Source organism: Esox lucius, chromosome 8 (genome assembly GCF_011004845.1).
Source record: "Esox lucius isolate fEsoLuc1 chromosome 8, fEsoLuc1.pri, whole genome shotgun sequence".
Taxonomy (NCBI): domain Eukaryota; kingdom Metazoa; phylum Chordata; class Actinopteri; order Esociformes; family Esocidae; genus Esox; species Esox lucius.
The window spans coordinates 30,503,170-30,624,068 of NC_047576.1; the positions used below are offsets into that span (position 1 = coordinate 30,503,170).

The window sequence follows — 120,899 nt, forward strand, 5'->3', positions numbered from 1 at the left end:
TCCATGGGCAAGGACACATGAGAAATGTGGAAATCTGTTCTTTGGTCTGATGAGTCCAACTTAGAGATTTTTGGTTGCAACTGCTGTCTTTTTGAGATGCAGAGTGGGGGAACCGATGATCTCAGCATGTGTGGTTCCCACCGTGAAGCATGTGGGAGAAGGTGTGATGGTGTGGGGGTGCTTTGCTTGTGACGCTGTCATTGATTTATTTAGAATTCAAGGCTCACCCGAAAAGCATGCCTACCACAGCATTCAGCATTCACACGCCATCCCATCTGGTTTTTGCTTAGTGGAACTATCATTAGTTTTCAACAAGACAATGACCCAAAACACAACGGCAGGCTGTGTAAGGGATATTTGTCAGAGTGATGGTGCAGCATCAGATGACCTGGCCTCCACAATTCCTCGACCTCAACCCAAATGACATGGTTTGGGATGAGTTGGACCACAGAGTAAAGGAAAAGCAGCCAACAAGAACTCAGCATATGTGAACACTCCTACAAGACTGTTGGAATGCCAAGAGTGTACAAAGCAGTCACCAAGGCAAAGGGTGTCTTCTGTGAAGAAGGTATAATATACATTTATTTTGAGTTGTTTAACACTTTTTTGAAATTCCTACATGATTCCATATGTTTTATTTCATAGTATTGATATCTTCACTATTGTCCTACAATGTGGACAAACTTGTAAACAAAGAAATACCGTTGAATGAGTAGGTTGGTCCAAATAATAATGGAAAACATTTGTGGTGATTGTGTTTTAATAGCTTGACAATGAATGGGTAAATGTTAAACGGGGGTGTGAATTATCATCATAACTAAGTTGAATGAAATAAAATAGAGTTTTGACTAGTAGAGTTTGGGGGAGGGACTGTGAGGGTTGAATGCGTGGCCACGCGTCGCCCTTGCCCTCACTGCCACCCATAAATATGCACAGCCTTGCACAGCCTTTTAGTCAAACAGGAAACAGCCCGAAAAATAAACACCCAATCTAAAGGAACACATCTCGGAGATTCAGATGGCTCAGGAGAAATTGAGGATGATTGGGGGTCAAATCGTCCCCTGTAGCTCGGAGGTGGAAGCGGAGGCGCGTCTAATTGCTGTTTAAAAAGCCCATATGTTTGGGTCTGCCCTGACCCTTCTGTCCCCCCTACCCTATCCAACTCCAGAACTGCCTCCCTGCTCCTGTTCTGAATTTGTTCTTTAATTTCCATCCCTGACCTCTCGTCCTGCCATCTGCAGTGAGTTTGGAGCGCTAACCCCAGTTGACATCACGCACACAGTGTCTTTTTATCTCTCTACCCCTCTTCCATTTTCTGTCACACTCTCCCCTTTTTTGTCTCTCACTATTTCTCTCACTATATCGCCGTCTCCCAGACATACACGATTACTACCTCTTCTAATGGAGAACAGTACCATTGGAAAGATCTTCAAGCTTTCCACTTCTTTTGTATCCTTCTCTCCCTAATCTCTATCCAATTCTGTGCGTTGCCCTTTTTTTGCATTCTCCATTCCAACTGCCTTATTAGTTGGGCCTGTGCTGTTGAGCTAAGGTGTTACCGAAGTCGTTTCAGATATATTCGAATCCTTTTTAATATACGGCAACATTCCTTTATATGGGTTTGTCTGTCCCAGAGAATCATTGCCAGTCCTAACATCATTATTATGTGGCTCACATGTCGTGCCACACAAAACCAGGCCAAATGCTCTTAAAGCTTTTAGAGAGTCTCCCTCCCACTCATCTGAACAGTGAACAGTGCTCAGTGAAATAATAGAGACCTGTCTATCTGTCTTACCTGGTTCCTCTCTTCACTGTTTCCCCTGGCAGCTGTCCTCAGTGAAGCCCTGTGTACATACTTGCTTTGTACACACCGAGGCTTTCTGCATTTTCTAAGCCCTAGCCTTCCGTCACCCTCCTGGTGTCCAGCTAACTTCATGGCCTAGCCAGTGAGCTAAACACCCAGGCCACTGACCCAGAGCTAGGCTATAAGTTCAAGACTGAGTTGGAGGGGATCAAGTTGCCAAGAGACTATCCAGCCAGTGACTGTTTTGGACAGATACAGGGAGAGAGAGACGAACTGTGGGCCAGCCTGGGAGGAAGAGTAAAGTTATCCACCGTGTAGACGGTGGATAAGGGAATAGACATGAAGTTGATGAGACATGTTGTTGATTTCAGAAGGGTATTGGCTGAACAGTTTGGAGCCAGACTGGAAAACAGCCTCAAATGACCGAGCTCCCAAGCAAACCAGCTGTCATAGTGATGACAACTGGTTAAATGGGTCGCCACAGGCTTCGTTCAGTTTTCTAAAGAACCTCAGTTGCGGAATCTGAGATGCACATAAACAGAGAAAGAAAAGCACTTCCACTTGCTGTCATACAACGCTAGCCAAATACAAACACACAAGTTGCCTTCAGCATGGTCCCACAATATGGACTGAGAATCACATTATTAATCAATGTATTTTTTTACTATGGCACATTTAATCTTCTATTGTTTTATTCATTACTGGTTCCATAAATTTAACTGTGGGTCTGGCGGCTTCGCTGTCTCTCATCTCAGCCTTGTCCCAGAGTAGAGCTCACATCTGGTCCCAATCAGGAGAGCGAGAGAAGGGTGAGGGAGCAGCACAGAGAGAGCTAGGAGAGAGAGACACACATGGGAGAAGAGAGATAGAAAGGGAAAGAGAGAGAGAGAGAGAGAGCGAGAGCGAGAGAGAGAGAATGCATGCCCATTAGCAGTCCGTGGTTTGGCAGGAGTCTCTACATACAGATACCCCATCAATCCCTCCCCTGGAGTTATGAGTAGCCTAGCCTCATATACGGCCTTTACTCAACCCATTCAACACATCCATATTACCTGATTTAATTAGATTCTGAAAGTGGGGCACAAAATGAACAGGAGTCACAGATTTGGTTTGTTTCCTGCCACAGAGTTAAGTAGACTCTGCTTGAGAAGGCAGACTAAAAATGTATGGGCAAAAAAAAAGCTGGCGTCAGTGTTGTTTGCAAGGCAGGGTTAGTGGACCAGACCCATGGCTGGTGTTCCATGGACGTAAAGAACTAAATTAGTCATTATTATTCCTACTAAAGCAATGTCCTAATCTCTCTCTAATTTGCTGCCGGTTACCTGTAAAACCTTCTTTGTGTTTTGGAGAAAATTCTATTAAGTGTATTTGATATTTTTTTTTAAACCCTTTGTGGAGACAGCCTAAGACTAGAAAATAATAAAAATGTTTTCAAGTGATAGGTCAAACACACTGGTGTATTTGAAATGATTTAATAGAAACCATTCCTATCAACAAACATGTATAAATGTAGGCAGGCAGTGATGATATTCGGTCTCAAGACATCTGTTGTGACTGGATACATTTGTTTTCTTAAACTAATCAGGAAAAGTTGAGTTCTGGAATTTCTTGGAGGAATGACTGAAAAGATGCTTCAGTGGAGAATATAAAAACAGGGAAATATTCTCTTGATGACTTTTGGGCTTGGTACACACAAACCCGCACTTACAGAAATACAATCTTAATTTGACCCAGTCCTCAAACACTGAGGTATTCCACTAAAAACCAAACTCCATGTTTTGTAGGGGGCGATTATGAACATCAGGATCCATTAAGCTCTTGGTGACAGATGCCCCAAACTGTTCATCAAGCCACATCACCACAGCTGATACAGAGACCCAGACAACATGGTGGTCTGATATCATGGGAACCAGTAACTCACACAAGCTGCTCTTTTGAACATTACTGTTACATGTGTGGCTTATTGCCTCAAATTAGTTTCACATTATCATTGTACTGTAGAACCCAATAGTCTAGGTCTGCTGCAATTGGTTTATGTGACAGGAATACTAAACGGAAAGTAGCATGATTGGACCACTTTAACAATACTGACTGTGTGGTATTGGCCAGTGATACGTGCCAATCCCAGTAGGTTGCTAAACTTCTCTGTCTTCTTTCTACGTCATAGTATTCAGTCTATTTATAGACCCAAACATTTGTCTGTCTTTAATTGCATGTTGCGATCTGATCAATGCCTCTTCAAGAATACATCCAGTATATACACCTTTCTGTGTTTGCAGACATGCAAAGCTGGCAACAGAATACTTGGAGATGGAATAGAGCAGCAGAAAATAAAACCACATTTTACATGTTGCTTATGAATGCATTTCACACTCCTTATGCATGCATTTCACACCCCTTATCAATTAATTTCACACTCCTTATGAATGCATTTCACACTCCTTATGAATGCATTTCACACTCCTTATGCATGCATTTCACACTACTTTTGCATGCATTTTACACTACTTATGAATGCATTTTGTCTGTGCTAAACTAGCCAATTTCTGTTATTATGCCCCAATTAAGTTGTGTTTATATGAAATATATTTTATTATTAGTAGAATGATTTCACTTATTTTCTACTTATTTATTATTACGTGGAAGTAGGAAGGATTTACTAAGCTTTTTATTACTGAATTGAAAACAAGAAGGTGATATAATCCCTTTTCCCAGGTACCTGCATAATATGAGATATGGGTAGAAAAGGCATGAGCCCCTTGGGTGTGGCTGCAGTTTTTGGACCGCACACACACACACCGATGTATATGATTGATGTGTTTTCTGTGCATATTGAGTATGTAGGTATAGAAAACGAATGAACTTAATATTTTGCACATGTTAAGTTTCAGATTCTATCTTTGAATCATGAGCCGGGAACACATCGTGTAGCCTAGGTCGAATGGGAGATATTGAACTTGTTAATTGGATCACTTACAAACAACATTTGAATAATAATTGGACTTTAATGCTTGTATGAATTTTATACTTATCATAATTGGTTGTTTTATAATGCCAAATCAACTGCATTACATCTAAACACAATATCAATTTCAATCTGTAAAATGTTTGACAAGTTTTTGCCACAGCCAATGTCAGAGGTCGGCAGCTATATCAACTCTTCAGCCGCATGCAGCTCTTTAACCACCCCTTGCTTTTCCATGGTTATTCATAGATTGAATACATTTTATTTATATATTTTTTTAAACAGAAGTAGTAGTATATCAATATATACATACAGTTGTGAGAAATGGTTTCTTTACCCTTCTGAAAAATTGCATTCCTGCATACGTGGCTTCCAAAATACAGTCTGATCCTTATCCTTATAAGTCAGAACAATAGATAAACCCAAGTGTGATTTAAAAAATACAAAAATGTGTACTTTTACAAGTCTGCATGTTACTCTTCCAAAAACGGCATTAGCTGGAAAATGTATGTAAACATCTAAGTTCACAAGTTCTTTCAAAATGGGTAATTGAGGTCAGGTGTTCAAATGACAGCAAATGATATCAAATGATACCAAAAAGTTTCACCCTCAAAACACTGGTAAAAGTTGAATATAGCCCAGTTAAATTAATATCAGAAGACCTCAGAAGAGTTGTTGTGGCTCATGAGGCTACTGAAGTATTTCAAATGACTTGGGCCTACATCAGTCTACAGTCAGACAGAATAATGGAGGAAAGTCAGTGCTACTGCTACCTTCCCTAGGACTAACTGTCCAGCAAAGCTCACAGAAGAAAATGTGCATTTTGGAATGGACTCACCTCAGTCCTATTGATATGCTGTAGAATGACCTGAAGCAAGCTATTAACACAAGACCCACAGAAAATATTGGGGAAATGAAAACTTTCTCTAAGGAGTAATGGTCGAAAATTCATACCTCTTAACTGTTGTGCAGTTGTGTGGGTTTGATTAGCAACCATAGAGGTAATTGCTGCGAAAGGATGTTCAACCAGTTAATAAATACTAATGGTTCATACATTCATGGTTCACATAGATTTTCCAGATTATGCTGTTTATATTTGACCAATGCATTCAATGAAGACAAGTTAAAGAACACATTTATTCAGCCGTTTGTGCAGGTAATTGAGAAAATAATTTGTTCTCTTACAACAGTAAAACATCACTGAAACATTTAGTTAGGAATCCAGCCTAGCTTAAAACCAATTATTTAAAATAGGCTATTAAAACCATTCCAAAAAGCAGATTTCTGTAATTGAACAATTAATAGGCCAGGCTTTTGGACCATGTGGACAAGTCAGAGTTGACTGAAAGGTAGGACACTCAGGTATTTAAGAACACAACAGGAGAATCAGGGTGGGTTTAAGTGTACATTTGTTTAACTAAGAAAGTGGCTGAATAAATTGGGAGTTAGCAATGAGATGAGGCATCAAAATGTTCACCTCTTGGCGTGTTTGAGGAGTCACAAAAGGAGCTTTGGATAAGTTCTCTGAACAGTGTGTCTCCTTTTCCCCCATCTATTTTTGTCTCTTCTACTGACTCAGGCCTTTGCAGACAGACAGCTACAGCAGGCTACACAGACAGACAGCTTCAGCAGGCTACACAGAGACAGATAGCTATAGCTGGCTAGACACAGCTCTTCTTATGTACATTTAAAGTTTTGTGTTTTAATGGTAATGTACAAAAGGTTATAACCATGTCTCCCATTCATTTCTGCTTGTAAATGTTCAAACTCAAAATAACATTGTGAGCATAAGAATCTCCAAAAAGCTTTTTGTTTAGAAGTAACCATTAAGCGTAAATGCGGCCGATTAACCTTTTTACTGATTTTCTTTCAGTAGTTCTGTAATTTAAGACAGATATCTTGCTCTTATGCAGTTTGACTCCCTGCTCAAATAAAGTTTAAATACAATAATAAAAAAGATGATTGATGGCAATTCTTCAGCTACGTTTTTCATTATTTATTTCCCAAATTTTACCAGTTGAGTTGGCTGAGAACACATTCCAATTTACAGCAATGATCTGGTGAGCGATTATTGCTCAGGGACAGAACAAACTTGAGGCACATCAGGGATCCATTCTAGCAGCTGGTCAGATGCTTTTAGCGCAGTGTTACTTGCTGGCTTGTTGCACACATATCGGTGAGAGGCGACAGTGTCATCTACTGGCCCCCAATCTATAGAAGCAGAATATTGAGGTTAAACCATTCTATATGGAACATTCTCGTCCTGTGCAACCAAAGCCCAGTGTGAGAATATGAGGACTCGCTCAGTAATTTGATTTCAGACATTTGTTTATCTAATTTGAATTACAACCTCGTAAATGTATCAGTTGTCGCCACCGCAGGAGTTTTGCTTAACGCCCGCCGCCTGAATTTGTTTGCTCAACAAGGCGTTTTGAAAAGTCGGCCAAACCCTTTCATCAGCGTTGGTTTGTTGATGTTGATAATTTATCAAGCGGCGTCTCCCCTGCGGGCACGGTCCGACTCTGGCTGACATAGTTACCATTGCACCACATCAAGGGTATGGTTGCGTTAAATGTCCCACATGAAACGTAAACCGAACCGTCGCGATGGAGGAGCTGGCACAGCCAACCACCATCAACCCTCATCAGATGGTAACCATTGTTACGTCTCTGGCGTTATAGAATCATGGTACATTCCAAACGGGGAGGATACCTCATCTGACTCCTTCGCTCTTTCGCATTTCCCCTCACTGAGTTAATCTCTCTCTTGTTCGCCCTCTTCACCGCCCGTCCTCTCTTTTTCTCTCATCCATCAATCCATCAACTCATACATCCCACAATTCTCCAGTAAACCCATTAATTACCATGTGTTAGTAATTACTTTACTGTAGCCATCAACGACGCGGAGTTGCCCTGGCACCAAAACACTGGCTGCCTGGAACTGCATCGCACTGCTGAGCAGGCCTCCATCTCACTCTCTCTTAACTTTTATGCCCCCCTCCAAATCCCTGCGCACCCCCTTCTTCCCAACCCTCGGGCTGAAAATAGTTTAATGGGGAGCTTTTTTAATGTCTTTATTATAACAGAAACTGGCCAACTCCTGCTCACCACATTAGTAACACCACAACGCCTTTAACCCACCCCAGGCCGGCCGGCCAACACCAGAGGTAATGTAGTGGGAGCGGTGCCTGGTGGATTAGGGAAGCATTTATTTAATGTGTTTGTTACCATTGTTTAATATCCCACGTACACATAAACACAAGCAATTATCGTAAGCACACGAACACTCGCGTTACGGGCAGGCATAGGCCCTACCATATAGGCCTATGCTGTCTACAGGGAAAGATTGTACACACACAGACATGCCTACCCACCACTATTTAATGAATCTAATTACACTTTAAAAAAAATAAAACGGGGATAAGTGCTGCCTGTGTGTTTTTGTGGAAGGTAGAACATTTTGTTTTATTTCATGAACGCCTGAAGGTTTGGGTAACGTGAAGGGTGTGTCCTGTGAACTAGTGTGTTTTCACACTGAGAGATCGTCTCAGGAGAGATGCCATCACGCTAAATGAATAATAGCCCTAAGACAAGGGGAAAAATGCTACCTAATTTCTTAAATAAACACAGGACTCTTGTTTTGGTTGAAATTAATTTGAAGGTCCTGGTAGCATTGTCGCACCCTAGCTATCAAACGATTATTGATGTGCCATTGTATCAGTGCCGTCTCTAGCCTTTTGGGGGCCCTAAGCAAAATTAGATTTGGGGGCCCATCTCCCCTAGCGACCATGGTCTCCCTAGCAGTCAATCAATCAAATGTATTTATAAAGCCCTTTTTACAACAGCAGTTGTCACAAAGTGCTTTACAGAGACACCTGGCCTTAAACCCCAAGGAGCAAACAACAGTAGTGTTGGATTACAGTGGCTAGGAAAAACTCCCAGCAGTGAGGGCTCCCTAGCGGTCAGGGGCCCTAAGCGACTACTAGAACCGTCCCTGTGTTATATTGATATTCTAGGCTACATCAGGGCTAGGAAACTCCGGTCCTGGAGGGCTGAAACACTTCTGTTAATCCTCTTTCTCTGATCAGAGACTTATTCAGATCCAGGACACCTGTTGAGGACAGGAACTTAGCAAATATAAACAAAAAACATGTGTTTGGGCCCTCCCGGACTGAAGCATTCTGCTACGACATGTATCTGTTTTTACAGTAGACCAGTTACAATTATCCACAGTGGTCAGAACAGCTCTTCCTGTAGGAGAATGAGTGGGTGGCCAATCGGCCAATCATCTCATCAGCTGCCTCTTTAGGGTTGTGTCAGACGCAACGTCATTAGCATGGAGCTGTCGTTAGCATGTAGCCTTCAGCGCTAAGGGAGATTCCAGTGTGGTGGAAAACGTCAGTCAGCCACCGCTCTCTGACAGAGCTCATTACTCACGTTACCGCCTGACGATGGCAAGGAGCCTCAGAATTTGACTCTCCTCTTGTTTAGGACATCCGAGCGCAGGATATTGAGCACACACACACAGCCACATATGTCCACTCACACATGCATAAATACACACACTCCTAAAAAACCAACACACAGGTACAGTCAGCCAACACAGCCACTAGAAATGTGTTTTTGCTTTATTTCTGTTTACGTGTAGTGTCAGAGAACTTAAAGCATCTGTTTTCATTTTAGTTGAATTATATGTGTAAAAAAAGCTTGAATGCTGTCACTTTCAGGCCGTCAGATGCAGATGATATTACAATCATGGTGTTAATAATGAACGTACTTAATGGATACCTGTAGTGTGTGATTGTATGAGTGCGTTGGTGTGTGTGTGTGTGTAGGAGGTTTTGGAACATAGTAGAACATGTTCAACTCTTTCTGTCACACACGTGTACATGCACATATCCTCCCAGCACATACAGCAGTTCACAGAATTGACACAATGATCATGCTAAACTACAGCACCTGTTAACATTCACGTCAGTTACTGTGTGTGTATACTTGGCATGTAAGACCTGTGGGCCTGAATGATACTCCACCCTTCATACAACACAACCCAACTCTGCACTGAAACAATGCTGACGGTTGTAGATTAGTTTAGCGAGAACAGACAGATAAACATTAAGCCATTATAGGGAAAAAAACACACAAAATGACTGGAAGTTTACCACGTCTTTGGTGAAAAGCCTTATGAGAAAATATGAAGAGAAAAACAAAAACATCTGCTCCTACTTTCATTCACAACTGGAAAATATGTAGTTGGCTCTGAAATGCTCAAGGCCATTTCACCCACACAAATTCACACAGACATGGAATTGGACTTGAATAAAAAAAAAAATTGCAATGGAAATGTTTAGAAAAATAGAATGGTTTAGGTTTTTGTTCTGCCCCGCTCTAACTCCACAGCTCCAGGTAGACTCTCCTCATTGTCTCCTTATAAAAAAACGATAAAATGCTTGAATATGGATCTAATGTGTATGGGCACTTTGGTTTATATTTAAACATTGGGTAGTTGTTGTTTTTACAGGGAGACATTGTGGAGTGTCAACTTGGAATAGTATGAGCAAGTTTCAACAATATCTTAAACTATTCTATTCTAGTTTATATGACCATGGGAAAGAGTTCAAAAACTGCAATAGATAAACAGATTAAATATGGCAACACAGCTCTCTACCACGCAAACATAACATACGCAGTATGTCTCCACTCCAAAACATTTATGATCACAAACAGACAGGCCAGACCCGTCTTATCCAATATGGTAACGGGTAGGTTTGGATGAGGCTTAAATTAGACTGTAATTGAAAACAAATTCACAGTGCCGTTGTTGTAGCTAATGAGGTTAGGTTTCTGTTGCCTCCTCCACTCAGTCAGCGTGAGAGATGTTGTGAGAGCGAGAGAGACAGAGCGGGAGAGACAGAAAGAGAGAGAGAGACAGAGAGAGAGAGAGAGAGAGAGAGAAAGAGAGAGGGAAACATGGGTCTCAGGGCCTGATCGTTAGCGCTCCTGCCGTCACTGTCAGGAGAATAAAGCCTGACTTACGCCTCATCCATCCAACTTCTGGACGACTGCCATGCACCCCAAGGTCCACAAGCGTGTGTGCATGTGTGTATTTGTGTGTGTCCGTGTCCATGTTTGCGTGTTCAGTGGGATGAGAACCAGCCAGAGTAGTAACGGATCATAGTTCTGACCAATTTCTGACCATTGTTTCCCTTGGGTGGAACAAACTATGATTTTAAGCCTACATGTTGAGGATCATCCATGAAAAACACTCAAAGCAGGATGAAGTGTCTGGCACACGTTTTATGGTAATGCCCTTATAGCCATGGAACAAAAGCTTTCAGCTGTCAAATAGCACCCGTCTTTAAATGAAAAAGCTTCATTGTTCTCGCGCCATCTCTCCGCCCCCACGTCATTCTCCTGATGGGACGCTTCAACAGACAGTGAGAGAGATATATATATATATATATATTTTTTTTTTTTTACTTAACTCCAGGTCAGAGTTCTCCAGGATGGAGAATCAGATGAGACATTTACATATTTCCTCTTTCCCAGAATCCCCTGGGAGAAAGCGAGTGTATTTCATGTTCCATGAGAAACACAGAAAGTGCATGGGAACGAAGGGATGCAACCTCGTGGTTTAGTTAGGCAGGCAGCTAACGGAGCTTCAACACTCTATAGCATTCTGTGATTGAGCTCTTTAGGGGCCCACAGCAATTATACAATTATCTGACAGTCATAGGAGGCTCTGACGGAAAAGGCCTTGAGACCCTCTCCTCTATAACAATTCACAAACACATCCATCTGGAGAAGCATGTTTTTCTCTCTCCTCTGTCTCTCCTCCTCCCTCAGACTCTCTGACTCATACTTCCATTCACTTCTAATCATCTATGATGCAATCTGGCTCCCCGTGCCTCACCTTCGTTCTCTGACTTCATGCCAAGTACCAGGTAAATGCCTGATAACCTGATGACTACAGAGCAGTACCGGCTCTCGCCTATTGGGGCCCCATAGCTAAATTCGATTTTGGGCCCCCTCCCCTAGTAATTGGGGTCACCCTATCGGTCGAAGACTCCTCTTATGTTGCTTAGGTATGCCTTATGTATGCCTAGAACCGGCCCTGCTACACAGTCAACTCCACTCTGGACGTGAACAGAGATGAGTCCTTCCTTTGTTGCCTGGTTCCCTGACTGGCGCTTCGGAGGATCATGACTCATTAAGTGTTTTAGTGGGGGGGCTGTGTTTTTTTTTCAACGTCTGCCTGGCCATTGCGAGCAGAGGGGGCTTAATATTTTCTGCGCTCCGTGTCCAGGACATTTACAGTTGGCGTCAGGGTATGGTGCTGGTCTGAGGAGAGGCACTTTGAAGTGTTTGTGGTCTTGCCACATCTGCAGGCAAGATGTGTGGGGTTGGGGGTTCTGGGCTGGGAGCTGGGGGGCTGAGGGGGCTGGGGGTACTTTTTGAAAGGGCGGGAAGGGAGGGGATCAGGTTCTGTCTGTATTCTTAACGTCATGTGACAATGAACAACATCCCTTAACTCATTCCCAGGCACTGACGGCCAGTGGGAGTCGTTAGATGAACATTTCTCACTGGAAATGTGTGCGGTTTAAACATTGCATCTCATGCATACAGACACTGCACTGTCTTTGCAGACAGCACGGTTATTGTCTTTAAAATAATCCTCGAAGACATGTGATTATATTCACAAGAGTACGGGCCACACTGAGTTTTCCGAAGATGTACGGGGGAAGAAACCCATTTCATGTTTTAGTCTAATTGTCAACTAATTCCTTTCTAAATAGTGGCAATAAAAAGGCACAAATCACAACCCAAATTTCCAACGTAGGTTTGTTATTTGGGGTCTTTAAAATCCGACCACAGGGCTGTTGGGGCAGAAGCGGGGTGAGGCCGAGGCCTTGCAATGTGCCCCGCAGTACCCGTTAAAACAAGCTGCGGCTCCTGTCAAATCTCTCTCACAGACGTGGTCGGTCTGCCCTCTCGTCTCGAGGCTCGAACGCTGCGAAGCCGCCTACTGCCGAAGCAGAGCGGAGTGTCTGCAGAATTAGGCCCACACTGCAGGGACAGGGGTTTAATCATGGGTTTATGGAGCGTGGTTTCGCCATGCCCATAGTTGACGCGCCACAACTATTTTCACATTTCATTAACATGTCCTGCCAAGGTGGCAGCGCGGCGGTGGGGGTGGGCGAGGAATGAATCAGACTTCTTTATTTTCCACAAACCGTACCATTCCTCCGACAACTCCTGCCACGACACGGCCCTCCCTGCCCCGGCCCAGACTGCCTGCGCTAGCTGCCATTTGTGACCGTTATTGAAGTCATATTTCACAGCTTAGTTCGTAAAATCCCTAAACTTGCCTCAAATTAGTAGGATTGCTGTTGCCCTTGGGTTCCTCCTGCAGAGCGTCATGTGGAGTGATGGGTTAGTGATGGGAGGCTTTTCACGCTACTGTATTGCTGCTGCCTGGTGCCAGTGGCCTTGTCTGGGTCAAAGGTCACCAGTTACATAACTCTGTATCATTATTTTGATTTGTTAATTATGTAGTGTCGCCCCGCATCGTCACTTGTGGGATAAGGATTGAGACCTGGCGATTGCAAGGTGTGATTGATGGATCTGTTTAATGTCTACGCTGAAGAGCAAAATATTGTGCAACAAGTTACAGCCGAGTACATGCCTCAGAACAAATATCACCCGAAGATCACAAATTATACTCTACCACATTTTCCAGAGGACACGAATTACTCCAGTACTCACCATGCTTGTCCCCTGAAGCAGGCGGCCTGAATGAGGAGTAAATTGCTATTAGGTTTGACAAAAAAATGTCACCCATGTGAGTCCAATAAATTTCTCCTCACATCTTATTCACTGGGTCGTTTCAATGTTCCCCTTGTATACAAGGCTAAGAACATGCCCGAACAATGTTCCCCTCTGCCATACACTTCTCTAGTGTGGTCTTAAAAGCTCACATCCTGTTTTCCTCACAGTCAAAATCACCTCCAAAATACCTCCTCAAGCACTGAGAGACAGTGCCCCCCCCCCCCCTCCAAAAAAATAACACAGAAAAACCAAGGTGCTTACAGACACTTTTGCCCTGTTTTAGGCGTGGTGTGGAGGAGTCAAGGACTTGGAGAGGGTGAGGGGAGAGGGGAGAGGGGTGAGGAAAGAGAGGGGAAGGGAGAGTCCTCTTCAACCAGACTCTCAACTGTAACACACAAGAGGTCCCTGTGTTTCGTTCTTTCTTTCATTTTTGTCTTTGGATTCTCTCCATCCAGCTTTCTCCCCCCACTCCCTCAACACACACACACAAACACACACACTAAATAAAATTGAATAATAAACTGTTGGCATCAAACCACAAATTGTTATGAAAGCTGAACCCCCACTGGCACAAAGACGTTCTGCCTCCCAAGATCAAGAGACAGGAAATACCTGTCGTTAAAGTCTGTCCTCTTAACTCCCCTGAGATTTAATAGAACAGCTAATGGCTCCAGCACTGGGTCGTGTTTCTGCGCATCTCACACACACACACACACACACCTTAACACATGAGCATGCACATGAGCATACACATGTGTGCGCACACACAGCCCATCAGAACTGTAGTTTAAACACATAAGCGCACAGACGTGTACACAAAAGTGCCAAAACACGGCTACACACACACACACACACACACACACACCAAATCACAGCCTCGACCAGCTCCCCTCTCTGACTCATGTTGGAAAAAAAGATTTAATCACGGGAGTAAATTGGTTTGGTGGAAAAATGATTCGTCGGGGCATAATGTGCATGTGCGAGCCATTTTGACTCATTATGCTGTGATCTGAAAGGTTATGGAATTGAAACCAGCATGAGGGAGAGGGCTTCCAGGGGCACGGAGAACCAAATAACTACAGCGCACAAGCTAGCTACACATGTTTCTTAGACAACACACTAGCAGGATAACCCAACGGTTGGCTTTCCTCTCTCACCCTCTCCCTTGTTCTCACTTCATTTTGAGTTAATAGGGTGGTTCCTCTTTGCTCTGTGTAATTACATGAGGTGTTTGTTATAACAAATTAGAGGGAATTAATGCATGCACTTGTATATGTCATTTCCCTTCTGCTGTTGCCACTGCTGTTTGCCACCAGCTGTGATAAGGCTGAATGCTTTTATTTTTACTATTAGTGTACATAACTAAACACACACACACTTTTCATGCACAGCCTGTGTGAAAGTCCTTGGTAGTCTTTTTATACAAGTACATAAGATGCTTATACAGCGAAGACAGCAGAGCGAATGTAGAGACGAGGAACGTCTGGAGAGACATAGACCTGACGTTTAAAGCAGCTGTATTTGTCAGTTACTGGACTCACAGATTCACAGTGTGAGCATAAATGTAGACCTTTGCCCTCTGTGTTCCTTCTGGTCAGAGAAAAGCTCAGGGGGGTGTGGTTACCCTGCAAGGTTGAGATTTTGGCTTTTCAATGAAAAAAATGTCTCTTCATTAAAATGACCCGACTAAATTAAAAGAGTTTGAAGCCATCCCTTCGATGCAGAAGGCTCCCATCGGTCTGGGTCTTTACTCCTGCTGAAGCCCTCAGTGACCCAAATGCATTCACAGTGAATCCGTCTAAGGTTCATGGCCAAGTCACAGTACACTTGACCGTGCTCGCCTACAATAAAGCTGCACCAGGCACAGATGGGAAATAATTCCCTTGCTTTGTTGTGAGCAATATTTTCCAATAACTCTCCAAGCTGGTGCTTATAGAATAAGTCAAACATTTCAGTAAAAACTGGGATTTTCCCTTACAGTGAATTCTCCTTCAGTGCAATACAGAGGCCAGGGATGAGAGAAGTAACTCAGAACCAGAGTTCGCCTGCCAGCCAGGATACTGTAATGTGTCACTGTTTGTTTGGCTTGGATTAAAGCTCCACATCAGCAACAGCTGATACCCGAGGCCCATCCCACGTTGCTCAATTAAATATCACGTTCACAGGGCCTATTAAAAGTACGTAACCAATCCCTGACCTTTGAGCTGATGGAGCAGATGGAGGTTCATCCATTGCACTGATATGCGCGGGCAGGTGGACAGCCAGCATGCTAAAAACGTTGAGTGGAGATAAGTGGTTTTCTCACCATAGATGAAGAACCATCATATCACCTTTTTATGTGACTGTATATACTATTACAAGTGTGCTCATGAACAAATTCTCCAAGGAATGGGGATGCAAAGCAAACCTCCTATCTCATCTCTTTCCATCACAGGTAGAAAGTATTCTGGCTGGAGGTTTTACGCCCCACGTGGAGCCCACCAATGCTCACTCCATTTAGGATCAAAGCATAAACTGTCTGGTCGAGCCATTGGCCCAGTCTGGAAACTATCCTCTTCACACAAAGAATCACAATGCATCTATAACGATCAGACATCAGACTTGGCTGCATAATTCGAATGAATCCATTTTTTACAACATCACTCGTTGTTGTTATACACTGCTCAAAAAAATAAGGGAACATGTAATTATCAAAGTATAACACCAAGTCAATGTAACTTTTCAATATTAATCTGTCCAGTTAGGAAGCAGAAGCGCTAACCTTTTATATAGACAAGTGTGTGACTTATAATAATTACAAATAATTTCCAGTCAACTGATCGAGACGATGCCTGACTATTTCAGCTGTCACTGTGCTGACACCTCCCCCTCCCCTGTGTTGTCCCTGTCCGTGTCCATCAGGTCATGCTTCCGACCTGGACTAAGTTTGAATAGACTCTAGACTCAACCCACATGCATTTATTAAATATTATTATTGTAATCTTAATATGACCACCTGGCACAGCCAGAAGAGGACTGGTCACCCCTCTGAGCCTGGGTCCTCTCTAGGTTTCTTCCGAAATGTTGGCATTCTTAGGGAGTTTTTCCTAGCCACTGAAATTCAATACTACTGTTCTGTGCTCCTTGGGGTTTAAGGCCAGGTGTTTTGTAAAAGCACTTTGTGACATCTGCTGATGTAAAAAGTGCTTTATAAATACATTTGATTGATTGATTGAAGTGATTGTGAATCAATGTCACCTGTTTTGGTGCAAATTAAAGTGACAACTGGAGCACTGGAGAGGCAACAGCAAGACAACCCCCAAAATGGGAATGGTTTTGCAGGTGGTGGCCAGAGACAATTGCTCTCTATCGTACCTGACTGATTCTTCTCAAGTTTTGTGTTTGCTAGTGTACTTGTCACTACTGGTAGCATGAGGCGGTACCTGCAGCCCATTAAGGTTGCACAGGCAGTCCAGCCCCTCCAGGATAGCACATCCATATGTGCCGTCGCAAGAAGGTTTGCTGTGTCTCCCAGTACAGTCTGAAAAGCATGGAGGTGATACCGGGAGACGGGCCGTTACACGAGGGGAGCTGGACAGGGCCGTAGAAGGGCATCAACCCAACAGCAGGACCGGTATCTGCTCCTTTGTGCGAGGAGGAACAGAAGGAGCACTGCCAGAGCCCTACATAATGACCTCCAGCGGGCTACTGGTGTGCATGTTTCTGACCAAACTGACAGAAACAGACTCCATGAGGGTGGCACGAGGGCCTGACATCCTCTAGTCGGACATGTGCTCACAGTCCAGCGCCATGCAGCTCGATTGGCTTTCGCCAGAGAACACCAAAATTGGCAGGTCCGCCATTAGTGACCAGATCTCTTCACAGATGTGAGCAGGTTCACACTGAGCACAAGTGACAGACGTGAAAGAGTCTGGAGACACTGTGGTGAACATTATGCTGCCTGTAACATCATCCAGCATGACTGGTTCGGCAGTGGGTCAGTGATGGTCTGGAGAGGCACATCCTTGGAGGGTCACACAGACCTTCACGTGCTAGCCAACGGTACCCCGACTGTTGTTAGGTACCAGGATTAAATCCTCAGATCCATCGTCAGCTCTTACGCTGGTGCAGTGGACCCTGGGTTCCTCCTGGTGTAGGACAATGCCCGGCCTCATGTGGCCAGAGTGTGTAGGCAGTTCCTGGATGACGAAGGCATTGATCCCATTGTCTGGCACTCATGTTCCCCAGACCGGAATTTAATTGAGAATCTCTGGGATGATTTATAGTGGTGCATCTGACACCGCCAAGTAGCACCACAAACTGTCCAGGAGCACACTGATTCCCTAATCCAGATTTGGGAGGAGATCCCCCAGGACACCATCCGCTGTCTCATCAAGAGCATGCCTTGACATTGTAGGGAGAGCATACAGACACATGGGGGCCATACGCACTAATGAGTCACATTCTGAGTTGCCGTGATGAAATTCCAAAAGTTGGAACAGTCTGTGATTTCAATTGTTTAATTAGATTTTCAGTGTGAATTTGAATCCAGCCCTCAATCGGTTAGTGATTTGAGTTTCCATTGACCATTGTTACGTCATTTTGTTCTCAACTAATTACACAATGTACAGTAAAGATTTTGATCTTGAATATATTTCCTTCACCGTGACCCGATATGTGATTTAAGTGTTCATTTAATCCGGGCCCTTAGATGGTATGAAACTTAGTAAACTCCCACACCCTTCAGCCCGTTTGAGGTCTGCAGGATTTGATGCAGTCAATCTGGACCCCGGCCCAGTGTTGTACACTGCTGACGTGACTGCACAAATTAGTGTTAGTTCAGCTAATATATTCAAACTGCTGCTGGGCCGCCGCAGAGGACATTGAGATGTATTAGGAATGATAGCTCTGACTGTCACAGACGCTAACCACTTCTGAAAAGGTGACAGCACATTTGGCTGCTATTTGACTGAGAGAAAAAAAACACCTACAAATTTCAGCATGGGGCATTTTGATCTTTAATTCATACGGGATGTGGGGAATGTATATGGGCCATTCACATCTCAAAAGACTCTTTCTGACCTAAATAAAGCCGTATAGATCACGCCATCCCTTCTCAGATGGGAGTTCTTGCCTTCAACACTTTGATACATTTCTTCTTTATTTCATTTAAGGGGTCTCAGTCACTCTTCATTGACAAGCCATCCATTCATACAACTGTAGGAAGGAACAACTCCTCACCCCTTTTGTACAGCCCATGCCCACTCCTCAAAGCGACTCCTGGATGTGTTTTGTGCAGACTGAACCAGACAGACTTGAACCAAGGCCAAGGTAGATATGAAAGCGAGCACTGTCTGTCCGTCAAACCCAAAATGAATAGTAATCAACTCTCTTCCTCCTCAAGGCCCCAGCTGAAAGTCATTAACCTAAACAATACTGTTCTTCTACTGTTAGCTAGTTAAAAAACATAATAACTACGACCATTATTAGAACCATTTTAGGGGATCTCAATTATCTCTTGTTCCCAGTGATGTGCTAAGTTAAATTGCAGCTTAGTGGTTCGTTGACTTTGCTGAGGGGATGGAGGGCAACTGTATTTATTTATGAGATAATAGGTCCCGTGTTTTCAACCCAGATCTGATTATAATAGCCAACTATGATTACCCACCTCTGGTTCTATTAGCCCTTGTTTTAGCAATATAATGGGAAACATATTCTGAGACAAAACATTTACAAAATTGAAATTCTGATAGTTCTGCGATTTCTGTATGCAATTATTAGTATGCAATTATTAGAAACTTTCCCTGAGGTAACCCAAACCATTGATAACGATTATTATTATATTCTGCATTGTTCTGTATAATCTCAAATAAAATATTGCAAGACCATAATGGATATTGTATAATTTAATTGAATAAGCATGATGAATGCAACATCTTATACATACTAATATTTGGCATGAAATATCTGCAGAAAATATTGTCAGCAGAACTTATTGCATTGATAAACGATATGTCAATCATTAAAATATGTCTATGTAAAAAAGTCATAATAAAAAAATTCCAATATTACAGACAAAAGTAAAAAAAAGAAAGAATTTACTATTTTTTTTAAATGAATATGTATATACACCAGTCTGTCTTTACTTTTGTGTTAATACTGTTTGTGCGTTGTACACTCTTATATAAAAAGGTGCTGTGCTGTCTAGAAGGGGTCTTCAACTGTCCATTGAAAAAAACTTTTTTGTTCCTTTCCACAGAGGATTCTAAAATAGTTATTCTGGAACCATATAGCATTCTCATATGGGGACAGCTCCCTTTGGAACCCGGTTTTCTAAGTGTCATAGCAGTGTCTGTATTAGCAGTAGTATCTTTACTGATGTAGTGGTAGTAGTGTCTGTAGTGTCCAGTAGTAATAGCAGTAATAGTAGTTGTCTTTACTGTAGTAGTAATCTCTAAAACACAAATACAATCTTGCTTAATTTGATCACCTGAGTAATTTACCTCCTGTGCTCCTAGGTGTATCAGTGCTTTTGAACTTTGAAGAAAGTAAATTCAGAACAAAAGCCAAACCTTTTTTGATATGTCAAATTTGTTTGTTTTGTCTTCAAAACACCATGCAGGACTTAACACTGATGTTTGTGAAGAGATCCTTATGTACTTATTTCCAATATTTGCAGTGACCATTACATACTTTTGATTAAGTCAGTTCAACAGCCGTTGCCTACTGGCTGTCAGAAATGTTTTTGTGTATGAGAGACTATTGCAGTAGTATTATTATCTGTCTGTAGTAGTTGTAGTAGTAGTGTGTGCCTGTGAGGGTGGTTGTCTGTCAGTTTGGGTGTGAGACTTACACACTACTATAATAGTGTGTAAGAGTATTTCAGCCCCATCAGTCTGTCAGTTTATTGGCATGTCTGTACGTCCATCTAATGCATAGCGATCATCCACACAGGGACAGTGATTTCAGGGAATCCTTCCTGTTTCTCCACAGCCAGTACCTCCAGACCGGCCTTGAAGATGATCTCCCTCATGATGTCCAGGTGGCGAATTATGCTGCTGTCGATGGCGTCCAGCTTGCAGCCCTTCCGGGCCATGTTGTCCTTTATGATGATGACCCCGTTGGGCTGAAGACTCCTCTTACAACGCATCAGGAAATGCATCAAGTCCCTGTCTGTCAGGTAACCTTGAGATGGGAGAACAAAACAGAGATGCTACAGTATGTACACAGACTTAGACTCACATGCACAAACCCCAAACTCACATTCACAAACCCCAAACGTACAGCTTGTACAGTATGTACACAGACTTAGACTCACACGCACACCACTGCATCCAGATGACGTCGTATTTCTTTTTGGGAGGGGTGAGCTCCTGCAGGTTGTAGCAGTAGTACGTTTCAATGCGGTCAGCGTCAGCTCCTAGGTACACCTCATGGGCATGGAGCAGAAAGGCCTCCATCATGTCACACATTTCCAGGGTCTCAAAGATGGGCAGGAGGACACCTTTAGCAACACGTCCAATTCCACATCCACAGTCCAGAGCACACTTGGTGCCGGCCTTACCTGGGCCCTGCAAGGGGGAATGGAAGGAGACACAAGCATTGGTAATCAAACCCCGCTATGAGCTGAAATTCTAACAAAACCTACCAAATGGGAAAGATGCATGCACGGATCAGGTTACCTGATGTCTTTACTATTGATAAAAAAATATCTTTCTGTGTCAGGCCTCTCTAATCTAGAAGCACATACAGTGGGGAGAAGAAGTATTTAATACATTGTCGATTTTGCAGGTTTTCCCACTTACAAAGCATGTAGAAGTCTGTCATTTTTATCATAGGTACTCTTCAACTGTGAGTGACGGAATCTAAAACAAAAATCAAGAAAATCACATTGTATGATTTTTAAGTAATTAATTTGCAAGTTTTTGATACATCAGAAAAGCAGAACTTAATATTTGGTACAGAAACCTTTGTTTGCAATTACAGAGATCATACGTTTCCTGTAGTTCTTGACCAGGTTTGCACACACTGCAGCAGAGATTTTGGCCCACTCCTCCATACAGACCATCTCCAGATCCTTCAGGTTTCGGGGCTGTCGCTGGGCAATACAGACTTTCAGCTCCCTCCAAAGATTTTCTATTGGGTTCAGGTCTGGAGACTGGCTAGGCCACTCCAGGACCTTGAGATGCTTCTTATGGAGCCACTCCTTAGTTGCCCTGGCTGTGTGTTTCGGGTCATTGTCATGCTGGAAGACCCAGCCACGACCCATCTTCAATGCTCTTACTGAGGAAAGAAGGTTGTTGGCCAAGATCTCGCGATACTTGGCCCCATCCATCCTCCCCTCAATACAGTGCAGTCATCCTGTCCCCTTTGCAGAAAAGCATCCCCAAAGAACAATGTTTCCACCTCCATGCTTCACGGTTGGGATGGTGTTCTTGGGGTTGCACTCATCCTTCTTCTTCCTCCAAACATGGCGAGTGGAGTTTAGACCAAAAAGCTCTATTTTGGCTCATCAGACCACATGACCTTCTTCCATTCCTCCTCTGGATCATCCAGATGGTCACTGGCAAACTTCAGACGGGCCTGGACATGCGCTGGTTTGAGCAGGGGGACCTTGCGTGCGTTGCAGGAATTTAACCCATGACGGCGTAGAGTGTTACTAATGGTTTTCTTTGAGACTGTGGTTCCAGCTCTCTTCAGGTCATTGACCAGGTCCTGCCGTGTAGTTCTGGGCTGATCCCTCACCTTCCTCATGATCATTGATGCCCCACGAGGTGAGATCTTGCATGGAGCCCCAGACCGAGGGAGATTGACCGTCATCTTGAACTTCTTCTATTTTCTAATAATTGCGCCAACAGTTGTTGCCTTCTCACCAAGCTGCTTGCCTATTGTCCTGTAGCCCATCCCAGCCTTGTGCAGGTCTACAATTCTATCCCTGATGTCCTTACACAGCTCTCTGGTCTTGGCCATTGTGGAGAGGTTGGAAACTGTTTGATTGAGTGTGTGGACAGGTGTCTTTTATACAGGAAACGAGTTCAAACAGGTGCAGTTAATACAGGTAATGAGTGGAAAACAGGAGGGCTTCTTAAAGAAAAACTAACAGTTCTGTGAGAGCCGGATTTTTTACTGGTTGGTAGTTGATCAAATACTTATGTCATGCAATAAAATGCAAATTAATTATAAAAAAATCATACAATGTGATTTTCTGGAATTTTGTTTTAGATTCCGTCTCTCACAGTTGAAGTGTACTTATTATGATAAAAAATTACAGACCTTTACATGCTTTGTAAGTAGGAAAACCTGCAAAATCGGTAGTGTATCAAATATTTGTTCCAACAAGCAACCTAGGGTTGCTCAGGGTAATAGCACAATGACACTTTGACCTTACAAAGAGAACAAAAAACAACCTTGCTTGTACCATGCTGTTTTTTTCTTTCTTCATTTCATTTATGATTCTGACCTCACTCCTCTCCCTCTCTTCCCTAAGGAACAAGTGGGCCCCAGTCTGATATTTGTTGAAAGATGGGGCCTAGAGGAACTCTGAGGCAGCTTTCTGGTTTGGTGAATTACTGTCATATTGCTAACATAGTGTGTGCTTTAGTTTAACCTGGCTGCACTCTACATTTCCTCCCATGTTAGGTTTTAATGGAGTTGTCAGGATTAGAAAGCAGTAACTGCACAGTAGAAGTTTAGGAGACAATTGGAGTAGTGTTGGACAAATGTTTGGCTAAACCTTCCTCAGTGTAAGGATGTCTTTGTACATGACAGCAAATGACAAGTACATGAAGTCAAACTCCTTGTGGTATGCACAGGTTTGTGAATGTTTTTCCCCCTAAACTATGTACAATTAGTGTCAAAGGTTTCAACACAACTACTCATTCAAGGGTATTTCTTCAGTGTTATGATTTTCCACATTGTAGAATACTGAAGTGAAATAACACATATGGAATCATGTAGTAACCATTTACTTGACCAAAGAGAGTGATTGTGCGGCATCAGATGACCTGGCCTGAACAATCATCCAATCGCAACCCAACTGAGATGTTTTGGGATGAGTTGCACCACAGAGTACAGGAAAAGCAGCCAACAAGAACTCAGTATATGTGGGAAATCCTACAAGACTGTTGGAAAACGATTCCAGGTGACCTTATGAAGCTGGTTGAGAGAATGCAAAGTGTGCAAAGCTGTCATCAAGGCAAAGGGTGGTTACTTTGAAGAAGTAAACAATTAGATTTTACCATTTTTTTGGCTGTATTACATGATTCCATATTATTTCATAGTTTGCTGTCATCATCACAATTTTTCAATGTGGAAAACAGGAAAAATAAAGAAATACCCTTGAATGTGGAGGTGTGTCCAAACCTTTGACTGGTACTCTATATTGTGAAAATTCAGACTGTTGTGTAACTAAAGCTACATCTTTCATTCACTGAGCATTCAAATCCTGAATGCTGATTGGCTAAAAGCCATGTGTTACAAAATAACTTTTTACTGTTCTAATTGTGGTGATAACTCCTTTCTAATAGCAATAAGGCTTCTCAGTGTTTGTGATATAATGCCTATGTACCATGGCTGAGTACTGGATTCGGTCAATCCATGATGCATTTCGTCTAAAAACATCTCACAGTTGGAATAGTGGCAATATACCAGAACCTCTAGGGCCTTATTGTTAAATTAGCCATATGGGCGAAGCAGAGTGGGATTGTCCAAGGAAATGTGACGTCTCTAGCAGTTGAAAAACATCTTGGGGTGCTTGTTTCTTTCTTTCTACTCCAACATGTTTCTCTGTGTCACGACTCCCTCTGATGCTGCCTCCTGTCCCTGTTGGGGCAGCCTTCTAGCCACTACCGTTCCTCTTTTCATCTTTCCATTAGTCTTGTCTTTTCTTCTCACACACCTGGTTCATATCCCCTCATTAGTCTCTGTATATATAGCACTGGATAAAACTAAGAGAGCACTTTTTTCCGGAGCTGTAAACTCCCTCTGCTCCCCCAGGTGTTTGTGTGTTGTTGTTTCATGTGGAGGTGTTGTTCAGCTCTGTTTCAAGCCTTCTGTATCTCTGGGATATTTCCTCGTGTATTTTCATTCGCTATCTGCGTTTAAGTGGAACTGTATTGGTTTACACGTCGCTGTGGATTGCTGTACCAACCAATTAAACAATTTTCTTTGGTTCACACTATCCTGCTCCTGGCTCCGTCCTCTTCACATGCCACACTCTTACCTAAAAGCATAATTGTTAAAGCAATCAGTAAAGCTAGGTAATGATTTTGGGTGTTCACAAAACTCATCCTAAAATGCAGAATTTCTACACATGGCACACAGGCATTATATAATATATAATACACCAGCTCTGACTCTTTGCAGACCTATTTTATAATGAGAAATACACCACATATGACTTTATACAGACCTGTTTCCATGTCACACACATTTCACGAATTAACATCCCTGTAAGTACAACAAATACAATTTATTTTTCTATCCTTGTAGGGACCAGAAAACCAATTTGCCACTATACACTAACCCTAGACCTAACCTTAACCCTGACTTATCCTAAACCTTAACCCTTTCTTATCCCAAAGCTCAATAACTTAACATTTATGCTTAAACCTAAAAAGTAATCCGAATTCTAACACTAACCCACATTTTTGCTTTACCCTAAACCTAACCACTAGGGGTGTAACGGTACACGTATCCATACCATATAGTTTGGTACAGGATGTTTGGTTCGGTACGCCTTGTAATCTGAATGAATATTGGTTAGTTTTAACGAAACACGTACATTTTTCTGTGCGGGGAACTAACATTATAAACTCAGAGTTTCCCCCTGGAGCTGGATCTTGGAGCCGTAACTTAGCAACTGAAGAAGCTTAGAACACGTAACGCAACCTCGTAAATAAATGTAGCAAACATAAACGACAAGCCAGAGCTTGAGGATCCTTCGGTATCCTTCAGGTCTCCCGTTTGGGAAAACAACGTCTTTCCAGTTAAAGCTCCACTAGGTAGGATTTGTTCAGTAAAAAAACTCAAGTTTGTACCCTATAAACATGTTGGGTTAGCTGATGAGACCCTATAAGAGTTGTTTAGCAACACAGACAGTTGAGTACCAGTGAAATGTCAATTACATTTTTTTGGAGCCTACAGCTACTTTCCAGACAATTCTCTTCCAGCAATCCCATTCCAGGCAATCGCCTTCTGCGTGGCAGACTTTTTTCCTCAGCTTATTTTGCAAACGCGCATTTTATCTGGATGATATATGTTATATACATATATAACATGAATACGGGAGCGAAGTTCTCTTACTGTAAGAAACTTTAATGGCAGCTAGAGACAGGATGAAAACTGTCAGTTCCTCCCTTGTCTACTACAGCATATTCTATGAAAACTGCAAAGAAGTGAAAGAAGACTTAGACTAGCTCTCTATAACTAGCAACCAGGAACCCTTAGTTAAGGTTATCAAGGCTAACGATAACATTGAACTCTGAGTTAGTGCTTTTTTTGGAAAAAATATTTATATTTTTCATGTTATTATTCAGAACTTCATTCTCTATCGGGCATTTGTGCAGACATTGGTGCGGACCGTTTACTAACTGGTCAGAAAGCATTGGCTTTGTGGATGGTGAGTAATTGCTAAATGTTGTAGTTGTTTTTCTACAGAAAAAGTCCTACCTAGTGCAGCTTTAACTACAGTGGCAATGGGCAAATATTATAACATTGTAATAAATTATAGAAATGTTGTGTTTGGGATGTCTTTTTCCACTGTACTGAAATTGTCCCGAACCGTGACTTAAGATTTTCGGTACGTTCTGTACCATAACGTGACTTTTGCGTACCGTTACACCCCTGCTAACCACTAAGCCAGAAACAGCTTTTTCCTTGTGGGGACCAGACAGAAATGTTTGTGGGGACCAATTTGTCAGAATTTACTACATTTCTTGTGATTAATTATATGTTTGTATGAGAAAGATAAAGAATATACACCAGTCTAAATATAAGCTCAGGTTCTGTTACACATCAGGCAGGGTTTTTTTTTTCTGTGCTTTGTTCTGTTGTGGACTTACAATAAACCTGCTCAGAAATTTTCTGGACCCTTCCAGGTCGATATCGGAGAGCTCAACAAAGTCTCCCATCATTCCCTCTTCGGAAGCCTCGACGTCCTCATAGAACATTTGTGACTTGTAGTAGAACTGCTTCTCTCCTTTGATTTTCTCGCAGGTCACTGCAAACAGCTTGACTGTGGGACAGGACACATACTATGTTAGTCAGAAGGAACAGGTGTATGAGTCCCAGAACAGGACTCTATGACTGGAGTGGATGTGACAATTGGCTGAAATGCATGACGATAATTTGATTATAACTTTAAATATGGGTCTGTTGAGTTTTCCACCTCATCAGCTGTTGTATGCAGTAAGAGTACATGAGATGCTTTCGTTTAAGTAAAGGTTATGTATAGTACGTGCCAATACTTTGTATGTATGTCATTACTGTAAATAGGTATGAACCTTTAGAAATAGGTTGGTATTTAAGCCCATGCAATTTGAAAATGACCTGCTATGACACTGAAAATCTTTTTCAGTTTGAGTAAAATAGTGGTACGTTTCAAGATGTGTTGTATGTATTTGTACAGTCTATTTTCGGAGTGGTCGTTAAATCCAGATGAATGGACAGAAGTGACACATTGACAGAGGATACACTACCATTCAAAGATTTGGGGTCACTTAGAAATGTCCTTGTCTTTGAAAGAAAAGCAATTGCTCTGTCAATTAAAATAACATGTGATTGATCCAAAATACAGTGTAGATATTGTTAATGTTGCAAATGACTATTGTAGCTGGAAACCGCAGATCTTTTATGGAATATTTACATTCAGACAGAACATCATGTTTTAGTTTAACCATTTATTACAAACATGCACAACAATAATTGTAAACAGGTCTTGGCATTAGGTTCTACTCTGGGGTAACACCTCTGCCATCACATGATAATGTATATGATAGTACTAATAACAATATCAACATCAGTCTATTCTTATTCTCAGAAATGAAAGCTATTCCATGCAAAAAATTGACAAGAAACTGAAGATCTAATAAAACGATGTGTTCTGCTCCCTTCACAGGACAGTGCAAACTGACTAGAATAGAAAGAGGTGGGAGAACCCAGTGCACAACTGAATGAGAGGACAAATATACTGGAATGTCTAGTTTTAGAAACAGATGCCTCGTATGTCCTCAATTGGCAGCTTCGTTATATAGTACCTGCAAAACACCAGTCTCAATGTCAACAGTGAAGAGGCAACTCCGTGATGCTGTCCTTCTAGGAAGAGTTAGAAATAAAAAGCGATATCACAGACCGGCCAATAAAAAGAAAAGATTAGGATGGGCAAAAGAACACAGACACTGGACAGAGGAAGATTGGAAAAAAAGGTTATGGACAGACAAATAAGTTTGAGGTGTTTGGATGACCAAGAAGAACATTTGAGAGATGAAGACAAAATAAAAATATGCTGGAGGAGCCAAAGCACAGCTCCAAACTATGCAGGAACTATTTAGGGAAGAAGCAGTCAGCTGGTATTTTGTCTATAATAGAGTGGTCAACACAGTCACCAGATCTCAACCCAATTGAGCTGTTGTGGGAGCAGCTTGACTGTATGGTACGTAAGAATTGCCCATCAAGACAAGCAGGCCCAACTTGTGGAAGGTGCATCAAGAAGCATGGGGTGATATCTCTTCAGATTACCTCAATATATTGACAACTAGAATGCCAAAGGTCTGCACGGCTGAAATTGCTGCAAATGGAGGATTCTTTGATAAGGACACAGTTATTATTTCAATGAAAAATAAGAACAGGAACCAGGCAAGCCTAGGTCGCCCGACTCGTGATTAAAAGGGATGAACGTTGTTTCCCTCAGTGGATTCAAACCGGGATCTCCCATGTTACAGGCTGTGTCTTTAACCGCTACACGTCACTAAGCCATACCTGTGCTGAGTGCCAGTAAAGCGTCTCGATATTAGATCATTTTGTCACGCATTAACAACAAGTTTGAATATTTTGCTAGCCACCATTAAGCATTGTGTAAAAATGACTATCATTTCTTATTAAGTTTACCTCCACCACAAAAATCATCTATGAACTGTATGGCTTTTGCCAATGGCCATTTTAACAGCTTATTAGCCAGTAATAGGCTTACTCGTATCTACTAGCTTACTACTTGGTCATAAGAATTGATGAACTTTACACTGCCAAAGCTATTTCATTTCATAGCACAACAACATTTGTTTTTCTTTCATTCGTGAATGACAATGATACAATAGGTGACAATAACAGACTTTTTCCTTTAGTGAAGACGAGAGAATCAATAACATTTTTGTCAATCCTGAACAAATCCTAATGCATAATTTGTTTTGTGCTATTTAATTTCATGGCACAACAATATTTGTTTTTCTTTCATTCGTGAATGACGTTGATACAATAACTATCAATATAGGTGATGATAATTGACTTTTTCGTCAAGTGAAAATAATTTCTGTTGTGATATTTCATTTAATGGCTCAACAACATTCATTTTTCTTTCATTCGTGAATTACATTGATACAATAACTATCAATATAGGTGACGATAACTGAGTTTATCTTCATGTGAAAATACTAGACAATCTTGAAAACACCTTTTATTTTACTGCGCAAGGGGCTGTGAACTACTGTATATTACCCCAAAAACATGCACAGACACGTATTTAGAAAATCAATTTGTCAAAATATAACCGTAAATAGTTTTATTTTAGACTTACTATAGTATAACTTAGCTAGTGAAGGTTGTAGCAAGTGAAGTCTTTGCCATGAACAAATCCTAATGCATAATTGGATATTTTCTTATTTTCCCCCTCAAAGTTTTCAGTTTGTTTTTCAATTGAATTGTTCACATTATAGGTCACATTAAATTTGGAAAAGATTATGACATGATTTATATTTGACTATTTACATCACAAACATCTGCCATTTTAACAGGGGTGTGTAGACTTTTATTTTCCACTGTATTTCCCATTCATTTTGATATATTTTATAAAATAATCATTTCATGTATGTTTTCATAGAATAGGACATTTCTAAGTGACCCCTGTACTTTTGAACAGTAGTGTTTGTTTACATATATTCGAGACTGGCATCACTTATGACACCAGGTTAATAAACTCATCTCCTGTCTCATTATAAAGCCATTTGCTCCCAGTTGGCTACTCGCCACAACATTAAATGTAGTAGGATTTCCATAGCCGCGGCCAGACAATCAAGGATTAAAACCATGGCAAAGTTGACAGTTGGAGTTTCTGCGCATGCATGCAAAGAATGTTCAAGAACTCTGAAGTCACGTATTCGCTTGCTAGATCACTTGACCGAGAAACATTTCTGAATTACAAGGCGTCAGGCTTGGCATGGAGATGGTACTCTGATACAGTGTGGGTGTGCTCAGTCCGATCATCTGACCTCACTGGGATACCTTCAGTGGAAAGGGATAAATATAGTAACACCGACAAGTGTAACAGAGATGTATGTGTTTACAGGTGTTGCTGTGCCAGTCAACTGCCTTTTTATGGCCACCTTCCCTAATCATCACCCATAATTAGTTCACCTCATTAGTTGAAGGCTTCAAGCCTGTGCACCTCCATGATTTTCGACAAGCATATTGTGTATTTGTCTTCTCTCGTGAAATAACTATATTACAACACCTCCTATACAAATGTTCAGATACAATCACAATGTATCTCCTATGACACTACAGAGTTACACAGAATATATTGTCTTGATATTTATATTTCTGTTACAAACAAGACTGTCTCATAGACGGTCTGCTTCTATGTAATCATGGTTTGGTTCACTTTTATTAAGGCATTAAAATGCATGGTTGCCATGTGTAAATTATCTCGCTGAGAATGTTGTGCATCAAACATTTTACGACAGGGGAGAGATAGAGTTTACATACATGCAATACAATGCCTGTATGGGGCTTATTTTTGAGAGTTACAGTGGAGAGAACAAGTATTTGATACACTGCCGATTTTGCAGGTTTTCCCACTTAAATCATGTAGAAGTCTATCATTTTTATCATAGGTACTCTTCAACTGTGAGTGACGGAATCAAAAACAAAAATCCAGAAAATCCCATTGTATGATTTTTAAGTTATTCATTTACTTTTTATTGCATGACATAAGTATTTGATACATCAGAAAAGCAGAACTTAATATTTGGTACAGAAACCTTTGTGAGTTATTACCGAGATCATATGTTTCCTGTAGTTCTTGACCAGGTTTGTACACACTGCAGCAGAGATTTTGGCCCAATCCTCCATACAGACCTTCTCCAGTTGTCCTGTCCCCCTTGCAGAAAAGCATCCCCAACGAAGGATGTTTCCACATCCATGCTTCACGGTTGGGATGGTGTTCTTGGGGTTGTACTCATCCTTCTTCTTCCTCCTAACACGGCGAGTGAAGTTTAGTTTAGACCATGTGGTCTCATCAGACCACATGAACTTCTCCCATTCCTCCTCTGGATCATCCAGATGGTCATTGGCAAACTTCAGACGGGCCTGGACATGCGCTGGTTTGAGCAGGGGGACCTTGCGTGCGCTGCAGGATTTTAATCCATGACGGCGTAGGGTGTTACTAATGGTTATTTGAGACTGTGGTTCCAGCTCTCTTCAGGTCATTGACCAGGTCCTGCCGTGTACTTCTGGGCTGATCCCTCACCTTCCTCATGATCATTGATGCCCCACGAGGTGAGATCTTGCATGGAGCCCCAGACCGAGGGAGATTGACCGTCATCTTCAACTTGTTCCATTTTCTAATAATTACGCCAACAGTTGTTGCCTTCTTACCAAGCTGCTTGCCTATTGTCCTGTAGCCCATCCCAGCCTTGTGCAGGTCTACAATTGTGTCCCTGATGTCCTTACACAGCTCTCTGGTCTTGGCCATTGTGGAGAGGTTGGAGTCTGTTTGATTGAGTGTGTGGACAGGTGTCTTTTATACAGGAAACAGGTTCAAACAGGTGCAGTTAATACAGGTAATGAGTGGAGAACAGGAGGGCTTCTTAAAGAAAAACTAACAGGTCTGTGAGAGCCGGATTTCTTACTGGTTGGAGGTTGATCAAATACTTATGTCATGCAATAAAATGCAAATTAATTATTAAAAAATCATACAATGTGATTTTCTGGATAAAAAAGAAATTACAGACCTCTACATGCTTTGTAAGTAGGAAAACTTGCAGAATCGGCAGTGTATCAAATACTTGTTCTCCCCACTGTAGGTGTGACTGAAAACTTCGAAAACATCGAAATTGGAACACACCCATAGAATATATAACAATATAACAAAATGGTGAAAAAAGTAATTTTGTGCTTTACAGAAAAAGTAATTTTCCACTAATATAAATTGGCTCATTTACTAAGAGGAGGTTGTTGCATTAACCAGTGAGTAACAACTTTTTAGGAATAATGCAATAACCTCCACCAATCACCAATTCACATTTTTAAATACTTCTTCCCTAAAACTGTTAGACGTATCCCCCACTGCCAACTATAACACAAAAGCAAATTCCTCCCCAGCATACAGGAATACTAATACAGAGACACAATGTTCAAACACGCACACACAAATAAAAATGTTCTTGATCATGCTGTCCGGTGTTTACTACACAATCAGGAAAGTATCAACTGTTGGATGAAAAACTGTTTCATTTTATCATGTCATAGCCTAACAGAGTCAAAGTATTCATCTATTATTTCCCAACTAGCCTAAAAAGTGCAAAACCCATTAGTCTGGGACTCCAGACAAGCTCATGCAAACGCTAAGTAAAGATTTCAAGTCTGGATGTAACCTTGCTGAAAGTCTAAAAACTTGCATTAGCTTTGCAAGCTAACCCCTTGTCTTAAGCTTTGTAGAGGCTATCACAGTATTATGTTATAACAATAATCAATAGCCAAGTAACCATCCTTAAGCTCAATCCAACCAGATATTTCAGCAAAATTAAGTAAATTAACTTGTATTATTGTAATGAAAAAAGGACTTATTCCATACAGTATGATTAATGTTGTATTAATATTGCCGCATGAACTGAACCACAGCTGCATCTGCATAGTGCCAATGCCCCAATGGAAAAATGCTGGCAAGTGCCGGAACATTCTGGGGGCAACTAGCAGGTCCAGCCCATTCCCTGCATGGCTGTCTCCCATCAGGACCTCACCAGAGCGGGTATAAAAAGACCCCAGAGGAGCAGCTTGGTCAAGGCATTAGAAGAAGCTAAAGAAGTACCACTGACTCGGGTAGAACAAGGCAGTTCCTGCTTCATAAAAAAATAGTTACTGTATCCGATTAAAAGAACATTCCATTTGGTGATGTAGACAATGAACTGGTAAACTGTTTTTTATTATGAAGTGGCTTGCTCATGTTAGACTGAATTAACATGATCAAACAGTCAAATATACTGCTGCATTCAACGCCACACCGCACAGTACTTTGATATGCTGAAAATTACAAACACTTTACTATTAAGGTCAGTCCCTAAGAATGACACTGTCACTCCTACTAAGCCCACTGATAGCTTGCTGTGCCAGGCTCATTTAAGCTGTGCACAAAATTGGGACAAGGTTACACAAATACAGACACATGCACGCACACACTGACAGGAACACAGAGGCAAGAGACAAATAACCCACACACATACATGTTCAGGCAACCTTTTATTTGAAAATGAAAGTATATTGTGTAATAGAAACATGCCTTTTTGTGATCACCATATCCAACCCTGACACATGAAACACAGAATCACAGAATCAGAAAGAAAAAGGTGCAGTGGTCCCTTGTGTTTTTCTGGAGCTGTATAGCACAAAATTCTCTTATGATTCACTGATTATTGTAAACTGTGACATTGGATAAGATACAGACATAATAGAAATGTTCAATAGTGTTTACAAATCATAATAGAAACATGTACACTAATCCTTCTTAGACCTCACATACACTTGCCACATAAACTAAAAAGCAATAGCATTTCCCTTGCAAAATTAAACTTATTGTAGTGTGAAGCTAATTAGAAGCCAAAGCAAAGAGGCAGGAGAAGCGGGAGAACTGAAAAAGAGGAGGAAGATCAGAGAGCGAGGTGGAGGCAGAGAGGTAGATGGTTTAGAAGAAAAGAACAGAGGATGACCAGAGGACAGGAGAGAAGGTGAGACAGATGGATAAGGAGGAGAGGAGAGGGACAGGAAAGGAATTGGGACAGAAGGAGAGTGGCGAGTGGGAGAAGACAGTAGGAGGAGGAGGCAAGGAGTGGGAGAAGACAGTAGGAGGTGGAGGCAAGGAGTGGGAGTAGACAGTAGGAGGAGGAGGCAAGGAGTGGGAGAAGACAGTAGGAGGAGGAGGCAAGGAGTGGGAGAAGACAGTAGGAGGAGGAGGCAAGGAGTGGGAGAAGACAGTAGGAGGAGGAGGCAAGGAGTGGGAGAAGACAGTAGGAGGAGGAGGCAAGGAGTGGGAGTGGGAGAAGAATGAAGAATTACTTTGACAGTAGTAGTGACTACGTAGTTAACTGGAGATCAGAGAGTTTCAACAGATGTTTTTACAGTAGCACACTAGCAGTATTCAGAGACAAATATAAACTCTAATTTGTGATTAGTTCTATTAAAGCCCTGGATTGTTCAGTGGTGGGTGTTAGCCAGCCTTAATCATGAAAACACATACCTGCACGACTTAAGTCATAAAGATATACTTGCAAATTGAATGGGGAAAACAATTACATTATTTTCTTATGTTATTCATAGATTATTCATATAGTTAATATATTTTCTCAAAAACACTCAGTAGCCAGTTTATTAGGTTAATTCATCTACTAGGGGTCCCCTTTGCCAAGGAAACAGCCTTCATTCTTTGGGATGTGGATTTTACAAGGTGTCAGAAACGTTCCACAGGGATGTTTGTTCATGCCAATCCGACTGCATCACACAGTTGCAGCAATTACATTTATGCCATCTCATCCCCTGATGCTCTATTGGGTTGAGGTCTGAGGACTGTGGCTCCACAGGTCGCTAAAGCCACATTAACTTGTTGTCATGGTTCTGAGACCATTCTGTTTTACACATTTCCCACACATGTCCCACACAATTACACAACCACCAGCAGCAGGAACCACTGACACTGAGCAGGATCACGGACTTGTGCCAAAATCCTGACTTTGCCATTATCAACTCGTAGCAGGAATTGGGATTCATTGGACCAGGCAAAGCTTTCCCCCTACTCAGTTGTCCAGTGTTGGTTCTTGCCTGCCCACTGGAGCTTCTTAGTTTTGTAGTGGAAATCAGGGAAACCTTGAGATCGTCCACTTCAATATCACATTCATGACACTGTTGTACTGCACTGTCATTTACCCATACGTGCCCACACTGTTAACTCGGATGATGCCATTCTTCTTGGATTTTCCTCATCAATAAACTGTTTTTGCCCAACGCTTTTTCATTTCACTGAAATCCTGTTACTGACACACCTGGCACAAGTTTTGCCCGCTCTAACTTTTCATCAAAGAGTAACTGAAAACCTTGATGTATGTCTGACATCTTTATATAGAAAGACATGGCCATGTGACCCAGTCTGTGAGAGGGAATGATCTCCGTGAACTAGGAAATGTACCTAATAAAGTGGCCACTGTGTGTATGTTATACAATATCTTTGTATGAAATTAACCTTAATAATTTAGTCAATGTGTACATGATATATGGCTCATACTATAAAGTAACACATACATAGATTCAAAATCTAACCAAATGCATAATTAATTTATTTTGCCATTTGTATGGGTGACAATCTTCTGCCATACATAATGGTATTTGATTTTCATGATATGTGTGCTTCCTTACCCAGTGGAATCTGCTCCAGCAAGTACAGGAAGCTGGCGAAGAACTCCATCCTTATGGTATGGTGAAGATGGAAGGACATGCTGTGGCGACACATGGAATCATCTGTGTCCTTCCAACGGTCTCGATGGGCTTGGTGGACTTGGAACTCCATGTTGGATGGAGGGCTTGAAGACACCTCTGGTCTTTGTGTCTCTTCCTGATTCAAGGACATCCCTTCCCACTGTGTGTCCAGTGTGGCAAGTAATCTACTGTGTTTTAACTAGACAGTCTGTGTGACCGAGTGTGAGCAAGTTTTTGCTCTGCGGTTGCTTTTGTGGTACTGCTATATCTGTTTGACATGGGTCAGGTGGTAGCGTCTGGCAGCTTGGTAATAAGGGGTTGGCTGTGATCCCTTCTTGGGGCAGGGCTGAAAAGGGTTGCCTGCTTGGGCCTTTGGCTTGGGAAGGGTGTGAGAGGAGCCAGGGACAGAGGGAGGGGCACTAGCTATCCATTTCAAATGGAGCCTCCTCCCTCAAGACAAACAGGCATGCAGAGTGGCATATGAGCTTTCAACCCACAAATACCAGCAGCACACATGAAGGACCATGCATTCAGCCTGCCTGTTACAGCCATGTAATGTAGCAGCTATTTTTAGCAATGTCTTCTTATGTTTGTGTCTATACATAGTAGGCTATTCCTTGAATATCCAGTGTTCTTGTCTACAGAAACTTAACTTGCACAGTGAGTGATAAATCAGTTAAATATATGTTAGGCTGTGCAAGTACTGAACAACCAATCAAAAAAACTTTCAAAGCATTGAATGGTGACATTCATTTTCTGGACATAGTCATACACTGGAGTGCCGGGAATGGCTGTCGGTTTTTGTTGCCTCTGCACTGCTGGTTGTGTTAGTTGGTCTGCCTTATGATCCAAGAATCTGCCCTGGTCATATATTGTGTCGTCTCCAGGGTGATCCCCAATGTGTGCACAGCCCTATGTCACTGTGCTTAATCAACCTTTCAAATCGCAGACATCAGCACTATCTTGCCTGTAGACATACTGTGTGGCAATCCTGGCTGGGCCAGTATACACAGTCATTTATGACTTGTTGTTAATGCGCTATGATCTGCACAGGATTTAAGAAATATACTGTCTCAACTCCAAAATGAATACCATTGTGTAGGTTTCTTGCCCACTGTGTCACTCTTTGCCATGACACCAATTCTAACGAATTCTGCTGTCAACAAATCTAAGTGATGAATTCAGCTGTCAAGTCAAAAAAGCTAAAATAAACTAATTCTAAGTGAATAAATCTGAGCAATCTGTGCTTTTAGCATATCAACAGCTAAATGCTAAATTTTAAGACATATTGGTAGAACATGATATTTGTCGTATCAGCAGGTCATGTGAAAATACTTTTTAAAATGTATGACACTTCAATGTTAACAAACCTCCCCATTTGCAATGTAACAAGGTAAAAATATCTGTATTTGTGCCCTTGAGCATGGCACTTAAATCTAACTCATCCTGTGTCACACTGAATAAGTGCATCATAAAATATAATGTAAATGTAGCTGGGGTATGATCAGCCAATGGTCACATCTAACTCCAACCTGTTTGTTACAATTGTAAAATGTATGTCTCTTGTTTATTGTAATTAAATTAGTTTTTCCCTTGTTGCCATCTCTTATGCAGTTCTCTGATCATGTTATTTGCTTATACTTAGTTGTGTTATGCTATTGAATGTTTCATTCTCTATACTTCATGTCATTCATGTCCAAAATCCTATCATGTCATCTGTTAAAACCTCTCATCTTTTGTATCGCAGCTGTACATGTTTTTCTCCAGACCAACAGATGGCAATAAGTTGCTCTCTTTGTGAATTTCAACATTCACTTTTTCTCTCATTTTCGTGTTGTATGCTGGGACAGGTCTCACCCTAGCAACAGCCAAACCAAAGCCAAACAATGCAAGCGCACGTTAGACATTGGCTAGTGAGCTAACTACAAAACTAACTTAGCTATCCAATTCCATCGTTCTGTTGAATTCACCGTTAAATAACATTTAATATATGTTTTCTGATATGGAAAAACTAAAGGCAGAAGATACCCGGTATATCAAAAGGTAACGTGATCCGATGTTTACAAACGAAAGGTGATCTAATGTTTACAATCGTTACTTGATCTAATGTTTGCAACTACAGCAAGCTACATACAGTTTAGACAGAATTTTTGCTACAGTAGTCATGTAGCAAGGTACAACAGACACGTTAGCTGCAGCCGGTTAGCCGCTGTAGGCAGTCAGCATAGCAAACGGTTCTGATGACATTTACGGGCATCACATGCCTTGCCTGGCAGTGCCAATTACTGTAACACGTCTTATTGAATCCAATAGCCCTTACAAAAAGGATCAAAACATGGGTCTCTGGATGTTTTCGCATACACTATAGTACTTCATATACAGCGTCATTCTCTCCTCTTAGTAGGCTGAACAAACTACCGTAGTGTCAAACAGAACGATGTGTGCTATTATGGAACCATAGATACAGTACTGTTGGCTAACCCGTGTTTATATTTATTTTGTGTTCTTCAGGTGTTGTGCCATGTTAGGTTTACCCAAACTAGAAACTACCATACTCAACAGAAGAAACTTACAGAAACTGCTGAATTTATACTAAAATCAAGAGAATCACATCACTTTACACAGTTTAACAATTGAAAGGTCAATTAACTTCCCAGTGTGTGATTTTGAAGGTGATATGTTACCCCTGAGCTAATTAAGGATTGGTATTACAAAGTGGGGACTTTTAATTATGATATTTTAGCTTATTTATTTTCAATGTAATATTTCATTTCACAATAACTGAAACATCCCCTTGAAAATGTGGAGCCTAATCTAGATGCATTAAACTAAGGTTTTAGGGGGTTGTAGACTTCCCATTGGCACTGTGTTTATCTTTAATGCCAACCAGAAAGAATATTTAAATAAAACCATTAATGTAGGCCTACTATAATAGTGTTGATGTGATCTACACGGTTGTGTGACTCCAACCAATGCACTAGCCTACACCCCCCCCCCCCCCCCCCCAGTTAACTTACATACAGGTGTGCAGATCATGCAAATCATTTATTATATTCATTTTTTTGCCATCAATCAAATCACAATACTCCATAACTATTCAGACCATTTATTCAGTACTTTGTACAAGGGCATTTGTGATCACAGCCTTCTTGGGTATGCCTCTACCCGCTCTGCACACCGGTTTCTCCCATTCATCCTTGTAGATCCTATCAATCTCTGTCAGATTGGATGGGGAGCAGTGGTGAACTGTAGGGGTGTAACAATTCTCCAAATCCTCAATTTGATAAAAATGTTTAGGTCACAATTCGACTAGATTTTCAATTATCTACTTTTTTTCAGTGTTGACTACGCTGCTGTTAAAACTATTGCTTTTTATTAAAGCTTATTTTATTTGAAGTCATTGTAAAAATAACAAAAATATAGAACATTTAAAATAACACTCAAAGTTGAACAATTTAAAAATAGAACACAAATAATTACAATGTAACATTTTTCAATTGGTGGCAACTATGTCCAGCACTTGTTGGCTATTTTGATATATTTATTTACACATTGACATATATTTGGCAAGGCTGCAGATCCATTGCCATACACTTCGCTATTGCATTTACTCTACTTTGGCACAAGTAGAGTATATTGGTAGTTTGGCTAGAAATTTAGCTGGGATAGTAGGTTGAGTGAGTATTTTCTTTCTACTCATATCAATTTCTTTGTGATGCTCACTCTCAATTAAGCATTATCTAAAACTGTTCATGAGTCATCTACCAGACTCCTAATTAAAGACACTAGCTACTGACTAATGAGGCAGTATGAATTCAATGTACAGTATAGTGTGTTGAATTGGGGGTTAAAGAGGGGGTAGAAAATATAGTTTTGCTGACAGTGCCCCATGATTCCACATTAGATTTGTACATTTTACAAACTCTCCTGAGTATCAGGTGCATGGACATGGTGGTAACAGCAGGCCACAATCAATGACTTGCTTTCACTTAATCACAGAATTGCAAACTCCTTTTAAATTTCTCAGTTTAAAATTGAACCTAATAAATTTCCATTTTCAAACTAGAATCAAAATCGTTACACTCCTAGTGAACTGAGATCTTCAATTCTCCCCACAGATGTTCAACGGGATTCAAATTTGGGCTTTGGCTGGGCCACTCAAGTACATTCACAGACTTGCCAAAAAGCCACTCCAGCCTTGTCATGGCTGTGTGCTTTGGGTTATTGTCATTCAGAAAGTTGAATCTTTCTCCCAATTTTTACCCTAGTCTGTCACTATGAATCAGGTTTTCATTTAGGACCTCTGTATTTTGTACTCTTCATCATTCCCTCAGTCCTGACCAGTCCATGCTGCTGAAAAGCTTCCCCATAGTATGATGCTACCACCACCATTCTTCCCTGTTAGGACGGTATATAATGAGTGGTAACTTTTTTTCACTGGTCTTAGGCATACTTGGCATACAGGCCTAATAGCTTGGTTTAGGTCTCATCAAGCCAGATAATCTTTTTCCTCATGGGGGCAATTACTTTTTCACACCAACATTTTCCTTAAAATAATAAAAAAATGATTTAAAAACAGAATTTTGTGTTTACTTCGTCTTCATGTCTTTTCATGGCACTTCATGTCTATTCATGCGTTCAATAAAAATATTTGTAAAAAGAAATTATATTAATATCTACTGATTTAATTTAAATGTATGCTACAACTACAATACATTGTCCTGCCTACTTATGGTCTAGCTGACCTTTTCATTTTTCAGAAACTTGCTTGAAGTTATAGATACAATATTATTTTCATCAGTATCTCCGTCATGTCTTCACATAACACATATACACTTCCTGCCATTCTGTAGGAAAGTGAAAGGGGGAAGTTTGGATGTCCACCCAACAGAGAAAGCCCTTATCGTTCAGTATGAGGTGGAGGCAACTATCCTTGGCGAGATGGGAGAACCGATGGTTGGGGAACGCAAGGAGTGTCAGAAAATGTAAGCAAGGGTTTAGCTACACACATACATAACATTAATTAGATATCACTAGAAATATGAGACTAATGTACAATTGTTTTTTTATGCTATCCTATCCTAACTGAACAATTTATACCATTTTAAATGTTCACGGGTAAGTAGAATCTTAGGGGAGTTTGCTTAACTTGGCTACTCCATGGATGATAATAAGTGTAAAACTAAAATTACAGGTGTGCTAGTATACAGTGAGAGTATTCCCAGTGAACTGTATGCAACCCGGATATACCGGACAGTCCATGAGTCTGCCTATTGGACTGTAAGTAGATTACGTTGAAAACAAAGATTGGCCATCTTGAATGCTTCTGTGGCCTGTTGCTCTTATTGCGTAAGTATTGGGAAACACATTGGAAGATATTTATATGCATAGCCCTGATTGGCTGATAAGGTGGTCTAGAGCACTGGTTCCCAACCAAGTCTTTTGAAGTAAGCCTATAGACGCCCAGGGGTCCTTTCTGTGGACTGTACAATGTGCTTAAGTTTACCTCCGCAGCAGGCACACTTACAGTAGACCTAAACCAGACGTTGACAGAGTAGTTAAGGATAGACCATAGACTGTATAAATAATGGACGACGCCCTTTCGCTCTTTTCCATTGGTGAAAAATGAAGCCACCAGTGTCCTGATACGGCGCTGACATCTTGGACTTGCGTCTGCGCAGATAGCGATCTTGGGACCAGTTCTGCGCCGTAGTTATGCGCAGTAGCGAGAAGGAAGTAAAGCCGTAAAGCCGCGAAATCAACGGCCCCACCCCGGTGCCCCGCCCTCACTCTCCCTCGCAGAATGCGCATACCGTAATCAATCGCAAGTCCAAGTACAGTACAACCTTTGCTTGTTAAACCTAGACGATATGTTATAGCTTAACTTACATCATGTTTAACCTTAATTTAGAATAGGCCTAATACAAAAATAATTGGTAACTTCTAGCTAACGATCACCTGCTAGCTATTAACATGGCTATTAACGAGGCTTGTTGTCTTTTAGCTAACGTTAGCTAGCCCATTACATTTATTTACTAATTAAATAGCTTATAAATTTAACTTACCGAAAAAAATTCAAAGATCGATTGGAAATGCCAGATCGGTTAGCACAATGTACTGCAGAACAACCCATTATGTCCGTGTGAAATTATATCAATTATAGAAATTTAGAGATTAAATGTAAAGTTCCAATCTCCTCAGTCCTCCGAAGATTTAGTGGCTCCTCGGCTCAGATAGCTGTCAATCACAGCTGTGAATCACAACGTCACACCACCGTTTTTAGAGCATTAAATAACTAACTAAAAACAAACTTATTTTAAAAACAAACTCTTGAATTTACATTAGCGTGATACAAACTACAGTAAATGACAGAAACCAGCTTCGGAAAAAATATGTTTGAAGGGTAATTTAATTGTTTAGTTGGTCTCGCGTCCCATTGAATAACATGGGGAGGGCAGGGTTTATGACCTATACTGGGACCACTCACCAGGGGGCGATCGAGACGTTTTGGCTTCACTTTTCAGGGCTTGTGCGGCACGCTTGGGATAGACTCTACAACAGAGGTGTTTTGTTCCAGCTGCAGACCGGGTCTGCCGGTCTGCAGCTGGAACAAAACACCTCTCATTAAAACCACTGGTGGGTAAAAGTCATACTTACATTTTGTAATTTCCCTTAAATCTTATGTTTTGTAATTTCCCAACACACCTTTCACTAAAACCAGAGTTTTAGTAATCTGCTAAAACCCATTTCTTGTTAAGTCAGAGATTTAACCGTCTCTGGCTGAATCCACCTCTGGCTAAAACTCATAGTCTTTACTATTATGAATACATCAATATTAAACTATTTTTTTAATTTCCATTAATACATTTGTCAAACAATATCACTTTTTACCATTCAAGCATCCATAGGTTTTTATATATAATCGAATAACATTTCTAATATTTCAGTGGAGCTAATGTTAGTTGCAATTCGTTGGTTAGCGACGTAGTTAGAAAGTTACAACCCCCTAATATCGACGCCTAATTGACTTTGTTCAATTAAATTAGAATTTTTTTTTTTGTGTTAAAAATGACACAATAGTCTTATTTGAAGAGTTTACTTCTATACAGTAAAAAGTTATCGCTACCTTGCTTTTCTTCCGTAAAAATAAATTAGGACGTCTGGTCTGTCGCGCAAAATGTGTACTGTAATTTAAAACAACTTCCATGCATGACATTTTTGAAATCTCAAAAACTATATAATTTAACCTACATACATTGCCATAAAAATTGGTGGTAGGCCAGCTGAAAGTCAAAAGGTACAGGTGCTGGTCATATAATTAGAATATCATCAAAAAGTTGATTTATTTCAGTAATTCCATTCAAAAAGTGAAACTTGTATAATGTATACATTCATTCCACACAGACTGATGTATTTCCAGTGTTTATTTATTTTAATTGTGATGATTATAACTGACAACTAATGAAAAACCCAAATTCAGTATCTCTGAAAATTTTAATATTGTGAAAAGGTTTAATATTGAAGACACCTGGTGCCACACTCTAATCAGCTAATTAACCCAAACACCTGCAAAGGCCTTTAAATGGTCTCTCAGTCTAGTTCTGTAGGCAACACAATCATGGGGATGACTGCTGACTTGACAGCTGTCCAAAAGACGACCACTGACACCTTGCACAAGGAGGGCAAGACACAAAAGGTCATAGCTAAAGAGGCTGGCTGTTCACAGAGCTCTGTGTACAAGCACATTAATAGAGAGGCGAAGGGAAAGAAAAAATGTGGTAGAAAAAAGTGTACAAGCAATAGGGATAACCGCACCCTGGAGAGGATTGTGAAACAAAACCCATTAAAAAATGTGGGGGAGATTCACAAAGAGTGGACTGCAGCTGGAGTCAGTGCTTCAAGAACCACCACGCACAGACGTATGCAAGACATGGGTTTCAGCTGTCGCATTCCTTGTGTCAAGCCACTCTTGAACAAGACACAGCGTCAGAAGCGTCACGCTTGGGCTAAAGACAAAAAGGACTGGACTGCTGCTGAGTTATGTTCTCTGATTAAAGTACATTTTGCATTTCCTTTGGAAATCAAGGTCCCAGAGTCTGGAGGAAGAGAGGAGAGGCACAGAATCCACGTTGCTTGAAGTCCAGTATAAAGTTTGCACAGTCAGTGATGGTTTGGGTTGCCATATCATCTGCTGGTGTTGGTCCACTGTGTCCAAGGTTTCTGAGGTCCAAGGTCAACGCAGCCGTCTACCAGGAAGTTTTAGAGCACTTCATGCTTCCTGCTGCTGACCAACTTTATGGAGATGCAGATTTCATTTTCCAACAGGACTTGACACCTGCACACAGTGCCAAAGCTACCAGTACCTGGTTTAAGGACCATGGTATCCCTGTTCTTAATTGGCCAGGAAACCCGCCTGACCTTAACCCTATAGAAAATCTATGGGGTATTGTGAAGAGGAAGATGCGATACGCCAGACCCAACAATGCAGAAGAGCTGAAGACCACTATCAGAGCAACCTGGGCTCTCATAACACCTGAGCAGTGCCACAGACTGATCGATTCCATGCCACGCCGCATTGCTGCAGTAATTCAGGCAAAAGGAGCCCCAACTAAGTATTGAGTGCTGTACATGCTCATACTTTTCATGTTCATACTTTTCAGTTGGCCAACATTTCTAAAAATATATTTTTTTGTATTGGTCTTGAATAATATTCAAATTTTCGGAGATACTGAATTTGGGATTTTCATTAGTTGTCAGTTATAATCATCACAATATATATGTCTGTGTGTAATGAATTAATATAATATACAAGTTTCACTTTTTGAATGGAATTACTGAAATAAATCAACTTTTTGATGATATTCTAATTATATGAACAGCACCTGTATATTTAATAGCAAAACGTACCTTGGTTTTCAGACTGCAAGAAACGGACGATAGTAGTTGGACGTAAGGGATGTCGAAATGAGGTGAGAATGGTGTATTTATTTAACTAGCAAGCTAGATACCTAATTAATGTCATTAAACAAATAAACTATCCTATTCTAGAATGTGCGTTTATCCAGGGACTGATGCGCGGTCAGCTACTCTGCTGCTTGGAACACAAGTTTGATAAGTGAATATTAAAAAAAAGATGTATTTTCTAAATGTTCATACTTACATTTAAATAGTCAAAAACGTTACATAGAAGGCAATTAACAGTGAGAGAAGATTTGATTGGTACTGTACCTTCATACGACTTAATTGGCAGTGGTGGTTTTGAAGTAACCTGATGATTGAGGGGACTTAGTGAGTCAAATCTGTACTAGTAAAACCGGTTGTTTCTTCCTCAGTGTATGTTCCACAACGGCTACTGGAGACTTATGTATGTAGTTTGCCAAGATGGTCAAATGTAAAATTTGGGTACTTAAACCTTAGTGGTCAGCCAGTTCCTGTTTCGCTATGGTCACACTGGCACTTGCAGTAATGTAAACTCCAGTCTAAAGCAGATTTTTATGGTAATATTTGCAGTGGATGACAATAGATTCTAGTTCAAAAGAGCAGTATTTAAAGTATGGTGGTGTCCTTGCAATAACCTTTATTGACATTAAAACACACTCGGCCAACTTGATTCCACTCCACTGTCAGGAATGGAGTCATTAAGCCAATATTCTTTGAAGCAGAAAGCAAGTTCCTATAAGACTGATGGCTTCTTGGAGTCACTTCTGCATATGCAATGACGCCATCTGACAGTTACATGGAAACAATTTAAATGTTTGGTTTACATTATACATGATTTGCAATAAGTATGACCATTTATTTTAGATATGCAAAGTTTTTATGTGAAAATGACACACATTAATTTGATTCAAAATCAGTTAATCCTTCTTAGAGGAAGGCTTGCTCGGCTGGTGACACATGGGCAGATAAAAAATACACAGCGAAACAAAAACGAATGTGTTAATAATTTGAACGTTTCCTCAGAAAAGCTGGTAAAACGCTTATTTCGGTTTTCACTTCAAGTCGATTAAGAAAAATAAAGTGTGCGGTAAGTATGACATTACCTCACACAGGAAGTGGCGCAGGTTTTAGTCCAGGCACCTGTCCTCTCATGTCTGGAGTAATAAATTCACGCTTGGTTTAGCTCGCTGCTTGTTCCATCGTATCCCTGCAACTTTTCCAGAACGCCGTAGCCCATCTGGTGTTTAACCTTCTAAAGTTCACCCCAGTGCTTCCACTACAAGACCAAGTTATTCTCAAAACCTACATCCTTGCCCAAGTTTTGCCACCTCTGGTCTCTTGGTGCTCCCTTCGCAGTGTTTCTAGCACTGACTTAGCTACTTCATTGAGTTTTTACTATTGTGTGGTTGTCCCATCAGCTATCTTAATATAAATGCACTATAAGTTTCTATGCTTAGTGACAAAAATGTATTATTTTTCTACAACTGGCATTATCATGTAACAGGGAAATTGCACTGCCCCTTTGCGCAAAATGAGTCATTTTCTTTCCACAGAATCCGTCTTAAAAGCTTGAACGTCAACACGGACATTGCCTCCTTAGCTCAGAAGGTAGTGGAAGAATGCAGGCTCATTCACCCATCTAAACTACCTGAGGTGGAGCAACTGCTGTTCTACCTGCAGAACTGCAGAAAGCCAGGTAATGGTTGTGTCATTCTATCGTCTTGCCCTGATGAGTTGGAAACATAGGCTTCACCATGCTGACTAGTACAAACGCTGTCCTGTCGTCTACACAGACAAACAAGAGAAACACTCGTCGCGGGACTTCATATCATTTGAGGGGATGGAGGTAAAGAGGGAACCCTTAAATGTTTGTCAATGCGTCTCTCTGTGTGTGTTTGTTTCTGTGTTGTGCTTGTTTCATCATCTTATTTCTTGCTCTTTGGTGTTTTAAACCAGGTAGCTGTACTTTGGGGCCTTTTAAAATGCATTTAATCAATTGTTTACTGTCATGACCTCTGCTTTTATTTAAATGGGATTTAATCCATGTCATTCGTAACCCATACTTCTGTACCTCCGTTTTGCTCAGCTGGATCAAGAGGCCAACATCAACAGCATAGATGACTATGTGGAACTGCTATATGAGGAGATTCCAGAGAAGGTCAAGGGAGCAACCCTCATTCTCCACCTCGCCCGCAACTCAGGCAACCTCAAAGATCTCATGCAAAACAGTACGTTCCTTCCTTGACTTGGTTCTCCCAATGAATTGCCCCAGAGGAACAATCTGCTCCGTTCCCTTTCATTCATTCAATCCATCACATATGGGGTACACTTTTACTGCGTCCACACCCGGACACACACTACAATCACGCCTTTGAAAAACCAGCGAGGGTTTGAGCCAAGCCTTGTCATCGAGGGGGTCTCATGCTTTTTCTTACATTTTCGGCGTACAGAGAAAGTCTACTGACCGAATCGGACATTGTCTACTAAAGGGTCCTGCAGTTGGAGCCTACGGCGTGTAGCGGAGTTATAACTTGGCGTTTTTCTTCCATAAAACGTTGCATAGTTTTACACTGACTTACATTCAGTATTTTCTGAAATGCGCTTTGAGATACCTTGCGTTATCACCTCAACGGCCCCTTTCCCTAACAGCCAGGCCCCTCTTCAACAACCAGTCCTGTGTCACCAACACCTAGCGGTGCACCCCTCTGACCTCCAAGCACCTAAACCTCCTGGCCAGCTTCCCTTTCCATCACCAGTGGCTAGAAGAGGAAGATGGCTGGGGATCCTTTTGACACTGCCATTATGCATTTCACAATGCACCTGGTATTATTTGTCATGTCTTATAAATGTGTATAGTTTCCCCAAATTGTTTAACTTGTGGCAGAACATTGCTCACTGGCCCCATTATTAGGTACACCCATCTAGTATCGGGTAGGACCACCTTCTGCCTCCACCCTCTTCAAAGGTAGATGAGTTGTGCATTCTGAGATGCCTGTCTGACCACTAATGTTGTGAAGTGGTTATTTAAATATTTGTGGCCTGTCAGCTTGACTCCAACAGTCATACCACGGTCAAAGTCGCTTAAATCACGCGTCTTTTCCAGACTCTAATGTTTGGTCAAACAACAACTTAACCTCTTGGCCATGTCTGCGTGCTTTACATATTTAGTTGCAGCCACATGATTCGCTGTATGCATTAACGAGCTGCTGTAATTTAAAATAATGGCTAGTGAATGTATTAGTGGTATTCTCAAACAGTCACTCAGTACAGATGTACAGTGTTGTATGTGAGCTATCTGTTATGGTAGTCTAGCAAGTTTAGCATATTGTCAACTAATGTACAGAGTTACTTATACTCTTCCACCTGTGCTATCATGCTGAGCTAACAAATGGGGATTGCTTTTTGAGCCCATGATTGCCGGTAAAAGCTAGGATACGGTCAGATCAGAGGGCTGTAATGTCTTTATTGTGTGCTTTTCACAACATACCAAATGTTTATCAACCAGAGGAAGTGAACACGTCTCAGCTTGTGTCACTTTATATCGCCTGTCTCCACTCCTGGATGAACATTCCCACCATGTCTCTGGCACCACATCAAGAGCTCGGCCCCGGATCCTCCATCTAGCTGCCAGGATCCCAAAGCATTCCTCCGAATTTCTTCTGGGTCTGGGATGGCGGTAGTTGTAGGTGTTTTTCCTGTCTTCGTGGCCAGAAGAACCTTTGAATAAAATAAATGCTTCCATTACGTATTGAACAGTAACGTGAAGGCTGTGTGATGTGTACCGTGACCCAGTCTTACATCAACCCTCACATCTGAAAAGATTGTTGTTGTTTGATGTTAATAAAGTAATATAGAGAAATAACTGCCTTGTATCTTTGATACCTCTTACCATGTTGCAGACACCTGTGTCCAATCCACTTAGATCTCCTAGTGCCTGTAAAAACGGTATACTTTGGACAAAACAAAGAGGTGGATTATAATAGTATTCTGAATATTGGAAGGCGGGGTTTTGATGGTCTCCAGTGCTCATTGAAAGGTGTGAATATAGAGTGTTCAGGTGTGGCTGTGATAACAGTATTTTCCGCATATGTCATACCTCATTCCTTTCTTCAGGGAACCATGTTTACAGACATAATGTAATATTCTTCTGGAGGTTAAAAACTGCACAGGCCAGACCAGTCAAAGTGTAGTGTCATTGGTTCATATAATCCACAGGGTCTTTCACTAGCTCATCCCTTTCATAAGAAAAGGTGGGGCTAGACCCTTTCCTATTTCCGTCGACTGAGCTGTTTTCTTCTCAGAACATCTCAGAGCTGTCGTCTATTTCTGCTATCAGGTGATGGCATGGGCGCTTCTGTAACTATCACTGTGCATCTCAGTTTCACTTTGTCTGTCTGACCCGGATTACAGGATCAGATGTTGATTATAGTAGAAAGTGCAACTGAACCTTAAAGCCTAATATCTTTGAGGAAAGGGGGCAACATGATATTAGTCTGGAAAATGATGACCACTCACAACTCAAGCCCTAGGGCCCTGGGACTTAGTGTCCATCTTCAAAGAATCAATATTCCTCTTTTTTGATCACTCACCTCCCCACCTGGGTCTCTCTTAGTATTTGCACTGGGTCTCTCTCTTAAGTCAGTTTGTCTCTCTATCCTCTTTAAGTGTCTCTCTAACCTGGCTGTATGTCTCTCTAACCTGGCTCTATGTCTCTGTAATATGGCTGTATGTCTCTGTAACCTGGCTGTATGTCTCTCTAAACTGGCTCTATGTCTCTGTAACCTGGCTGTATGTCTCTCTAACCTGGCTCTATGTCTCTGTAACCTGGCTGTATGTCTCTGTAACCTGGCTGTATGTCTCTCTAACCTGGCTCTATGTCTCTGTAACCTGGCTGTATGTCTCTGTAACCTGGCTCTATGTCTCTGTAACCTGGCTGTATGTCTCTCTAACCTGGCTCTATGTCTCTGTAACCTGGCTGTATGTCTCTGTAACCTGGCTCTATGTCTCTGTAACCTGGCTGTATGTCTCTGTAACCTGGCTGTATGTCTCTGTAACTTGGCTGTATGTCTGCTGCTCATCAGAGACGGCCCTGGGAGCCCTGGCCAGAGTCTTGAGGGAGGATTGGAAACAGAGTGTTGACCTCACAACCACCATCATTAGCGTCTTCTTCTGCTTCTCCAGGTACACAACTTTCTCACTTTCTCTCTATTCCCCCTCTCTTCCATTTCCTTCAACCCACTCTCCCTTCTCTCTCGTTCCCTCTCTTTATTCCCCCTCTCTTTCATTACTTTCTACCCTCTGTCTTTTCTCCCTTTCCTCTCACTATTTCCTCTCTGACACTCTCGCCAGATCCTCAGCATTTTTCACTTCTCGTTCAGCTCTCATTCTGACAGCAGTCACACAACTATGACAACATAATGCAAAACTGTTCTTTTCATTGGAAAACACTAAAATAATCCTTGATAGGATAATGCCGGTGTATAAACGACTTGTCAAGAGTCATTTGAGTTTTGAGAGTATATATGTTGTTCGGAAAACTGATAGTCCTTCTTGGCCCAGCTCCATGTCAGTGCTGTGCATTTGGGTTTTGCAATGCTTGGGTTTCTGTCTGGATGTTTATGAGTAGGAGATAGAATACACGGTTACACAATACCTCTTGGCTTTTTTTGGCCTTTGACCTTTCCTGGCTAAGCTCTGTGACTGTGCTCCAAATAATGTTTCCTTGAAACGGTATTTGTCCACTCTCATGATTTTAACGCATTCATATTTGAATGTTCTTGGATTTTCAACCAAAACTTAGAATTACATAAAGGTAATCTGAGTGAACCAATAATGCATGATTAGTGTATGTGTCATTAATGAACAAAGTTATTCAACACCTAATGCCTGCATGTGAAAAACTGCCCCTTTATGCTTAATGACTGGTTCTGTGCAATTAAATGGTTATTGACCTCAATCAAATGCAGAACTACTTTAACTTAGCAACTTTCATTGGGTTTTGAGCATTATCCACTCATTTCAGGTCCTGCCACAACATATCAATTAGGTTTATGTCTGGTCATTGATATAGGCCATTTAGAAACTTTGTGATGTTTTTCCGTCATACTGATGTTTTGGATTTTCTTTCTTGCTGTGTGAGTCTGGCACATGTCAAGTTCTCCTTAGGCTAAGTGTCAGATATTTTCTTCTTAGAATTATGATAAAGAGCAGAGTTGTTTGTTCTTTCAGTGATGGCAGATTTTCCAGGTGCTAACTTTTGGTTTTGATAAACGTCAGACATCAGAAAAAGTGTATTTTCATTGCACTGTAGGTTTGTTATGATAATAAATACACTTCTGAATAAGTGTATCCCTTGTAAAGCTTTTTTCTCCCCCCATCACCAGTTTCTCACAGTTCCACATGCTGGTGACACACTACAAAGTTGGAGCCCTCTGTATGAACATCATTGAACATGAGCTGATGAAGTATGACCTCTGGCAGGACGAACTGCAGAAGAAGAAACAGGCTTATATCCTTTTGCTGAGGTCCTTTGTTTCACAGACGGTCAACTCAGGCTCCCTGCTGCTCTCAGTTTAGACTTACTTCTCCATTGGAATAATACAGTGGAATTAAAGGTGTGCTGATCTCCTCTTAATTGTTGCTGGTTATTAGAGGTCATAATCAAACAGGTCATTTTTTTCAGTCATGGTTCAATATGTGAGTAATCCTTCCTTGACTGATCTCACGTGACGATGACCCTGAGAACCAAAACGCGAAGAAGGAACATGAGAAAGCCTTGAGGAAGTACCAAGGTTTACTGACCAAGCAGGAGCAGCTTTTACAAGGTAGATGACAGAACACTACAAGGTCTAGCTGGAGGATAAAGATGTGTCTGAAACGGCACCTTATTGGCCCTTTTTAACAGTAATTCACTACACAGTAAAGAGGGATCCATGTCGGGCTCAGCCTATGGGTAAGAGTAAGTTCGTTCACTGTCTGATTCTCCAATCTCCTCCCCTCTTCTCAGTGGGTCTGTACCTGTTGTTAAACCTGGCTGAGGACACGTGGACGGAACTCAAGATGAGGAATAAGAACATCGTCCAAACGCTAGTGAAGACCCTGGAGCGGCAGGATGAGGAGCTACTGCTGGTGGTGGTCACCTTCCTCAAGAAGCTCAGTGTCTTCATGGAGAACAAAAATGACATGGTGGGTAAAGATGGAAGGCTGAGGGAGAGAAAGACAAACTGTCAGGTCTTCTGGCTTGAATGACAATGTGGTGCTCATTACAGATTTCTCCTGTTTTAGTTCGGGTTTGTTATTTTTATTTTTCTGCTGGTACGGTTCTTCAGTGATCATTTTACTTCCCTGTCTTAATGCAGTCCCACACGGATCCAATCTCAGCCAGTTTGTGTGCCTTTATCAAAACCAGACTGAGTACAAAAAAAAGTTATCTCCTTGTTTCCTTTTAGTGTAACTTTGACTCTGCTAAAAGGACCATTCAGCGTTCCAGCCCATGTGTCCAACAGAGTAGTAGTCTCAACATGTTATTGACAGAGTATCATTTTACCTCAAGGGAAGGTTTTAGTTACAGGCTGATTAGCTACATATAGATAATTGGTTAGTGATTTGTCATCAGATTCTATTTATTACATATGTTTGTATTTCACACACGATTAACTGAAGACTTACTGTGCCGTCCAGTGTCAGCAGATTCCCTTGTGAACACAGTAGCAGTATAACTGACTGACATAGACACACTTGTTTTACTAAACTTGTGAGGACATTTCGGGGATCATGATGTATTCCCATTGAATATCATTTTTCCCTAACCTTAATCTTAATTCTAAAATGAAATCTATCCTTAAATACTAAACCGCCTAACCCTAAACCTAATTATAAATGTAAACCGAAGTGAGGACTGGCAAATGTCCTCACTTCACCTGATTTGCCAAGGCTTACTATAATTGGGATTTTTTAGGACCTCATATATCAATATTGCCTAGAAGCGATGTATTTAGGATTGGAATTAAGAATGTGTGTACACATAGAAAAAGAAGGTTGTACAACTGTTTCATGCATTCTAATAGGAAATCATCATTGAAAAATGCACGCTTGATGAATGGTCCTCACTAGTATAGTAATGCACATAGATACTGTATACACACAAACACCCTTTCTTGATGCTTTATACCTGCTCAACACTTCCACCCACCTGTAAATACTGTGTATTTGCTCAACACCTCCACCTACCTGTAAATACTGCATATTACTCAACACCTCCACCTACCTTTAAACAGTGTCTCGGCTAAACAGCTCCACCTACCTGTAAACACTTTTATCTGATCTATACATACACCTATCTGTAAATGCTGTGTATTGGCTAAACACCTCCACCTACCTGTAAATACTTTGTATTGTCTCAACACCTCCACTTACCTGTAAACATTGTGTATCTGCTCAAAACCTCCACCTACCTGTAAACACTGTATTGGCTCAACACCTACACCTACCTGTGATGGCCAAATGAGGCTTCATTAGCGTTATTTTAGCAGCAGGATATTATGCTGGCAGCACTCAGATTTTCTTTATCACAATAAAAGCCATCATTGAAATTTATAAGGCAATATAGTTAACAATCTAGTCTGTAAAAAAGAACAGACAAGAACAACATTGGAATGGACATTAAACAGAAAATTACAGATTAGATTGACAGTTTAGATTGTTAACTATATTGCCTTACATATTTCAATGATAGATTTTCTTTTTCAAAATAAAGGCCAAGTTAGCACTGCTAGCATAACATCCTGCTGCTAGAAGAATGGTAATGAAGCCTTGAATGGCCATCACTACATGTAAAGACTGTATCGGCTCAACACCTCCACCTACATGTAAAGACTGTATCGGCTCAACACCTCCTCCCACATGTAAAGACTGTATCGGCTCAACACCTCCACCTACATGTAAAGACTGTATCGGCTCAACACCTCCTCCCACATGTAAAGACTGTATCGGCTCAACACCTCCACCTACATGTAAAGACTGAATCGGCTCAACACCTCCACCTACATGTAAAGACTGTATCGGCTCAACACCTCCTCCCACATGTAAAGACTGTATCGGCTCAACACCTCCACCTACATGTAAAGACTGAATCGGCTCAACACCTCCACCTACATGTAAAGACTGTATTGGCTCAACACCTCCACCTACATGTAAAGACTGTATCGGCTCAACACCTCTACCTACATGTAAAGACTGTATCGGCTCAACACCTCCACCTACATGTAAAGACTGTATCGGCTCAACACCTCTACCTACATGTAAAGACTGTATCGGCTCAACACCTCCACCTACATGTAAAGACTGTATCGGCTCAACACCTCCACCTACATGTAAAGACTGTATTGGCTCAACACCTCCACCTACATGTAAAGACTGTATCGGCTCAACACCTCCACCTACATGTAAAGACTGTATCGGCTATACACCTCCACCTATCTGTAAAGAGTGTATCAGCTCAACACCTCCACCTATCTGTAAAGACTGTATCGGCTCAACACCTCCACCTACATGTAAAGACTGTATCGGCTCAACACCTCCACCTATCTGTAAAGAGTGTATCGGCTCAACACCTCTATCACCACCTATCTGTAATGGCGGTGCATATGCTCAACACTGCTTGCCTTCCGAGACACACCTGCAAAGCTTTTGTTCTTCTCCCTTCTCCTTATTTTGGCTCTGTACTCAAAAAGAAAAATATGGTTACTGTATTATTTATTAATGAGGAGCTGTTGCTAGCTATAGTAAGTTAACCAAGATAAAAAATATCCTGTCAGTCAACCTGAAAATATGTGGCTCCAAAACACCAGACCTATATAATAAAACCCAGATTTTTAACCAAAAGACTTTAAGGATAGGGTTCTTTTAATGAAAACTGATAACCAGGTATGGTCAAATTGGTAGTTATATCGGGGTTTGTGGTTAACATCTAGGTGTCAACGTGTCCCTCTTCTGTGGTCAGGCGGAGACTAATGCGGTGATGAAGCTGGCCAGGCTGCTTTCCTCAGACCACAAGGATCTGCTGAACAACACCCTGCGCCTACTACTCAACCTTTCCTTTGACACAGGCATCCGCAGCCAAATGGTCCAGGCTGGACTCATCCCAAAGCTGTCCTCACTGCTAGGTACAATACACACTGACACGTATAGCTCTACCAACAAAGGCGGGCCAGCTCTAATGACCATTAGAGAAATTACTTCCTGGAACTAGATCCTGTGTGTGATTGGTGCTTTAGCTCACCAGCACTTCATGCGGCAAGCCCAGGAGCCTCTGTGATGGGCCTTTTGAAGCCTCTTCAGGGAGGTTCAGGTAACATGCATAATTAATATAATATATTTGCTAGAATAACAAGCAATGCCCCAGCATAAATGTTGTTTTTGCAGAAGCTGGCCAGAGTTGGAGTAGAGGTCTTGGGAGATTTGGGAGGGATCTCTTCTAAAATGACTTGCACAAAGTTCCGGCCCATGTTCTTGTCCATACTCAAAATGCCACATGTTTCGTATTGAACACTTGTTTCTCAAAAACAGAATCATCTTTATATTTACATATGCCCATTTTAATATCGACATGGATTAACAGTCCAGTGTCAGCATATGTAGATGCTGGGAGTTGGATGGAGTTTGAAATCATTACAGTGCAGCCATTTCCTTACAGTTTGGGAGTGGATTGATGCGCAGAGACATCTTATTAGTCTCTATGGGACAGATGTCCAGCTACTGAGGGCTACAGCATAGGGGGAAAGAAACCATTCAGGTGGTAACACGTTTGGACAACGACTGGTACGCTTCTTGGCCCTAGAATCATTTTAGGACCTCAAATGGAGGGCAGGTAATATCGTGGCCCGTTCAGCCAGACCACATTCTGTACATTGGCAGTATTCATTCCAAATAATTCCCCAAACTGCACTTGAATGTTTAATTTCTTCAGTGTCTGTGTGACAAAGAGGTCTTATTAGCCATTCCCTTGGTTCTCACTTGTCTGCTGACCATGGATGTATCTTGATCTCCGGAGAGATGTGCTCCTCTTTGCTCTGCTCCGGTGGTGTTAGGCGATGGTTTCTGATCCCTCTGATCCCTATGCCGTCAGCCCTTCTAGGGGTCATGACCTGGGCTGATAAGATGAAAGGGAGAATGGTGGACTACTCTTCATGTTCACCTTCGTCCTGATCCCACCACCTGAAAGAGGATTCACCTCACAACCTTTTCAGCCCTTCGACCTCTGACCTTGTGTTGTGGACGTTGCTATCTATGGATGCTTCCCAAGTACCATTTTACTCGCATTCTACCCCCAAATCATTCAGTTTTTACAATAACACCGAATAGCCATTGCTGGGAACTTTTGTCTTGAAGCGTTTCTTACTATTTAATGTGCATCGTGGGTTTTGTCTTTGAAGACAGAACCAGAACCGACAATAGAATAGGATACTGTCCTCAGAACTGCCCAGACGTCACGAAGGCCTGGTGGTGTGATTTTATGAAGGCTGGGTGGTTTTAAATTGGAGCAGGGTGTAATTGGAGTTTAGCACTCTTACTAACTGCCTCTGGACACTATGTAATTCTTTACAGCAGTTCCACACTCTTTTTTTCTGTCTCTAGTGGTGTTCTGAACACTTAATGGGGTCTCTCTGCTTGCTCATAAAGGATCCTCCAAGTTCCTACCGTGAGAGGCAGAGGAAGAGAGAAGGAGTAAGAGCGAGGGAAAGTAAGACGAAGGGAGAGAGAGAAGGTATGAAGGGAGAGGTAGAAAGAGAGGACGGGAGGGAGAAAATAAGTTGAGAGCTCCACTAACGAGAAGCACATGTTTGGGCCAATCGCAGCACTGCGAGGGCCTTAGCAGCGTAGCTTTAACTTATTAAAGGCATTAAAATTGATGCTTCCTCCTGTTTTCCCAATTAAACCTCCAAGCCTTCTCTTTTCCCTTGTTTTCAGGGATTCATTGAGCACATCTGGTTCCAGTAGGCAGCAGTGTGATAAGGCTGCCTGCCCTGCATGGTTGCTGACTGTGTTATTTTGGGACCAATTAGAACTAGCAAGTGAGATCTGTGGTTCTTCATTACAAAGTTCTGACCCACTGTGGCCAGCCATTGTGGTCCATCTCCTTGTAGAAGCAAGTGTTTTTGAAACACAGCCCTAGTCTTTTATTCCTCAATATGATTCAGTGGAATCTAGTGGAATGCTCCAGATGTTCGCAGGTGACTGTATTTATCTCCAGCCCTCTGTGTGGTCTTCATCATATGTAAAATAGTCAATGATTAACACTTGAAGGGCCAGGCTTCTTTGGACCGCACCCTCCCCTCCTGCCAGTGGGGAGTCATTTGGCTCCAACATTCTAATGGTCTAATAAATATTCTTTATTGCATACAGTATATGCTATTGTAAAAAATGTGGTTGTGTTTATGATGGTCTTGTTCTTGGGTATCATTAAAATACAAAAACGTATTATTTTAAATATCACGCTAGCCTTTGTGAAACAGTAGTTACTTCTTTGAAAAAGGGATATTAGGAAATATCTTTCTGGTAATGTAGAAGCTACATATTAACTACATATTATCTACTCTTTTATGACACATTCTGTTTGTGAAATAAAAATTCTAACATTTGTGTTTTGTAGGATGGAAGGTGTCATGACTTTATCGGTGGTTGATATATTCTCATTTCAGATTAAGCAGGATTCAAAATGACTCATTTGGCCTTTTTTTTTTTTTTTAAGGATAAAGCTGTTAAACATTCTCCGAATATAAACCATAAACTTAGTAAATACCTTTATAGTTTTGTATGTTTCAGAATAACATTTTATTATTATTTTTTTAGCATAATTTAACAGTCTTTCCTTCTTTACCTATTCAGTGTTTCAGTGTTAAATTAGTGGCACTTGTGAGAAGAGAAAAGAGTTGGAAGACAATAAGGCATTCATTTCAAGTAATAGAATTGAGTTTTGTTTTCATTAAATAGGCTATAATCTCTTGAACCATATGATATATCATATGTTCTAGGAAGAAAGTTATTCTAATATAAGTGATTGACATTACAATAAATTGCCCTGCTTTTGTTCATTACCAACATGACTGAAGTCTGGTAACTGATAAAGTACTGGCAGCTTTGCAAACCTGCTATTAGCTTCACAGTGTTGCAAAGAATTGCCTCTAATGGCCTGCAGTGGTTTGGGTCAAACTCATAAACACTCAGATAGAGCTACCTGACAGATTAACACTGAGGCAGGGACTCTGAGCCCCGTCAATGTCCTTCAGTCAGCTGTTAAACAACCAGCAGTAAGAAGATGTATCTTTACCACCGCTAAGACGTATTGTTCCAGAGAGATGCTTATGTGACCTGTATGGTTGGGCATATGCCTCGTAACAGCAGTAAGGACGTCTTATTAGTGCGTAGAGACGTCTTATCCACTATCCATGTCTGAGACTGGAGATTTGAATCTCCATGGAGCAGAAAGTACAGCTCCTTATTCATTCATTTATTCGCCCCTCTCTGTGCTTCTCTTCTCTTTTTCTGTTTATATTTCAGCTGACGAGAGCCAGAGACAGCTGTGTATGTGCATTTTGTACCACATCAGTATGGACGACAGATTCAAGTCCATGTTTGCCTACACGGACTGCATACCTCAGGTAAGACTGGGTAATGTACACCCAAAGGCCGGGGGCTGCACACCTCACTGCATTAGCATCAACGCTAACAGCCCCGGAATTATTCATGAGGGAGAGGGATGAAGCGAGGGAGGGAGATGGAGGGATGGAGAGAGCGGCAGATGAATGGAGAGGCAGTGGAGAGAGAGCGAGAACGGAATGGAGAGAGGGCTGAAGGGAGCGAGAGAACGGGATGGATAGAGGGGTGAAGGGAGCGAGAGAACGGAATGGAGAGAGGGCTGAAGGGAGCGAGAGAACTGGATGGATAGAGGGGTGAAGGGAGCGAGAGAACGGAATGGAGAGAGGGCTGAAGGGAGCGAGAGAACGGGATGATAGAGGGGTGAAGGGAGAGAGAGAATGGGATGATAGAGGGGTGAAGGGAGAGAGAGAACGGGATGGATAAAGGGGTGAAGGGAGCGAGAGAACGGGATGGATAGAGGGGTGAAGGGAGCGAGAGAACGGAATGGATAGAGGGGTGAAGGGAGCGAGAGAACGGGATGGATAGAGGGGTGAAGGGAGCGAGAGAACGGGATGGATAGAGCGGCAGGGAGAGGGGGGTGAAGGGAGAGGGGGGTGAAGGGAGAGGGGGACATGCTACATGTGCACCCAAACCGCTCGAAAACGGCTGCTCAGCCTTCACTCTCACTGTGATGACAGCTCCATGTTTTTTTACTACATTTTTCCCTTTACACTTACTGAAGCACTGAGAAAATTATGGCGTCATTCGTCTCACCAGCCCTAATTGAAAATATGCCTTTCTCTCTATCTTCTCTGTGTGTGCGTATAATGCACTAAAAGGGAATAGGTATAAATGATAGTTAGTGATGTCTGGATGAAACTGAGACATCCGTGAGTTCAGTCTTATTGGGTGAGGTAAATGCTTGTTGTGTTGTGAGGTTGGGTGAGGTAAATGCTCATTGTGTTGGTGTTGTGAGGTTAGGTGAGGTAAATGCTTGTTGTGTTCTGAGATTCGACGAGGTAAATGCTTGTTGTGTTGTGAGGTTGGATGAGGTAAATGCTCATTGTGTTGGTGTTGTGAGGTTGGGTGAGGTAAATGCTTGTTGTGTTCTGAAATTCGACGAGGTAAATGCTTGTTGTGTTGTGAGGTTGGATGAGGTAAATGCTAATTCTGTTTGTGTTGTGAGGTTGGGTGAGGTAAATGCTTGTTGTGTTCTGAGATTCGACGAGGTAAATGCTTGTTGTGTTGTGAGGTTGGATGAGGTAAATGCTCGTTGTGTTGGTGTTGTGAGGTTGGGTGAGGTAAATGCTTGTTGTGTTCTGAGATTCGACGAGGTAAATGCTTGTAGTGTTGTGAGGTTGGATGAGGTGAATGCTCATTGTGTTTGTGTTGTGAGGTTGGATGAGGTGAATGCTCATTGTGTTTGTGTTGTGAGGTTGGGTGTCAATGCGGGCCAGATGCTCATAAAATGGTCTGGTTGGGTCATGTTGCCAATAGAACTGCTCCACGGGGTAGCATTTCAGAGAGGATGCTAGGTTGCAGCACAATGGGAAATGGCCTTTGACCCTAGCCCCAGGCCCTCTACTGTCTCTAGGGATGGTCCTTGTGCTGATCTCCTCTGTATTTCCCTCTGGGTAGGCTCCTCATCAGACTACCTCTACTCTGCCCCTGCTCTTTGGTCAGCTCAACCTTTCTCTATTCTGACTTCCCTTTTCCTCCCTGCCTCCCCCTCCCCAGGGTCTGACCAAGCCTTTTTCATCACCTTTCTACTTCTCACCCATAGGCTTGCCCCAGGCTTCCCCCTCCCCCTCTCCACAGCTCCTGGTAGAATTGGTAGAATCTACCATGGCTGGTAGAAGGACCCTCTGCAGGGTTTTATGAGGAGGGGGGGGTTGAGGGATGAGGGTTTAAGGGCAGAGGGGATAGTTGTGAGGGGTTAAGCGTGTGACGTTTTAGGGGAGGAGGGGATAAGGGTGAATGGTTAGAAGCAATAGTTTTGGAGGGTTTAGAGATAGATGTGTTACATATGGAGGTGGCAGAAGGGTTAGAAACGCAGGGGTCAGGGATGGAGAGGTCAGGGATGGAGGGGTGGAGAGGTCAGGGATGGAGGGGTGGAGAGGTCAGGGATGGAGGGGTGGGGAGGTCAGGGATGGAGGGGTGGAGAGGTCAGGGATGGAGGGGTGGAGAGGTCAGGGATGGAGGGGTGGAGAGGTCAGGGATGGAGGGGTGGAGAGGTCAGGGATGGAGGGGTGGAGAGGTCAGGGATGGAGGGGTGGGGAGGTCAGGGATGGAGGGGTGGAGAGGTCAGGGATGGAGGGGTGGAGAGGTCAGGGATGGAGGGGTGGGGAGGTCAGGGATGGAGGGGTGGGGAGGTCAGGGATGGAGGGGTGGGGAGGTCAGGGATGGAGGGGTGGAGAGGTCAGGGATGGAGGGGTGGAGAGGTCAGGGATGGAGGGGTGGAGAAGTTGGGTATATAGGTGTGGAGGGGTCATGGGCCAAGGTGTCAGGGATGCAGGAGGGCGGAGGTGTTAGGGATGGAGTGGAGGGAGAGGTTAGATGGGGATGGTCTTCTGTGTAGTGTGGGGCTAGGCCGCCTCCTTTGGCTCTGCTGTGGTAAATAAGCAGAGGCAGGTGCCAGAGAGTCTAGACGGGGCTGATTTGGGGTCCGGGGCCCCTGGTATGTGATACCCGACGCTGTTTGTGTGTGTGTGTGTGTGTGTGTGTGTGTGTGTGATTGCACACTGCTGACTCCTCACAGGGAGCGGGCCTGCTGTGCCCCTGCTTAAAGCTTTTCCTGTTTAATGTTAAATCAGAGCAGGAGAGCTGCCTGGGAGACAGGGCAGGGAGACAGGGGGATGGGGAGTGGAGGGCTGGGTAGGGGTGGGGTTCTTTTTGGGCCTACGCCTGCTCGGCGTACTCTCTCTCTGTAGTTGACTTCCAGGGCATTTCCTGGTAGCTAAGCCTCCGCATCCAAAAACACACCACTCTCATCATCATGATCATCACAGAGGACTCAGAGCTTACTGTCTCTGATGCGATTGGAAGTAACTGCAGGGTGGCTCTTCATGAATCAGAGGCCTTCGGATTGTGGAGGAATCAACAAATTGCAAGCAGTCATAGGATGTCCCATGTTTTCATCTGTCCTTACCTCTCTACTCCTCTGTTCCATCTTATCTTACAATCCCTCCATCTCCTTTCTGTCTGTCTGTCGTCCACAATTCTGATTAAACTGAATTTACTTTACCTCTCTTGACCTTTCTGCTCAGAGAAGGGGCTTCCTGTTTCTGCACTTGGCTCTTCACCCTGGGCGTCACCATGGCGACCCACCAAATTACAGTATGGAAGAAATGTAGGCCAGTGTCATCAACATGATATCATTCCTCCACTCCGCCAATGATGTCACTGAGCAAACATCCAACCTTAAATAGTAGAGAGCAATGCTTGGGGACAACCATAGCACAATTTAAACACAACATGCAACAATTTCAAAGAATCTACTGAGTGACAGTTCATTAAAAGAAAATCAGTAAATTTTAATATAATTTGTTAGACTCATATTTATTTTACATGACTATGTTGGTCATACAGTGGGGAGAACATGTATTTGATACACTGCCGATTTTGCAGGTTTTCATACTTACAAAGCATGTAGAGGTCTGTAATTTCTATCATAGGTACTCTTCAACTGTGAGTGACGGAAAATAAAACAAAAATCCAGAAAATCTAATTGTATGATTTTAAATAATTAATTTGCATTTTATTGCATGGCATAAGTATTTGATCACCTACCAACCAGTAAGAATTCCGGCTCTCACAGACTTGTTCGTTTTTCTTCAAGAAGCCCTCCTGTTCTCCACTCATTACCTGTATTAACTGCACCTGTTTGAACTCGTTACCTGTATAAAAGACACCTGTCCACACACTCAATCAAACGGACTCCAACCTCTCCACAATGGCCAAGACCAGAGAGCTGTGTAAGGACATCAGGGTTACAATTGTAGACCTGCACAAGGCTGGGATGGGCTACAGTACAATAGGCAAGCAGCTTGGTGAGAAGGCAACAACTGTTGGCGCAATAATTAGAAAATGGAAGAAGTTCAAGATGATGGTCAATCTCCCTCGGTCTGGGGTTCCATGCAAGATCTCACCTCGTGGGGCATCAATGATCATGAGGAAGGTGAGGGATCAGCCCAGAACTACACAGCAGGACCTGGTCAATGACCTGAAGAGATCTGGTTAGCAACACACTACGCCGTCATGGATTAAATCCTGCAGTGCACGCAAGGTCCCCCTGCTCAAGCCAGCGCATGTCCAGGCCCGTCTGAAGTTTGCCAATGACCATCTGGATGACCCAGAGGAGGAATGGGAGAAGGTCATGTGGTCTGATGAGACAAAAATAGAGCTTTTTGGTCTAAACTCCACTCGCTGTGTTTGGAGGAAGAAGAAGGATGAGTACAACCCCAAGAACACCATCCCAACTGTGAAGCATGGAGGTGGAAACATCATTCTTTGGGGATGCTTTTCTGCAAAGGGGACAGGACAACTGCACTGTATTGAGGGGAGGATGGATGGGGTCATGTATTGCGAGATCTTGGCCAACAACCTCCTTCCCTCAGTAAGAGCATTGATGAGGGGTCGTGGCTGGGTCTTCCAGCATGACAACGACCCGAAACACACAGCCAGGGCAACTAAGGAGTGGCTCCATAAGAAGCATCTCAAGGTTCTGGAGTGGCCTAGCCAGTCTCCAGACCTGAACCCAATAGAACATTTTTGGAGGGAGCTGAAAGTCTGTATTGCCCAGTGACAGCCCCAAAACCTGAAGGATCTGGAGAAGGTCTGTATGGAGGAGTAGGCCATAATCTCTGCTGCAGTGTGTGCAAACCTGGTCAAGAATAACAGGAAACGTATGATCTCTGTAATTGCAAACAAAGGTTTCTGTACCAAATATTAAGTTCTTGTCACGTCCCGGCTGTGCCCCTAGCCATCTCTGCGCTGGGCTCGGGGCACAGCCAGGACAGGACAGGAGGTGGCCTTTAGCCACCTCTACTCCTTTTTTTTGGTTTCCCCAATTGGAGGCAGGTGTTAGTTATTGCCTCCAATTGGGGACCCTATTTAAGTTTAGTTTGTTAGGCCCCAAGGCGTGGTTCATTTTGGTTTTGTGTATCCTGTGTAAGGAAGACCCAAGTCACTGGTTGCTGCCTTTTTGTTTGTTGGAGTCCTTCTTTCTTTTGTTTGATTAAACATGGATTACCTTCCCTACCTCTACTCTGCTCCTGTGTCCTTTCCATCCCACGACCGTGACAGAATGAACCACCACCAAGAGACACAGCAGAAATGGACGGTAGGGGAACTCCTCGGTTGGCCGGACAGCGACACAGAGGAGGAGGAGAACCCCTACTGTCCTCTGCGGCACACCGGGCCTCCACAGCATCCACCCCGGAGGAGACGTCGACGGAGGCGACGTAAGCAAACCTCCGTGTGTCCGCCCCAAGAATTTCTTGGCGGGGTGCTGTGGGGGCAGGCGGAGTGGAAGGACGCGGCCGTGCCACCCGTGCTCACGTGTGGGGTAGTCCAGGTGCCCCAGCCCTGCCCGGTGCCAGCTCCTAGGCGTCGGGCAACAACGCCGGTGGGGCCTATGAGGGCTTTCCCTGATGTAGGGAGATGTGAGGACTGGTGGGGCTATCGGGACCCGCCGTACCGGTTCTCGCAGCCAGCGCCCCCCTCTGCCCGGGAGCCGCAGCCAGCGCCGCCAGCGCCCCACGCTGCCCGGGAGCCGCAGCCAGCGCCCCCCGCTGCCCGGGAGCCGCAGCCAGCGCCCCCCGCTGCCCGGGAGCCGCAGCCAGCGCCAGCTCCTCCCGCTGCCCAGTGGCCTCAGCCGCCAGCTCCTCCCGCTGCCCAGTGGCCTCAGCCGCCAGCTCCACCCGCTGCCCAGTGGCCTCAGCCGCCAGCTCCACCCGCTGCCCAGTGGCCTCAGCCGCCAGCTCCACCCGCTGCCCAGTGGCCTCAGCCGCCAGCTCCTCCCGCTGCCCAGTGGCCTCAGCCGCCAGCTCCACCCGCTGCCCAGTGGCCTCAGCCGCCAGCTCCTCCCGCTGCCCTGTTTTCGCCGCCGCCAGGACCCGCCGTGGACTGGCCGCCGCCGCCCGGGTCCGCGGATGACTGGCCACCGCCGCCCGGGCCCGCGGATGACTGGCCGCCGCCGCCCGGGCCCGCGGATGACTGGCCGCCGCCGCCCGAGCCAGCGGATGACTGGCCGGCGCCGCCCGGGGCCGTGGATGACTGGCTGCCGCCGCCCGAGCCAGCGGTTGACTGGCCGCCCGAGGCCGCGGATGACTGGCCGCCGCCGCCCGAGGCCGCGGATGACTGGCCGCCGCCGCCCGAGCCCGCGGTTGACTGGCCGCCTTGGCCCGCAGCGCCTTCACCTGCCCAGGAGCCCCCGAATCGTCCCACGGCGCCCTCGCCTGTCCCGGCCTCAGCGGCGCCCTCGCCTGTCCCTGCCTCAGCGGCGCCCTCGCCTGTCCCGGCCTCAGCGGCGCCCTCGCCTGTCCCGGCCTCAGCGGCGCCCTCGCCTGTCCCGGTTTCCCCGTCTCCTACTCCTCCGCCGGCTCCTGTTCCTCCACCGGCTCCCCTGTCTCCTATTCCTCCGCCGGCTCCCCCGGCTCCTACTCCTCCGCCGGCTCTCCCCCCGGCTCCGGACCCTCCGCCGGCTCCCCCGGCTCCTACTCCTCCGCCGGCTCCTGTTCCTCCACCGGCTCCCCTGTCTCCTATTCCTCCGCCGGCTCCCCCGGCTCCTACTCCTCCGCCGGCTCTCCCGCCGGCTCCGGACCCTCCGCCGGCTCCCCCGGCTCCTACTCCTCCGCCGGCTCCTGTTCCTCCACCGGCTCCCCTGTCTCCTATTCCTCCGCCGGCTCCCCCGGCTCCTACTCCTCCGCCGGCTCTCCCGCCGGCTCCGGACCCTCCGCCGGCTCCCCCGGCTCCTGCTCCTCCACCGGCTCCTATTCCCCCGCCGGCTCCTATTCCTCCGCCGGCTCCCCCGGCTCCTACTCCTCCGCCGGCTCTTCCGCCGGCTCCGGACCCTCCGCCGGCTCCCCCGGCTCCTGCTCCTCCACCGGCTCCTGCTCCTCCGCCGGCTCCTACTCCTCCGCCGGCTCTTCCGCCGGCTCCTGACCCTCCACCGGTTTCCCCGTCTCCTACTCCTCCGCCGGCTCTTCCGCAGGCTCCTGACCCTCCGCCGGCTCCCCCGTCTCCTATTCCTCCGCCGGCTCCCCCGGCTCCTACTCCTCCGCCGGCTCTTCCGCAGGCTCCTGACCCTCCGCCGGCTCCCCCGTCTCCTATTCCTCCGCCGGCTCCCCCGGCTCCTACTCCTCCGCCGGCTCTTCCGCCAGCTCCGGACCCTCCGCCGGCTCCCCCGGCTCCTGCTCCTCCACCGGCTCCTATTCCCCCGCCGGCTCCCCCATCTCCTACTCCTCCGCCGGCTCTTCCGCCGGCTCCTGACCCTCCGCCGATTTCCCCGGCTCCTGCTCCTCCGCCGGCTGTCGACCCTCCGCCCGCTCCCCCGGCTCCTGCTCCTCCGCCGGCTCCTATTCCCCCGCCGGCTCCCCCGTCTCCTGCTCCTCCGCCGGCTCTTCCGCCGGCTCCTGACCCTCCGCCGGTTTCCCCGTCTCCTATTCCTCCACCGGCTCCCCCGGCTCCTGCTCCTCCGCCGGCTGTCGACCCTCCGCCGGCTCCCCCGGCTCCTGCTCCTCCGCCGGCTGTCGACCCTCCGCCCGCTCCCCCGGCTCCTGCTCCTCCGCCGGCTGTGGACCCTCTGCCGGCTCCCCCGGCTCCTGCTCCTCCGCCGGCTGTCGACCCGCCGCCGGCTCTCCTGTCGGCTCCTGTCCCTCCGCCGGCTCTCCCGTCTCCTGACCCTCTGCCTCCCCGGCCTGTCCCTGCGGCTCCGCCTCCCCGGCCTGTGCCGGCGGCTCCGGGCGCTGAGCCTCCGCCGGTCCGGGTGTGGTCGTCCCGGTCTTGCGGTCGGGAGCCCGCGCCTTTGGGGGGGGGTACTGTCACGTCCCGGCTGTGCCCCTAGCCATCTCTGCGCTGGGCTCGGGGCACAGCCAGGACAGGACAGGAGGTGGCCTTTAGCCACCTCTACTCCTTTTTTTTGGTTTCCCCAATTGGAGGCAGGTGTTAGTTATTGCCTCCAATTGGGGACCCTATTTAAGTTTAGTTTGTTAGGCCCCAAGGCGTGGTTCATTTTGGTTTTGTGTATCCTGTGTAAGGAAGACCCAAGTCACTGGTTGCTGCCTTTTTGTTTGTTGGAGTCCTTCTTTCTTTTGTTTGATTAAACATGGATTACCTTCCCTACCTCTACTCTGCTCCTGTGTCCTTTCCATCCCACGACCGTGACAGTTCTGCTTTTCTGATGTATCAAAGACTTAATAAAAAGTTAATTAATTACTTAAAAATCATACAATGTGATGTTTTGGATTTTAGTTTTAGATTCCGTCACTCACAGTTGAAGAGTACCTTTGATAAAAAATAAAAGATACAGAGTTCTACATGCTTTGTAAGTGGGAAAACCAGCAAAGTCGCCAGTGTATCAAATACTTGTTCACCCCACTGTAGATCCAGTGTCTTTCAAAAGTATTTACCCCCCTTTGGACTTTCCCATTGGACTGAAATTAACATAGATGTCATCGGGGTTTGATCAACACAAAAAGTCCATAATGTCGAATGAACATTCCAAGGAAATCTGGAAAACAATTCTTAAAATCGCCTAAATAGGCTAGGATTTCCAAGACATTGAATATCCACCTGACCACAGTAGTGCAAGCCTAACACCGCACATCATCCTGAGAAAACCTTTGTGTCAATATGGTGGTGGCAGTTTCCTGCGATTGAGATGTTCCTCTTCATCTGAGCCTGAAAAGCTTGTGAAAATAGGAACCAAAATAGATGTAGCAGAGAAATCCTGGAAGAAAACCTGCTGACGTTTGGAAGGGGCCTGGAACTTGGTAGAAGATTCATTTTCCACCAGTTTCTACCTTGACATTATGAGTATTTTTGTGTTAGTCAGTGGCAAAAACACATTTTCAACTGTACCTTAAAGAAAGCTGTTGGAGATGGCTTACGGTTACAGTAGAGATATGAAAATGAAATTCTCTGGCAATAGCTCTGGTGGATAACCCTGCTGTTTCAGTGTGCCAGTTGCATGCTCCCTCATGCCTTTATGGCATTTTAGTGTGTGACAAAACTGTAGAGGGGCCTTTTATTGCCTCCAGAACAAGGCGCACTTGCCTAATGATCATGCTGTGCTCTAATCAGCTTCTTTATATGCCACACATGTTGGATCGATTTCTGGGATGTTTTATTCCATTTTAAATTAACCAACACCGCATTGTGCATGTATATATCTGTTCAGTGTACTATCCTTAATTGACATGTATTGTCTGATTGATTGACAGTTGATGAAGATGCTGTTTGTTTGTGGTGAGAGCCACACGGACAAGAAACTCATCTCGTTCTGCATCAACTTGGCTGCCAACAAGAAGAACGCACAGGTCATCTGTGAAGGAAACGGTCTGAAGATGCTGATGAATAGGGGTCTGAAACCAAAGGATGTTTTCTTCATGAAGATGATCAGGAACTTGTCTCAACATGACGGACCCACAAAGAGTCTCTTCATAGTAAGTACTGTTCTCCTCATCGTCCTGCATCAGGTTAGATACCCCAGGTTCCTGTGCTGCAGCCAGAGATATGTTTAATGGCAAGATTCTCATTTATGTGCCCTAATTATGGTTGTTGTTTTGGACCGCTTAAGCCCCTAGAAGCACATTATTCTGGACAGAGTCTTCTCAAGAATTAACCCATTTATTTCATCTCTTCCATTCTGATGCTGCTCCTCTGTTCATGTATGCGCAAGCACATACTCAATATCCCCAAGCCAGTATTTACTTTTGGTGGACAATTTCAGCAGACAATGCCAATTAAAGTAGAATTTTAGAATCTTTTACTAAAAGCAGACTTGCTGTAGCGTAGGCTACTCATAATGATGTAATGAAAGCGCTCACATTCTGACGGGGAGAGTTTATGTTGAGAGAAGATGGAGTCATTCTGATGAATAGAGAGATTTAGGTAAGAAAACAATTGTACTTAGTCATTCATTTACTCTAAGGATAATGGGTAAAGTATAGCTACTAAGGACGAAAGGAAAAAAGGAAAAGTGTAGACAAATGAACTAAACGCCTGTTTTAACTGTCATAAAAACATTAGCTAAACACAGATGTTATTGGCGAGTAATGGGTTGGCTCATTTGCAGAGAAACATCTGTAGTGATGTTAAGCTGGTGTCAGAGTTAATATGACTGATGTGGTTTGGGTGCGGCTTCCAAAAAACAACCAGCACAGGACTACCTTTTTTATAATGAGTACTGATCTCTTCAGAGTGAATACTAACCTCTTCATAGTACTATTATTTTTGTAATATGTTCTAACGTCTTCATAATGAGTTCTAATGAGTTTTAACATTGGGTAGATGTTGTGAATCCATAACTGTGTATGTTCTATTCTAGTAACTGATTTCATAGCAGTTGCATGTCTGTTGTTTTTAAACACTGAACTGTGTTTATATAGTTACCAACTTCCTTTTGGTCTTCTTTTAGGACTATGTGGGTGACTTGGCGGCCCAAGTGGTAGGGGAGGAGAAGGAGGACTATGTTATCGAATGTCTGGGGACCTTGGCTAACCTCACCATCCCTGACCTGGACTGGGATTTGGTGCTAAAGGAGTACAACCTAGTGCCTTACCTCAAAGACCACCTTAAACCAGGTAGGCACAAAGAAGGTCTTGAACCAGGTAGGCACAAATGAGGCCTTAAACCAGCTAGGCACAAAGAAGGGCTTAACACTAGAACCACCAAATGCCATTGCCAATTGTTGTTTGTAATTAAAATAAAACTGCCATTTTGAAAGCTGCACCCTCCTCCTTCCAAGACCTCTTGTAAATGGGCGTATATTTCATTGTTCCTTTGTCGGAATTCTAAACTGATGAACAGAAAACTATTCAGAGACTACCTGTTTTTTTTTTTTTTCAACTTCATCCGCCAGCAGCCCACGGCCCAGTTTCCCGATATCGTGACAGTTTAAAGATGCAGGTAGCCTTAAGATGGACTTTCTAACGACGGACTTACGCCTGTTTCCCAAACCACCACATACGTTACTCTTAATAAAGTGCATCGTAAGTTCTACGTTACGGCTGTGTGGAATGGAATTAGGGCATGTTTGGTGTTTGTAATGGAATTAGGCCAAGAATAAGTTTAAAAATACAGCTCCGGAAAAAATTAAGAGACCACTGCACCTTTTTCTTTCCTTTCCAAAAAGGTGAAAAGGAAAGTTTTGAGTGAGGAACTCTCTTAATTTTTTCCGGAGCTGTATAGCCTATTGCATGTCGATACAGCTTGATTACTTTTCAGATGCATATAATATCCCTGGCGATTCTACTACTACTTAGGCAATAGGAAAATGTAGAACTCAAAGAAATGTATAATAACATTAGGTATTCTATATAATAATTAAGTATATAGAATACTTAATTATTATAATACTAGAAATACTTCAGTCACATGATTGGTTAAATTGGAATATAATGCATAGTTGGAAAAATCCATTATAATTTTCTAACAAGAAAACAAGCATTCAGAGCTGAAGAAATCAGTGTTATTCTTGACTAGGTAGAGGCACCAGCACCTACAGTGGAGAGAACAAATATTTGATACACTGGCAATATTGCAGGTTTTTCTACTTACAAAGCATGTAGAGGTCTGTAATTTGTATCATAGGTACACTTCAATTGTGAGAGACGGAATCTAAAACAAAAATCCAGAAAATCACATTGTATGATTTTTAAATTATTAATTTGCATTTTATTGCATGACATAAGTATTTGATCACCTACCAACCAGTAAGAATTCTGGCTCTCCCAGACCTGTTAGTTTTTCTTTAAGAAGCCCCTCCTGTTCTCCACTCATTACCTGTATTAACTGAACCTGTTTGAACTTGTTACCTGTATAAAAGACACTTGTCTACTCACTCAATCAAACATATTCCAACCTCTCCACAATGGCCAAGACCAGAGAGCTGTGTAAGGACATCAGGGATGAAATTGTAGACCTTCACAAGGCTGGGATGGGCTACAGGACAATAGGCAAGCAGCTTGGTGAGAAGGCAACAACTGTTGGCGTAATTATTAGAAAATGGAAGAAGTTCAAGATGACGGTCAATCTCCCTTGGTCTGGGGCTCCATGCAAGATCTCACCTCGTGGGGCATCAATGATCATGAGGAAGGTGAGGGATCAGCTCAGAACTACACGGCAGGACCTGGTCAATGACCTGAAGAGAGCTGGGACCACAGTCTCAAAGAAAACCATTAGTAACACACTACGCCGTCATGGATTAAAATCCTGCAGCGCACGCAAAGTCCCCCTGCTCAAGCCAGCGCATGTCCAGGCCTGTCTGAAATTTGCCAATGACCATCTAGATGATCCAGAGGAGGAATGGGAGAAGGTCATGTGGTCTGATGAGACAAAAATAGAGCTTTTTGGTCTAAACTCCACTCGCTGTGTTTGGAGGAAGAAGAAGGATGGGTACAATCCCAAGAACACCATCCCAACCGTGAAGCATGGAGGTGGAAACATCATTCTTTGGGGATGCTTTTCTGCAAAGGGGACGGGATGACTGCACCGTATTGAGGGGAGGATGGATGGGGCCATGTATCGCGAGATCTTGGCCAACAACCTCCTTCCCTCAGTAAGAGCATTGAAGATGTGTCGTGGCTGGGTCTTCCAGCATGACAACGACCCAAAACACACAGCCAGGGCAACTAAGGAGTGGCTCCGTAAGAAGCATCTCAAGGTCCTGGAGTGGTCTAGCCAGTCACCAGACTTAAGATTGGTTGAGATGGACTAACAAGTGGTCCGGAGCCCTCGTTAATTATCGAGAAATGTTACGTGCCACTTAAGTAACGATGCTTTTGGAAAACGCACTGATAAAAGTAACTTACGTGCATCTTACGATCATCTTAGTGCTTTGGGAAACCGTAAATGTAAATCTACAAATGTTTTATGCTAAATAATTCTTCACGCAACGAAATACCAAGCATATTGTTTACCTGTCACCAATTACCAATTCACCAAACGTATTACAAGTTAATGTTTTTTTAATTAGGAGGGAAAGAGAAACTAAATCGCACACACATCATATCGTCTCTCTTTGAATTTTCTCTGCTTATTTTACTAAAGATTAATATTCTCCAAATTTATTAGGCTAAATAATTATTAACAAAACGAAATTCCAACGATATCAGACCTAATCATTTCTAATAACGCCTCTCGATTTTTTGATAACTCATTCATGTCACTTTTACACAACTATGCCAGTAATCTAGGAGACTAGAGCTATGCATTGGCGTTGAAATCAACTCAAAAGCCCCACTAGAACCCGCAAGAGAGACCTGCAAAGACAAGCCGTTCATATAGCCTATTCTCTGCTTATTTTACTGAAGATTAAGATTCTACAAATGTGTTAGGCTAAATTATTATTCACTAAACAAAATACAATCAATATTGTTTACCAGTCACCAATTTCCAATTCAACAAGGGTATTACAAGTTACTGTTTTTATTTTATGAGGGAAAGAGAAACCTATCTATCCCCTCTCTTTGAATTTTCTCTGCTTATTTTACTGAAGATTCTATAAATGCATTACGCTACATAATTATTCACAAAACCAAATACCAAAGATGTTATTTTTTAGACCATTCTATATAGTTTCATGACGACCAAGTAGATGAACTGATGCTCTGGCTGGATGGTGATGCTGCAGAGGAGAATGTCCATGCTAATAGGGACAATTCGTATGCTAATGACACCAAACGGCTTCATTATAGGGTTATAGGGGGTCTGAAAGGCCTGGCGGTTCTAGTGTTAAACCAGGAAGGCACCACCTCAAAACAGGTAAGGCTTTCAGACATATTCATGGCAGGTGGGCCATGAGAAGGGAGGTGCAGCCACTTCCAGGGTTTATTGGCCAGACGGAATTTAAGCAAGATTAATACTGTACGACAATATCATGTGTTTTCAGTTTGAAGAAATACTCTCCTGTGGCTTTCTACAAGCCCAACCTCCAAGTTATAAACCTTATCGCTGTCTGTCAAGGTTGCGGGACAGATGCTATGTCATTGGATGATCACACACGCTCGGACCAGTTATCTTTGACCTTATGAAACTCCTAGCTTTGATCTCTTTGAACCCTGACATCTGCTCCCACCCTCGCCAGGTTCTGCAGAGGATGACCTGATCCTGGAGATGGTGATCCTGATTGGGACAGTGTCCACGGACGACTCGTGTGCTGTCACGATGGCCAAGTCTGGCATTATCCCCACTCTCATCGATCTGCTCAACGGTAGGTAGTGGTTAGTGCCGTTTTGCTTGGTTTGCTGTTTGATTGTATGTAATGTACTGTGCATAAGAAACACATTTAACTGCTCAGGGGAACTCACTTCTTCCATTTTTCTGTTTTTGTGTATGTCAGTCCAACAGCAGGATGATGAGTTTGTGTGTCAGATCATCTATGTGTTCTACCAGATGGTGTTCCACCAGGCCACCAGGGATGTTATTATCAAGGAAACAGGTATCCTTCCTTGTAAAGGAGTAGATATTTTAGGCCCTTTTAAGACCTACAGTATTACCTGCCTCCGGTTAATCCTATGATCCATGAACCATACTGGAGACAGATAACATCGTAACTATTTCTTTGTGGGTTTCGATGTGTGCTCTGGGTCACTGACTTACAGTACCTTCCAAGGCTGCCTAGGAAACAGCACACATTTACATTTGTCTTTTTGGCTGTGTAGATCAGTAGTCATTTTGGCATTGAAATTAGAATCAAAAGCAGAAAAGAACCACATAGCTATTGTAAAATACCAGGCACTATTGAGAATTTTTTTGAAATTGGAAAGTATTCAGACACCTGTCTCTTTTCACATTTTGTTAAGTTATAGCCTTAGTCTAAAATGGATTAAATTGTTACTTAGAAATCTACACACAATACTCTTTTAAAACAAACCCAAAAAAAATGTCTGTTTGCGAATGTATTAAAAGACTAAAATATCAAATTTAAATGAAGTTGGACTTCAGTCAAGTTGTAGAAACATTAAGGATGATCAAAGATAACAGGATGCACCTGAGCTCAATTTGGAGTGTCATGATGGAGGCTCTGAATACTTATATAAATGTGATTTTTTTTCTTTATAATTTGCTAAAACATCTAAAAACTTGTTTCACTTGGTCATTATGGGGTGTTGTGTGTAAATTATTTAAAGCAATTTTAGATTAGGTTGTAACAAATAAAATGTGGGAAAAGTGAAGGGATCTGAATACTTCCCCAAATTCTCTATAAATCACAGTTGTATTTCATACACATTGTCATTGTATTGAAAATATTACAGGGATCTGTGTTGGGACACTTTGTGTGGTCAATCAGTCTCTCTCTGATAACAGGAAATATATTGAATTGTTCATTTGGCCATAGGGCAACACCTGTGTCTCTACTTCAATTGACGGAGTAGTCATGCCTCTACAGTTCTTCCCTCCAAAACCACGCCATGACTGTCAGAGTGGGTCTTGATTACAGTGACTCTGTTGAATGATGTGTTTCAGTAGAATGGAGAGTATGATGGCCTGACAGACATGTAGTCAGATGGGTTGTACATCCCTTTGTTGTCCTCTCCTTCCTTCTCTCCTTCCTTCCTTCTCAGATGTACCTGCCTACCTCATTGACCTGATGCACGACCAGAACGCTGAGATACGCAAGGTCTGTCACAACACCCTGGACATCATTGCTGTAAGTGTGTCTACTGTATATATCTATATACAGTGGGGAGAACAAGTATTTGATACACTGCTGATTTTGCAGGTTTTCCCATTTAAGTAATTCATTTGCATTTTATTGCAGGACATAAGTATTTGATTAATCAGAAAAGCAGAACTTAATATTTGGTACAGAAACCTTTGTTTGCAATTACAGAGGTCATACGTTTCCTGTAGTTCTTGACCAGGTTTGCACACACTGCAGCAGGGATTTTGGCCCACTCCTCCATACAGACCTTCTCCAGATCCTTCAGGTTTCGGGGCTGTCACTGGGCAATACGGACTTTCAGCCTCCTCCAAAGATTTTCTATTGGGTTCAGGTCTGGAGACTGGCTAGGCCACTCCAGGACCTTGAGATGCTTCTTATGAAGCCACTCCTTAGTTGCCCTGGCTGTGTGTTTCGGGTCGTTGTCATGCTGGAAGACCCAGCCACGACCCATCTTCAATGCTCTTACTGAGGGAAGGAGGTTGTTGGCCAAGATCTTGCGATACATGGCCCCATCCATCCTCCCCTCAATACGGTGCAGTCGTCCTGTCCCCTTTGCAGAAAAGCATCCCCAAAGAATGATGTTTCCACCTCCATGCCTCACGGTTGGGATGGTGTTCTTGGGGTTGTAGTCATCCTTCTTCTTCCTCCAAACACAGCGAGTGGAGTTTAGACCAAAAAGCTCTATTTTTGTCTCATCAGACCACATGACCTTCTCCCTTCCTCCTCTGGATCATCCAGATAGTCAATGGCAAACTTCAGACGGGCCTGGACATGCGCTGGCTTGAGCAGGGGGACCTTGCGTGCACTGCAGGATTTTAATCCATGAAGGCGTAATCTGTTACTAATGGTTTTCTTTGGGACTGTGGTCCCAGCTCTCTTCAGGTCATTGACCAGGTCCTGCCGTGTAGTTCTGGGCTGATCCCTCAACTTCCTCATGATCATTGATGCCCCACGAGGTGAGATCTTGCATGGAGCCCCAGACCGAGGGAGATTGACCGTCATCTTGAACTTCTTCCATTTTCTAATAATTGCGCCAACAGTTGTTGCCTTCTCACCAAGCTGCTTGCCTATTGTCCTGTAGCCCATCCCAGCCTTGTGAAGGTCTACAATTTTACCCCTGATGTCCTTACACAGCTCTCTGGTCTTGGCCATTGTGGAGAGGTTGGAGTCCGTTTGATTGAGTGTGTGGACAGGTGTCTTTTATACAGGAAACAAGTTCAAACAGGTGCAGTTAATACAGGTAATGAGTGGAGAACAGGAGGGCTTCTTAAAGAAAAACTAACAGGTATGTGAGAGCCGGAATTCTTACTGGTTGGTAGGTGATCAAATACTTATGTCATGCAATAAAATGCAAATTAATTATTTAAAAATCATACAATGTGATTTTCTGGATTTACGTCTCTCACAGTTGAAGTGTACGTATGATAAAAATTGCAGACCTCTACATTCTTTGTAAGTAGGAAAACCTGCAAAATCGGCAGTGTATCAAATACCTGTTCTCCCCACTGTATCTACCAAAACAATCAATTGCAGTCTGATATTCTGCATTGTTGCACATTTTACACATTGAATTTGGTTAGATCTTTTTCGTGTTTAAGTAATATATGCAGTCTTAGAGAAAAAAGAAATACATCAAAGTGGCTTGTTTGTTATCCAACAGGCAATCTTCTAGTGTGAAAAAATTTGTCCGTAGTTAATTCAACCCAATGAAAGGACTCATTAGGATCAGCAGTGTGACTACCTTAGTAAATAGGCCTGATTTAGGCCCTGGGATTGAAGTTTTGAGCACAGAAACCTTCTGAAGCCACATCATGCAACGATAAAAATAAATTCCTGAACAACTCCAGAAAAGGTGTGTTGATGCATATCAGTCTGGAAATGTTACAAAACCATTTATAAGCCACTTTGGCTCTACCGAACCACAGTCGGAGCCATATTGTCCAAATGGAGCAAGTTTGAGACATTAACGGCATCCCGGTATAACTGTTTTGCTCTGACTGCCCCCTGTGGAGCTCAAACCAGTGATTCTTTGAAAACGATGACAAGTGTCAACCAGAAAGTGTCGTTACCAATGTCCCATAAAAGCCGCCGGCTTTATAGAGCAAGGCAAACAACTACGTCAAGGTCTCAGAGTGAGGGATGTAACCAATTCAAATGCTATCAACTCCAAGCCATTTCACACCTGTTATAACAGGAATGGCCATCCTGACAAAATGATTTGCACAAGAGTGCAAATCATCCAGGAAGTCACAAAGGACCCCATCAGTTATTATGACCATCAGAGAGACACTGGACTGAAATGGAATTCATGGCAGGGTAGCACAGCAGAAACCACATAAATGCTTGAGTTCCAAAACGCATCTGGATTGTCCTCAAGAATTCTGGAACAACAATGAATCAAAATTGGAACCATTTGGCCGTCATGTGCCCTGCTATGTCTAGCAATAACCGAACACTGCATTCCACATTAAGAACCTCATATGAAAGGTCAGTCGTGGTGGTGGCAAAGTCGACCTCGAAAACCTCCCATCTTTGATGGAAGCATGTATCCTGCTTTTGGTTGTTATAACCCGTGAGCATGACCCATTTTGAATCTAGGGGGCATTTTTCTTTCATTTAGGGCCATTGGCTGTTCCATAAGTAAGTAACATAATTATTGTTTTTATAACAAAAAATTCAACGGCTCTGTATCTGTCTACCAATCTATATGTATCAATGGGTCTGTCTGTCTATCTCTATCTGTCTACCTTCCTATCTATCCACATTTTATTCATTTAACTGACACTCTTAACCAAAGATAGTTACAGGAGCAATTTAGATTAACTGTCTTGCTCAAATACCGATTTTGCATGTTTCCAGCTTGGGGATTCGATATAGCAGCCTCTCATTTACTACTCAGGTGCTCTAACCACTCAGCTGCTGGCCCTTAGCTAGATATCTATTAGGGCTAACCCCATTTCATCCACTGGTATATTACTTGGTCAATAGGTATTTGGTCGACCAAGTTATTTAAAAAAAAATTATAGAGTTGAACAGCCTAAATTATATGCTTCAACGTACTTGGAAAGATGCATTTTACATGACACAGTACATCAGAAAGGGGATCACTCAGATTGACTGGACTGGTAAATGAAACTCCCGGGTCAGATGCTGACTGACGCGTGGTTAGGTCCGCCGTCAAGATGTGATCTGTCACAGGCCTGAGATCAGTGTAATTAGCTTTAGATTACAGCCGGCCGGGCTGTGGGCCTGTGGAGCAGCTAGCGGGGGAGAGGAAGTGTTTCATTGAAATTATCAGTGAGAACTATTAAGCTGTGAACCACATGAAAGACCAGGACAGGCTCTGGAGAGTGTCAGGGCAGGACAGGGAAGGTGAGAGAGAAAGCAGACCCTGCCCCGGACTCTCAAACACACTCACACACACACAAACACAGAGAGAGAAAGAGGGAGAAACCTATGTATAGATGGTTCTTACGGTTCAGACAGAAGGCTAATTCATGGGGATATTCTTAGTTTTCTCTGAGGAGGAAGATTGGAAATGCACTGACCACTTTTATATCAGCAAGCTCCTTCCCTCTAAAATGTCTCTTGCTCAGCTCACCGGTAATGATGGATTAGGCCTTGTGTCGAACCCTTACCAGAGACTAATGGTCCGGTGGAAGCCAGCTATGTAGTTATTACTGCACGCTAGCCATGCGATAAATCTGTACTTTGACAAAAAGTGTCACTGCCACTTTGGGGTTGGAGAGCGGCCCCGCGGCGCGACAATGGACTCGTTTGAGGCCCGGGCCTTGGGTGGCTGTCAGTGCCCAGGGGGCTCTGCTCTACGTCTGGATGATTAATCGGCAGGGCCTGGGCGCGTGGAGCACAGCAATTCAAAGAGGGCCTTTATCTCCCCCGTGGCCCCCGCAGAGAAAGGAAAACAGAATCCACAGAGCTCCTGGAGCTATCCACGCGAGCACAGCCCTACCGGCAGCCCCTTCTGTCGCGCCACAACAGGTTTTTATTAGCAACAGCATCAGGAGGGTGCATGCGCGCACAGAGCAATGCATTGTGGGATGCACTAGTAGCCTGTTGAGGACCGGGCCCTCCCTGCTGGGATGGACCAATACGCCTGTCAGTGGTGCGGCCGATCGCCGCCCCTCACTGACTCCCTGCCAGCCAACCACTCTGCTACAGCTAATTACACTTCTCATTCAGTTTAGTGGCCTCTCTTTCAGTTTACACAGGGTGTATCTGTTCGCTTCTCAGGCTGGAATCCAATCAGTTGCAGACGGTGGATTTCCACAGAGCTCTCAGCATGCGCGCCTGCCTGCTTGTTATTGTATGCGTGCATTCATATACGTACGGTTGTGTGTGTGTGTGTGTGTGTGTGTGTGTGTACCTGACCTACGCCGTAGGAGCACGATGCGGCGTGGTGGGGCAGGGTTCAGAGTGAGAAGTTCCGCTGGCACAACTCGCAGTGGTTAGAGATGGTGGAGGGCCGAGCCGTGGCGGACGACGGAGACCCTTTTGGCTACGGTGACGACGGAGACCCTTTGGCGTACATAGACGACGGAGACCCTTTCACGCGCTACGGAAACATCCTGGAGAGACCCGACCTCTTCTATAGCGCTGGTACGCCAGGAGGAAGAGGAGGAAGGAGGGCAGCAGAGAGGGAGAGACATAGAGTCGCGTACTAACTTCAGATGCCTTCTCTTCCTAGACAGGATCATCCCAGTTAATGGCACCATCAGCCCAGAAGTCTTCACAGATTACCTGAATGGAGACGTGGGTCAGGCTGGAGGCTTCCCTGACAGGTGAGCTAAGTTCAGGGCAGGGTCCGCACCTCCATCCCCATCCCCTGGAAGCGCCATTCTCCCTGGGCAACTACGGCAGGCCGAGGCTGACAGTATGTCTGTGTAAATCTGAACGTGTTGGAACCCTTCAGCCAGTTTGCATCAACAGACTGACAGGCACCCTTAGCCAACCCGGTCAGTCTCAGCTCAGGTCCCTGATGTGCGTCTCTGTGAACTGTGTTATTCTGCTCCAGTATTCGCTGATCTTTGTTATTGAACCAGGGACTGGAGCTGTGTCAACAGTCTTCCTCTATCCCAGAAGGCATCACTCCTCCCTCAACAGCAATACCGGGGCTTTGAGAACAAACACACTCTTTGCTCAACTCCGTCGAAGCTCAGATAGTGTCTGCGTTCCACTGTCAAACACTACACTAGCCAGCAATGGGAATGTTCATAATATAAAACAAATATTAGCAAAAGATTTGTGCAGCCCTAAAAGGGTAATCCTTCCAAAACCACACATTCCAATGATATGCATGGTGAAAAATTGCAAATATATGACAACAGTATAAGTTGTGACATTATTCTGCTTTTCATAGTTCAAGTAACAACAACAATTTCTCTAAAGACTCAAGTTGACTACAACACCCACAATGCAATGCTTTGCTTACAGTCTGAGGTAGTTCATACCTCATTGGTTAGACAAGTATGCCCATACCATCTACTGGCTGGTTTGGTGGTCTGAAATGTGGAAGTATTGTGACTAAAATAACACTAATGCATTACTATGCAAAAATATAAATAATAACGCTTTATTTTACCAAACAATAGAACAAAGGCTTTTGCCTAATGAACAGGAGTTTCATGATTTGTGTTTTTTTTGGGTGGATTACCCCTTTAATTTAACAGGCCTAAAATGTAGAGTTGAACTAATTTGTGGTTCCCCTTTTTTGATATCCTGTTAACATGATCAGTAGTCTGGAAAATGGGGAGTTTATTAAGAAAATCTCCTGGAGTGTGATAAAAGGTATCAAAGTTTTTACCCCCCTGTGCAAGCATGTTTGTTTTGGCTGCCGTTGAGAGGCTTTCTGTGTGCAACAGATAGTAGAACTATGCGCTGAATCCGTGCCACAGTAATTTCAAATCTCAGATGGATGTGGGGGGAGTAAAACGAGCAAGGGAAGGGAATGGAGAGAGCAAGGGAGTATGTGGATTTTTTTTCAGCTCTTTGTAACTGATACCTTTTAAATATACTGAGTGAGCTGGGGGAATTGGCGTCTGTGAGAGTGTTTTAATTTGGCCCAGTGTACTCAGGAGTGATCCAGGTTAACACAATAATCAAAGCCAGCTCCAGCGCTTATTTTAAACTATGTGTGAAACATGGTGTGAATGGGCCCTTTAAATGGTTTTAATACAATCACTGTTATTTGTATAAATATCATAACAAGCAATTTTAAATGCACTATATAACGTTTCTCTAATCCTGGGACGTTGGAAAACAGTGGCCCTAACTACAGGACGTTAAAATAAATTCCAGAAGCCTCGATGGGCTGGGTGACAGAAGCTAAGCAAAGGCGCCATTCGTGTCACCATGCGGAAAGAATAGTGTCTGGGTTTCACTAGAGGTGCCTGGCAGTGATTGGAGAGTTTCTGAACGCCTCAACACACAGCCAAATCAATGAGCGCTTTGAGAGGGCTGTATGCAATTGACAACCAGTAGAGTAAAATAACCTAAAAATAATGAAAAAAAAATCTATATAACAGCGTTTGTGTTGACAGAGGTAAGACAGAGAAAGCAGGAGGGAGTAAGTAGATGGTTATTTTTTTATGCGTAGTGGGTAGCTGGTTAAATAGTATATGTGTCCTGAGTAGCTGGTTATATAGTAGATGTGTAGCAGGTAGCTGGTTATATAGTAGATGTGTAGCAGGTAGCTGGTTATATAGTAGATATGTAGCAGGTAGCTGGTTATATAGTAGATATGTAGCAGGTAGCTGGTTATATAGTAGATGTGTAGCAGGTAGCTGGTTATATAGTAGATGTGTAGCAGGTAGCTGGTTATATAGTAGATGTGTAGCAGGTAGCTGGTTATATAGTAGATGTGTAGCAGGTAGCTGGTTATATAGTAGATGTGTAGCAGGTAGCTGGTTAAATAGTAGATGTGTAGCAGGTAGCTGGTTATATAGTAGATGTGTAGCAGGTAGCTGGTTATATAGTAGATGTGTAGCAGGTAGCTGGTTATATAGTAGATGTGTAGCAGGTAGCTGGTTATATAGTAGATGTGTAGCAGGTAGCTGGTTATATAGTAGATGTGTAGCAGGTAGCTGGTTATATAGTAGATGTGTAGCAGGTAGCTGGTTATATAGTAGATGTGTAGCAGGTAGCTGGTTATATAGTAGATGTGTAGCAGGTAGCTGGTTATATAGTAGATGTGTAGCAGGTAGCTGGTTATATAGTAGATGTGTAGCAGGTAGCTGGTTATATAGTAGATGTGTAGCAGGTAGCTGGTTATATAGTAGATGTGTAGCAGGTAGCTGGTTATATAGTAGATGTGTAGCAGGTAGCTGGTTATATAGTAGATGTGTAGCAGGTAGCTGGTTATATAGTAGATGTGTAGCAGGTAGCTGGTTATATAATATATGTGTTCTAGATAGCTGGTTATGTAGTTGAATCTACTGGGTAGCTGGTTAAATAATAGATGTGGAGTGTGTAGCTGTTTATATAGTAGATGTGTTCTGGGTAGCTGGTTACATAGTAGATGTGTAGTGGGTAGGTGGTTAATTATTAGATGTGTCGTGGGCAGCTGGTTATATAGTAGATGTGTTCTGGATAGCTGGTTACATAGTAGATGTGTAGTGGGCAGCTGGTTAAATATTGGATGTGAACTGGGCAGCTGGTTATTTAGTAGATGTGTACAGAGCAGCTGTAACCTAAGGAATGACAGCCACAGGAGAGATCAAAGCCAGCAGAGTGAGAGGGCGAGGCGGGAGGAGACGGACATATAAATGGGCTCGGAGGGAGCAGAGGGTCAGAGGAAAAGGCCTGTCTCTTTTCCTGTGTTCACCACAACTGCACTTTCTGTACAATGTGTCCCATACCTCGAGAGTACACCCTCACCCCTGATTCACTGGGGCCTGCAGGACCAGTCTGGAAACACTGGGGCCCTTTGTCTCTTCAAAGGCCACAACATACATACACACACTTAGAATAAGGGACAGACGGGTTTGATTTCCACGTCTCATATTACTGTGTGAGGGAGTTGTTGATCACTCGGGCCTCTTTATTATAATGCAGTAATTTTAACCCTTTCATCCACAACCCGACTCCCAGGACCAGGACCTGACCTGAAGTTCTACAGTGTCGCTTTCTCCCAGCTCCACAGTCTAGGCAGATATGCTGTGAGACGGGGAGGCTCCCCAGACAGGTAGACCGTGAGGCAAGGCAGGCTCTGCTGCAGACAGACTCCACACTGAATCAGAGACAGCTCTGAGGCAGACAGGCTCTTCAGTCAGACTATGAGGCAGACAGGCTCTTCAGTCAGACTATGAGGCAGACAGGCTCTTCAGTCAGACTATGAGGCAGACAGGCTCTTGAGTCAGACTGAGGTAGACAGACAGGCTATGAGGCAGACAGGCTCTTGAGTCAGACTGAGGTAGACAGACAGGCTATGAGGCAGACAGGCTCTTCAGTCAGACTGAGGCAGACTGGCTGTAGAGTCAGACTGAGGTAGACAGACAGGCTATGAGGCAGACAGGCTCTTCAGTCAGACTGAGGCAGACTGGCTCTAGAGTCAGACTGAGGTAGACAGACAGGCTGTGAGGCAGACACCCTCTTCAGTCAGACTGTGAGACAGGCAGACCGGACAGCAGTCATGTTATGCAGGCAGGCTGTGTGACTCAGAGCTTGGTGTTTTCAAGTGTTTCTCTTAGCCTCCTTTAACCTGCCGTTCAAATCCCCTCTGACAGCCTTAGCGTGTGTAGAGGAAAAATACATATTTTTTGCCCAGTTAGGAAGCGTTGGAAGGGGGAAAGGGGAGGAGGGGTTGCAGGGTGCGTAACTGATCGCTGGAAGTGATTTGGGCTAAAAACAACACCTCATTATGGGCGCTCGGAGGGGCAAAGCAAACAGCTCGTATTTTAGAGAGCCGGAGGATGTCGGCCTGGGCTGCCAGTGACTAGCAGTGTTTATCCATCACCCCGTCCGGTTAGCTCTACTCACACCTAGGCCCCCGATAATAAGACGGTCACGTTGACCTGACCCACATGGCTGAACGATCAGGCCGGCTGGTCACAGCAGAGAGAAGACGGGACCGTGAAATCACCCGGCATCCCTTCCTCTGTGTCCACGTCCCCATGGTAACTGATTTGTACGCTTGCTGCAGCAGCACATGTATCATTCCCCAAGCAGGCAGGTGTAGGGGCAGAAGGACGGCAGGGTGGATGGGTCTGGCTGGGTATTAGGCTCTCTAAGGCCACTGAGGTGGCCTCCCCCTTGAGTCATTACTCTAAATTAGAATTGGTTCTTATGTTGCTAGTTGCCTGGCCTGGTTACCTGTACACGGACAGGGGCCTTGTTAGAGAGACGCGTTTTTATATCAGAACAATTTATAGGGCAGGTGAATGTTGCATTAGGTTTTTAATGTTTTCTCCCATGTGTTTTGGATTGGTCTCTCTAGTTCACTGTCTCAGAGTGCCACCTAGTGGCAGTCTTTAGAACCATCTCACATAGTGTGTGCTGTGTGTTTCCAACCATGCAGTTTGAATATTGCGACCTTTGGACAGTCAACGGTGACCCCCGGACAGCGACCCGCTACAACATACGGCTTTCGTCCAGGCGAGCAGCTGTTCTACAGTTTCACTGGTGCGGCATCCAGATGAACTAGAGGTTGGTTCAGTCCACCTGTCAGAGTTGTGTGGACGATAAGATCTTCTCTTTCCATACTAGGACGTTTCTCCGTCTTTTCAAGTGCTCTAGTCCAAGTTGTAGTGATGTCGATGCTGTTGTCGAAGGCAAACGTTAAGTAACCTAAGTGTTGTTGCTGCAAGCTTGTTTTGAGCTCTTATTGGAATAGTATACATTTCAATGTTTACAGAAATCAGATTAACTTCATTTAAACATTTAGTTGTGCCATCACATTTATGAGGTTTCATTGCGCAATACTTGTATTCAGTGTTTTCATGACAAACACTTCTCTCCGTACAAAGTTTGTATTCATACATGACATTTCAGAGAGGGTTGATATTGACACAGTTATTGTTATAGTTAATTAGCTGCATGCTGTTGTCATCCTTTTGTCTGTTTTATTTGGTTTTAGCTCTTATCTCTCTTGCATGCCCGCACCTTTTTCTTGCTTTTTTGCTCTATTTTTCTCTTTCTCTCTTTTCACAGACACACCACTGGTTGGTATCAATGGAAATATTGCATGTGGAGTTGGGAACTGAGGCATGCATGGACTTTATTTTGGATGTAAAACCTAAAACATTGGCAGACTTTTGCTTTTACCTTGCCTTAATTAGTGGTGATAAACATACCATTTCAGTTTGGGACAGGCATAGTGATTCTGTTCAACACATTTATATATAGTGCATTCGGGAAAAATCAGATCCCTTAACCTTTTCCCATTTTGTTATGTTACAGCCTTATTGTAAAATTAATTTACAAATGTTTTTATAAAATGTTATTCCTATTCTCACATCAATCAGCACACCATTAACCCATAATGACAAAAGCAAAAAGAGTTTTTTTCCCAAAAAATATTTTACTTAATTTTTTTATATATATATGTGTTAACTTAAACTGTGGGACATTTCCAAATCATGTCCAATCTGGTGGGAACAAAGTTAAGGTGTCTGAATACTTTCTGATTTAAAAAGAAAAGCCTCAATGGTGCCTGGTACTCATCAAAAGCTTTTTAAAAGCATCTGAAAGCTTTTTTTAAATAGTGTTAAAAAAGACTGTTTGGTTTGACCATTACTTTTTAATGTAAATTGAAGTTGTGTTTTCCAGCTAGTTGTGTGAACCATAAACTCTACTATTAAATATTTAGTTCTTAAGGAGTAAAAACAGTACAAACAGTAATTGTTTTATTTATTTGCTTTATTGTCAAATAAAAGTTATTTTCCAAATCCAAAATCACTGTACCGCTGGCTGATTTTTGTAGACTTCATAGATAGTTTCTATTTTTTGTAATGCTCAGTTGGTAGAGCCTGACTCTTGCGGTGCCAGGCTTGTGTGTTCAATTACAACAGGACTAAAATATAAATTAACAAATCTGTATTGCCCCCTGAAAAATTGACTGTGTAAAATACAATGTATCAAAGTACAGGAACTTGACATTTAAACTCAGCCCCAGTAGTCATTCTGTGAATAATGTTCCAAAAGCAAACATATATATTGGATATTTATACTTCATTTAAGGCTATGTTGCTAATAATAAATAAGGTTAATGGAAACAACATTTTATCCTAAATTGTGAGGCTTCTGGAGGGCACCTCCAGGCTCTTACAGAAAAGCCCTTCATATATAAAACACTGCCGTTGACACTCAGACTCATTTGACTGTGGCAGTGCTCTTGATTAAAAATAACAAATTAAAATATTTACTGTGTGTGTGTGTGTGTGTGGGTACACACAAATAAAACACTAATGTACTAATATTTTCCAATATTCTTCATAGTAATTATGCAACCCACTGTAAGGAGCTAGATCATATAAAATTATGCCTCAAATGAAATTAGTTTACAATAGTCAGTTATCAAGTTAATTATTTTTCCTTGGTACCTTACTTCCTATTATCTGTTATGCCCATACTTTAATATAGTACACTTTTCACAAATACAACTGTATACATTCAAACCTGTTTTACTGCCTAAGGTCTAAGTCGCTGCTTCTGGTATATGTGCTGGTGCAACATCACATTAATTCAATCAATCAAATGTATTTTATAAAATACCTTTTTACATCAGTTCTCACAAAGTAATATTACTGATGCCTGAAACCCCAAAGAGCAAGCAACAACAGTTAATGCAGAGTGGCTAGGAAAAACTCCCTAGTAGGGTCCAAAATTAGAAAGAAACCTAGAGAGGAACCAGAATCTGAAGGGGTGGCCAGTCCTCTTCTGGCTGTGCCGGGTTTGGGGCCACATCAATATTTTGCATGATCAGAAGACAAGCAGGTCAATAAATGCAAGTTTGCTGTGAGCAGAGTCCTTACATTTTAACCAGTTTTATACTTGTCTGATGGTTCAGGTTTTTATTTTATTTAGGAAGGTAATCTCAGGCGATAAGAGAAAAAGTCTATCAAATGACAATATCTTTCACAATTGTAGACATTTAAAGACAGGGGCCTTCTCTTGATTCTCTGTGTAGTATCAGTCACTTTTGACTTGGTCCGTTCAGAACCCAAAAGCGCAAGATATTCTCATCTCTAGCATGTACAAACATTTCTTATGAATAGTAGAATATTAGTAGAAAAGTCAGAATGTTGAATATACTTAATTTTAACATACTTTATCTGTTGTCTGTTAATTTTACCCTCATGTGTAAATATTCACACACACTAGTCTGTATATAATTGTCCAGTTATTTTCTCAGATTTAGATTTTTTTAAACAATGGCTTAGTGATGCTGTAGATTTTGGCAAATTGTTTACATATTGTTCATCTCATTCATCATCACAGGAGTTTACTTTTGTTGTGGACATTTAATCTCCTCCTACCAGCCAAAAGCCACATAGGACGGCCAACCGGTGAAGTATGTTTGAATAAAATTGTATTCAGTATTCTGGCTTGTATACATTTACATATACTTGGTCAACATGTTTCAGACTGATGACTAACTATGGTAACGGTCTGGTGTTTAGGCAACTTCACTGGCTGCCTGTCTCTTAAATATTATTAGTACCTGGGTAACCCTAGACCATCTCCTTCACTTCAGAAACCTCCATCACCAGGTTCCGTATCTCCTTCACACAGTCCAGGGTACGGGGGACAGGTTCTGTGGGCTCCCCAGCCTGCAGGTTCTCTTTGGTGGAATCAGAAGGAAAAGTGGCCTGGGTGTCTGGCTGAGGTCGCGGAGGTATTACCTTGATATTGGCTACAGTGACTTCAGAGCTAGCTTCTCTGTCACCTCGACCTGTTGCTTTAGAAATCATGTTTGGGGGAAAGGGGTCACCCTCTGATACTTCTGCAGGTGGCTTAGCTGCGATGCCGACTGGCGATTCACTCTTAGAACCCTCCATCTCTCTGCAGCTCAGGCAAACCTTGACCCCCGATTCATTCTCTGTATCCCACTCTTCATCGTCGTACTTGGTCTCTGATGTGGCGGCACGGCTGGATTCTTCTGGAGTCACAGTTACACCACCAGGGGGCGCTGCTGGGTCACTGTTAAGAGGCCCGCTCTCACCGTCAGTATCTGGCCAGCCTGTAGTAATAGCGAGAGAAGCAATGCCCTCAGCTACTAAATCTTCCATAGCTACTGCGTCGATGGCAGCTACAGGGCTGACAACATGAACAGGGACATTGGATGGATCAGGTACAGTGTCCGCACTTGGGGAAAGGGCGTTGTTTTGTGCTACTGTGGTTCGTAGGTCTGCCACCACCGTCTCCTCCGGCTTCACGCCATCCGCTTGGGCGGGCGTTTCCTCTGTCTCTGCTGAGGGCTGTGTCTGTACTTCCACTGTCTCAGTTGCGACGGGCTGTTTTGCTGTCGTCCCTTCTTCAGCGGTAATTGGAGTGTCTAAGATCTTAGTTTTTGTCTCACAGGCCACCGGTTTACCGACCCTGTTCTCCACCTCTACTAGCTTCTCTACTGGAGAGGCATCAGGGCCAGTACTGGCCTCCAGGGACTCAAGCTCTTCTGCCCCTGACTTGGCCTCCATCTGCCTGGGGTAGCCTAGCCCCCTGGCCGGGCTGCTGGGCGAGGAGGAGGCTGATTTGAGGATAGACTGGCTGGATCGACTCAGGAGGTCTCTGCTGTCTGTCAACAGGTTGTGTTTCTTCAGGCTGGCTGCCTCTTTCACAACTGTAGACCAAACAGAGATGTTTAAAAAGGAAATGTCAAAAAAAAGGAAATGTCCCCATAGCATTCATCTTTAAAAAATAATGGTTACTATATATATATATATATATATATATATATACACACACACACACACACACAGACACACACACACACACACACACAGCTCAAAGAAATTAAGGGAACAGAAGGGTTAGAATTAAGAGACCACTGCAAATTGAACGCTTCTGATCATCACTCAAAACGTTCCTTTTCAACTTTTTTGGAAAGGAAACAAAAAGGTGCAGTGGTCTCTTCATTTTTTCCAGAGCTGTATATTAAAGATCAATAGGTTTACCATACATTGTGTAATTGTTAAATAACGTACAAATGGTCAATGGAAACCCAAATCACCAACCTACTGAAGGCTGGATTCAAACTCACACCGAAAATCTAAGTAAACACTTGAAATCACAGACTGTTCCAACTCATAATGTGACTCAGTAGTGTGTATGGCCCCCACGCGCCTGTATGCACTCCGATGGTGTCCTGGGGGATCTCCTCTCAGACCTGGATCAGGGCATCAGTGAGCTCCTGGACAGTCTGTGGTGGTACTTGGGGGCGTCGGATGCACCGACCCGGGAACTACCTACACACGAGGCCGGGCATTGTCCTGCACCAGGTGGAACCCAGGGCCCACTGCACCAGTGTAAGGTCTGACGGTCTGAGGATTTCATCCAGCAGTCAGGGTACCGTCAGCTAGCATGTGGAGGTCTGTATGACCCTCTAAGGATGTGCCTCCCCAGACCATTACTGACCCACCACCAAACTGGTCATGCAGGATGATGATCTCCAGACTCTTTTCACATGTGCTCAGTGTGAACCTACTCTCAACTGTGAAGAGAATGGGGTGCCAATGGTGGACCTGCCAATTCTGGTGTTCTTTGGCAAATGCCAATCGAGCTGCACAGTGCTGGGCTGGAGCACAGGTCCCACTAGAGGATGTCAGGCCCTCATGCCACCCTCATGGAGTCTGTTTCTGACAGTTTGGTCAGAAACATGCACACCAATAGCCCTTTGTTGGTCAGTTTGTAGGACTCTGGCAGTGCTCCTCCTGTTCCTCCTCGCACAAAGGAGCAGATACCGCTCCTGCTGCTGGGTTGATGCCCTTCTACAGCCCTGTCCAGCTCTCCTGGACAGGGCTGTAGAAGGGCATGTCTGTGCACCTGTTGTCACTTTCATTTGCACCAAAACAGGTGACATTGATTCACAGTCGCTTATGCTTCCTAACTGGACCATATTGTTATCCTTAAAGTTGAATTGACTTGGTGTTAGACTGTGATGATTACGTGTTCACTTCTCTTCCTCACTCAAAACCTTCCTTTTCAACTTTTTTGAAAGGAAAGAAAAAGGTGCAGTGGTCTCTTAATTTTTTCCAGAGCTGTATATAGTGTTTTATCTTATAAACAACTTGTCAAAGTTAAGACCAGAAGGTAGGCTTTAGTTACAGTGAACTAATGTTTCACTATAACTAAGCCAAAAACATCTTTTAACACTTCTTTTAAGTTTGAAAGCTTGAAATGTCTTTCAGCAAACACATTAAAAGTATATGTGTGGTTCAGTTCAGAAGAGAAATGAACATTGTAGTAATGCCCAAAATATATAGTATATTACTTTAGATCTGAGTACAAATGCATTTATATTTAGTAGAAGCAATACCTTTGCTGACTTCCTTGACCAGACACTGCAGCAGAATGTCCTCATAGATATTCTCCACATGGACAAAGTTGGAATAGTCTGCATAGATGAACTGTTCAAGACCCTGCAGCTCCTAAAGAAACAGAAATCCACTTCCATGAGCAGGCATTTCTGAAACAATCATGAGATTTCAGGATAGAAAAAGGCCTGCTATTAGAGGATTATAATGTTTCCTGCTGATGGCTTGTAGCCTTTTAATTGAGGATTTTGAGGATTAATATAAGAGGTATGCTCCTATAAAGACCCACTTCAATTTGCTTAAAATCTGAACCGGATTGTTATTGACCAAATCATACAGTGCAGCCCCTCTTAATGGGTCAAAAGCTCCAGAACAAAAATGTCAATTTATCAACGCCTGTGTGATGCCTTATATAGATAGGTGTCTGGTGCTCAATTTATCTGTGCTCAATTTGGAATATTATTGCAAAGGGTTTTAATACTTATGTATATATAAAATGTCTGTTTCTAAAATTTCTAATTTCTTTTTTGCTTTGTCATTATGGAGTAATGTGTCTAAATTGATGCCAAAAAAATATTTTTTTCAATAATGTATTAAGGCTATAATACAAAACAATGCGGAGTAATAACTTATCATAACATAACGAATGCAGATGCTTCAAAATAGTTGTACTGCATGATACTCACTGTTTTACAGGTGGAAGCCAGGTTATATATACTTGTTATAGTGTTATAGCAGTGTTATAATAGGGAAACATGGTGGGGGCCAGGTTATATGTACTTGTTATAGTGTTATAATACTTTTATAATAGGGAAACATGGTGGGGGCCAGGTTATATATACTTGTTATAGTGTTATAGTAGTGTTATAATAGGGAAACATGGTGGGGGCCAGGTTATATGTACTTGTTATAGTAGTGTTATAATGGGGAAACATGGTGGGGGCCAGGTTATACATACTTGTTATAGTAGTGTTATAGTAGGGAAACATGGTGGGGGCCAGGTTATATATACTTGTTATAGTAGTGTTATAGTAGGGAAACATGGTGGGGGCCAGGTTATACATACTTGTTATAGTAGTGTTATAGTAGGGAAACATGGTGGGGGCCAGGTTATATATACTTGTTATAGTAGTCTTATAATGGGGAAACATGGTGGGGGCCAGGTTATATATACTTGTTATAGTAGTGTTATAGTAGGGAAACATGGTGAGGGCCAGGTTATATATACTTGTTATAGTAGTGTTATAGTAGGGAAACATGGTGGGGGCCAGGTTATATATACTTGTTATAGTAGGGTTATAGTAGGGAAACATGGTGGGGGCCAGGTTATATATACTTGTTATAGTAGTGTTATAGTAGGGAAACATGGTGGGGGCCAGGTTATACATATTTGTTATAGTAGGGTTATAGTAGGGAAACATGGTGGGGGCCAGGTTATATATACTTGTTATAGTAGTGTTATAATGGGGAAACATGGTGGGGGCCAGGTTATATATACTTGTTATAGTGTTATAGTAGGGTTATAGTAGGGAAACATGGTGGGGGCCAGGTTATATATACTTGTTATAGTAGTGTTATAGTAGGGAAACATGGTGGGGGCCAGGTTATATGTACTTGTTATAGTAGTGTTATAATGGGGAAACATGGTGGGGGCCAGGTTATACATACTTGTTATAGTAGGGTTATAGTAGGGAAACATGGTGGGGGCCAGGTTATATATACTTGTTATAGTAGTGTTATAGTAGGGAAACATGGTGGGGGCCAGGTTATATATACTTGTTATAGTGTTATAGTAGGGTTATAGTAGGGAAACATGGTGGGGGCCAGTTTATATATACTTGTTATAGTGTTATAGTAGGGTTATAGTAGGGAAACATGGTGGGGGCCAGGTTATATATACTTGTTATAGTAGCGTGTCAAGGGTAACATAGGTGTATTGTCTCACTGTTTTGCAGGTGGGGGCCATGTTCTTCTTGATGTGAGGCAGAGCGATAACCACCAAGGCCTCCTGAAAGATCTTCTTTCTCACTGTGCTGCTGTCATAGTCATATTGCTGCAAACATGAGTTTTGTCAGCATGTATCAACATTTATTGCCATCAGTACTCATCTCAATAAATTCCTCTGTTAGGTAACAGGTGTGTAGTAATAAATAGGCAGCAGACCTTGAGCACCATGTGCCTGGACTTCTCAGTGGCAGAGCCAACATCATCCGGGTGCTCCTCTATGGCTTTGTAGAACAGCAGCTCAAATGTGTAAGCCGCGTTCTCCACCAGCTGAACGTGAGAAACACCAGTTAACTGGGAAAAGCTCATCGATCAACGACAAGGCCGACACGCTGCGCGTAGCTAATATTATTATTCAGCGTAATCAACTGAGGTCATCGCTTTCTGTCTGACTCACAGACGGAAGTTCGTAGGGAGTCGCGTGGTGTCCATGTCGTGTTTACCTGCTGTAGGTCAATTTGGGCGCTGTGGACCAGGCTGTCGATGTTGGAGAAGCCAAAGCGCTCTTGCAGGTTGTGCAGTTGGTCGTGGAGGGAGTTGATCCTCTGGTAACACTCCAACATGTTGGGCCTCCTCATATCAGCCAGGGCCTGGAGAGGGAGTGCCAGAGAGGGGCATTAGAGGAAAGAGAGGGGAAAGCGGATGACAGAAATGAGTGAGCGAGTGGTGAGACGACGGGCAGGAGAGGGGGAAGGGGATGAGGTTAAGTGAGGAAGAAGAAAAAGAAAACAACAGGAGGCAGAGTTTGAGAAATAGGGAACGAGTGAGAAAGAGCAAAACAGTGGCAACTAATGGCTTAAAAACAAAGGGCAGATCAACAGAGTGTGTGGGGGTCAGGGCATTGAAGAAAGGATAGCTGGGACAGGGTTGTTTATGCAGAAGTGAAGGAGAAGAACACTGCACCTGCTTGAGGTCATCAGTAATAATCCCCTCCTGGAAGTCCTGACACAGTTGCTCCATCTGCATGTCAGTCAGGACTCGTGCCTCCTGGAACCCTGAGCTGATTGGGCCCATCAGCTCCTCTAGTACCGAGGCCAGGTAGGGCTGCACGCACTCCGCACAGAACTTCTCTGCTGGCTCTAATACACTAGCTGCAGGACAGAAATTAATAGATAAATACCAGAAGATACAGAACTGTACATGCCCTCAAAGCCTGTCAGGAAACCTAGTCTGGGATCAGCCTTGTGAAACTGGACCATGGACTTCCTGAAAGGCTGGCTCCAGGCGGTGAAAGTAAGAGACATCCCGTCCACAACAGTTACAACATGGGGGGCCTACAGCGGAGCTCCTTTCATGGAACTGAAAGGACCATGCATGCGTCTCTGTATGCTGTATAGTCAGCATCTTCTCCCAAATTTGACAATGATAAAGTCAAAGCAAAGAGATATACTGAACTCTGCCACTGACATGCGCATTGGTCTCTCATCTTATATACCTGACTGGAGAAAAAGCTAATCACATCTGTATACATAGAGGAAAACAAACTGTACTGCTATGTATAATTATCAGTAATAGAAGAAATGAGATCTGTTAATACCACTACTCATAAAAATAATAATAGGAATACTGTATATTTTGATTTGTGTAATTTGGGTCGTGATGGTTTGTCATTTAGAAAAAGTGTCAGTCTGAAAAAAAGGTTTGAAAACCACTGATCTAGAAAATCACCTTCAGCACATCACAACCTGGTCAGATCGTATGGCTCTTCATATTTTGTTTGGTAAGGAGTTTTCATGGCTTACTTATGAGGGCTTTAGGTATAAGAATAGAAAAAGGTACACACACAAACACACGCAGATTAATCACAATGGAATGCTTTGTTTGGTAGTGAGTGAGAACTGCACAGCCATGGAAACCATTGTCTAGATGTATAGGGGCAGATGTCAACCCCTAACACCTACCCCTCTATAAGTAGAATAGGGGCAGATGTCAACCCCTAACACCTACCCCTCTATAAGTAGAATAGGGGCAGATGTCAACCCCTAACACCTACCCCTCTATAAGTAGAATAGGGGCAGATGTCAACCCTTAACACCTACCGCTCTATAAGTAGAATAGGGGCAGATGTCAACCCCTAAAACCTACCGCTCTATAAGTAGAATAGGGGCAGATATCAACCCCTAACACCTACTGCTCTATAAGTAGAATAGGGGCAGATGTCAACCCCTAACACCTACTGCTCTATAAGTAGAATAGGGGCAGATATCAACCCCTAACACCTACTGCTCTATAAGTAGAATAGGGGCAGATGTAAACCCCTAACACCCACCGCTCTATAAGTAGAATAGGGGCAGATATCAACCCCTAACACCTACCGCTCTATAAGTAGAATAGGGGCAGATGTCAACCCCTAACACCTACCGCTCTATAAGTAGAATAGGGGCAGATATCAAACCCTAACACCTACTATTCTATAAGTAGAATAGGGGCAGATATCAACCCCTAACACCTACTGCTCTATAAGTAGAATAGGGGCAGATATCAACCCCTAACACCTACCGCTCTATAAGTAGAATAGGGGCAGATGTCAACCCCTAACACCTACCGCTCTATAAGTAGAATAGGGGCAGATATCAAACCCTAACACCTACTATTCTATAAGTAGAATAGGGGCAGATATCAACCCCTAACACCTACTGCTCTATAAGTAGAATAGGGGCAGATATCAACCCCTAACACCTACTGCTCTATAAGTAGAATAGGGGCAGATGTCAACCCCTAACACCCACCGCTCTATAAGTAGAATAGGGGCAGATATCAACCCCTAACACCTACTACTCTATAAGTAGAATAGGGGCAGATATCAACCCCTAACACCTACTGCTCTATAAGTAGAATAGGGGCAGATATCAACCCCTAACACCTACCGCTCTATAAGTAGAATAGTTAAGATTAGTTGGCAGTACCTTGAAGCTTTCCCTCCAGGTAAGTTCTGGAGTTTAGGATTTGGTCCATATCGGAGCGCATCAACACCTCCTGCTCTTTTGTTGCCATCATGCACTCTTCCTTCAGAGCAGACAGACCCACCAGCAGATGCTCCTGCACCAGGATATAGGCCTCTTCTACAATCTACAGTGCAGAGAGAGGGGTCAGGAGTTAGGAAACACACATGCATTATTATTGTCATCATTATCATACTTCAATGTAAAGGCTGATTTATGCTTCAGTGTGAAATGCGTCTGCGTAGGACCCGCGGACAGCACAGAGAGACGTCAAAAAGCACGTAGCTACGCGTATATGACAGCTGCAGAGCCGCACAAACAATTATTGGTTGGATTGCGGAGAGGGGGTTTTAACTCACAGCAAACCAGAACCTCTTCCTCTCTGCCTTCTTGACTTTGAGACAAGGCAGTACTTCTTTCTTCAGAGAAGGCAAGAGGTCCTCCATAACCAGGTTGGCCAGGACCTGTAAATACACACACACGTTTTGTGTTTTACTTGTGGTAACCTCAAAAATATCATTTAAAAATCTATCCTCCTAACCCTAATCCCATACAATCTTACATCAAAGAGTTCCAAAAGGCTACTTTATGTAGGGATAGGGATATATCAAACAATTTTGATCTGAAGAAATTGTTTATTGGTATTATGAGTATTATGATGAAGGACTGTTAGATCAGACTTTACATTTTAAGATAACCTACACAGACATTTGGGTCTTACGAATTTGAGGCAAGAGATATTGTCTGTCATGTTTTCTGTCGTGTTTTCTGTCTTGGACTCATTACTTGTTTTTTGAATTCTTTAACACCAGATAATGATTCATTGAGTGCTTAGGGTATTTCTGACAGTGCAGGTAACAGTGACTTGTTAATGAATCTCAACCCCAAATTTTTACCATAAACCCAACTTTGTAACTTTCACCCTAAACATAACCCCTAAGGCAAATCAATCCTTATTCTCCATGGGGACCGGTGAAATGTATTCACAACAACCACTCCTCCTGATTTTTCTATCCTTGTGAGGACTTTTGGTCTTCACACTACCTTTTACTATGTAGGTGGGGTCCTAAATAAATAATCCCATTACAAATCCTACGAAAATTACAGAATAACCCCAACCTTAACACTCCTAACTTCAATCCTAATCTTAACCCACACCCTAACTCCTAAACGGGTAAAGGCATTTTTCCATTATGAGGAAAGAAAAAATGGTGAGACGGACAGTGTTAAGGGAATCAATATCTGATGTGAGTGTAAGAAGCAGACAGTAACCTACCCTGACGTAACTGCCAATCAGCATGTTCCAGGAGTCATAGAAGCCCTTTTCCTGTCTGTAGAGTTGGATCGCTTTAAGGAATGCCTGCACATCAACTGCCTTCTTCTTTAGGAAGTCTGATAGATAGAGAGAGAGAGAGAGAGAGAGAGAGAGAATGGTAGAGGGACATGGAAGAGCATAGAAATGTGTGTGCTTGTAAGAAGGAAATCACACAGTTGCAATTCTTGATTTTTCTTAATAAAACGTGCTTTGTAGAGTGGATGAAAATGTAGGCTGGAGGAAGTTTCCAATGTACCCCATGCACACGAGAGAAGCGAGAGAGCTTGGCAAATAATTGGAATGCTTGTCTGGCTATCCTCCTTGCTTTGGCAAAACTATGCCTTGATATTTAACAGAAAATACATCAGAAGAAGACTTAAGTTGTCAGGCAATTGGAACTCAACCCAGGGCTTAGTTCTTTTTTTACATATATATTATTTTCAGAGGCATTTTTGCTTAATTGATAGAGACAGTGCGGAAAGACAAAGAGCAGTGTCATGGATTCAACCCATTCTAAAGCAGTAAATGTGGATTTGAGTTAGTGGCTCACACAGTGGAACATTCCAGGCCACACCTGGGCTAGGTTCTGACTGACACTACTCCAGGCCACACCTGGGCTAAGTACTGACTGACACTACTCCAGGCCACACCTGGGCTAAGTACTGACTGACACTACTCCAGGCCACACCTGGGCTAAGTTCTGACTGACACTACTCCAGGCCACACCTGGGCTAAGTTCTGACTGACATTACTCCATGCCAAACCTGGGCTAAGTTCTGACTGACACTACTCCAGGCCATACCTGGGCTAAGTTCTGACTGAAAAATACTCCAGTTCAAACCTGGGCTAAGTACTGACTGACACTACTCTAGGCCAGCAAAAACATTATCAAAGTCATGCCTGTGCATATCTGCTACCACGGTAACTGTTTGTACCGGCTCGTTACCTTGGTTCTGGTGGCGGATGCAGTCGAAGAGTATGGAGAGGAAGGCAGCTTGTCGTTCCTCCCTTCGGAAGCAGAAGTAGTAATCCCTGCGATACGGAAGTCTGAGGTACACTGGGAACTTGCCAGGCATTCCGGTTACAGGAGGGGCAAACTCCTCATTCACATCTGCATTGGAAACGCACATAACATTATGTTGGTCATTCACATGCCTGTTATTATTTGCAATGCGGTCTCAGGGGAATACGTAATATGTAATACGTTAGTCTTGACACCTGATTTCACATGATATGTTACGTTAGGTTACATTACAATGTGCTACCAAAACGTATGATACATAACGAACACTACTAAGATGTATCATATATTAAGAATGCTACTAAGATGTATCATATATTACGAACGCTACTGAAACGTATCATATATTACGAACATTACTAAAACATCATATATAACAAATGCTACAAAAATGTATCATATATTACAAATTCATATAAAACATATACCATTGACAGTATGTGACACACATACATAAAATGCAAACAGACACACACACATACAAACGTACATGTCTGCGCACCACCTGATTTTGCAGGAGAAACACACTGGCTATTCCAAAAGATAAAACATATGAGAACCAACTATCTGTTTTTAGGCTAGTGTTCATCAATCAGTGAGGAAATGGTATGATAATGTGTAAGAAAAAAGCCCAGCCTTTATCTCTGTCTGTGCAATGCAATTCAAATGTATGCACACAGACTGGAGTCCCTATTTTCCTACTCCCATTCAGGCAGGTTTGAACAAGAAATACTGTTTTGTTTGTGTATTTGTATTGGGATTTCCAACTGTAACTCACTTTTCCATCTTAGCAACAAAAAGTGTGTGTAACATTGCCTGCACACGTACACACACTCAGAGTACTAATAGGGAATCCATGGTTGGTGCGTCTAGCTACAGAATGTCATAATACAGTGTAAATACTAGACATTGCCTTTGCCAGCTCAATCATGCTACATATGGATGTCCATTAAAAGGGTGTGTCCAATACCTGACATTCTCAGTCCCAGCGCTAGGACAAACGTATTGAACAGGCATTTGATTTCTAATGGGCGGGCACGTCTATCCTACTTACCGATATTGATTAGTAACTGCAGCATGACGGACGGAACACTAATAATTTTAGCATGCATGGCTTACTACAGCCATATAATAGGAAAATACATAGCTGTCAATCAAATTTAAATGCTTTTACTAACTACAGTTGTTACACATTCTTTGTAGCATAATGTTCAAATAATTTAATACAGCATCTCTGATCGCTTTTGCAGTTCAAGGCAAGATAGCTACATTCCCAACAGTAATTAGTGAAGTACCCTATTGGCAAACATTGAAAATGTAACTGTCTCTATAAAACCAGAACAGTATTTTACAGGCTATATGCCTGCCATGCCATACTGTGTTTGCACCAATAACTATTTGTGACGTTTAGGCTACTGATTCTTTTTGAAAACAGCCAAATATTAACGGCATAGCCAACAGCACTGTCAGTAGTTATGAAATAAATCTTCTAGTACCGAGTAATTATTTGATGAAGTCATCAATGTTTTGCGATTATTAGCGACATTAAAAGGTTAAGTAGCGTATCATTAATTTCCATTTCTGAAATTTCTGTGAAAATGTTAATATTGTCAGCTAGTTGGTTAGCGATGTAGCTTAACCAACAACAAAATACATATTAAATACATTATATTACATAACATTTTGTAACATATAACAGATCACAGTCTTCTCTGAAGTGTCAACTAGAAAGTTTTAGCTACCTTTCTTGCCTTCCAGTAAAGAGAAAAGGACTGATCAACGTCATATTACATGATGTCTGGTCTGCCGCACAAAATAATTTCACGACTTGCAACTTGTCTTGTACTACTCCAATTAAAATCTGCGCAAATGCAGCGTGTTTTAGTATTTCATAAGTCTGAAACCCTGTCAGTCAAATATAGTTTACATTTATATATTCACAAAATATATGTTTGAATTAATTACAACTTAATTTTTTTTTATTATTATACATACATCCTTGTTAAAAGTCAATCATCCAAATTTCCATTCAACCATGTTTTTTATTTGGGGGGGCAGAGAAGTTCTGTAGAGCGGGCACTGCCCCCCAGTGCCCCCTGTGCCGCCAGGTCTGGACTCACCGCTGGTTTCAGAAACAGGAAAGCATTCATCCACCATGGCCATGTACTTCTCCTCAGTGGTGAGCACGGCACCCCCTGTTGGCAGCAGCGTGTGGCGCGGGGGTGAGCCCTTAATAAAGGTCTAAAACAGAGCAGAACAACACCTTAGCGTAAATTAGCTTTTTCTGTCATTTATTTCCATCAAACAGTTTTCCCTCCACACATACCACTTTTTGCCAGACCACGGAGCCGGCCAAGAAGAGCAAATGTCTCTTACTGAATGAGTGACTGAATGACTGACTTTTGTTGTGCCATGAAATAAAATAGCTATGGCAGGGTAAAGTTAATCTTCAGTCTTGCTAGTAATTGCTCAATTCTTATGACTACTCCAAGTAGTAAGTTAGTAGATAGGTCTACTAGTAGCCTATTCCTGGCATATAAGCTGTTAAAACAGCCAGTGGCAAAAGCCATACAGTTCATAGATGCTATTTGGTGGAAGTAAACTTAATAAGAAACGTTAGTCAGTTTAACACAATGCTTAATGGTGTATAGGTAAATATTGAAACTTGCTGTGATGTTAATGCGTGACAAGACTATCTAATGTCGAGACACTATACCGACATACGGCATCCGTATATCTTCATGGTGTAGTGGTTAAAGACTCAGCCTCTCACATGGGAGACCCAGGTTTGAATCTAGTAAGGGCAACAACATTCATCCCTTCAGATCATGGCTGAACTACGCTTGCCTGGTTCCTTCTCTTGATCAACCATTCAGATAAAGGCACATTGACTAGGTCCTCATTTGGGCTGTTATAATAGGCTTCTCACTCACCTCAATGCTGTCGTGGCACTCCAGGCTGTAGTTAGCACGCGCCACCATGTACCGTGGCTTCCATTTCCTGGTGTCATCAAACAGGAGCACATGTTCCTCATAGAGAACCTTCCCTGACTTCGGGGGGGCCTGGATCAATACAGAGATTTTGTTTTTATTTCGTGCCCTCGATGGATCCAGGCGAACAGAAATGGCAATCAAAGTAGAGGAACATTGAACCCTAGAGTGACCAGACGTCCCTATTGTGTCCCCGGAAATGTCCCAATTTTTAAATGCGGTTTGACTGTTGTGGAAAACAGGAAAACTCGAAAGCAATGTCAAGTGAATCCACTACATCACCAGAAATGTCTTTTCAAGCCAGGTTTCAATCGTTTGAGATACTAGCTAGTGATGATAATGTCACAATTCTTTAAATCGATAAATGATCTGTGCTATAAGATTTTTAATAAGTTATGCTAGCTAATGTTTGCTATATAGACTAAGTTAACTGGCTAAGTTAACATGGTAGCTAGGTTAAAGAACTTTCACATGGAAACATGCAGTGGATGGGCTATTTTGAAAAAATTATTATATTAAATAAATGCACAATTGATTATGATAACATTTGTTTGTAAATTGCAATTTGAAATAGTTTGGCATTATAATAAATAGTGTAAAGATATATTTTCATGGATAACTTTAGCATAATGTTTTCTGTTAGAGAGTGGAGAGGAAGGAGAGGAGGAACACTGGATAGGAAGAGTGAGGGAGATAGATAGTTAAAGATATGATTACAGAGCCTGCCAATATATTATTCCAAACAATGTTTCTGAGATAAAATACAAAATGCAATGGGAATCTGTTAACCAAAGTATTTTATCTAATAGTGTACTATTTATTAATATAGATTGGAGTAAGGAGAAGAGAGTGAGAAAGAAAAATGAAGAGAGTCAAAAGATGAAGCGTGGAGAGTGTTGAAGAGTCAGGTGGAAAGGTGAAGGGAATGGAAGGAAAGAAAGAGAAGGAAGAAAAGTGAAGAAGAGGAGAAAGATTGTAGGGGAAGAAAAGGTTAAGACTGTAAGAAGGGTGACACAAGCAAGTGAAGAAGAGGAGAAAGATTGTAGGGGAAGAAAAGGTTAAGACTGTAAGAAGGGTGACACAAGCAATCCAGAAGAAAATACATTCTTCTGAGAAATATACAGATTAGGTAAGTATATTATGTAGTTACCAATCTCGTCATGTTATTTATTTATTATGTTAAGTATTTCACATATCCTACTGTCTCTTCTCAATTTTGCTGATGTTCTCTTCTGCTCCTATTCAATCCAGACTACCAGGACCACTGGATGGCTGTCCAGACCTGACAGTTCTGTCTGTAGTGTTTCTGTAATAGTGTTTTCTCAGTCTATCATAGTGTGCCTGTTAAACGAATACATGAAACCGGAACTCTCCCCCTTTTTTATATCATAGATGATAACATTGGATATTTTAATGATATATTGACCGCTGAATTGAAAATGCACACATTCACAGACACACACACACACAAAACCCTCCTTACCTTTTGTTTGAGGAGCTGTCTTTTTTTCTCTTTCTGTTGCTCCAGCTCATCCCGGATGTGGGAAAAAAAAGCCACAGGGTGCTGTCTCCTGTAGTGGTGGCTGAACTCTTTCAGTGTCGCTTCGGCACAATCTAAAAACAACACCACACCAACAGACAGTTCCTATTAGCATCACGCGGCGGCATGTGAAATACAAATACAGTATAGAGTGACTAACTATTAGAATGATTGGTGGAGACAGTGGAGGGAGCGGAGAGCAACACAAGGATCATTCACAGGGATTGTGTGATGAATAGCGCTGTCATTAAGTGAAACATTGGAGTCTGTTTCATAAGGTACCCTTCCTTTCAACATTGCAGCCTTTATATGCTTGTGTCTCTCGTGTAGTCTAGCCACAACATGCCGAGTTTACCAAAACAACAGTTGAGCCCATCAGTGTTTTTCCACTGTGAGCTTGTACAGTGTCATTTTTCACTACATCCACACTTCCAAGAAAAGTTCCTCAAGACGTTTAAACGGACAGACATAACCCAGGTGACATATAGTCTGTGTAGGTCGGCGATCACATCACAGCACGCAGAGCGTAGAGGCTGCATTCGACAGTTGTTAATGTTCATTACTGTCTCTCTCCGTTTCTCCTCTCTCTCCAAGGGTTGCGTGAGTAAGTAATTGGACGTATGTACATGTCCAATCAGACTGTGCAGCCAGTCATGCGGAGCTCCGGTCCAAGGACACCAGACTACCCACTCAGCATCAACCAGATTCCTTTCACACACACAAACACACACACACTGCTTTACATTCTACATGCTGCTCTACCTCCCTCTGCAGACTGTCAGATCAGAAGACTACACACAAACAGTCTCTCGTTTCACTTTAGTTTCCATTCAATGGACTAATCATTCCCAGGATTCGATGCCTTAGAATCTGATTCTGTGGAAAAAAGGAAAACGCACAGACCAGGTCATATAACCACTGAACACCAGAGCTCATGGCCCCCGGTTATAACCGGATAGACCCCACGGTAATGAATATGACACAATCCTTGAGCAACTTTACAGAGCAACTTACATCAGCATTGTAAACTCATAAAATGACAGATGCCAAAGTGGAATGAAAGCTGATCGAAACTGTGTTTTTTAAATCTAGATATAATTGGTGTTTCTGTGTGTGTGTGTGTGTTTGTGTTGGGGGGGGTGTGATGCAGGAGACAGGAGTGAGTGACCACACAGCCTGGTGCATCACTATGGAAACAGTAATAAAGGGCGAAAGGAGGCCAAACGTATCCTCTACCTACCGCAACTATTCCAAAACTCTTCCATTCTGGGGACTACAAAATCACAGTCAAAAGTGCTTAAGGACCACATTAAGTGGGGTTGCCAAATTAATTACATGGAATATCTTTTTTCCTTCTTTTATCTGTGAAAGTAACCAATACAAACATATTATAATTATTCTAAACCACGTGCATTATGCAAAATGTTTGTAAAATTGCATACCATTGACATATGTAACTGTTATTATTTATGACTGTTATGACTGCTCTACCTGTAAACAGTCTCACATTATTCACTCATCTTGGCCCTGTATCAGCTACTTAAGACAGAGTGGATTTACTGCTGTAGCTCAATGACATTCCTGTGTTATTCCCTTCAAAGACATTTCCAGGGTGAAATTAATCACAAATGCCTTGAAGAGACTTGGAGTTAGTATTTGCCTTCCACATTGCAATACACACATTGCTTTAACTTTTCTCCGGTTGAAATACATTATTTCAACAATTATTTAATCCAATTGCTCTTTTAAGATAAACACTTAACCATTTGATAAATGATCAACCTTTTAAGTAAACTGGTTTCTCTACTAAAGCTTTTGAACAGTAAAATGAAAATGTATTTCTGTAAATTAGCACCATTATTTACAATATACTGTTATGATGACTATTATGATTTAACCCAATCAGGACATAATTTACTGTGATGTAAATAAGATGACATCACATCACAGAATTTAAAATCAATACATTTACACTACATTTTGTTCATGAATGAATTTTTCATCATCACACTTTGAATCAAACATATAAATAGAAATTATGAACATGTGATGATCAGTAACACAAGTATATTGCCTACTGCAAAAATAGTCTAGTGTTCTGTCATTTACAGTAGTATAGCATATTACATTCAAATGGCAATTTTAAAAAATAGATTACCAATAGATTAACTAGTCGGTAAAAATGTATTCATTCAGAAGAGAACTCAATAAATAACTAAAGACGCTTCCTACCTGACACAGGCAATGTTTTTAGCTGTTGTTTGCTCTTAGGGTAAAATGAAAATGTATTTCTGTAAATTAGCACCATTATTTACAATATACTGTTGTGATGACTATTATGATTTAACCCAATCAGGACATAATTTACTGTGATGTAAATAAGATGACATCACATCACAGAATTTAAAATCAATACATTTACACTACATTTTGTTCATGAATGAAGTTTTCATCATCACACTTTGAATCAAACATATAAATAGAAATTATGAACATGTGATGATCAGTAACACAAGTATATTGCCTACTGCAAAAATAGTCTAGTGTTCTGTCATTTACAGTAGTATGGCATATTACATTCAAATGGCAATTTTAAAAAATAGATTACCAATAGATTAACTAGTCGGTAAAAATGTATTCATTCAGAAGAGAACTCAATAAATAACTAAAGACGCTTCCTACCTGACACAGGCAATGTTTTTAGCTGTTGTTTGCTCTTAGGGTTTTAGGCTGGGTATCTGTATAACTGTTGTTAAAAAGTATTATAATATACGTTGTGTTTTATGGTAGTATTAAGACCCACGTCAGTTACCTATCATACACGTAACTGTTTCTCTGTCTCTTGTTTCTAAATTGTCTCAATAAAGTACAAAATGCTGCTGGAAATCCCAACATCCCTTATCCCAAAATACAAACAAATATTTTTTCTCAACACTTTTGCAAAAACAAAAATTCAGATAGAAAAAACATTTGTGGTTTCAGAGTACGTCAAGTCTGATTTTATGGAAAACCCTTTCAGTGTAACATTACAATAAAATTGGGTTTACTTTCAAACCCCCTTCAGTCACCAGATAGCTTGGGAGCCTTACTCTCTATGGTTTCATTCAACAAATCAGTGTTTTTACTTGGCTCAACCTGTTTGAGGGTGTGTGTGGGTGTGTAGGCCACCATTCTCTAAGTGTGTTTAGTGTTGGTGTTGGGACAGGCTGGACCAACAGGTCTCTCCAGTGAAGCAGGGTTTAGTGTTCTCCACAGAACAATCCTACCATAGCACAGCTCTCGGGCAGAGCTAGCACTCAACCTAATACAACCTAATCTATATATAAATGATCTAGAGTAAAGACACTAAGGCATACTTGATATTCATGACACAATAAAAGGAAAGTGAATGTTTCAAACTAACAAATTAGTCTGTAATGTCTCATCCAGTCATTGTTTCACTACAATTCTTTAGGAAGCTCCAAAGTAGTGTGTGTGTCATTGTCTGCTGGCAGTAAACACAGCTTTTGCATGTCTTTTGTGCTTTGAAAGGGAAGATAATAATAAACACAATCTGGCCCTGGTGGTTTTGCATACAGCAATCAGGCTGGCCAAGCCAGACATCGTATTGTTCACTCACAGGGACTTCACCCCCGTGGGTGAATGGTGGCGCTGGAGAAGGCAAATCTCAAAAGGCTTTACCATTATTTCATCCATCCACAAGCCCATATGCATCATGCATCATATGTAAAGGAGGATCACACAATAATTCTGGGCTGTTTTGCTCAATTGAGATGTGAGGTGCACTGCTGGTTAGGGTCGTGACCTACTTCTCCACATCAGTTAGTAAAAGCAATTGTTTCTGTTTGATGACGTCAGTGATGCATGGATTGTGCCACAGGATGTTTCCACCAGGCTTAAGCAGTAGTAGCGTTTGCCTGTAGGTGATCTGTACAATAAACGAAGATATTCTCTCAGTGCCACTGGATACTGTGATAATGTCCAATTTCCACAAACATATATGCGGCCTGTGCAGACGAGTAAAATAGGGCTTGTGTACTAGGGCTTGTGTACTCCTGGTCTTAGCCACACCTGTCCCAGAGCTTCTGATAATGGTTTCACCCCTAGCTAGATTTATCTTTATATCTCATTCCTTCTCATTCTAACCCAATAACTCTGAAAGTGGAAGAGTGTCCAACTATTCATCTATGACTACAACTGGTTGTTCTGTGTGATAAATCTTGATAGTGATAGTTGATAAGTCTTATTTAGGACATCTGTCTATGCACCTTAACTCTCCTCACCCTCCTTCTTCACTTCCAATAAACATGGCATTGTTATAGCAGTGTGGCCCTCCTTGCAGTCGTCATACATAAGTAACTGGGAGATCCGGATATTTATGATCTGCACCGGGTTTCCATCACACAACAATATGAACCATATGAACCATAACCATAACTCATAATTGACATGATTCTGATTAGGTTTTACCAGCTGGTGTTCCTTACCTGTTTGGCCTTAGGATTATTAGAAGTAGTATGTACCACTACAATCAGATTTGTTTGGCTATGTTCAATTAAAATGAAAAGAGAGTCCCTTTCACTTATACAGTTTAGTCATTTAGCAGATGCTCTTATCCAGAACGACAACAGCTGCCAAAGACTCCTGCGCTACAATATCAATCACACCATGACGCAATTAAATAGTCAAAAAAGGTGTAAAAACTGCTACAGATGCTGTATCTTCATTTCATAATTGTGTTGTTGTGAGGAGTTTCTAGCCATCATGTTTTCGTTCTGATCTTTGGTTTAGCATCTGTACTTCTGATCTTTGGTTCAGCATCTGTACTTCTAACAATCACCCTTTGTATGGGTGTTAATTTGTTTTGTGTACTGTATATAGAGCTGACCACTCAATCACCTATATGCCCATCTATATCCCCACCACAAGGCAGAACAGCTTCAATGCGCTTTGGCATAGATTCTACACGTCTCTGGAACTCTACTGGAGGGATGGATCACCCAAACACATCACACTCCCTAGATCACCCAAACACATCATACTCCCTAGATCAGTGGTTCCCAACCAGGTGTACTAGGACACTCCCTAGAACACATCACACTCCCTAGAACACCCAAACACAGCACACTCCCTAGATCACCCAAACACAGCACACTCCCTAGATCACCCAAACACAGCACACTCCCTAGATCACCCAAAAACATCACACTCCCTAGATCACCCAAACACATCATACTCCCTAGATCAGTGGTTCCCAACCAGGGGTACTAGGACACTCCCTAGAACACATCACACTCCCTAGAACACCCAAACACATCACACTCCCTAGAACACCCAAACACAGCACACTCCCTAGATCACCCAAACACATCATACTCTCTAGATCAGTGGTTCCCAACCAGGGGTACTAGGACACTCCCTAGAACACATCACACTCCCTAGAACACCCAAACACAGCACACTCCCTAGATCACCCAAACACAGCACACTCCCTAGATCACCCAAACACAGCACACTTCCTAGATCACCCAAACACAGCACACTCCCTAGATCACCCAAACACATCACACTCCCTAGATCACCCAAACACATCATACTCCCTAGATCAGTGGTTCCCAACCAGGGGTACTAGGACACTCCCTAGAACACATCACACTCCCTAGATCCCCCAAACACATCATACTCCCTAGATCAGTGGTTCCCAACCAGGGGTACTAGGACACTCCCTAGAACACATCACACTCCCTAGATCCCCCAAACACATCATACTCCCTAGATCAGTGGTTCCCAACCAGGGGTACTAGGACACTCCCTAGAACACATCACACTCCCTAGAACACCCAAACACAGCACACTCCCTAGATCACCCAAACACAGCACACTTCCTAGATCACCAAAACACAGCACACTCCCTAGATCAGCTGAATGCAGCAAACAATCACCTGAATTTTGAATACCTGTGCAGGCACCATCCTATATATTTCAGTTCAGTACCCCTGTTTGTTTGCGAGGTATTGCCCCTTTTGTACTGTTTCTCTCAGCAGACTGTCTACCTGTGTTTTTTATTCCTGCTCCCTGCCTCTAGACTTCGACACCTGCCCTGTGTTCTGTAGCTTGGTTTAATAAGCAGTGCTTCTGTGCTTGGATCCGAATCTCCATGTCTCCAAATTTGCTAATGTAATTTTCATGACTGTATATATCTGTTTTATCTTGTTTTTCAGACCTGGCCTTCATGAGCCAGTAAGAATGATGTCAGACAATCAGAAATGGCTCAATTAGGGCTCTCTACCCACAAATTTCCCACAACACTTCAAAGCTATCTGGCCATGGTACTCAGCATGATGACTGGTTGCTCTAGTTTTCATAGGCAATGGAGACATCCTGTAACGCATCTGCTTTTGTATGTTAACAAATTTATACAAAAAGAATCCTCCAAGTGAAATCCCAGATCTCGTAGGTCAGGGGTGTCAAACCGGTTCCACGGAGGGCCGAGTGTCTGCAGGTCTTTGGGTTTTCCTTTAAATTGGTTCCCAGGTCAGACCTGAACAACCAGGTGGGGGTAGAAATTAACCAATTAGTGAACTCATTAATCAATCAGGTACAAGGTGAGAGCGAAAACCTGCAGACACTCGGCCCTCCGTGGAACCGGTTTGACACCTGTGTCGTAGGTCATGACATTGACAATGTTAGCTAGCACAGGTTGTCTGCAGAAAACTGCACACATGGAAGCGATCAAAGTCACTGTTTCAATTTAAAATTAGAATTATTTTAAACCCAAAAAAATACTGTGTGAGTTTGTCAATGCAGAAGAGAGATTTTTTTCTTCTCATTAAGACCAATATGTAGACAAAAAGTTTTAGGCATTTGCTTGAATGCCTGCTACATTAGGTTCTGTTCCCCCAAACACCAATCACTGCATTGTAACTTTTTTTGTTTAACAGCTGAGCATACAACACTTACAGCAGCTAAACATACAGTATAACAGCAGTTGAGTGTACATTGTACAAACCCGATTCCAAAAAAGTTGGGACACTGTACAAATTGTGAGTAAAAAAGGAATGGAATAATTTACAAATCTTATAAACTTGTATTTTATTCACAATAGAATATAGATGACATATCAAATGTTTAAACTGAGAAAATGTATCACTTTAAGGGAAAAATAAGTTGATTTTAAAATTCATGGGATTAACACATCTCAAAAAAGTTGGGACAAGGCCATGTTTACCACTGTGTGGCATCCCCTCTTCTTGTTATAACAGACTGCAAACATCTAGGGACTGAGGAGACAAGTTGCTCAAGTTGATGAATAGGAATGTTGTCCCATTCTTGTCTAATAAAGGCTTCTAGTTGCTCAACTGTCTTAGGTCTACTTTGTCGCATCTTCCTCTTTATGATGCGCCAAATGTTTTCTATGGGTGAAAGATCTGGACTGCAGGCTGGCAATTTCAGTACCCGGATCCTTCTTCTATGCAGCCATGACATTGTAATTGATGCAGTATGTGGTCTGGCATTGTCATGTTGGAAAATGCAAGGTCTTCCCTGAAAGAGACAACGTCTGGATGGGAGCATATGTTGTTCTAGAACTGGGATATAACTGTCAGCATTGATGGTGCCTTTCCAGATGGGTAGGCTGCCCATGCCACACGCACTCATGCAACCCCATACCATCAGAGATGCAGGCTTCTGAACTGAGCGCTGATAACAACTTGGGTTGTCCTTGTCCTCCTTAGTCCGGATGACATGGCGTCCCAGTTTTCCAAAATGAACTTCAAATTTTGATTCGTCTGACCACAGAACACTTTTCCACTTTGCCACAGTCCATTTTAAATGATCCATGGCCCAGAGAAAACGCCTGCACTTCTGGATCCTGTTTAGATACGGCTTCTTTTTTGACCTATAGAGTTTTAGCCGGACAAAGCGAATGGCACAGTGGATTGTGTTCACGACAATGTTTTCTGGAAGTATTCCTGAGCCCATGTTGTGATTTCCATTACAGTATCATTCCTGTATGTGATGAAGTGCCGTCTGAGGGCCCGAAGATCACGGGCATCCAGTATGGATTTCCGACCTTGACCCTTATGCACAGAGATTGTTCCAGATTCTCTGAATCTTTGGATGATATTATGCACTGTAGATGATGATAACTTCAAACTCTTTGCAATTTTTCTCTGAGAAACTCTTTTCTGATACTGCTCCACTATTTTTCGCCGCAGCATTGGGGGAATTGGTGATCCTCTGCCCCTCATGACTTCTGAGAGACACTGCCACTCTGAGAGGCTCTTTTTATACCCAATCATGTTGCCAATTGACCTAATAAGTTGCAAATTGGTCCTCCAGCTGTTCCTTATCTGTACATTAAAACTTTTAGGCCTCTTATTGCTACCTGTCCCAACTTTTTTGTTGAGCCAATATTTGGCATGACATTACAAAATGTCTCACATTCAACATTCGATATGTTCTCTATCTTCTATTGTGAATAAAATAAAAGTTTATGAGATTTGTAAATTATTCCATTCCTTTTTTACTCACAATTTGTACAGTGTCCCAACTTTTTTGGAATTGGTTTTGTAATAGCAACTTAATATAACATTGACTTGGGGTAGAACAAAGTGGTAACTGCTTCATTAAAATAGTTAATTGTAATATAATAATAATGTTACCACAATAGCTGTAGTTAGATTACAAAATGAACATTTAATTTAGTGTTGCCCAAAGTTTCTTTTTCTTAGATATGAATTGGCTGACTAAAGATTGGCTATAATTTACATACAAATTTGATGTAACGACCATGTACATAATAAAATATCTGAAATCCAGCTACATTTGTAGCCACAGCTCACTATATACTGATTGGCTATAATTAAAAGATAAATACTCAGTAAAGTCACTCCGAAGAATGATAGGGTTAGTCCCACTAAAGCCAAATAAAATGGTTGTTGTGTCAAGCTAATGTGCACTCTGAGTGTAACCAATGTGAAACGACCAGGAATTTAACCGCTTCGTATTGGTTGCATTTCAGTCATTGACGTCACCTGCTCATTGGTGTTACTTGATACCTTCAGACTCACAATAAGGGTCTGTCATTTAGTTATGAGAGATGCTTCAAGTATTATGGTATATTGGCAGGTTTTCAAGTAGTGAGTCATTTATAATTATAAAGTCTATTCATAAGCTACAACAGGACATCACCCCACATGCAATTCAGGTTCCTGGAAACGCTAGCTCAAATAAACACTGCACCCTCAGTGGTATCCCTTGTAAGCAAAAGTTCCACCTTTAGAGGAAAGTGAAACAGCTTAACATGAGTTCCACTTTTTGGACGTTAATATGCCACATTTACTGAATTGGTTGAACAGTACAGAACAGAACATGCTCGGACAGCTCATTATAATTTTATTCTGAAAATGGGCAGGGATTCTGCTGTCTTAGTTTCAAGAGAGTCACCGCGTTTATGTTTCCAGAGAATAATAGGGAGTTTTCCAGGGATCCGCCAATGTTCTTTAGACCCTGGGAGTGAACACTGTGGAGTTGTCAGCCATGGAAAGTGGATTTCCTCCAGAGAAAGAGCAGCTCCTTCTAGTCTAAGTTGAACTTAAGTGGGAGGGATTACTTTTAAACTGAGATGTTTGCCAGGCACACAGATATGCGTTTGGTCACATCGGCTTCTTAAGCGAGGGAAGTTGTTGATTGCCATCCACATAGAAATGAATGGAGAGACATGGTGTATAGAAAGCAGTAAAAAGGGCCTGTAATCTCTCCACCATAGGGGCAACCCCTGAACTATTAAAGTAAGACATAATGAACCCAAGGTTCTTTAAAATAGTATTTCATTAAGTCTTTATGCAAATCTCAAATGTATTATTAATTTCAGATTATACAGATCACACAGGAGATATATGTCATTCCCTGTTAATGCAGGGAATGACATGGTCAAAGCTGAACATAAGAATGCAATATCCAATAGCGCCCTGCCAACAAACACACACACACACACACGCAGACAGAAATAATCCTTTGTCAACTGTCCCCACCTATTTGTTTCTCAATAGTCACCAACCTAAAAAGAGGAATGTAAAACAAGTCCAGGAACTTTCTGACTCCCTCTCACTTTTCAGCTGCCTGCATCGCTAGAATAAGGGGGTGACCTAACCTGATAAATAACTGAATGTTGTCTTGGGTGACAAATAATTGAATATTGTCTTGGGTGACACTAAAATTCCATTAGTTATTCAAAATCTGAATGTTACTGGATCGTTTTACATATTAGGGTACCCTCAGGTGTTAGTCAAACATTTAACACAGAATAATCAATTTCCTTTTATTCCCTATAGCACAGGGAGTATGTCAGTAACAATGACGCAGACGAGGATTAGATTCCCAAAGGGGACCAGTACGAGAAAGAAAATTAAATCAATGTCCTCACTACTGCAAGTTGTTCTGTTTAACGGTGCATGCTGAATCACTGAAATGTTCATCTTCCATCCATTTGTTTAATTTTCCAACCATTTTCCTAAGTTATTTTTAGTTTTCAACTTGTTTTTATTTTATTTTATTATAATCCCTAACCGTCGCAATTTAAGCAGCTCCTATGCCCAACCTGGTCTCAGGGGTGGCTCAACAACTGTCTTTATTTAACACGCTGGTAATAACTAATATTAATTTTGACTTAACTTCTGATTCACGAGCTCATCCATCACTAGACGAGCCAGCTATTCCTCCACAGGAGTATGATCGACATACCTGATAATACATAGAATAAGGAAATACCAAGCATGCTTTAAATGTCTGAGGTAGGGACATATGGGTCACGTGTAGGACGAATAATAATCTGGCTGAGTTAACAGAACATTTATATTTACTAAATTGTATTCTCTGGAGAGTTAAATGAACTGCCAGAAATGTCAGCAAATTAATTCCATCTAGTCTAGGCTATTGCAATATTATTGTCCCCAAATTACTTAATCAGTGGAAGCGTGCTGCGATGACAACTTGGAAAGGATGATGTTCCATGCAAGTGGGGCAATATCTAGCTTTTACTGAACCAGCATATATCATGTCAATGGGAATCGTGCTATAAGATCTACAGCATAACACTACAATAGTATACCAGTTCAACAGTATCTCGATGTGAATCTTACAATAAAAAAGGTAAATACATTTCTTTATAAGATGTGTCAGCAGAAAAACGATCGAGGGGTATAATCTTTCCGTTCTTAACGGAATTGCCACCGCGCCCGGAGTGGAAAGAAAAGCACAGGCGCCCATAATCGTTAAGGATAAGCGTTATTTTTCCTCGTAAATTGTTAAATTTGCTAGTCAGTATGGGAAAATGGGGGGAAAGAACTTCCCCATTCCTACCGGAGTTGCTACGGTGTCTGGAGCAAAGTGCTAATTAAGAGCGCGCCAATCGTTTTAGAAAAGCGTTCATTTACCTCGTATGTAGTTGGATGTGTTTTCATCCAAGAGACTGGACGGTGTTGCCCCCATGGTTATGAGCTGGTTATGTCGAAGTGTCTGCTTTCCGCAGGTATAGTTAACTTCTCAGGTGTAGTGTGCTATAAATCGTAGTGCCGCACGGTGGAGTTGTCTGTCACACTCACGTTGCATACACACGCACACAATCTTTCGCTTTCTCAGTAACTTTCCTTCAATTGCTGGCAGGCGTGCATACAGAAAGAAAATACACCAGCTGTTATCGCACAAGCGACCTCCACATTTAATACATTTAACCTCTTAACACCGGTCGTAAATATTCTTTTTTTAATCTTGGGTAAGCGGTCCTGGAAAATAAAACGTTCTGTAAACTGTCATAGAAAATAAAAAATGTATGGGCCAACTCACCTTCAACTATATATTGCTTCCAGCAAAAACACTAACATGCTTGTATACATAAATACTAAATACATAAAACAATTTCAGCAGTTCAAGAACCCGATGGGCATTATAACAGAGCTTCAGAGTTCCTCTGCTTAGATGGGGGAACCTGACAGAAATATAACATTTGTGCCACTCCATTAATCAGGCCTTTATAATAGAGTAGTTAGAAGGAAGTAAAAGGCATTTGTATCCCGACTCCAAAAGCATGAGACCAAAATAAAATGAATAGGCTTGAATGCCAATTGCTATCTCTGGTGAAAACAAGGTCCAGTTCACCTGGATAATACCATCCAGATGGTGAAACATCATGCTGTGAGTATGCTTTTCATGGGTAGGGGCTAGTAGACTGGTCATTATTAAGAGAAGGATGAATGGAGCAAAATACAGAGGTATAAAGAAAACCTGATCCAAAGCACACAGGACCTCAGACTGGGGTAAAGAGCCACCTTTTAACACAATAACGACCCAAAGCACGCAGCCATAAGAACTGTGGAGTGGCTTTGGGACAATTCTCTGAATGTCCTTTAGTGGCCCAGCCAAAGCCTCGACTTAGACCCCATAGGTCATCGGTGGGGAGATTCAGTCTAGATGTTTATACCATTACTTAGATTCAGTCTAGATGTTTATACCATTACTTAGATTCAGTCTAGATGTTTATACCATTACTTAGATTCAGTCTAGATGTTTATACCATTACTTAGATTGAGTCTAGATGTTTGTACCATTACTTAGATTCAGTCTAGATGTTTATACCATTACTTAGATTCAGTCTAGATGTTTATACCATTACTTAGATTCAGTCTAGATGTTTATACCATTACTTAGATTCAGTCTAGATGTTTGTACCATTACTTAGATTCAGTCTAGATGTTTATACCATTACTTAGATTCAGTCTAGATGTTTATACCATTACTTAGATTCAGTCTAGATGTTTATACATTACTCAGATTCAGTCTAGATGTTTATACCATTACTTAGGGATCAATATAGGGGTATTCTAGAAAGGTTAAATAGTAAGAATTACAGCTGTGCTCATAAGTTTGCATACCCTGGCAGAAATTGTGAACCTCTGGCATTGATTTAGAAAATATGACTGATCATGCAAAAAAAAAGTATTTTATTTAAGGATAGAGATCATATGAAGCAATTTATTATCACATAGTTGCTTGGCTCCTTTTTTCATCATAATGATAACAGAAATGACATTTCCTTGAACGCAATGGCAATTAAAGGTGAATTTCCCAGAAAAGCTTGGTTACAATATGACTGACAATACCTTGACATGTCTCACAGCCTCTGGCCCACTGTAATTTGGAGTGATGAGATCAAAATAAATCTTTATGGTCACAACCATGAGGGCTATGTTTGTAGAGGGGCCAACAAGGCCTATAGTGAACAGAACACCATCCCCACTGTAAAGCATGTTGGTAGCTCACTGATGTTTTGGGGGGTGTGCAAGCTCTAAAGGCACAGGGAATCTTGTGAAAAATGATGGCAAGATGAATGTAGCGTGTTATCAGAATATACTGGCAGACAATTTGCATTCTTCTGCACAAAAGCTGCGCATGGGACAATCTTGGACATTCCAGCATGACAATGACCCTAAACACAAGGCCAAGTTGACCCTCCAGTGGTTACAGCAGAGAAAGGTGAAAGTTCAGGAGTGGCCATCACAGTCACCTGACCTTAATATAATGTAGCCACTCTGGGGAGATCTCAAACATGCAATTCATGAAAGACGACTATAATGATTGCGGTGTAGTGTTGCAGAGCAAGCAACCAGGTGCAGGCAGGAGTAGTCGGTGATGCATCTTTATTAAATCAAACAAACACTGAACACAAAACACAACAAAAGAAAAGGGCTGACTAACACAGCAAAACAAAAGCAGGCAACAGTACAAGTACTTACATATACCGGCGGCAGCACGCACGCACGCACGCACGCGCTGCTGCTCACTGTACCATGACAACGACCACAGACTTGGCATTTCCTTAGCATTTTGCCAAGATGAATGGGCAGCTATACCACCTGCAAGAATTCGGGGCCTCATAGACATACATACATACATACATCTTCTTCCGCTTCATCCGGGGCCGGGTCGCGGGGGCAGCAGTCTAAGCAGGGATGCCCAGACTTCCCTCTCCCCAGACACTTCCTCCAGCTCTTCCGGGGGGACACCGAGGCGTTCCCAGGCCAGCCGGGAGACATAGTCCCTCCAGCGTGTCCTAGGTCTTCCCCGGGGTCTCCTCCCGGTGGGACGGGACCGGAACACCTTCCCAGGAAGGCGTTCCGGAGGCATCCGAAACAGATGCCCAAGCCACCTCAGCTGACCCCTCTCGATGTGGAGGAGCAGCGGCTCTACTCTGAGCTCCTCCCGGGTGACCGAGCTTCTCACCCTATCTCTAAGGGAACGCCCAGCCACCCTGCGGAGAAAGCTCATTTCGGCCGCCTGTATCCGGGATCTTGTCCTTTCGGTCATGACCCAAAGCTCATGACCATAGGTGAGAGTAGGAACGTAGATTGACCGGTAAATCGAGAGCTTCGCCTTGCGGCTCAGCTCTTTCTTCACCACGACAGACCGATACATCGACCGCATTACTGCAGAAGCTGCACCGATCCGTCTGTCAATCTCCCGTTCCATCCTTCCCTCACTCGTGAACAAGACCCCTAGATACTTAAACTCCTCCACTTGAGGCAGGCACTCTCCACCAACCTGAAGTGAGCAGGCCACCCTTTTCCGACTGAGGACCATGGCCTCGGATTTGGAGGTACTGATTCTCATCCCCACCGCTTCACACTCGGCTGCAAACCGTCCCAGCGCATGCTGAAGGTCCTGGTTTGAAGAAGCCAACACGACAACATCATCCGCAAAGAGCAGAGACGAAATCGTGTGGTCCCCGAACCTGACACCCTCCGGCCCCTGGCTGCGCCTAGAAATTCTGTCCATAAAAATTATGAACAGAACTGGTGACAAAGGGCAGCCCTGCCGGAGTCCAACATGCACTGGGAACAAGTCTGACTTACTGCCGGCAATGCGGACCAAGCTCCTGCTTCGGTCGTACAGGGACCTGACAGCCCTTAGCAAAGGACCCAGGACCCCATATTCCCGAAGCACTCTCCACAGGATGCCGCGAGGGACACAGTCGAATGCCTTCTCCAAATCCACAAAACACATGTGGATTGGTTGGGCAAACTCCCATGAACCCTCCAACACCCCGTAGAGGGTATAGAGCTGGTCCAGTGTTCCACGGCCCGGACAAAAACCAGACTGTTCCTCCTGAATCCGAGGTTCTACTATCGGCCGTATTCTCCTCTCCAGAACCCTGGCATAGACTTTCCCGGGGAGGCTGAGAAGTGTGATCCCCCTGTAGTTGGAACACACCCTCCGGTCCCCCTTCTTAAAAAGAGGGACCACCACCCCGGTCTGCCATCCCAAAGGCACTGTCCCCGTCCGCCACGCGATGTTGCACAGGCGTGTCAACCAAGACAGCCCCACAACATCCAGAGACTTGAGGTACTCAGGGCGGATCTCATCCACCCCCGGTGCCTTGCCACCGAGGAGTTTCTTGACCACCTCAGTGACTTCAGCCCGGGTGATGGACGAGTCCACCTCTGAGCCCTCATCCTCTGCTTCCTCAATGGAAGATGTGACGGCGGGATTGAGGAGATCCTCGAAGTACTCCTTCCACCGCCCGACGACATCCCCAGTTGAGGTCAACAGCTGCCCACCTCTACTGTAAACAGCATTGGTAGGGCACTGTTTCCCTCTCCTGAGGCGCCGGACGGTTTGCCAGAATCTCTTCGAGGCCAGCCGATAGTCCTTCTCCATGGCCTCACCGAACTCCTCCCAGGCCCGAGTTTTTGCCTCCACAACCACCCGGGCTGCAGTCCGCTTGGCCAGTCGGTACCCGTCAGCTGCCTCAGGAGTCCCACAAGCCAACCAGGCCTGATAGGACTCCTTCTTCAGCTTGACGGCATCCCTTACTTCCGGTGTCCACCACCGGGTTCGGGGATTGCCGCCTCGACAGGCACCGGAGACCTTACGTCCACAGCTCCGAACGGCCGCTTCGACAATGGCGGTGGAGAACATGGTCCACTCGGACTCAATATCTCCAGCCTCCCTCGGGATCCAGTCGAAGCTCTGTCGGAGGTGGGAGTTAAAGATCTCTCTGACAGGAGACTCGGCCAGACGTTCCCAGCAGACCCTTACAGTACGCTTGGGCCTGCCGAGTCTGTCCAGCTTCCTCCCCCGCCATCGGATCCAACTCACCACCAGGTGGTGATCAGTTGACAGCTCCGCCCCTCTCTTCACCCGAGTGTCCAAGACATACGGCCGCAGGTCAGAAGAAACGACAACAAAGTCGATCATCGACCTGCGGCCTAGGGTGTCCTGGTGCCATGTGCACTGATGGACACCCTTATGCTTGAACATGGTGTTCGTTATGGACAAACTGTGACTAGCACAGAAGTCCAATAACTGAACACCACTCGGGTTCAGATCAGGGGGGCCGTTCCTCCCAATCACACCCCTCCAGGTGTCACTGTCGTTGCCCACGTGGGCGTTGAAGTCCCCCAGTAGAACGATAGAGTCCCCAGTTGGAGCACTTTCCAGCACCCCTCCCAGAGACTCCAAGAAGGTCGGGTACTCTGCACTGCTGTTCGGCCCATAGGCACAAACAACAGTGAGAGCCCTATCCCCGACCCGAAGGCGCAGGGAAACGACCCTCTCGTTCACCGGGGTAAACTCCAACACATGGCGGCAGAGCTGGGGAGCTATAAGCAAACCCACACCAGCCCGCCGCCTCTCACCATGGGCAACTCCAGAGTGGTGAAGAGTCCATCCTCTCTCAAGGAGTGTGGTTCCAGAGCCCAAGCCGTGCGTAGAGGTGATTCCGACTACCTCCAGTCGGAACCTCTCAACCTCACGCACTATCTCAGGCTCCTTCCCCGCCAGCGAGGTGACGTTCCACGTCCCTAGAGCTAGTTTCCGTGTCCAGGGATCGGGTTGCCTAGGCCCCTGCCTTCGACTGCCGCCCGATCCTCTACGCACCGACCCCTTATGGTCCCTCCTGTGGGTGGTGAGCCCACGGGAAGGCGGCCCCACGTCGCTCCTTCGGGCTATGCCCGGCCGGGCCCCATGGGGAAAGGCCCGGCCACCAGGCGCTCGCGTGCGAGCCCCAACCCCGGGCCTGGCTCCAGGGTGGGGCCCCGGCTGCGCCATACCGGGCGACGTCACGGAACTCAAATAATTTTTCATCATTAAGGGGTGTTTTGAACCGCTCTTAGTCTGACCCGTCGCCTAGGACCTGTTTGCCTTGGGAGACCCTACCAGGGGCATATAGCCCCAGACAACATAGCTCCTAGGGTCACTCGGGTACTCAAACCCCTCCACCACGTTAAGGTGGCAGTTCATGGAGGAGGCCTCATAGACAACTATTACAAAATGTTTTGTTTTATGATTGTGCCATTCTGTTATGACCTTCCTTTTCAACTTTTTTGGAAAGGAAATGAAAAGGTGCAATGTGATCTCTTAATTTTTTCTGGAGCACTACAGTTGAATTTGAATCCCATAAGAAATAAAAGATGTGTTTTGCATTCATGTGTTTTCTTTACAAATTGTACATACACTGCATGCACAATTATTAGGCAAAAATCGTATTCCTCAAGATATTTATTATTGTTGAACAAACACAATGCACTCAGTCAATCCAAAATATCGCTGAACCTCAAACATGAATGTTTAACAAAGGAAATGTTAGTTTTTTTATTTCTCAGGTAAAGACATTAGAGTGCAGAATTATTGGGCAACAATTGGTGTGCAGAATTATTTGGCAAAAATTATTTCTCCCAACTCACATATTCTCAATTCTTAAAGTAAGTGTAACAAATAAGTAACACAAAATGACAATTAATTCAAATGATTGTCCTTTCAAAATTATTCAGTGACCAATATAACCACCCTTCTTTTCAACAACTGCCATGAGCCTTCCATCCATGGAGTCTGTCAGTTTTTTGATCTGTTCACGATCGGCTTCTTTCACTGAAGCAGCAACCACAGCCTCCCACATTCTGTTCAAAGAGGTATATTGTCTTCCCTGACTGTAAATCTCACATTTGAGAAGGACCCACAAATTCTCAATAGGATTTACAGTGAGGGAAAAAAGTATTTGATCCTCTGCTGATTTTGTACGTTTGCCCACTGACAAAGAAATTATCAGTCTATAATTTTAATGGTGCATTTATTTGAACAGTGAGAGACAGAATAACAACATGGTTCATTGTCATGCTCATTGTCATACCCATCCACGACCCATTTTCAATGACTTGGCTGGAGGTTCTCACCCAAGATTTGACGGTACATGGCCCTGTTCATCGCCCCTCTGATGGGGTGAAGTTGTCCCGTCCCCTGTACTGAAAAACACACCCAAAGCATAATGTTTCTACCTCCATGTTTGACGGTGGTGATGGTGTTCTTGGGGTCATAAGCAGCATTCCTCCTCCTCCAAACACAGCGAGTTGAGTTGATGCCAAAGAGCTCGATTTTTGTCTCATCAGACCATAACACGTTCACCCTGTTCTCTGAATCATTCAGATGTTCATTGGCAAACTTCAGACGGGCCTGTGCATATGCTTTCTTAAGCAGGCAGACCTTGCAGGCGCTGCAGGATTTCATTCCTTCACGGCGCAGTGTGTTACTAATTGTTTTCTTGGTGACTATGGTCCCAGCTGCCTTGAGATCATTGACAAGATCCTCCTGTGTAGTTCTGGGCTGATTCCTCGCATCAACTTGCATCAACTGTTGTCACCTTCTCAGCAAACTGCTTTGCAGATGGTCTTGTAGCCCATTCCAGCCTTGTGTAGGTCTACAATCTTGTCCCTGACATCCTTGGACAGCTCTTTGGTCTTGGCCATGGTGGAGAGTTTGGTGGAGAGTGTGCTCCTAATCTCAGCTCGTTACCTGTATAAAAGACACCTGGGAGCCAGAAATCTTTCTGATTGAGAGGGTATCAAATACTTATTTCACTCATTAAAATGCAAATCAATTTATAATATTTTTGACATGCGTTTTTCTGGATTTATTTTTCACTTTTTCACTCACTGTTCAAATAAACCTTCCATTAAATAGACTGATCATTTCTTCGTCAGTGGGCACACGTACAAAATCAGCAGGGGATCAAATACTTTATTCCCTCACTGTCAATCAGATGAGGAAGGGGGCCAAGTCATTATTCAAGCATCTTTGTGGCCCTTGCTGGCTAGCCTAGCAGTGGAATACTTGGATACATGTGATGGAGCATTGTCCTGCATGAAGATCATGGCCTTCTTGAATGCAGAGGATTTCTTCCTCTACCACTGTTTGAAGAAAGTATCTTCCAGAAACTGGCAGTAGGTATGGGAGTTGAGTTTCAGTCCATCTTCAACCCGAAAAGTCCAACTACCTCATCCTTAATGATAGCAGCCTGTACCAGTACCTCTCCTCCATCTGGCTGGCGCCTGACTCGATGTGGTGCTGTGTGTCCATTAGTGATCCAGCCACGGGTCCATCCATCTGGTCCATCAAGAGAAAACTCTCATTTCATCTGTCCATAAAACCTTTGAAAAATCTGTCTTCAGGAATTTCTTTGCCCAATCTATACAGTATATTTCAAATCTTATTCAGTGGTGGTCGTGTTTCAGCCTTCTTGACCTTGGCCATGTCTCTGAGCACTTGACACCTTGTACTTCTGGA

The 120,899-nt window shown here is 43.0% G+C and overlaps 3 protein-coding genes across 9 annotated transcripts; 1 reads left to right on the top strand and 2 right to left on the bottom strand.

Moving 5' to 3' along the window:
- Positions 1-2,566: 2,566 nt before the first annotated feature.
- Positions 2,567-35,793, bottom strand: mettl11b (methyltransferase like 11B). 2 transcript variants are annotated; one of them, XM_020048863.2, is made up of 5 exons: positions 35,465-35,793; positions 26,638-26,810; positions 20,895-21,147; positions 20,577-20,761; positions 2,567-2,636 (listed from the first exon to the last, which is right to left on the bottom strand). In XM_020048863.2, the coding sequence occupies exons 1-5, from the start codon at positions 35,673-35,675 to the stop codon at positions 2,595-2,597; spliced, it is 864 nt and encodes a 287-aa protein (XP_019904422.2). In that variant the 5' UTR covers positions 35,676-35,793; the 3' UTR covers positions 2,567-2,594. The 2 variants fall into 2 exon arrangements, with proteins under 2 accessions (XP_019904422.2, XP_010870800.2); XM_010872498.3 differs by lacking the exon at positions 2,567-2,636 and having other exon boundaries at positions 19,717-20,761.
- Positions 35,794-37,371: 1,578 nt separating this feature from the next.
- kifap3a (kinesin-associated protein 3a) lies at positions 37,372-91,510 on the top strand. 6 transcript variants are annotated; one of them, XM_020049336.2, is made up of 20 exons: positions 37,372-37,567; positions 40,378-40,509; positions 46,018-46,160; positions 46,258-46,310; positions 46,551-46,692; positions 49,546-49,645; positions 50,848-50,972; positions 51,190-51,288; positions 51,471-51,649; positions 54,465-54,627; positions 58,022-58,122; positions 67,543-67,764; positions 68,739-68,904; positions 72,408-72,533; positions 72,663-72,761; positions 73,888-73,973; positions 78,389-78,605; positions 78,694-78,787; positions 83,521-83,648; positions 91,432-91,510. In XM_020049336.2, exons 1-19 carry the CDS (start codon positions 37,515-37,517, stop codon positions 83,639-83,641), a joined length of 2,421 nt encoding a protein of 806 aa, XP_019904895.2. In that variant the 5' UTR covers positions 37,372-37,514; the 3' UTR covers positions 83,642-83,648; positions 91,432-91,510. The 6 variants fall into 6 exon arrangements, with proteins under 6 accessions (XP_019904895.2, XP_010870796.2, XP_019904896.2 ...); XM_010872494.3 differs by lacking the exon at positions 91,432-91,510 and adding an exon at positions 84,153-84,504; XM_020049337.2 differs by lacking the exon at positions 83,521-83,648 and having other exon boundaries at positions 91,432-91,504.
- niban1a (niban apoptosis regulator 1a) lies at positions 85,875-112,897 on the bottom strand. The gene is made up of 14 exons (XM_010872493.3): positions 112,724-112,897; positions 101,232-101,362; positions 99,692-99,820; positions 98,879-98,999; positions 96,684-96,848; positions 95,699-95,814; positions 94,782-94,886; positions 94,387-94,549; positions 92,384-92,571; positions 91,924-92,070; positions 91,640-91,750; positions 91,422-91,529; positions 89,479-89,590; positions 85,875-87,783 (listed from the first exon to the last, which is right to left on the bottom strand). The coding sequence occupies exons 1-14, from the start codon at positions 112,776-112,778 to the stop codon at positions 86,675-86,677; spliced, it is 2,760 nt and encodes a 919-aa protein (XP_010870795.3). The 5' UTR covers positions 112,779-112,897; the 3' UTR covers positions 85,875-86,674.
- Between the last annotated feature and the right edge of the window lie 8,002 nt (positions 112,898-120,899).

Excerpts from the sequence above, each read along its gene's own strand:
- kifap3a (XM_020049336.2), top strand. The coding sequence starts at position 37,515 with ATGTTTTCTGATATGGAAAAACTAAAGGCAGAAGATACCCGGTATATC. Across the intron at positions 46,161-46,257 it reads GCAGAACTGCAGAAAGCCAG|ACAAACAAGAGAAACACTCG; the intron begins GTAATGGTTGTG and ends TCGTCTACACAG. Across the intron at positions 78,606-78,693 it reads CGACCTCTTCTATAGCGCTG|ACAGGATCATCCCAGTTAAT; the intron begins GTACGCCAGGAG and ends TTCTCTTCCTAG.
- mettl11b (XM_010872498.3), bottom strand. The coding sequence starts at position 35,675 with ATGTCCTTGAATCAGGAAGAGACACAAAGACCAGAGGTGTCTTCAAGC. Across the intron at positions 26,811-35,464 it reads GCTGGAGCAGATTCCACTGG|TCAAGCTGTTTGCAGTGACC; the intron begins GTAAGGAAGCAC and ends CCTGTCCCACAG. Across the intron at positions 20,762-20,894 it reads CTGGATGCAGTGGTGTGCGT|GTTACCTGACAGACAGGGAC; the intron begins GTGAGTCTAAGT and ends TCCCATCTCAAG.
- niban1a (XM_010872493.3), bottom strand. The coding sequence starts at position 112,778 with ATGGGGGCAACACCGTCCAGTCTCTTGGATGAAAACACATCCAACTAC. Across the intron at positions 99,821-101,231 it reads GACAGCTCCTCAAACAAAAG|GCCCCCCCGAAGTCAGGGAA; the intron begins GTAAGGAGGGTT and ends GTATTGATCCAG. Across the intron at positions 95,815-96,683 it reads CATCCGCCACCAGAACCAAG|ACTTCCTAAAGAAGAAGGCA; the intron begins GTAACGAGCCGG and ends TCTATCTATCAG.